At 41.0% G+C, this 131,539-nt stretch overlaps 21 protein-coding genes and 2 long non-coding RNA genes across 48 annotated transcripts in view; 13 read left to right on the plus strand and 10 right to left on the minus strand.

The window, feature by feature from the left end:
* Nucleotides 1–6,425: 6,425 nt before the first annotated feature.
* LOC116922569 (homeobox protein Hmx) lies at nt 6,426–17,085 on the plus strand. Of its 2 annotated transcripts, none has more exons than XM_045173450.1 (6): nt 6,426–6,701; nt 7,880–7,981; nt 8,042–12,196; nt 12,267–12,796; nt 15,202–15,581; nt 15,655–17,085. In XM_045173450.1, the coding sequence occupies exons 3-6, from the start codon at nt 11,703–11,705 to the stop codon at nt 16,444–16,446; spliced, it is 2,196 nt and encodes a 731-aa protein (XP_045029385.1). In that variant the 5' UTR covers nt 6,426–6,701; nt 7,880–7,981; nt 8,042–11,702; the 3' UTR covers nt 16,447–17,085. The 2 variants fall into 2 exon arrangements, with proteins under 2 accessions (XP_045029385.1, XP_045029387.1); XM_045173452.1 differs by having other exon boundaries at nt 7,883–7,981.
* Nucleotides 17,086–18,779: 1,694 nt separating this feature from the next.
* LOC116935857 lies at nt 18,780–20,986 on the plus strand. Its single transcript, XR_004401471.2, has 2 exons — nt 18,780–20,496; nt 20,574–20,986. It is a non-coding gene; the product is annotated as an uncharacterized LOC116935857 (long non-coding RNA).
* Nucleotides 20,987–24,239: 3,253 nt separating this feature from the next.
* Nucleotides 24,240–29,898, plus strand: LOC116935746 (hematopoietically-expressed homeobox protein Hhex). Of its 2 annotated transcripts, XM_032943003.2 has the most exons (4): nt 24,250–26,885; nt 27,986–28,266; nt 28,334–28,384; nt 28,843–29,898. In XM_032943003.2, exons 1-4 carry the CDS (start codon nt 26,456–26,458, stop codon nt 28,999–29,001), a joined length of 921 nt encoding a protein of 306 aa, XP_032798894.2. In that variant the 5' UTR covers nt 24,250–26,455; the 3' UTR covers nt 29,002–29,898. The 2 variants fall into 2 exon arrangements, with proteins under 2 accessions (XP_045029425.1, XP_032798894.2); XM_045173490.1 differs by lacking the exon at nt 28,334–28,384 and having other exon boundaries at nt 24,240–26,885.
* A 227-nt stretch (nt 29,899–30,125) lies between these two features.
* Nucleotides 30,126–32,431, plus strand: LOC116935700 (4-hydroxybutyrate coenzyme A transferase). The gene is made up of 7 exons (XM_032942973.2): nt 30,126–30,712; nt 30,785–30,933; nt 30,993–31,272; nt 31,341–31,556; nt 31,622–31,759; nt 31,824–31,949; nt 32,027–32,431. The coding sequence occupies exons 1-7, from the start codon at nt 30,418–30,420 to the stop codon at nt 32,209–32,211; spliced, it is 1,389 nt and encodes a 462-aa protein (XP_032798864.2). The 5' UTR covers nt 30,126–30,417; the 3' UTR covers nt 32,212–32,431.
* A 256-nt stretch (nt 32,432–32,687) lies between these two features.
* LOC116935758 (RNA transcription, translation and transport factor protein) lies at nt 32,688–35,439 on the plus strand. 2 transcript variants are annotated; one of them, XM_045173503.1, is made up of 5 exons: nt 32,688–32,891; nt 32,952–33,251; nt 33,307–34,965; nt 35,028–35,068; nt 35,229–35,439. In XM_045173503.1, the coding sequence occupies exons 1-3, from the start codon at nt 32,831–32,833 to the stop codon at nt 33,669–33,671; spliced, it is 726 nt and encodes a 241-aa protein (XP_045029438.1). In that variant the 5' UTR covers nt 32,688–32,830; the 3' UTR covers nt 33,672–34,965; nt 35,028–35,068; nt 35,229–35,439. The 2 variants fall into 2 exon arrangements, with proteins under 2 accessions (XP_045029438.1, XP_045029429.1); XM_045173494.1 differs by lacking the exon at nt 35,028–35,068.
* A 3,115-nt stretch (nt 35,440–38,554) lies between these two features.
* Nucleotides 38,555–41,044, minus strand: LOC116935683. 3 transcript variants are annotated; one of them, XM_045173458.1, is made up of 11 exons: nt 40,822–41,044; nt 40,698–40,755; nt 40,553–40,638; nt 40,315–40,488; nt 40,138–40,257; nt 39,703–40,074; nt 39,571–39,644; nt 39,422–39,490; nt 39,218–39,365; nt 39,033–39,152; nt 38,555–38,974 (listed from the first exon to the last, which is right to left on the minus strand). In XM_045173458.1, exons 4-11 carry the CDS (start codon nt 40,385–40,387, stop codon nt 38,724–38,726), a joined length of 1,227 nt encoding a protein of 408 aa, XP_045029393.1. In that variant the 5' UTR covers nt 40,388–40,488; nt 40,553–40,638; nt 40,698–40,755; nt 40,822–41,044; the 3' UTR covers nt 38,555–38,723. The 3 variants fall into 3 exon arrangements, with proteins under 3 accessions (XP_045029393.1, XP_032798856.2, XP_032798854.2); XM_032942965.2 differs by having other exon boundaries at nt 38,555–38,778; nt 38,844–38,974; nt 40,558–40,638; nt 40,698–41,044; XM_032942963.2 differs by having other exon boundaries at nt 40,558–40,638; nt 40,698–41,044.
* A 23-nt stretch (nt 41,045–41,067) lies between these two features.
* Nucleotides 41,068–44,932, minus strand: LOC116935826. Its single transcript, XM_032943061.2, has 10 exons — nt 44,646–44,932; nt 44,438–44,590; nt 44,139–44,368; nt 43,933–44,072; nt 43,652–43,735; nt 41,992–42,110; nt 41,836–41,936; nt 41,677–41,769; nt 41,480–41,621; nt 41,068–41,413 (listed from the first exon to the last, which is right to left on the minus strand). The coding sequence occupies exons 1-10, from the start codon at nt 44,769–44,771 to the stop codon at nt 41,159–41,161; spliced, it is 1,443 nt and encodes a 480-aa protein (XP_032798952.2). The 5' UTR covers nt 44,772–44,932; the 3' UTR covers nt 41,068–41,158.
* On the plus strand, nt 42,554–43,325 carry LOC116935785 (transmembrane protein 107). Its single transcript, XM_032943033.2, has 4 exons — nt 42,554–42,702; nt 42,771–42,835; nt 42,894–42,994; nt 43,066–43,325. The coding sequence occupies exons 1-4, from the start codon at nt 42,604–42,606 to the stop codon at nt 43,233–43,235; spliced, it is 435 nt and encodes a 144-aa protein (XP_032798924.2). The 5' UTR covers nt 42,554–42,603; the 3' UTR covers nt 43,236–43,325.
* A 1,457-nt stretch (nt 44,933–46,389) lies between the features above and the next one.
* Nucleotides 46,390–57,579, minus strand: LOC116935655 (eukaryotic translation initiation factor 4 gamma 1). 4 transcript variants are annotated; one of them, XM_032942936.2, is made up of 32 exons: nt 57,420–57,579; nt 56,994–57,252; nt 55,870–55,982; nt 55,670–55,790; nt 55,503–55,591; nt 55,302–55,424; nt 55,193–55,237; nt 54,925–55,002; nt 54,348–54,432; nt 53,576–54,280; nt 52,299–52,558; nt 52,137–52,239; nt 51,938–52,069; nt 51,703–51,833; nt 51,533–51,604; nt 51,274–51,471; nt 51,075–51,212; nt 50,809–51,015; nt 50,663–50,742; nt 50,417–50,603; nt 50,027–50,345; nt 49,748–49,839; nt 49,330–49,684; nt 49,027–49,134; nt 48,867–48,961; nt 48,620–48,792; nt 48,343–48,544; nt 48,024–48,125; nt 47,783–47,959; nt 47,649–47,724; nt 47,431–47,577; nt 46,390–47,354 (listed from the first exon to the last, which is right to left on the minus strand). In XM_032942936.2, the coding sequence occupies exons 2-32, from the start codon at nt 57,139–57,141 to the stop codon at nt 47,164–47,166; spliced, it is 5,052 nt and encodes a 1,683-aa protein (XP_032798827.2). In that variant the 5' UTR covers nt 57,142–57,252; nt 57,420–57,579; the 3' UTR covers nt 46,390–47,163. The 4 variants fall into 4 exon arrangements, with proteins under 4 accessions (XP_032798827.2, XP_045029370.1, XP_032798832.2 ...); XM_045173435.1 differs by lacking the exon at nt 55,193–55,237; XM_032942941.2 differs by lacking the exons at nt 56,994–57,252; nt 57,420–57,579 and adding an exon at nt 56,294–56,435.
* A 348-nt stretch (nt 57,580–57,927) lies between these two features.
* On the plus strand, nt 57,928–59,589 carry LOC116935709 (glycosyltransferase 8 domain-containing protein 1). Its single transcript, XM_032942980.2, has 6 exons — nt 57,928–58,088; nt 58,165–58,498; nt 58,556–58,719; nt 58,807–59,086; nt 59,144–59,256; nt 59,322–59,589. Exons 1-6 carry the CDS (start codon nt 58,064–58,066, stop codon nt 59,516–59,518), a joined length of 1,113 nt encoding a protein of 370 aa, XP_032798871.2. The 5' UTR covers nt 57,928–58,063; the 3' UTR covers nt 59,519–59,589.
* Nucleotides 59,590–60,023: 434 nt separating this feature from the next.
* On the minus strand, nt 60,024–62,586 carry LOC116935774 (DNA ligase 1). Of its 2 annotated transcripts, XR_006646594.1 has the most exons (5): nt 62,397–62,586; nt 61,894–61,986; nt 61,678–61,825; nt 60,372–61,617; nt 60,024–60,101 (listed from the first exon to the last, which is right to left on the minus strand). XR_006646594.1 is itself a non-coding variant. In XM_032943025.2 (4 exons), exons 1-4 carry the CDS (start codon nt 62,436–62,438, stop codon nt 61,328–61,330), a joined length of 573 nt encoding a protein of 190 aa, XP_032798916.2. In that variant the 5' UTR covers nt 62,439–62,586; the 3' UTR covers nt 60,024–61,327. The 2 variants fall into 2 exon arrangements, 1 of the variants encoding a protein (XP_032798916.2); XM_032943025.2 differs by having other exon boundaries at nt 60,024–61,617.
* A 112-nt stretch (nt 62,587–62,698) lies between these two features.
* Nucleotides 62,699–66,163, minus strand: LOC116935796. 4 transcript variants are annotated; one of them, XM_045173517.1, is made up of 9 exons: nt 66,021–66,163; nt 65,878–65,960; nt 65,616–65,710; nt 65,346–65,547; nt 65,051–65,221; nt 63,525–63,641; nt 63,398–63,444; nt 63,268–63,321; nt 62,699–63,186 (listed from the first exon to the last, which is right to left on the minus strand). In XM_045173517.1, exons 6-9 carry the CDS (start codon nt 63,600–63,602, stop codon nt 62,997–62,999), a joined length of 369 nt encoding a protein of 122 aa, XP_045029452.1. In that variant the 5' UTR covers nt 63,603–63,641; nt 65,051–65,221; nt 65,346–65,547; nt 65,616–65,710; nt 65,878–65,960; nt 66,021–66,163; the 3' UTR covers nt 62,699–62,996. The 4 variants fall into 4 exon arrangements, with proteins under 4 accessions (XP_045029452.1, XP_032798935.1, XP_045029458.1 ...); XM_032943044.2 differs by adding an exon at nt 64,859–64,906 and having other exon boundaries at nt 65,878–66,133; XM_045173523.1 differs by having other exon boundaries at nt 65,306–65,547; nt 65,878–66,133.
* A 128-nt stretch (nt 66,164–66,291) lies between these two features.
* Nucleotides 66,292–70,136, plus strand: LOC116935719 (solute carrier family 25 member 36-A). 4 transcript variants are annotated; one of them, XM_032942985.2, is made up of 7 exons: nt 66,292–66,429; nt 67,639–67,941; nt 68,147–68,325; nt 69,058–69,173; nt 69,250–69,301; nt 69,370–69,721; nt 69,783–70,136. In XM_032942985.2, exons 1-7 carry the CDS (start codon nt 66,401–66,403, stop codon nt 69,817–69,819), a joined length of 1,068 nt encoding a protein of 355 aa, XP_032798876.2. In that variant the 5' UTR covers nt 66,292–66,400; the 3' UTR covers nt 69,820–70,136. The 4 variants fall into 4 exon arrangements, with proteins under 4 accessions (XP_032798876.2, XP_032798875.2, XP_032798878.2 ...); XM_032942984.2 differs by lacking the exon at nt 66,292–66,429 and adding an exon at nt 66,788–67,022; XM_032942987.2 differs by lacking the exon at nt 66,292–66,429 and adding an exon at nt 66,788–67,022 and having other exon boundaries at nt 69,801–70,136.
* On the minus strand, nt 70,135–71,713 carry LOC116935737 (mitochondrial 2-oxoglutarate/malate carrier protein). The gene is made up of 6 exons (XM_045173480.1): nt 71,508–71,713; nt 71,201–71,437; nt 71,042–71,132; nt 70,766–70,979; nt 70,585–70,684; nt 70,135–70,523 (listed from the first exon to the last, which is right to left on the minus strand). The coding sequence occupies exons 1-6, from the start codon at nt 71,561–71,563 to the stop codon at nt 70,292–70,294; spliced, it is 930 nt and encodes a 309-aa protein (XP_045029415.1). The 5' UTR covers nt 71,564–71,713; the 3' UTR covers nt 70,135–70,291.
* A 91-nt stretch (nt 71,714–71,804) lies between these two features.
* Nucleotides 71,805–75,815, minus strand: LOC116935674 (condensin complex subunit 3). Its single transcript, XM_032942955.2, has 10 exons — nt 75,139–75,815; nt 74,901–75,061; nt 74,392–74,842; nt 74,047–74,337; nt 73,718–73,960; nt 73,376–73,621; nt 73,182–73,306; nt 72,837–73,089; nt 72,233–72,774; nt 71,805–72,161 (listed from the first exon to the last, which is right to left on the minus strand). Exons 1-10 carry the CDS (start codon nt 75,670–75,672, stop codon nt 71,942–71,944), a joined length of 3,066 nt encoding a protein of 1,021 aa, XP_032798846.1. The 5' UTR covers nt 75,673–75,815; the 3' UTR covers nt 71,805–71,941.
* Nucleotides 75,816–76,719: 904 nt separating this feature from the next.
* Nucleotides 76,720–79,233, plus strand: LOC116935583 (anaphase-promoting complex subunit 5). Of its 2 annotated transcripts, XM_045173577.1 has the most exons (4): nt 76,720–77,190; nt 77,992–78,065; nt 78,122–78,739; nt 78,809–79,233. In XM_045173577.1, the coding sequence occupies exons 1-4, from the start codon at nt 76,794–76,796 to the stop codon at nt 79,196–79,198; spliced, it is 1,479 nt and encodes a 492-aa protein (XP_045029512.1). In that variant the 5' UTR covers nt 76,720–76,793; the 3' UTR covers nt 79,199–79,233. The 2 variants fall into 2 exon arrangements, with proteins under 2 accessions (XP_045029512.1, XP_032798766.2); XM_032942875.2 differs by having other exon boundaries at nt 76,721–78,065.
* A 254-nt stretch (nt 79,234–79,487) lies between these two features.
* Nucleotides 79,488–85,962, plus strand: LOC116935513. 4 transcript variants are annotated; one of them, XM_045173538.1, is made up of 12 exons: nt 79,488–79,736; nt 79,802–80,149; nt 80,222–80,347; nt 80,419–80,538; nt 80,612–81,116; nt 81,189–81,855; nt 81,920–82,299; nt 82,378–82,707; nt 82,774–83,050; nt 83,117–83,275; nt 83,350–83,547; nt 83,622–85,962. In XM_045173538.1, exons 2-12 carry the CDS (start codon nt 79,869–79,871, stop codon nt 83,840–83,842), a joined length of 3,264 nt encoding a protein of 1,087 aa, XP_045029473.1. In that variant the 5' UTR covers nt 79,488–79,736; nt 79,802–79,868; the 3' UTR covers nt 83,843–85,962. The 4 variants fall into 4 exon arrangements, with proteins under 4 accessions (XP_045029473.1, XP_045029480.1, XP_032798701.2 ...); XM_045173545.1 differs by having other exon boundaries at nt 79,490–79,736; nt 81,186–81,855; nt 81,941–82,299; XM_032942810.2 differs by having other exon boundaries at nt 79,491–79,736; nt 81,186–81,855.
* A 359-nt stretch (nt 85,963–86,321) lies between these two features.
* On the minus strand, nt 86,322–87,261 carry LOC123472291. Its single transcript, XR_006646659.1, has 2 exons — nt 86,872–87,261; nt 86,322–86,724 (listed from the first exon to the last, which is right to left on the minus strand). It is a non-coding gene; the product is annotated as an uncharacterized LOC123472291 (long non-coding RNA).
* A 1,140-nt stretch (nt 87,262–88,401) lies between these two features.
* LOC116935533 (aminopeptidase N) lies at nt 88,402–93,617 on the plus strand. 7 transcript variants are annotated; one of them, XM_032942826.2, is made up of 20 exons: nt 88,545–89,097; nt 89,199–89,232; nt 89,383–89,921; nt 89,993–90,210; nt 90,285–90,440; nt 90,506–90,673; nt 90,733–90,876; nt 90,965–91,084; nt 91,151–91,214; nt 91,275–91,431; nt 91,493–91,574; nt 91,637–91,758; nt 91,827–91,885; nt 91,950–92,148; nt 92,213–92,487; nt 92,550–92,740; nt 92,808–92,978; nt 93,049–93,192; nt 93,259–93,337; nt 93,403–93,617. In XM_032942826.2, exons 3-20 carry the CDS (start codon nt 89,541–89,543, stop codon nt 93,577–93,579), a joined length of 2,907 nt encoding a protein of 968 aa, XP_032798717.2. In that variant the 5' UTR covers nt 88,545–89,097; nt 89,199–89,232; nt 89,383–89,540; the 3' UTR covers nt 93,580–93,617. The 7 variants fall into 7 exon arrangements, with proteins under 7 accessions (XP_045029491.1, XP_032798717.2, XP_032798730.2 ...); XM_032942839.2 differs by having other exon boundaries at nt 89,451–89,921; XM_032942848.2 differs by having other exon boundaries at nt 89,472–89,921.
* A 1,389-nt stretch (nt 93,618–95,006) lies between these two features.
* LOC116935569 (aminopeptidase N) lies at nt 95,007–100,784 on the plus strand. The gene is made up of 17 exons (XM_032942862.2): nt 95,007–95,167; nt 96,450–96,911; nt 96,973–97,193; nt 97,280–97,435; nt 97,548–97,715; nt 97,781–97,890; nt 97,952–97,985; nt 98,056–98,175; nt 98,237–98,539; nt 98,605–98,726; nt 98,786–98,844; nt 98,907–99,105; nt 99,178–99,643; nt 99,716–99,886; nt 99,944–100,087; nt 100,158–100,239; nt 100,313–100,784. The coding sequence occupies exons 2-17, from the start codon at nt 96,525–96,527 to the stop codon at nt 100,457–100,459; spliced, it is 2,889 nt and encodes a 962-aa protein (XP_032798753.2). The 5' UTR covers nt 95,007–95,167; nt 96,450–96,524; the 3' UTR covers nt 100,460–100,784.
* Nucleotides 100,785–100,805: 21 nt separating this feature from the next.
* On the minus strand, nt 100,806–105,432 carry LOC116935591 (aminopeptidase N). Its single transcript, XM_032942883.2, has 19 exons — nt 104,902–105,432; nt 104,640–104,842; nt 104,420–104,575; nt 104,170–104,334; nt 103,951–104,038; nt 103,851–103,872; nt 103,708–103,741; nt 103,496–103,615; nt 103,360–103,423; nt 103,130–103,286; nt 102,976–103,057; nt 102,722–102,902; nt 102,449–102,641; nt 102,097–102,371; nt 101,841–102,031; nt 101,608–101,766; nt 101,398–101,544; nt 101,253–101,328; nt 100,806–101,180 (listed from the first exon to the last, which is right to left on the minus strand). The coding sequence occupies exons 1-19, from the start codon at nt 105,349–105,351 to the stop codon at nt 100,920–100,922; spliced, it is 3,024 nt and encodes a 1,007-aa protein (XP_032798774.2). The 5' UTR covers nt 105,352–105,432; the 3' UTR covers nt 100,806–100,919.
* A 15,008-nt stretch (nt 105,433–120,440) lies between these two features.
* Nucleotides 120,441–122,182, plus strand: LOC116935604 (galactosylceramide sulfotransferase). Its single transcript, XM_032942885.2, has 4 exons — nt 120,441–120,762; nt 120,897–120,974; nt 121,043–121,888; nt 121,980–122,182. Exons 1-4 carry the CDS (start codon nt 120,569–120,571, stop codon nt 122,101–122,103), a joined length of 1,242 nt encoding a protein of 413 aa, XP_032798776.2. The 5' UTR covers nt 120,441–120,568; the 3' UTR covers nt 122,104–122,182.
* The window catches only part of LOC116935635, a 10,395-nt gene continuing 1,030 nt past the window's right edge, over nt 122,175–131,539 (minus strand). Inside the window, 31 exon segments of the mRNA XM_032942913.2 lie at nt 122,175–122,706; nt 122,785–122,860; nt 122,922–123,068; nt 123,137–123,295; nt 123,367–123,557; nt 123,619–123,849; nt 123,851–123,894; nt 123,948–124,152; nt 124,250–124,430; nt 124,503–124,584; nt 124,663–124,819; nt 124,886–124,949; nt 125,025–125,144; nt 125,242–125,275; nt 125,383–125,492; nt 125,629–125,796; nt 125,858–126,013; nt 126,087–126,289; nt 126,354–126,547; nt 128,214–128,589; nt 128,669–128,744; nt 128,808–128,948; nt 129,017–129,175; nt 129,257–129,909; nt 129,983–130,166; nt 130,246–130,472; nt 130,531–130,594; nt 130,664–130,780; nt 130,849–130,992; nt 131,050–131,217; nt 131,295–131,450. Coding sequence (XP_032798804.2) covers nt 122,266–122,706; nt 122,785–122,860; nt 122,922–123,068; nt 123,137–123,295; nt 123,367–123,557; nt 123,619–123,849; nt 123,851–123,894; nt 123,948–124,152; nt 124,250–124,430; nt 124,503–124,584; nt 124,663–124,819; nt 124,886–124,949; nt 125,025–125,144; nt 125,242–125,275; nt 125,383–125,492; nt 125,629–125,796; nt 125,858–126,013; nt 126,087–126,289; nt 126,354–126,547; nt 128,214–128,589; nt 128,669–128,744; nt 128,808–128,948; nt 129,017–129,175; nt 129,257–129,909; nt 129,983–130,166; nt 130,246–130,472; nt 130,531–130,594; nt 130,664–130,780; nt 130,849–130,992; nt 131,050–131,217; nt 131,295–131,450 — 5,428 coding nt within the window. The 3' untranslated portion in view covers nt 122,175–122,265.

Here is a 131,539-nt window from a genome sequence, read left to right on the forward strand (position 1 = left end):
AGAGGCACCCTTCAAAAAGACAGAATAACTAATGTAGCCCCTTTTCTTTTTGTCGTTCCATCCTATCATACGTCAACAAAGAAAGATAGGCCTAAAGTGAGGGTCTATAAGGCGTCCAATTTATCTCTTGATGGGGTTAGTTAGGGGTTAATTAGTGCCGGCCTAGCATAGATGCGGACGTATATTTAGAGTTCATCAGCCACATGTGCTGAACACATGTGGCCTATTCTCCATTGACTGTCCTCGGCTCTCATTACCCATCCACTATAGCCAACTTATTATCGCCAACTTTTAATGCCACTGCGTGCGCTTATAACCCATTTGTGTTATAACTCAAGAAAATTGATTTTTATTGGTTTTTTAGGCCATGTCGTTAAGTTTGAGTTGCAGCTAGCGACTGATACTCTTCTTAACCATTCATCGCAGTGAACATTCCTCTTAGAAGGCAATCAATCTATCAAAGGTGAAACCGATTGAATCAAGGAATGAACTATATGTTGAGAAACATTACGCTTTATAAACATAAACTGATGGAGCCATTTATTTGGGATCGCAGATGGATAGGGCCATCTAACGAGCCCACATTCAGGTTCGAATTTCGCCCAACTGCTCACTCGCGTTGGGACGAAGCCCCGCCTACCCATGGAACGTGAGTTTTTTCACGCTCGGTTGCATACACAGTTCGATATAAGCTATTCCAATCAGCCGCTAGATGACTCTATTGGTCTCTTTCTCTAAAAATTCGAAATTGTTGTATATAGCTTTGGTCGTTAACCGCGAAGTAGATGCATACAAAGCGACTTATGTGTTATATTTGTTGTATGTTAAATGCAGAGTTGATCGTAGTACGACAGGCTAACGAATATGTAAAAAAAAAGGGTAGCTGAAATAGAAGAAAAAGAAGGGTTCAGAAGAAACCTTAGACATCAAAAGCATGTGCGAAGGCACACGAAGGGAAGTCGTGATGTCGTTCGTGCGTGACACCAAAGCTCAAAGCGAAAACAAGGAAGGCAGGCAAGTAGCAATCCTATATATCTACTTGAGGGCTCACAATAAGATAGAAGAGACATGGTGGGATCTAGTATAGCACGTAAAGTCGCTTATTAACTTATGTTTTTTGTTTTGCCGTACACTACCAAACGCAACCGATAAACTTGACCTTTATTTACATACAAATGCATACACGCAAGACTAGCGTCTCGTCTATTGTCTGGCATCTAAAGACAAAAGCTCCACTTCTTGGACTTTGCAATCCTTAACATTTTCGCAGGATTTACATTTCAATTTGGGCTTGTTATATAGACGTCCTACACTATTAATGCCCCATCATAATTAGAAGCTATTATTACATCCTCACTGTATGTAAAGTATCCTGAATTGCAAGGAACTAACTAAACAAATCAATGCACAATTCACTTGATTTTTCAAATGATGTCTGAATTTCCAACGTTTACATCCGCATCATTTAAAAGCGTCAAGAGTTCTTCGTTGGACTCTAGCGGAAAAGATGCGAGCTACAACTAAAGCGCTCACATGGCACTATAGCGCAGCGTGAAACCAGTTCGACTTGGGCTCCTCAATCGATACGTAGAAGCGTACAGATTTAAAAAAAAAAGAAGAACCGGTACGTAATGACTGGCCAAAAGGAGGGCACCCTCATGGCTATAACAGGGGTTACTACTCTCAGTCTAAGTGATGATCGTAACCCGAGACTATTCCCTTTCTTGCCCTCCGTCAACGTCATCGGTCGTCAACGTTGTACCTGTCTTTAATGCTTTACCTTTTCCCTTTTTTTTTTTTCCTTTTTTTGACAATGTATATCCGTGCTATATATGCATTATCGACATTGTTTTGTCTACATGTCTTAGATTGTAGCGCCGGACACGCAGCGGAAGCCAAATGCTCAAAACAGGGGCATGAGACATCAATAGCGAAACTTATGTGAGCTCCATCTGCTGTGATCTGAACCAAGAAATAACAAAAGAAAACCTATGGCCGACGTGATGCGCCATTGATGAAAGTGACGTGCACTATAGAGAAACACGAAAGAAAAGATGGACGCTTATACTTGTATATTGGTCATTAAATCTGCAGGAGACTTGCAGGAGGATCCAGGTGATCATCATCGTTCATTGTGCTGGCGCAGCGCACTTCTAAACCACAAAACAAACGTTGCTGCGCCGATGTGCGGTTTCTGATGGAAAAACAAATCAAAAGCTTCCGTCTTGTGTTTCGTCGTTGCCATGCACAGAGGCTTACGGGTCATATGATACTATACGTTCGCCTGCTGAGCGCGTCCAGTCGACCGCATCGCCAATCGGTAATGAGCGGTCAAACTGCGCATATAGAGTCTAACGTTTTTTTTTTTAACCAACAACCGCCAATGTATTTTCGCTTGATGGCCGCAATCATTTCGCTCTATCGGATTCTTTTACGATCGAAAAAAAAAAACCCGGCGTACGCGCGTTTATGTAGTTGTAACGTGTTTACGTTGCAGGAGGACTCTTGCCTGTTTAGCTCTAGAACCGGCCCATCTTCTGCTAACGTATATATAGACGGTGATATTCTAGCAGCCGGTTGTGTATCCGATGCGCGGTCCACTGCACTCACCTTTTTATTCTTTCTTTTGATATTCTTTCATGAGTTTCACGGTTCAATGATTGTCTATCCATCAGCGCAGGATGCACTTCACGGTCGTGTCAGAATCATCGTCTATTATCAGCGCCGCTATAGATTCTTCACCTGGATCTTTTTCTTTCTTTCCTTTTAATTTCGTTTATTGTGTTTGTGTTTATGTGGTGCCCCCCTTCTTCTGTTAAACTAACGATCTAACCACTATAGTAATAACCCTCATTATATTTGTTTGGATAGATATTTATATGTACTGTACATCCATCAGATGATATGCTGTACCTTCACCGCACGTACGCACGTAGAAAAAAGAATAGAAATAAGAGAATTACATGTCTATATAGACTATGTCTATTATATTGTACCTATAGTCTTTGACGTTGTGCTGCTATATAGCTAATGATCATCAGCGGTATTCTTTTTTCGGTTGGAAGGGAAACTATGAAGCGAATGCGCGAGGAGGTTGGCTGGGTGGTTAGTACTCGGCAATGACGAGGGTGGTATAAAGAGGGGGAGAGCAACAGATTGATTACACTATAACGCATCGGAGAGGAGGAGCAGAAGCCATCAGCGTATGTATCACGGCAGAATGCGCGCGTATTCAATCTAATTAGGCTGATGTTACACAAGCGACCAGACGAGCGTCGGCGTTACAAGCCTCTGATGTGTGTGCAGCACAAAGGACTGCTGCTATCATCCGATCCGCACCTTTTCTCTCTTTCTCTCTGTAGTGCTGCCTCATCATATAGGCAGGTAAGCGAAGGGCCAGCACTAAAGAGGGGATCGAAGGATCGTGCGGTCTTTAAGCGAATAAGATAATACTTAATAATAAAATAAATGGAGAAATAAAAAAAAATAAAGCAGGAAGAAAACCACAGTGCCAGTGAAACAGCCGCGCCCCTAAATTCAAACATTTATGTTAATGCAGTAATGCGTTGTTTCACATGAAAAAAAAAAGGGACTAGTAGCAGCTATCGCATTATTCGGAAACTTTCATTTTATGACGAGCATTTGTTTGTTTTATTAATTTAACCCAATCCATCCGCTTTAGTTTAGTTTTTTCCCGTGTACCTTGAAAGCGTACACATAGTTTGCGTGTCACAATTGTTTTTCAGCTGTAACGGAGCTTACCGTAAAGGGCACATGAAAAATGAATGTAGGCAAAGTAGGAGGAAGAGTGCTGAACGAAAATTGCTATCGTCTGTTCCTTTTTATTATTATTATTAGGCTGTCCGCTGAAACGAACGTATAAGCCGATTATGACGAGACGACCGGATTGCTCTATGGAATGAATGCTGAATGAAAGAGAGAGAGAGCAGCTGATCCGCTCTTCAAACAATAAGAGACGGAATTCATCAGACCGCAAGACATCCGCGCAAAAAAAAGTTATTGAAAGCCGAGGCAGTTTTTGTTTTCTTTTGGTTTGTTTGTGTTTTGTTTTGTTTTTTTTCTTTCGTATCGTTTCAACGAGAGCTCAACCCATCGCTTTCTATTTTCCCTTTTATCTCAATATACACACACAGAAAACACCTCTAAGACTACATTTGCCATAAACCTTATGATCTGGGCGATTAGAGTACGATGATTAACAGATTAGAAACAAACTATCACTAAGCCAAGATTCTTATAATACAATGCATCGTGTTATTAAAAAAACAAAACAACAACAATCGCACTGCTTCGCATTGAAATGTACTTTCCCCCGAAAAAAAAAGCCAAAGGAACGTTTGTATACCTTGTTCCTAGAAATCTTCAGTGTAACATTGGCCTTCATTGTCCCCACACTCGGAGCGCGTGTGCATATTATAATCCACCAGCGACGATGGCAAAGGTAAATACGATATATAGCAGATCGGTTATCGATCTGATGTCGTCTTGTCCATGTTTTTTCATCGAGGTATTGAGCTGTGCATTATTATTCTCTGCAAACACACATTGTCCTTGGATGCATCTCCATTTACAGCAGCCATTCCATACTTTTCTTTGGCGTGTACGGTTTATTATAGTACACCGAGAAACAGTTGAAGTGTAACTGTTAAACCATTCACTGGGGTGCGCATCAGTCATAGCTAAATTTAATACTATACATGTACCTTTCCCCGTCCTAATAAAAATAGGAATCGATATTATAACTTTAAAACATCAATGAACGTTTTCATCGTTTAGTTTATACGCATACCGTGTTCCTCGCATTCGGCCAAATACAACAACAGCCCGATAGTATATAACAATAAATGGATCGCATATCATTTCAGCCACTAGGACAATAGGTGGATATACCAGACGAGTTTATTTTTTAATATTTAAAGAGATGAAACTACTGATACACAGATAGAACAAGGAGGGTATAGCCAATCGATGACCCCCTTTCCATATTTCTTTGGTATATAATCCTCCCCACTTCTTTTAGATCCTTTATCTGGCGATGTCTTGTATGTAGACCTCTCAATTATTCCCCCCTTATGGCTATACTTATCCGCGGTATAACCGGGGCTCTTGTTTCCCTACGTGCATATTCCCTCTTGACCTCCTCTTGCTTAGATTCTCCTTTATCTCTTTTGAGGCTATTGCAATCAATCAGTCGCGGCCCATTTCATCTGCTATTCAACGTCGTGTTCTCCAACGACGATGACGTCTACCATCCAGTGATCGACAGCTGTTGGCTCTACAAAACGCAGCCGTGCCCTCGATGGACTGTTCTCATTTACTTCGCTAGTTGCCACGATGGGTACCTGAACCGACATTGCTGCATCATACTTACGGATTCCTCAATGTTTGATTTCAGTCGATTTAGAGGAAACCAATCTACGAGATACCAAACGACTGAAGGCAACGGGCGTCGACAGCAGCAGTGGGAAGCCACAGACGCAGGTCACGTGCCAGGATACAGAACCGATCAGCCATTACGTCCCAAGTCTTACGTCATCATCGGGGCACAAAGGGAATCTTGTGTAAATGTTCACGGGAGCTAATCTATACATGGTCCCACCACCTTTACAACGTGGATGGCGCCCGTCCTCCATCAAATTCGGATGGATTAACGTAGAGAGGTTTGCAATTGAATCGGTCATTATAATATTAGAGCCAGTTATAACAAGCTAAAAGAGGCTATACATAGGGCAGTATTTACGACTGTAATCATCATCGTAGTTGGTGATTTGGGCGTTTACCACCACAGCCGCCGAGGATCGAGTGGAGAGATTGAAGAGAGACACAAGTGGGTCTCTGCACGCGTCTCGCCTCCCCCCTGGACGCTTATTTCCCCATCCAAATGGAAAAAAACAAAATTAAATGCATGATGCGCAATGTAAGCACAAGGGTTGGCGTGCGCGCGGTACTCGAAATAATATGCAACATATGTAACCAGTAGCAACCGCTTTTGTATTAACAGACTGATTTTCTTGTTCCATCCATCCATCCCACGGTCGATCTGCTAATAGCTGTTATGATTGTTTAAACACGAATAAAAAGAGGTTCACTCTACAAGTATACCAAAGTAGCCCGGACAAGTACCTTTGAGTTCAGCTTCGGTTCCCGGCTTCGGACGTCAACCGGGAGTCTCTCTATAGAGCGTTAGATTTTGGTTTAAGGTTCCACACAGGAAGCCATTAATATTCCGTCTTTCCTGCAGTGTTATGTCATTTGTACAAATTGATGTTTTAATTGCCATAAGGTGTCTATAGTGAATCTAGAAAATCAGCTTTGACTATTCATTTTCAAATTTTGATTTTCTGACCCCCTTGCGCCGCAGGATCTTTGTTTCTCACCTTTCCTCCTTCTTTTGATTACGTAAACCCTGCCTTAGGCATCATCGTATGTCAGTTCAGCAGTCGACTCATGTCATGTACCAAGTGCCCCACAATATCTGCCGAATCATTTCGAGTGTCATCATATAGAACTTTCCGTAATGTTCCAACTCGTGATTTAACAGTTATACAATTACAAGTTGCATAAGATGTGTTACAGTGTCTTAATGAGAACGAAGCAACGAGAAAACCCCGTAACATTGACTACAAACTTGTTCAACATTTCTCTGTGCATGGCTGATTCCTGCCAGTCTATTGATACACGTGAGTTGACACAAAAAAAAAACCCCATTAAATACTAATAGAAGAAAATAGCTGTAAGAAACTTTGTGTGTCTAGCCATTGATCCTGAGCAGCTCATTTGCCCATACAATAAACACTAAGTTAGTGATGGTACATGTAGTGCTGTACGTCTATCAATTACCCACAGGCACACCATCAGTTAGAATGAGATAGTTGACAACGAGTCTGTTCGTCATCAACATCAAAAGAGACATCAAGTCTCGTCTCTCTTTTGAAAAAAAGAAAGGGGCAGAGAACAAGGCATCTCTTCATGCTAGAGAATCATCAACTAGAAAGGGTGTGTACAGCAAGCAGTTTGAGATGGATATGGAGAGATAGAAAGAGTCTACTATAGCCAGCAGACCAAATAAAAACATAAATTGCAAGCAAATTCTTTGAGTATCGTCTTAAGAAACACACATCAGCGTCATGATAACCAGAGATTTTGGCAGAGAGATTACACTGTCTAGTCTATTTAGTTTTCTTCCTTGTGTAAATAGGCTTGCAAAATACACTATAGGGTTATTATATCCACATGATTACGTTGCTGCGACATGCACGCGGAATGCCACCGTATAGACCGATAGACATCGTTTTGTGTTCTATACATAAAATGAAAGGCATCGAAATGCCAAAGACTTTTGTGGTTTGCATTCTGAGACTTGGTTTGATGACAAATTGAATCCCATCAACTCTGGCGCTTTCTAAACCCACCCTAAACCTAATAGTATCTCTAAATATGCTCTACATGTGAATCCTCCTTTCTTGTTTGCCTTATTTCTAAAATGTAATGACGAAGAAGGCGGCTGCAAAAATGATGACATGCAGGAATAGGAAACGGCATCCGGGCCTATAGTGAATTTTACGGTTTATACGAGCAATGCTGCGGTGAAGTGCTCCACTGCGAACTCTTTTCATCAAGATAAAACATCCTGTACGAGTATATCCTCGTAACCCAACAACACCAAATACGTAACCCAAACAAACATGAACTCCCTTGTAATAATAAAGTTAAAAAAAAAAAAAAAGGAAGGGAAATATCCAAAGTCTCTCTTTAGTGGTAGTATACAATAGCGCAAAAAAAAGAGGGGGAGCATATATAGCAGAGCAACATCACATCCCAATCATCCGCTTTTTTTTCCCTCTCAATCTCTTTCCAGCAGCAGCAGCATCATCCACCTATTCACGCAAGAGCCATCAACAACGCCCCAACAGCCTCCAGAGACTGACTCTTCCCTAAAACTCTTCATCTCGTCTATACGGTAGAGTTCCTTGCATATTCCTTTTATTCAACTATACATAGCGTTTTCTTTTTTTTTCAGGAGTTTGGGGGAGAATGAATACAGCGGGGATTGCTATGATCAACGGAATATAGGAGACATCCTGCCTTCGTCTGGTTCTCTTGACTCTTGCAGTAAATGTCATTGACATAGCGTCGATTACAACAAGCAGAAATCGATAGCCTATCGTCCACCTTATGAATATGGGGCCATCATCAAGAAAGAAAATGAGAAACACGAATTGTTTTGAAAAGAAAAAGGCAACAAATGATTTGGCCATATATTTTCAACCAGCTTTTACTCATCAGTCTTTGATGAACAGCTGTGAGTGCACCGCGAAGAACCGCCTCAGCTTGAGGGTATAAGGTCAAAGTGCAACTTTATTGTACGATCTGACGACAAAAGAAAATAAACATGGCAATGCATCTCTATTTGACGAAGAAAAAAACGACTGAATAATTGACTAGCTGCTACTGGCAACGTACAAACTTCGTCCTACTTTCAATTCCGGTATTGAATGCTTGCGTTTCTTTCATTGCTCGCTGCTGGCAATGAGTGCGATGCCGAGAGCAATCATCGATCTGTCATCGTTTCCATTTGTCGGCCATTCAACAGCCAAAAGCAAACGGCAACACAAAAGCAAAGGAGAAGAGAGGCTTTTTTTTTCCATTAAAAAAAGGAAAGAAAGAAAAAAAGGGAAAACGAAGAGATTCGTTGTTGTTGACGACGATCGTGCAGAACGTATACTATACACACACAAGCTAATGAAACGGAGTGAAAGAAGAGAAGCGCACCATACACGAAGGGTGGAAGAAAGTGGAGAAGTCTTCATCATTGAGAATGGACATGTTGAAAAAGAGCGAAAAAGAGGGACGCTTTTAATCAGGACAGCCATCCATCCCCTCTCCCCAATCATCGTGATGATGGGCTTTTCGTTCAATGCACAGCGATGCGAACAAGGAGATCAAAAGGCAATATATGTGAACGAGAGAGTATTTACTGTGTTTATAGACGTACAGTAGACGCGAAATGTATAGGCGACACACAACAACTCGACAACAAGAGATTGAGGATGAAGTGGAAAAAAGAAAGTCAGAGCCCACACGTGATCTCCAGCACACAGTAAAAACAGGCAAAGAGAGAGAGAGAGGCAATCGGGCTGAAAAGACACTTGAGATTTTACGTCGTTCTATATATGCACGTTCAATCTCGTTCTTCCTATATCAATGGCAAGTATTTTAGACCGATTGCTCAAACTCGCCTTTATCAGCAGCGCATCGTGGATATGTACGCTGGTGCGGTACACGTATACTGTATATAGTATATCTACCTATACATACAGCAGCACTCTATTTAAGTGATTGCCTCTCTTCCCTCTCTTTTTTCTTTTGTTGTAGATCGACGTACACTGTCTGCATGGTTGGTATATTAGTCTCTCTCTCTCTCTACCCCTCCAAGGTATACACCTTTTGATTTTTTCTTTCGGTTCTAACCTGTTCCCTTTTCTTATTCTTTATTCTTGGATATATTTCTGTTGTGTGTTCTTCTTTTTTTTTCCGCATCTTCAAATGACTTTGGTTGATATCTTTATAACCTGAAAAGTGCACACGACTCTGCGCACACACACACAAAAAAAAAAAGGGCAGCAAATCTTTTTCGCATTTATTCTGAATGGATTGCTATCCATGTTATGTAAAACCGACTACACAGCCCGATGTTCTTGGAAAAACCCTCTTCTCTCTTTTTTTAGTTGTAAGAAAATCATTTTTCTTTGTTGCCTTTTGTAAAAAAAAAATCAAAAACGCGGGCTGGGAATCAATCGACCAACTTGTGTTGTGCAATGCTGCGACATGGCACCGTCAAAGACCGAACGCATTTCTATCCGCTGCCATCGTTGAAAATCTATTCAGTGAATCCATCGAATCATCTTTTTCCCGTTTCTCTCCAATGGCCGACGATGTCGTGTTCGTCTACAACGAAAGAAGAAGCGACAAAGAGAGATGCAGCAAAAGAAGTTCTTAATCAAAAAGCCATCGATCCTAATGTGAGCTGCTTCACTGTCGACTGGCTGATGTTGGTATCTATACAAGGCTATATATCGAATCGATCGTTCTCTTCTTGTTCGTTGGCAGCGGCTACCGACTGGCCACAGCTCATCCATTCCAATCAGCGCTGACGAACAGAAAAGAAAAAAAAGCAACGAAAAAAAAAAAAAATAAGGATCACATGATCACAAGATGTCTGTACATTGTGCGCCATTCCACCAAAGGTATACTGTAAGTCTAAAGGTTGTGGTATATATGAGTTTATAACATGTAGGTTTCGATAGGCCTTTGGTAAAAGGCATCGTCCAATTGATCGACGAGAACCTCTTGGTAAGTATAAGATATTGTTTCGATTGTGTCATCCTATCTCTAACTGGATATAGGCCGTCCTATTAAAATTGGACTGAATGCCCTTTATTATATTTCGGTAAGTTGCAATCGATTGATGGCTGCTCCGTCTAAGGCTAAACTCGACCCGAGAGCTAATTGGCCTGCGTTAAACGATCCGTCAAAGAGTCTTCGAGTAAAACTGCATCGTTTTGGGGTTGATTGTCGGCGTCTGTTTGCGCGCATCTGAAGAGCGACGAAGTAAATCGGAGTCTATCAAGCCATCGATATAACCGAGCGCAGAATAGACATTGTGTAACGACAATAGTGCGCAGCGGCAGTGAACGTACTCGTCACTTTGCTCGATGATCCGCGAAAGAAGAGCCGATGATTTGGAGAATCTGGAGAATTCCGTCCGCAAGATCGACATCAGTTTGTTGTTGTTTGGCATCTAGTTCAGGATTTCAGAGACGAACCAGCAGCCACTGCAAGAGGGTAGACAACAGCGCCCAAACGGAAGAAATAATCAAAAGAAAAAGGAGAGAAAGAGAGAAGGAGGGTTTGGCTTTGCTTGTTGGACCAATGCCGATTGAGATGGGGGCGACGCCAAGTGGCCCGATTGGTTGAAAGAATCTGTTCCGGTTGCGGCATCATCGTGCACGATATTGACTAGATATACTATAGCACACATATCCTTCTCGTTCTGAGCATCGTCTATATCGGTGCTGGCGCGCACACAACACACACAAGCGATCGTGAACTAAAAAGCCCCCCCCTCCCAAAAAAAACAACCGCTGTGAACGCGATCTGCGCAGTTTTGTCTAGCGGCTGCTCTTGTCCCATCTGCTAGTAAGGTGTGTGTGTGTGTGGCTATGTGCAAGGAGGCAATCAACTCACCTCCTCCCCTTTTCCGGTGGCTCGAAAAGTGCAGCTGAAATTGCTATCCAATAGAGTGGTTCTTCTTTTTGCGTCCCCACCCATCCAAGTGGGCGCTCGTATCATCGAAACTTGTCCATCCACCTCCATTGCTTATTATATAGTCGTCGATCGTCGTCGTCTCTGGCCGATCTTCTTCTTCCTTTTGTTGTTGGTACTTTGGGGTCGCTTGTTTTTGCGGGAAAACGGTCGTCACTTGACGTCTACCTGCCCAGTGAAACGGACATTGCCTTACTCCGACTCTCCATTGTGGTTCTTCAGCCATTTGTTTAAAACTCTTACGAGCAACATTGTGCGTGAAAGACAAAAGAAAGGGAGAAAGCGGTGCGTCGGCAGTCACGTCAACGAACGTGAACGTGAACGTGACACGATCAAAGGGAACTGAAACAAAAACGATGAGTCAAGTCCAAATGGATTCGCCTCCGCTGATGGAGTCAATTGTCGGCACAGCAAACAGCCGGATGGCCAGTCCAACTACGGCTTCTGCTTTACCCGCCTTATTGCATCTTCAAGTCCCGCCGGCCAGCACAACTTCCGCCACCAAAAAATCCAATTTCAGCATTTCAAATCTGTTGGCGACGGAAGAGCAGAAGAAGACCAGTGATGGCAAACACGCCCGACTGAGCGAAAGAGACGAGAATAGAGACACTAGTCCAGAAATCAATCATCAGTCAAAGGCTGTCAACGATAGGATCGTGATTCAACAGCCGTCAATCGGATCACCGTTCATCAATGCATCGGCGCTGGCCCATTTGGCTCATCTTCATCACGGATCGAACGCTCCGACGTCTTCCTCGTCTTCCAACTCGGCATCGGCGATGACCGGCTGGCCAGATTGGCTGGGAACAGCCGGACTGGCACCGGATGCTCATCAATCGCTATGGTCTCGGTAAGTCCAATTCTGTTCTCAATTGTTTACTTTGATTAAATTAAATTAGCACTCATTTTGGACCCATCAGCTTGGGGATCTTATCGCACTTGTCACTACGGCCGTCTGCTCACCATCCGTCGGCCGGATCGGCTGCTGGGACATCACCATTCCCGTACGGGGCTGCAAGTCCAGCCGAGTTTGCCAGTAATCTCCAACACTTGCAACATTTGCATAGCGTCCAGCAGCAGATCGCAGCTGCAGCGGCAGCTTCCAGCTACTGGACGTCCTTAAAGAGTTCGGCTCTTTCGGCCTCCGGCAACGGAACTTCTCGAGACGGGCCGGCCAGCATGGAACATCATCATCACCACTTGCCCTCATCGTGGCGTTACGACCAACACGGTCCGCCACTGTCCAGCAGTCCATTGTCCCTAACGGGCAAGGCATACAACCTGGCCATGAGCGGAATGGCGGCGATGGATCACGCCAACAAATCGCCAATCCATCCTTCCTCATCCACACCGTCTATTGCCGTCAACAAGCGGAAACGATCGAGTGGGAGCGACGATGTCGACGACGCTGACCGGTGCCACAATTCGTCCGCTTCCTTCAATCACGACGGTCAGTCTTAATCAATTTTCAAATTTAAAAGGCTGTATTCAATCATGGGAGGGGGTGGAGCTCTTTCTAAACGAAGAGCAACGTCACATTTGATTATATAGAAACAACTGACGGGATTATTGTAATAAGCGATTGAAGAGAGAGAAAGACGGACCAAGTTGATTATGTACGAGGAGAACTTGGGGTGCATTGGCCCGTCTCATGTCGTTGATGTTTCTATAAAAAGAAAAGAAAGGGCTCTGTCTGTGAGTCGTTTCAGGTTGATGGCATTCCTTGATCGTAACACGAGCGGAGGCGTCGTTCAAGAACACAAACAATCGATCATAAGCCGCGTTCAAATAGAAATGTTGGAGCTACTCTATGCGTCTAGAGGCAAGTCGAGCGTGTTGAGCGCTAATCGCGTCAACTATAAAGCAGCTTCTAGCAAAGCAAAAGGGGACATTTTTATATTTCAAGAAAGAAAGAACCAACTACAACTTCTTTTCTTTTCGGGGCTGGGGGGGTTTGGAAAGACGAGAACTGGAAATAAGGGACATCGTCGCATGTATTTATTTATTTTTTGGATCGTCATGGGAAAGAAAAACGATAAGTTTGAAACTCTGCGCTCGTGAGTCTCCAACACGACACTTGATTCTTCATGCAGCCTTTTGTTTCCTTTTTCTTTTTATAGTTGTCGATGGGTTCTTCATTTTGTTTCACGTCCCGCCCTTTCCGTCTGGTTTTAAATGTCAAACAATTGCTGTATAGCTCATCGGCTAAACGGTAAGAGGCATGAAACGAACGGGGACAGTGGAAGCTCTACACATGAATTACGCGCATACCATTCGTTTGACGCAAAGTGGGTGGGAGTGGCTGCCACAATAGAATCACATCAGTTTCGAATGATAAGCATTTTGAGTTGCAAACAGAGTTGGACGAAACCACACTACCGCTTCATAGAAAGACAGTTGTATAACGATACCAACTACTGTATATGTCTAACGTTTTGTACGCTTGGTTCACAATTGATTCCACGAGGCCATAGACTAGATCGCTCACATCTGAAGCTCCGATAGGTTTGCACAGAATAAAAGAACTAGTTAATGGAGGTGAGTAAGCCTTAGGATCGCCCCTCCAACACCAAAGGACTGCCATTACACCCGTATGCAAAAGCAAACACATTTTTGAAGGCATTAAACACGCACGAAATGAGGAGCAATTGACGCGGAAGTCCTTCAGGTGTCTCTACCTCCCCCCCCCCACTTTTTGTTTAATGCTCTCGATTTTTATTTTTGGGGGGGGTTTGTTTGGCTTATAAAAATAAAAAAAAAAAAACAGGAGCCATACTTTCCCAGGCCGTGCAACTACGTTTATTGCATCACTTTCCCTTTTTCTTTTTTCTTTTTTTTCAAAATGAAATCAAGCTTTCAACAGTAGCTCGAACGCAGTTTAAAAAACAAAAAAGAGGGGTGTACAGTGGAGTACGAGTAGGGCGGTACCGAACTAAATAGGAAGGTGGGCGCAGTTAAATAACCCAAAACAAATAAGTTATCCTCCGTGAAGCCAACCAAGTGCGACGGGTGCATGTGTTTGACTGCGGAATGCGCTCACACCATATTTGTTTATTTATTTATTTATTTAAAAAAAACCGTATAAAACATTCGTTATTGCCCCCCCTCTTTTTCAAGTCGGGTTTAGTTTTTGTCGCCCGCTTTTTATTTGCCTCGTGATGGATTCTTGCTCAAGGCAACTAAAACGAAGTCTGTCAAGTGGTCACGAGGGCGCCGCTACCGTTCCATAGATGCAACTAGACTTGGTTATGCAGACAGCCAAGAGATATGCTAGTACTGTTGTTGTATTACATCGACCGGAATTATAGAGATCAAATAGCTACTCAGCCCCTTCAAGTGCTGACAGCCTTTTCACCTTCAAGTTGAAAAAAAAAAAATTCAACAGAAAATCCTTTCTTCTTCATGGGCTTTCTTCAACAACGGAAAATGAATGTTTAAAATGCTGTATATAGTAGAGGTTCAAAGACGACCACGATTACGAAGCCGAATATATACGCGGCGCCACGAAGAAAGTGTGTGAGGGTCGTCTCACCTTTTTTCGCATTCTTCTTATTTTTATTATTTTTATTTTTAAGGAAAAAACAAACGACTTGTCTTTCATCCTCGCCCGTCTAAAGTTTCCACCCCTTTTTTTTTTTTAATTCCATCATCGCCCGTTTTGTTAAAATTAGCCCGACAATCAATGGCTACTATTTTACCTCCCCCTTCCAAGTTTATTTTTTAAATTTCATTTTTCAACAAAGTGGAGGAAGTTTCTCGGACACTCCTCTTACAACGTTTAAAACTCCTCCTCTTCCTCCCATGAAAAGGCCTTCATTATACCAAACGCTAAACGTTTTTCGAAATATTCCTTAGATGACAATTTCTCTGACGCTGATAGCAAAATCGACGTGGGCGGAGTGGACGATACGGATGATAACAATTCGGTGCATTACATGATGATGGAAGAGGAAGATGGATGTTGCGAGGCCACCGGATCGAACGCGGATTCTGACGCAGAACGGGACGATCATTTGCATCACCACCGCCACGGCCATCACCATCACAACAACAACAACAACAACATCAACAATAACGGCAGTAAAGGCAAAGGTTGTTCTTCGTCTTCATCGGCCACGGACGCGGGACACGGACAGCACCAGCAGCTGCACAACAGCAGCAGCGGGTCGGGCCATTCGGCCGGCAGTAACAGCAAACGCAAGAAGAAGACGCGCACAGTTTTCTCCCGCAGTCAGGTAGGATTTCGAACCGGTCGCAATTCGTGTGGAAAATGAAATGAACGAATGTATTTTATTTGTACGGTCAAAGGTGTTTCAACTGGAATCGACTTTCGATATGAAACGGTACCTGTCCAGCTCCGAACGAGCCGGCCTAGCCGCGTCGCTCAGCCTGACGGAGACTCAGGTGAAGATTTGGTTCCAAAATCGACGCAACAAATGGAAACGCCAATTGGCCGCCGAACTGGAAGCGGCCAATATGGCGGCCAACATGGCGGCGGCGGCGGCCGCGGGACATCAGCGCATCGTCCGCGTGCCGATCCTCTACCACGAGAACAGTGGGGTGGCGAGCAACACCAATTCGACAGTCAACGCGTCATCCAACATGACCTCTTCAGGCTCATCTTCGTCGTCGGCTCATCATCTGCGTCATCCGATTGGAGCCAACACGCCCACCAGCGTGACGCCCAATTCATGCGGCCACAACGGCCAGGTGAATTACAGCAACAGCAAAAGCCAATCATCGCCGCTGCTATCGCCGCAACAACAACAACAACAGCAACAGCAAAACGGCAATAACAACAGCAGCAATGGCAACATGGCGGCTCCTTCGGTTTCGTCGAGCGTCGCGTCTGCGCAGCAGCAATTGCCTTTCTCCTCTCTGTTTTACACTCACGCAGCGGCGGCGGCAGCGGCGGCCGCTGCCGCATCGCTTTACAATAACAGCAGCAGTGCGAGCAGTAGCGGCAGCAGCGTCGGCTCAATATCGTCGACCAATCAGGTTGCAGGCGTTCACCATCTTCACCACCATCAGCACAACCCGCATCACGTCACGGCAGCTGCAGGCAATTCGTCACGATCTCCGCTCAGTGGCATGGTCTGATTGGCTTGCACGCACTGACACTGACAAACAAGGAAATGTCCTACCGTGTCCTACATTTTCCCGAAAACAAGATGGGGGGAAGGCGGGGGGATGTCATTTGATATTGCGTTATTGATGAGGGCAACGTGAACGATCGTAGGCATGTCCCACCAGACGTCGTTGTCTATTTTTACTCTCAATGACGTGCCCACCTTTTTGTTTTCTTAAAAATAGTCATTCGTATGTTTTGTTCGCATCTGGTTCGATTTCTACGTGGATTTGTCGTCAATCAAGTCTTTGAACGTATCGCTTTCCTTCCACGCCCCCGTACTCGCGTCATGTTTTGTATTATGAATTATTATATAGCCGTTTTGTTTGTGTGCGTGTGTCTGTGTGCTCGGTCAGCTGTTGGATGTTTTTGATTCAACGATTTTTCCGTTTCGATTCATCCACCCTGTTGTGCTAAGTCGGTTGCAATTGTCTCGTCCCTATTTTCTTTTCCATATTTTCGACGTGTTTGTTGGCTGTTTTGCTTTTCTTTCTCCTCTTCACCATGGCTCGGCTACTTAACATGTCATTGTTAATATATCGCGTGTCTATAAACACCCTCGCATTATATTATACTGGCCATGAGAAATAATTAAACAAATGAAACTCAAATCATCGTAGACTACAAAGACTCGTCCACCTCAAAAGCAATGGCCAGCATTTTTCCCCAGCCAAAACATAAAGAGCCAATCGATGTGATGTTGCGGCACACGTTCGTGAATCTTCTGGAGTTCATTATCAAAGGACTAAACGTCATCCCGGAATTGTGTCCCACACACGTGATTGGATTACAAGTGTAATCAAACAATCAAGCGACTTAAATTCAGGCCTCATCCAACTCATTTTCCACATCGATGGTAAATGGGGCGGCACGCTCGGATGCGCTTTTCCGCGAATTATCGCCGCCATTATCCCGTTGATTGAGGGGGTGGACTGTCCCAAAGATATCTGATCTCAGAACGGACTCTAGTTATAACATACTTTGTATACGTACAGTACATACACATACGCATATCTTGCCTATCAACAAACGAGCCCATAACAAACGAGAGATAGTTTCGCCTGCATTGACAAAAGGAACTCGTAAGCAGAAAGCAGAGAATAATGAAGTTGAAAGCCATCAGGGGCTTTGCGTCGCCAATTCCAACTGCACACTAACCTCGTCTCTTTGTGTCTCCTAGTGTCTGTTTGTGTATTGGGCTGTAGACGTCTCTATAACTCGCTATTATCGAGTGAGTCCTTTTATTTATTTATTTATTTTTTTGTTTTCAAGAGAGAGAGAGAGGTAAAGAGGAGGGTAGAAAGAAGAGTGTCGCATGATAATGCGGCTGTCAAAGCCGCACCCGCTCACGTCCCCTCCTTCTGCATGTGCTCGTTGTCGCCCTCCCCCCTCTCTCTCTCCGTTCTCTTGACGTAATGGCTCTTTCAAACGCCATTCCCGCAGGAGTCATCAGACGGGCATTGCACGAGAAAAAGGCAGCCAAACAGAGAACAACAAACAAAAACAAAAAAAAAAGGGAATGCTCAAACTATAAAAGAGGCTATTGGGACTTGACTCTTACCGCCCTCAAGTACAGCGCAAAAGAGTTTTATTTAAAAAAAAAAAATTATAATAATGTAATAATTTCTATACCTGTAAATGATTTCCGTTCGAACTTTCGAATCGTGTGCTGATGAAAGGATTGGGATCAAGTGAAAAAGAAATCAGCAATCCAAAAAGAGAATAGGAAATGGATGGCCGTCATCGGATTGCGGGCCACCACAAAACAAACCCACCCCGCCGTACGGGATTTGTGGGATATCAACTTTCATTGAACAGCAGCCAACGTCTCTCTTCATCCGGTCTATCCGGAATAGGGAGTTCATTCCGCCCTTTTTTTTTTTTTTGCCGTCAACCTTCCCTTCGCAATAGAAGCACAAAGCGAGGGGCATAAACGATGTTGTCTTGTCACACAGCAGGGCGCCCCCCCCAAATGCAGTGGAAAGATGCTAGTCTATAAAAGTACACGTTGCTTTCCCTTTTGACGTAGTTATATAATGGGTTGTGTTTAATAACATATTGGTGGCATCTGTTGTGTGTTCGTAATCTCCCCCCACCCCTAAATCTTCTTTACTTTTTATTTGAAAGGCCTCAGTTGAGTCATCGTTGACTGCGACACTCGAGTCCTTATAAACCTGATGGATGTATTTGTCAATTGTATTGATGTAATGTTATTGTCGGTGATAAATCGAGGAAAAAAACAAAAATGAATATTCAACGACGTGAGATGAGCCTTAAGGGCTCATTAGGTTTTAAGAGGCAGAGTGAGCAAATAACGCCCCCTGCTATTTTCAGAATTTTTGCTTCAGTTGCAGTTGCGATATCAAAGGTCGTGCACTTGAAAGTGAATCTATTCGGTGTGTAGCAGCAGCTCAAAGGTGATGGAAAAAGCAGTTCAACATCAACACACCGTTGGTTTCTATTCAGATAAGTCAAGTCTTGTAATTCCCTTCGTTTCATATTTTATGTCTTGCCTATTCTTCGGCAAAAAAGAACTTGATTGTTGTAGTTCAGAGTTTTTCAAAGGACGAGCTAGATTACACGTAGATCGATTTCGTTTGAAATGGAATAGTGTTTGGTTCACTGTCTCGGACTATATTTAGGGGTTACGTAAAAGGGAAAAGAAAAAGGCCGATTGCAAAGTGAGACGGTGTAGTGTTCTTTTATAGTCTACATCGAACAGTGTCTAAACGAAGAATTTATCGATTGGGTGGATGTCGATCGGTGTCCAGGGAAATGAGTGAAAGGAAGCCATCAGCGTGGGCAACCCGTCCGCTAAAGTAATATAAGTAGCCAGCCCATTTCTTTTTTTTTTTCTTTTATTCCTGTGTTGTGCATCTTCCTTTTCGTTGCTTTATAGACTCTACTTGTGTCCTGGTTCTGTTTTTGTCTGTTTGTGTGGATGATATCCAGCCGTTTCCCGGATGGTTGTTAGGGAGGGGTATATGTATCTCTTGTTTAAATAAAAAAAAAAACAGTGGGCGGCTGAGAGCCATTCCTTGTCTGGGCCAGTAGGGCCAGCAGATAACCAGCGTTATAGGCTACTGACTGCTCTAGTCTATGTCGAAAATAAAAGAGACTATAAAAAACAAAACAAAAAAAGGAGGGAGTTAGATATATACTATATATATATCTATCTATACATCATCTCGAAGGAACGGGCCACCGACTCTTTGCTTCGCCTTTGGGGACCAATCCTTTTTGTCTGATCTATGGCTGTAGACTTTCTGTCTCTATGGCTGCGTTCAATATGCTCGTTTCTGCTGACGTTGCTCCCGTTTTTCTTATTTTTGATCGAGTTGTTAATCATTTGATTTGGGTCTTTATCGTCTTTCGGATATGAGAGGTATAGAGGCGATATCTCGTTTTCTAATGACAGTTTTAGTCGATGCTGTTTTTCAAGAAGTAGCCAAAGTCACGAAACGAGAATAAATGCCGGCGGCAAATGAGCGAACGCGAAGAACGTCATCAGGGGGAGGATAGAAAATATTAACGTCCTATTAAGGACGAATGGAGAAACGATAGGCATCAACAAAAGAGAATGCGACGATGACACAGTATCATATTTTCTCAATTAATTAGCGAGAGCTTAGCGGCTTTTAACGGAGACGGGTGGGTAACGAGAACGAGCATGAGCGACGACGATGATAATAATTACCTACAGACAAAATGGACGTCGCTTCGGAAACAGTATATAGAACATATAGAAAGCGATGGGCAAGGATTGTGGTGCACATCACGCAGGAGGTTGACTGCGTCCTATACCTAACGGCGGGGCTTTCATTGTTCTTGCCGTCTGTTGACAGATGGCCTTTTACACGCACGCACGGACATTAGCCCTGTCATAATAAACGAGACGAGTGGGTCGCAGGTCGCCGTTTGTGTGTGTGTGTGTGTGTTCGGTTTTTTGATGAAAGCCAGTTGCATAGAAAAGGAAGACATGAGGAATTGGGCAATCGTGCGACAGGAACAGGCCACTTTGAGTAATGAGTCATTTCTTTGGACGTTTATGGCCAGCAAAAGGCGGATTTTGAATCTCTTTTGTTTTGTTTATCTTTAGATTGCTGGAGGCTGCCTCTTTTGGTTATTGATTCATTCAACCTCGTCCTATGACGTAACTCACAGATCCTCTTTATTCGGTGCGTATGGTGTACGTCCCTGATCGACAGTCGAATGTTATTTCATTCGGCCGAGTAGAAAACAACAAGATAATCGGCTTATTCGCATATCTACAAGAATTTCCTTTTTCTTATTCCGGAATCCTAGCGGGGGAGGAGGAGGAAAACGTCAAAAAAAATCCCATTCGCTGACTAAGAATATTTTTTTGATGTTGAAATAATTAATATTTGCATTGATCATTTCGTTCCGCTTCCTGGGTCTATTCTCCGAGTGCCTTGTACTTTACACCTTTAACCCGTACGTATGTCTTATTACGATGACACGCACAGCAATAGACGATGACTTTGTATACTGCTCGTGTGCGTGCAGCCCGTTTATTACATAGATCTAGTCCTTACTTGCTATAACTGCATAATCCATGAACGAGACAAGAGTTGCAACGAAAGAGGAAGCCTATTTAGTCGTTGATCTCTAATCAAAGCTGCTGGCTAGTAGTAATCAGATTACTTGGCAGGTCTTTTGGTAGAGTCCCCCCCCCCCATCGGAGTGGAAAGGGCGGGGCTGTAGGACGGGAAAAAGAAACGATTTGTACGACTAGTTGTGGTTACGTGACTCGCCCTCTTATTAATAATTCTCCTGTTCCCCTGCTGATTCCACCTGGACCGTTGCTCGCGCTCATTCGATGTCGAACGAGATTTGAGCCAGATTAAGTCATCGGTTAGCGACATTGCTAATGCCATCAACTATATAGCAATGGATTAGTTGTATAGAGTCAGTCGAATGTTTTGTTGCGTGCAGTTGTTGCTATCACTTGAAAGCTGAGAAATGCTTGATACATGACTTTCAAATGGATGTTTACTGGCCTCAAGGTCCAATGTTGATCCATTTCTCAGCTTACTATCGTGCAACATTGATTGCTCACTTTTTATTTATTGTCTGATTTGTACATATGCGTTACGTTTTCCTATAGACTTTCGATTCTTGTTGCTGCGCTGGCGTATTTCTTAATCCGCTTTTAATACCCCCCTCTGTTCTTATTTACAAGATGCAGGTAAATGAACACATCTCAATGTACACAATCCTTCCTGATAAAGTCAATCATCGAATTGACGTTTACCAGCCGTTATTTACAAGTCGCTCTTTTTTCTTTCTTATCAGACTGGGGAAAAATTTCACTTTTTCGCATCGTCATCTCATGTCTGCCCTTGTTTCCTGCTTACTAAAGCAAACAAAACGTCGAAATCTGAGCTCTTATGTTCGCTTGCCTGTTGACTAATAGACTTTTACTTGTATCCGAGTCCCAGTTATAACTGACACACGAACGCATCGAAGGTGAAGGGCTAAAATTGTCAGCCATGAAATGAAGAATTCTCCAAATCGTCTCACTGCTCTAGTCCATGAAATCAAAATTGAAGAACATAGTCGTAGCTCTTTTTTTTTCTTATTATCATCATCTCTCTATACGCAGTAGATTTCGTTTTTCCTACGAAAAAGGGACACGGAGCCCATAACGGAGAACGAACTGAGACCAATCTCGGTCGGCTCAGTTTGACGCCACAAGGGGTGACATCTCAATCCCCTTTTCTTCGCTCTTAAAAAAACAAAACAAAACAAAACTTGCATCGCCCTCTACTCTTCCCAACGTATCATCGATCCTGTAGTTTCAAGCTGATGCAATATTCTGCCGTTAGACGCCTACTACGCGGTTGGTTGAATGAGATGAGAGATCTCTTATTCGATTGCCTTTGGTGTTAACATCACTCGGTGGGCATACCAATCGATAATGAAATCCATCCGCTGTGTAAAAGAAGTTTTTGTAAGGCAGATGAAAAAGTCCTTTTGAGTCCCTAAACGTATCACGCCACATGTCATTACCGTATAATCCATGACGTCACAATTCTGTGAGGTGCCAACGACATCATCACCGCCCGATAGAATCCCATGTGTGTATTGCTATAGCCCGGCATAAATATCCTCAGTTATAGTAGCAGGCTATAATTGAATATTTAAATCTTCTAGTGTATCATTATACCTATATTCTCTATTGGCAATCTTTTTGTATGTGTGTATTTTGATTGTGGTTAGAGTTCATTTTGGATAGTGTATAGTATGCGGTATTTATGTTTGATTTGAAATGCTTTTTAGCCTGTTGTCAACACGGTTGAATTATTTATAGATGCCTCGACTCTTTAGACTTTTCCAATGTTTTCTTCTTTGCTGGATTGAACGCATAGACTTGAGTAGATGCAGACCGAGCCCATTTATGGGGCTCTCTTTCTGGCAGGCTTTACGGTTGGACCTGAAGAAAGAGTCAACATAAGGCAGATAGATGCAAAAAGAAGAAAACAGATTGAACTGAGAGAGGAAAAATATAAATAAAAAGGCTAAAGCGGCTTACAACTTTGCATACATACACATGTGTGCTGTCAATGGGAGAGAATAAGGGGGAAAAAAAAGCCTTTTCAATTTCATTTCATCCTCTTTTTTTCTTTACGTTACACATAGACGGTTCACGCTCTACTTTGCTCTATCAATAATCCTCACTTTTTTCTGTGTCCTCATGTTTTTTTTTGACATTTCCCTACATTTTTCTTAGTGGACTACTCTTCTAAAGACACCCTACACATCTACTCCAAGATGTAAATGTACATGCGCGAGTTTCGTGTGATTTACCGAATCTGACCGATGCACTTTGGTCTTTATTCCCGGGCCCATGATGTTGTTGCACGTAGCAATCTCTCTGGTCTACATATTTTAGTACAATTGATGGTACTCGACAGCATTGCACCTTTCAAGTTCCATCACAGTTTTGAATAATTCTCGGCCCGAGTGCCTGGAAACCTTGAAAGCGAACGCAGCATCATGGATGAGCAAGCTAAAAATGAATATTCGTATTGAAAAGTTGACATGCTGAGAAACTTGGCCGGAACGGTTCGGTTTTAGCCGGTAAGGGTTGGCTTAGATTGTTTGCTGCATCTATGTGTTCTTGGGTCCACTCTTACATTTACATGTAATCTTCCATGTTTAAAAAAAAAAAAAAAATCATGAAAGGGGGGGCGGAGACAGTGGCAAAACCAAAGTTCTTGCGTAAAAAATGTGAAAAGATAACCTTTATCTCCAAAGTTTTCTGTACATACTAGTCATATACTGCATATCAAGGATCAACCTGTGATTAAGAAAGAAAAAAAAAACCTTTTAATACTTCTGAGAGACGTATGACAAACAGTCAGCACTCTACAGAATTCGTTGTGGATTTAAAGCTTATTGATTTAGCTATTATCCTTTCTAGCCTTCGGATATAGACATCAAACCAAGGGCACTAAAACAAATGTTACATGTAAATAGCCTTTAGTAAACTGCAATCAGGGTTTTACCACGTTTTACGTCATCTTGTCTAACGAGCTCATCGAACCACACGCAAGTTAGACTACTGTGTGTATGTGTATGTACTTGTACAAAGACGTAACACGTTTTACGGCCAATCCACGTCACTTCAATGGGGCATGTTTAGAAGCGGATCAGACAGCGTGTAATTGGGCCGGTCATTTTAGCCATCGTTTTGTTTTACTGCGAGATGAGGTGAATACAAGAGGAAAAACGAAGTGGGGATGAAACGGTCGACCTTTTGTCCTCAAGTCCGCGCAGCTGGCGCAGTTAATCGCACTTAATCGCTCCCTCATGTTGTTCTTACTTACGTATCCTACATGCATAGAATGAGAGATTGCAGTGCAATGAGCGCGTCCTGCTTTCGTGGCCTATTGTAGACTATACATGTAATGGACAAGTTTCCATTGTTTTTGTTTCTTTTCCAACCCTATTATCCGACTACACTCACCAGCCCCAATCACGCAAGGCTTGTTGAGAACTAGGGCATATGGGGCAATCATTGGCCGCTTCATTGGACGAGCACAATAGACGCGCAATAGTCAGGCTGTATACGTTTAGATGATACCCTCATCGTCTTGCAATTGCTGGATCCGCCCATGCCTTCCACATCTCCTCCTCCTTCAGCCGCCGCCGCCGCCGCCGCCGCAAGTTATTCAATCCAGGCCGACCATCTTGGCTGTTCTTGTTGTATAAGGTGCCGCCTTTCTTCGATACATTCTTTTTCGATTCTCACATCATCGTCGACCTTTTGTGAGTGCCGTTTTCTTTTCTTTTTTAAAGGTTCTTCGAAAGGAAGTTACCGAGCCTGAGGAGCAAGCAATAAGAACACTTGATGCGGATAGCGAGCAAATGTCACTCTGACTTAAAATACGCTTCAATAAGCTGTGATGCGCACTCGATCGGGTTTTTCCGATATTGGAGATCTTTTATTGAAAAAAACAAAAAACTTGAAAAAAAAAAAGAGCGATGAAAAGTCTTGGTTGATTTGCCGCCCGTTTCTCAAGTTTTTATTCTATTTTGAAAACTAAAACGCATCCGCATGTTATTCTTTTTTAGAGTGGCGTTGGGTCACTGCGCATATAACGCAGTTGACTTGGCTGCTGATTGCGCTACACACGGGCTGATGAGCATTTCAATTGTATACAGCCAATAGCCTCCAACTCCCCCAAACATTTTTTTTAACGTTTTGTGTACTCGGACCGCTCTCAGACACTTGATCGCTTGTCAATCAAAAAGAGAAAGAAAAAGCCAATCATTCCGTCTAATTTTGTTCGGCCATTTTTTTTCCCCCAGTCCGTTTTCTGTTTCCAAGTCATAAGCCTTTTTATCTGCATTTTTATTTTATTCATCGCCTCTGATAGTCCGTGTGTACAAACGGAGGGGACTTCGCTATTGGATCTCGATAGTAAACGTTGTGTACCATGGAATTACAAATTGCTTCAAAGAGATTATAGTTTTATCTATTGCGCTGTTGTTTGCTCAAGGCTCAATCAATCGTTTATTCTTTTTTCGGTTATTCCCATATCTGAATGACGTGTTAACACCCCTCTCGTGATGCCAACTATTTTGTAATAATGCTTTGCATCAAATAGCCAAACGCACTACGAAGCTATTTGTTTATCGCTGGACCGGTCATCGATGATTCGATCATGACTTGCAATAACTCGACTTACCAAGTATATTGGCTCGTCAACTCTGATGTGTACTTAATATGTTTTCGTTGACGTTTAGGACAGGACGCTTAACATATACAGCCACTGTCCTGTTTCTCTGATTATTTCTCTGTGTGTGTGTGTGTTTGTGGACAGATACCGATGGGCTTTTCCGTCCCACTATGCTTGACCTTTTTTGTTTTTTTCTTTTTGGCTGTCTGCATTATCACCATCAAAAATGCCTGCTTTTTATATGTGGCTGCTAGCTCACATTGAAACAAATGTAATGCGTATACGGTTTTGTTTCTTTGGTTGATGATTTTTGGATATATATAGTACATGGGCGGCTAACGACGTATGGGTCGGCTGAACGCGTCGTAATCGAACGAGCTATATACTCCACCGAGGAGGGGGAGGCGGCTGACAAGTTGAGATGGCGGGAAAAGGCCACTTCAAACAGGATATATGCGGCCGATTGATAACGATAATATCCTGTTCTAGCCTGCTCATATATACAAGGACTTTTAACACGTTGGATACATCACAACATATACGCATTTTTGTTTCAGTACGAAAAGAAAGGGACGATACACAACGAGCTGCTCTGCATAACTGTTATTGTGTCCTCATCGCGTATAGGGTCGCTCGTGAAACGCGTGCCGTGATCAGTATTTGACGAAAATTGACCGAAGTTGGGTCTTGTCCGACACTTGAACATTTGATTGTTTGCTGCATCCATTTTTATTCAAATCTTTTTTTTTTAAATTTTGTTCTCCGGTTAATAATGGCCAGCAAATCGTTTACCATTGATCACATTCTTCACGGTTCTTCTACCACCGATTCAGATGCCTCCGTCGGCGAAACTGTTTACCCCCTTGCCCATCCGCAACATTTCGTTCCTTATTGGACGGGTGATTCTTATTGCCCGTCGTCGAGTTGGCCCATTCAGAATCCAATGGCTGCGGCCATTTGGCTCCCTCAACAAGGACAACAACATCACGCTATGCCCGTCGATCTTTCAATAGGAACTCAACGTCTGCCTCACCTGCAAACGAGTCCGGAAGCTGCAACACCAAACCTGACGCCTCAATCGTCCATGTTATTCAACAGCAGCAGCAGCAATTGGATGGTTCCGTCGGCGGCCATGACCGGATGTTGGACAAGCGCAGGCAGCCCCGAGCTCATGTCTTATTCCCACCACCACAACCACCACGGTATTTATTTATTTATTTTTTATTTATGGGGGGGGGGGTCTTTCTTTCTCACGAATTCTCGCGAAGCCTGTTGCTTTCTCTACACTCTTTCGTCTTGGGAGTTTGTGTTGTTCTTTATTAATAAAAACTTAGTCAAGTATAAGTAAGTGAAGAAGGTCTTTCTCCCCTCTTCCCATAAAACTGGCGGAAGAGAAAAAAAAACTAATCGATGATGAGAAAAACTTGACTATGTTTTTATTATATACATAGAGTTGATCAGTGATGGGCTCTTTAAACTTCATTGTCCGTGGTTGTTGCAGATGATTGACGGCTGGCTATAGGAAATTTCATTCGAGCAATGCAACGGAGATGGAGCGCATCATTTCGACTGGAACTAAAACATATCGACTAGACGGTCGATCTAGATGAACTGATGCGTCGTTGCTATTGTTATTGAGTCGCCGTGGGGGCCGTAAATATCGAAGGGGGATTGGTCTCGATTCATTTATCAATGATTCTATTACCACCGCGGGCGGCATCGTTTCTGTTGGGGAAACGAAAGAGAGGCAAGCAGGAGGGATTGGCTATGATAGCTATTGAAAAAAAAGAAAGAAAAAGAAGAAAACGAAACAGAAAAGAAAAATGAAACGATAATAGCCTGTAAAAATAATCACTAGGGATATACATATGTATGTGGTATGTACGGGTTTAATTCAATTTACTATCAACTCCCATCTAGCCGTCAATCATAATGCCATCCGTGTGCTGTGTCTCGGCTAAAAAGCTCTGGATTGTTGTTTGTTTTACGGGGTTTTACCGGTAATTGGATTGCCAGCCAGAGGCTTATTGTTCTTCATCCGGTAATGTACGCCCCAGCTAAATCCATTCAATAAATCCGAACAATATTCGTTATACGAAGCCAATATGTATAATATTTACAAGCTAATACCCGCTAAGTCAACGTATGTTTTTCCTATTCAAGTCTTTCAATCGATCCAGATTCCCGTTGTATATACTTATCTATTCATTCATTCCCCCCCACCCCTTCGTTTTATTTGGCTTGAAAATTCTTTTGCGGTTTCCTCATTTTTAAATTTTCTGGTGGCTGAAATCCAATGCAGGTTTATCAACGCCAATGACTTCCACATCAATCCCTTCGCCATTCTTCTTGACTCATCAGCATCCGCATCACCACGAAGCGGCCATCCGGTTGGCTGCTGTGGCTGCTCGACGTCATCGCCACATGCCCATTCTGCATCAGCAGGCGACCAGAAAGGGCGGCCAAATCCGTTTTACTCACCGACAAAGTCATTGCTTGGAGGAGACCTTCAGTTCGACCCGCTACTTAACGCCCGGTCAACGTAGAGCGCTGGCAAATAAACTTTCGCTCAGCGAACGTCAGGTAAGCTCTACTTCCAACTCCAGTTGCATCACATTGCTAAACGAAACATTTTGAAAACAAAATTAAGGTGAAAACCTGGTTTCAGAATCGACGGGCCAAGTGGCGAAGAACTCGCAAGGTAATGTGTCCGTTATTTTCAATCAAATCATTTGGTAGCCGATGAAACATTTGAGCCCAACACGAGTTATTTTTATGAGTTACCTAATACGTTTCCTGCTACTCATTTCCGACAAAATAAGGAGGGTATACTACAGGGGGGAAAAAAACGGCAAAACCTAATAGCGCAACTTCACAGGATATGACAAGTCAACCGTTAATAAGTTCACGTCTTATTACGTGTAACGTCTTATTACGTGTTACGTAATATGATCTGTTGTGAGCCAGCTAGTCTTCGTTGATCAAAAAAGTTACCAGTTTTTCACCTTTTTTTTTCCCTTTTGAGTAGGTTAATAGCCAATTATAGCGTATACGCTTCATCTTTATGCGCCTTTGTTTGTGGTTATTCTTGTTATTCAATTCCAGAAAATAACTCAATTTCAGCATGATAATGACAACTTCTTCGCTTTCATTGTACAGGGAGAGAAGCTTTTGATGAACGTGTTACCGAAAATCGATAACCAGACGACAATCGACGTCTTTGACGACGAAGAGGAGGAAGACGAGGACGACTTGGAGTTTAGTAGCGAAGACGAGAAGAAGAAGCCAACTGCGATAAACAACAAGCACAAACAATAGTCAATTGGATTTTCAGGTTCAACTGATGACATCCAACAGAGAAGTGTGTGCTGACTCTGAAGGTGAACGCAACCACTTCACGCTAAACGGACCCCCTGACTTCGGGGACAGAGAAACGATTAGAAGGCGCTTTTTCTTTCTTAAATGCGGCATGGTAAATCTCCACGTCGTTTCACTCCAGCAATGTCGCCTTTCTATATAGAAACAGTGTCGTATGCGGAGCTCTTCGGAGGACCAGAATAAGTTAGGCTACCGTATATCGGCCTGCTCAAAACACGAGAATGGCTTCAGTTGTATCGTACAAGACGACGGTGGGAGAGAAAGCCACCACCAGTCAAACTGATAGAAGACCTAGTTATGTCATGTGTAACGGGTAAAACCTGTTTTTTTTGTTTTGTTTTGTTTTGTTTTTTTTTTCTACATGCGAGTTGTCATAAAAGCTCAAACAGCTTTTACACTCGAAAATAAACACGAGATATTGCCCTCCCCGCTACTCACGCCCACCCAACTTATCACTCTCAAAAAGGCTTCCATATTTACCCTATTATAAACCCTGTACGGACGTATTGAAATAGTGATCAATGCCAATTTGGAAAACATCATCTGTGATAATCAAAGTCGTCGATACATGTTTCAAACAACATATTGTGCAATATCTTACTGCATTTTTTTTACTTGTGAATTTATATCACATTCGTAGCAGTCATAAAAAATGAATTACTGTAGGCCTATTCAATTCAGAAAGAACATGTAATTCTTTTTGCTAGTGTATTTAAATTTTTTATCATTTCGTGCAGAAAATATTGCAAAGAAACGCAACTTACGGCCAAAGGGGGATTCGGTTTGAATTGTTTAACTGAAAAAATGTTAATAAAGTTACCATTTGTTTTACATTGAGCTATGCATTTTAAGATTGAATATGAGTAATATAAATTTACTGGGTAGTCGATTCATTGCTTGAAAAAGTTGTTTTTTGTGCGAACTCGTGAGTAATAAATTTATAAAAAAGCAGCCTAAAGAAATTGAATAATTCGGAAAACCGCTGCAAGAAAGTGGCATCTAGCGTTAATGGCAAAAAGCCACGACGTAAACAAACGTTTATGTCTCGAAATATATCAGCTGGCTTCCGAATAACCTTTCACAGCTACGTCGGCTACGTGACTACATAAATGACAAAGGTTCGCTTCCGAGAACACTGATTTTTTCCAGTTTTACTAGTCGGAACTTATTGTTTTGCTTTTATCTCGTTCCTTCTTTTAGTAATTCGTAGAATCTCATAGATCCTAGATCCTTAACTAGTCAAACATTTCTTTGTTAAAGCGTCCATAGTGAATCGTTTTAATAATAACACTAGATCCTTAACTAGTCAAACATTTCTTTGTTTAAGCGTCCATAGTGAATCGCTTAATCGCAACAATGCATCGTAACGGTGTTTTTAGAAAATTTAAAAACGAAATTGTAAGGAAGTATTATAGTTATGCAGCTGAACCGTTTCATCCATTGCCACGAGCACCAATCACTTCTTCTGCAGAAGATGCTGTAAAGGTTGTCAAGTCTGGTGACAACATTTTTGTCCATAGTGCAGCAGCTACACCATCAAAGCTCCTAGCTGCACTAGCTAACCATGGAAAGCAAAATAGACTGGAGAGAGTCACTGTCTGCCATATCCATATTGAAGGAGCAATGGAGTACTTGAAACCAGAGTATAGTGGTAAATTCAACAATTCAATATTCTTATACTTGTGTTTGCTTGAATGATATCAATTCTTGCTATTTTTGCCAGGCATATTCCGTGATAATTCCTTCTTCATTGGTGCCAATGCTAGAGAGGCAGTCAACACTGGTAGGGCTGATTTTGTACCCATCTTTCTCTCCGAGATACCACTGTTGTTTCACCGAAAGATCATTCAACTAGATGTTGCCCTAATCAATGTGGGACAATTAATATTACAACAATATTGTAAGAAACTTATTTAAAGTGTTATTTCTAGGTTTCTCCACCTGATCAGCATGGTTTCTGCAGCTTTGGTCCCAGTGTGGACGTGACGCGGTCTGCCGTAAAAAATGCCAAGTACATTATAGGCCAAATTAATCCAAAAATTCCGAGAACCTTCGGTGATGGCACAATTCACGTTTCTCATTTGGACTGCATAGTCAATGTAGACGAAGAGCTTCCACAGAGACCTCCAGCAAAAATCAATCCAATCGAGAACGCCATTGGTCGACTGATTGCCGACAATCTGGTTGATAATGGGGCCACGCTACAAATGGGTATTTTCATTCTTTTTTTTCTTTACAAAAGTGAATTCTTTTCTTGATTTCGCAGTTAAATTATACAGGTATTGGAAACATCCCTGATGCTGTACTTTCGTCGCTAAAGAGCCATACAGACCTAGGAATACACTCGGAAATGTTTAGCGATGGCGTAGTAGACTTGGTTGAAGCTGGCTGCATTACCAATAGCCAAAAAAAGATACTTCCTGGCAAGATCGTGGGTAGTTTCTGTTTGGGGTCTCGAAGGCTTTACGATTTTCTTGACAACAACCCATTCATAGGTACTCAATTCGCATACCCATGTAGAATTCTTTATTTACAAAGAGCTTTCAATATTAACATGCAGTTATGGGTGACGTCCAGTGGGTTAATTCGTCTTCATTGATCGCGCAAAATCCCAAGGTTACAGCCATTAATTCGTGCATCGAGATTGATTTAACCGGCCAAGTTGTAAGCGACTCCATTGGAACTAGAATGTTTTCTGGTAAAACGTTTATAAAAGAGGCATTCTACTACAAAATTTTAAGCAGTAGTTATGGATTTACTAGGTGTCGGTGGACAGGTTGATTTTCTACGCGGAGCAGCTATTTGTCCAGATGGTGGTAAGCCAATTTTGGCATTACCGTCTAGTACCAAAAAGGGCGAGTCCAAAATTGTTCCATTTTTGAAACAAGGTATTACAATTCACCAAATTCTAGCATTTAATAACACTTTCTAATCTCAATGTTCAATCCACGCTACTACGGAAAAGGAGCTGGAATTGTTACCACTCGTGCGCACGTCCATTATGTTGTAACCGAATACGGTTACACAAATTTGTTCGGTAAAAATTTGCGCCAACGCGCATTCGAACTCATTCGCATCGCCCATCCGGATCACCGAGAAGAACTGGAGAAAGCTGCTTTTGAGCGCCTAAACTGCATGCCATCACCTTAAACCCAACCGATTATCCCTCGTGTTCAGTATTTGACAACGTTTGTTGTGATTTTTCCTCTCCGTATTTCGTCAACAGTATTATGTAGTAACCTTAGAAACAAACTTCTATTTTGTTTTTATTTAATTTCGTTACCTCGTTAGTTGTTTATTCCTCTTCTTTTATTGGTGTTGATCTCATAAATTAATAGACAGTTTGCTGTGAAGAAAACGGGAAAAGAAATTTGACCTTTACTGTTTCAGTGTTTTAAACTTACTAATTTTCAAATTTCCATTCCTAGTAACTAGTCGTAGTTTTTTAATTCGTAGATCGTTTAACCAGAGTTATAGAGTCTCCTCTATAACTCTGATTTATACGTTGATCGTAATTCGTAAATTCTTAATTGATTAAGCAGTAAGTTTTTTATTCTAATTTGGCAATGGAAACAAGCAGACGAATTTTCTAGCGTAACGATTTTGATTTACCGTTTTTGTACGGTTTTAGTGGTTTAGTACGGTTGACATATCATATCAACATATTTCTTATTTCTTCTAACTTAAAGAAGCTGAATAAAATACTAACTAAGTGAACTTCTTTTCAATTCAACATTCTAGGCTTCATAATTTTTCAGATTTGTTCAAAATGTTCAAGCGGAAATTGCAAGCTCTTGGCTTCCCAAATCCGGAGACCTTAAACACAGCCGGTATTTGTTCTTTAAATTTGTTTAGTATCTTTTCCACAGTAAACAGGTCATAATTTCTAGATGAAAATCAATTTCGAAGCACAATTGTGTGGCTGGAAGACCAAAAAATCCGCCGTTATAAAATTGAAGAGAGAGAACTACTTAGAAACACAACTGCTATACAGTGGAACCAAGCTTTTGAACAATATATGAGTGATCTTGATTGCCCGTTCCCGAAAGGAACAAGGCCTGAAATTTTAGATTGGCTTCTTGGGCTAGCAGTACAGCTTGAGTACAACGAAAAACCAGAAAGTTACACTGCTAATCCAAAGACCCAGGAACCAATCCATCAGAAACTGAACCCACTTGACAACTTAGATTGTAAGAACTTGTACAATTTACATTTATCATTCTTATTAATGTTCTTTATATGTAGTTGAGAGTGAAGATTTCAAGGCTGGGGTTAATGATTTGGCTAACATACTTCAAGTGCCAAAGCATCCTGATCATCTTATGACATTAGAAGGAATTTGTAATTTGATCCAAGAAAAGTTCTGTAAAGATGCCTTAAAAACCTCTTCAGTAGCACAGGATCTAGGAAATCCTGTTCAGTTTGATAACATCAGCTTTGGCTTGGACTTAAAGTCTTCTAATGTTAGCAATGCTGCTAATCTCCTTCGTTATCTGTTCATCCATGACCTAAGAGAGCTCCAAACCAGAATTAATGAGTGTCTTGTATGTGTACAAGCCTTAACAGCTAATCCTAAAACAGACACTAAGCTTGGTAAAGTTGGATATTGAGTGTATTTGCAGTTGCCCAATATGAAACATTTATAAATCTCTTCTACCATTAATTATGGTCTTATTTTGATTCCTAATGTTGGCTCTTGTGTGTGATGTTAAATGGGTATATATTCAAAAGTCTTGCTGAACCTACTGATGCAAATCCTACAGGAGGAGAAAACCTTGCAATGCCAGCTACTGAAAACTGAAAAAAAAACAAAAAAAACATACCAATGCTGATCATTTGCATAAAAACTCTGCTCCACTTATGTTTTGATTTATTGGAATGGTGTGCAATGTATGCAGCTGCTCCAATCAAACCTGTGACTCACATACTGTAAAAAATGAAAATGCATTTCATTATAGTGTAATTTGTACCTGAACCGCTGATAAGCCTACAACCTAAACAATCCCTATCCATTGTAAGCACTGAAGTATGTGATGTGTGACTTCGTGAAATGAAACAAAACAAAGAAGATATTTAAAAAGGTAAAATCTATTGCCTCCCAGAATTCTGGGGTCCTCTAGCGTCCAAGAATGCTATTGCCCTCCAGAATCCAGGGGCTCTAGTGTCTGCTGTTAATTTTCTTATTGGTTTTTTTTTTTTTTTACATTTTCTTTCATCCAACTTCCTGATGTCTTGAAGTAGTAATCAACGGCTCTCGGTGTTCGCGAAGTTCCCGATAGCCTTGGACTTGGACTTGGAGGAAAAACAAATCTCTTGGTATTACAAAATTGAACACTGTTTTCGCTTAAGTTATTGGTTTTCTCGTCAAACCTACGGAACGCCAAATTACCCCTAAATTTTTAGTACTCCACGAAGCAACATAAATTTGTTTCTGGAAATAATAACAACAAACAGCGTCATCTAGCATAAACAGTTGCTAGCGATTTTAATTTTCCTTCGTAGTTTTTTATCGATTTCATGTTTCCAATAGACAAGCAGACGAATTTGTGACAGTAGACTTATCGAGAATCGAGAGTGGAGACGTGTTAAGCGGGGAGCTAATAAATATTCAGTGCGTTCCGTTTTAAACGAAACGCACTGAATTCTTCTGAACGCGCTTTAATTCTTTTGACTACGCCTTGACCAGAACTGTATATTTTCAATACATCTAGGGGAGAAATAACTAAGTCCGTCGAATTTTTATGGGCATGTCAGCTGTCTAGTCAGCTGTTCCATTTCGCGTGGCTTCGGACCCGGACTGAGGATGGATGCTTAAACGAACGTCTCTGTTCTTGAAATTTCACTACCAATTCCGTGTGTTTTGAGCTGTGTCTTGAGAATTCAATCAATGCATAGTTGTTCAAGGTATTATGGCAAAAATTCAGGTCAAAGAAACCTTGTGCCACGTATATTTTAAATTTTTAAAGGAGGAGCATGGCTTGGCTTTGCTAGCATGTTTTTCATCTCCGTTAGTCTAATGCACCTATTTTCTATCAAAAGTGTTACGTAAAAAAAGTAGTTCTATATAATCTATTTCCCTCTTTAAATATCTTGGATTCTTGGATGTGTCATCAGGTGATATAAGAATTTATTGTTAATAGTTTACGCTTTTGTAATCATGCTTTCAGGTCTTCATCACCTGATGTACTGTTGTGGCCGCAGAATCATTCAGTGACTTGGTTCAATCCAGGACTTGGTTTCTTCGAAAATGGTTTACAGTTTTAATTTGCAGAAATCCTGGAGGTACCTGATGTGTTGCATTGGTGTTAGTCACTCAGTGACATAATGGAATGCCACCAATGTTATGTTGTCAGTGTAAATAAAACAAATCCAGTATCATTTTAGTGTTTGTTGAATTATTACCTCACTCAATGGAGACAAAGGAGTCAAATAAGGTAATGGTTAATTCCTTTTGTAATTCCACCATGTGGAGTTATTTTGTGTAAGTAATTTTTTCCCTTTTTTGCCAACTGATTGCATTCAACAGTGAAATGGAACAAAGAAAAAAAAATTATCACTGATATTTCACCGACTGTGAAATTTATTGAAATAAGTACTCTGGAGATGGCTGGACTTGAAGTGAAATAGGTTGGGAAAACAAATAATCTAAGTTAATCTTTTATTTGGATAAAGTTGACTAAGGTAAAATTAAATAAACATAAAAAACTAATTAAAATTGAAATTGTTTTTATTGTCCCACCTCCTCCCAGCAATTCCACCACTATTTTACATAACATAATAAATATACATTCAAATATATACAAAAACATACATACACATAACTAAATTAACCCGTTGGCTGCCAGGCCACGCAACCCGTAGGTTGCTTAAACTACCGTAACTACGCATCGCGTCATAAGGATCGCGAACAAGGTGGGACTTGTCCGAAGACAAGTCCGGGCTGACACGGTGACGGAATCCGTTACAGGGAATGCACACCCTCAGGAATCCGCCACCGCATCGACAAAGAGAAATCCCTACTGGTGCATTGCCTAAGGCGCCTTGCGGCGAAGGCCATTGCGGCCGGTCCCTACAAGCTACAAAAAAAATGGGACGCAAACGGGGTGGCAGCCAACGGGTTAACTTAAACATTACAATGCAAAATAAAACAATACCAGGGCGACGATCAACGGTGAACTCCCTACATGAAGGGCAAAGGCAAAGCCGGCGACGATGTGATGGCGTAGACAAAGATGGCCAAGACGGCGATGAAACAAACGCGAAGACGGCCAAGACGACGACGAGACGGAGATGAAGGCCAAGACGGAGATGAAGGCCAAGACGGCCAAGACGACGACGAGACGGAGATGAAGGCCAAGACGGCCAAGACGACGACGACGAGACGGAGATTAAGACCAAGACGGCCAAGACGACGACGAGACGGAGATGATGGCCAAGACGTAAATGAAGACAGTGATGAGGCGGAGACGAAGACGAAGACAGCGACGATGGGAAGGCGTAGAAAACAACGACAGGAACACGAAGAAAATGTAATTCTAAATAGATTAAATCAAGCAAAAAAATAAGTAAGCGATTTTGGGCGGAAAAGAAAATGGCATTTGTCTGATAAAAAGATGAAAAAGAATCTTAACTTACACGTGTGGTCCACTGGGGGCGAAACTACCGAAATTGTCGAAACGGCAGTGTTGTACCGAAGGAAGTTGAATATTTGCAGTCCGATCGCAGAATTTTATGTTACAACACAACAATGTTGCATAACATGGAAACTTAAAATACCAAAAAATTGAGATGGTGTTAAAGCCTATCTATGTTAGCTGACTAAGTAATGACCAGTGAGAAGAACAGCAGGATTAACAATGACAATTGGCTAATCAGAGAAGCTTGGAAATTTGGATACCTGGGATGCTGAGGGCTGATGGTTAGCAACACAAAGTAGATGAAGACTCTGTGGTTGATTGCCGAGAGAACACATCACTAAGCTTAAATAAAGGCTTGAGATCCATTAACAGTACTTGAACTGGATGTTGATCTTCATATAAGGAATAGTGGCCTTCTTAAAGTGCCAGAATTCCTTTTGGTACATTGAAAGCAGGAATGCAGGCTGCTGGTTCAGCGGCTGACAAGGCAAAACACCACCACATACAAAAAGTAATCTATTTCAAGGGTTTCTTTTTCAATACATATCCAACAATAGCAATACTGAATAGATAAAAACATACCGTAAATTGTTTGACGAAAAATCATTTGAAACACAAAACAGGTTAACATAACAAACACCATTTAACTTGTCACTCGTAATTTCCGTCATACACAACGCCATCTAGAGTTTCGACCTAGAACTAAAAATTATATTTTACTTTGAATGTCAATACTTGCTTTTAAGTGCTTGAACTTTGCTAATCTCTGATGGCTGAATTCCAATTTTAGGCATAACATCCTAGAATATCAACTACTAATTGCAGCACTAAACATTTTTGGTAAAACTGTCGTCAGCTCGTAGGATCAGCCTGTAGTGTTGAAAACAAGAAAAACCCGGAATATTAGCTACCACACCCTAACGCATGCGAGAAAAGTATTTGAAATTGTTGGAACAATACAGCTCATTTTACTTTTTGCAGATTGTCACAAAAAAATTTCTGAAGTAACCGGAAGTAGCCAGTATCTCCGGAAATAGCGATTCCATAACAAAACGAGTAGGATTTTCGTAATCCTTATTAAATTTGGGGTTGGAATGACTTGTTTTTTGCCAAAAGCCGGATTTGACCAAAATCGTGATTTTTCATGAACTTGTTCAGGGAAATTTACGATTTTCGACGATTTTAGGATATTTTTTACTGACCCATGGATTCGATCCTAAATTTCACGAGGATCAATAATATGTGATTATTTTTTCTTACAGACCAATAGATAAGAAGCTATACGGTATTTAAGAACCGGAAGTAACACCGGAAATAAGAGTTCCGGAAATATAAAAAAATGAACTATGTTCTGCTCAACGTGTTTGAGAAGATTTGCATAGTTGGAAATGTAAACATTGTAAATAACCGTTACCTGGCTTCTAAACGATTCTGAAAGTAACGTGTTATTTACCACACGCTATGACACTTGCACTTGCACTCCATTTAAGGCAAACACCACCGATCTCAACACGTTGATTGATCTGATCAAAATTTCTCATGCTTTAAATGATTTAAATTTACTTTGTATTAAATGCAAAATGCAGCCAAAATGTGACACTACTTTTCAATTTCAAAACAATGGGTTTTACTGGCATCTAGCGGAGCGCTGTGGGACTGCGCAAGTGTTGCCAAATAGTTAGTAGTAATCTATCTTCTATTGAATTGGTAGGTGTGTCAGTGTGTGTGCCTTGTGCGTGAATTAAAAAATTTCAGAAAAAGATAAGTTTTACAAGCTTTATTAGCAAATAGACAAGAAATTCAATAAAATTAAAAGGAAGCACTGTTGAAAAAAAAAAAAATGCAGAACGTCTTCATTTAATCAGATTATTCAAACGTTTTATTGTTGGATTGATTAATAATGCGATAAGCCAAAACCACTAATCTCTTACTCCCGCTCATTTGAGTTTTCATTATGGCTAAGGAGGCAACAGCAATACAATACAGCAACACAATTACATCGCTTTTACCCTCATTTGCTTAGATTCAAAGCTGTTCTTTCTTCAGTCCTGATTTTCTTAAAGGAAAACGAAAACATTGTCTATTTTTAAAAAAGGAAAGGAAAATTTTAGTCATGAAATAAATTTTGATTGGACATGACCTCACTCCTAATATAAGCAGCAGCAGTAGTGGGACAGACAGTTGCAAATCGGGTTTATGCAGAGTGGCGCCTCCCCACAGCGGGCCCAGGATCAATCCAGAGAACGTTGCAAGCCGACGGAATCCTTGGGCAATGCCTTAAAAATATTAAATTTTTATAGTGTAAAGTCGGGTTAAAAACTTAAACAAAGAAACCTTGGACGCGAAGAGACACGCATTTGGATAATAAGGATGTAGTACCAACGGCAGCAACAGGAAATCCAACATACAAAAACATAATTCCAATCAGCAGGAGAGGCATCTTGTCCGTATCCCCTGCAAGACGTCAAGTAAAGGACAATTTGGCTTGATTATGGATAAAACGCACCGAGACAATATACCTGGCTGAATGCGCGGGAGCCAAATGAGACACCAGGTGAAGCCGAGTATGTGCATTAACCAGCCAAATAGCACGAGATATGTATCGGTGGTCCATTTTGTCGTTACAGACACTAATAAATAGATTGCGATGGAAAAACCTCCCCCAACCTATAGAAAAAAAAATCAAGAAGGTGATTTTTTCAAGATAGCTACTAACCAATTACCATATAAACTAAGCTGGTTTCGAAGCTGGTGTAGTCGAAAAGCCTTGAAAACAGGGGAGGAATTACAGTCTGCCCAAACCAAAAGAACTCATTAAGCATCCTGCAGCTGTTAAACGGAAAGAGAGAGAAAAAAAAAACCAACAATTTACCTCTATAGAAACTTGACCAAAGAACAATATTGCTGTCATACCGAATAGCACGACGGTATCGTCATGGAGAAACTCTGAAATAAATAAATAAATAATATTAACTGAATATCTTTTTGAATAAAAAGGTTTTACCATCTATATAGGTTGAATATGTGGCAGGATGAGGGGTGGTCACTCTATTGAAATTTTCTTCAATGAAATACCACCTACGGGCTGCAATGCTTGGCTGGTCATCCACTGGGGCCAGAATCGTTTCGCGGCTAGTACTCAGTTCTATCGAATGCCCATCCATAGATCCCCTTACATCCAAACCATTGTGCTCTTTCCTCAGCATTTCGTAATTGTACTCGACATCAAGGTTCTGATACAATGCAAGAACAAACATGAGGAAGCAAATCCACAGAACGGCCATAAAGAGTCCGGGTGCGTTAAATGGCCGCACCACAAGTGCACCACCGAACAAGGTGAAGTTAAAATACTCAAGAATGATTTGAAAACCTGGACCTATGAAACTCAAATAAACAAATGAAATCGGCTGTAACTCAAATCTGAAAATCACTAGTGTACCAATGAGGAGTCCAACTTGTCTGAGGCCGCTGCAAACAGATAAAACTGATGTCCTCTCCCTAGAAGAAGTTGTCCGACACACCTCTGCTAATAATGCTGCTCCTGCTCCACTCCCCAATCCTAGAAAATAGAACTTACAGTCTAGACGCTTGTACTTAAATAGATGTCTTGTTTTACCGCAAAGGACGCGTCCCATGATTACATAAACCACCGATCCACCAATAAGATACATTGTGTTTCCAAGAATCATTGCTAAGACGGCAGTGACAACGATATTCTTTGTTTTCGACGGAAACGAGTCTGCAAGTCGTCCTCCAATCAATCCGGCAATGGCAGCAGAAGCACTGAAACCTTTAAAATACCATCAAATATCTGAACAAAATATAAATGTGCAAATAGCGATGCGAATTTCAACCTGACCTGAAACGGTGACACCCAGCAAATACTCTTGATTGGCTCCTAAAAATATCAAGTACCGCCAGGCTGTTGGTAAAATTATGGCTACAAAAGAAAACACTTTGTTAAGATAACTCACACAATTACAGTACAATGAATAATACCATTTTCTAATCCAGTCAAAAACAAGTAACTTGCCACGGTAGCAAAAGTTAGCACACGCTTTGTCCGAAATTGCATTGTTTTTATCTTTTTAAGAACTTGACCTATGAATTGGAAAAACTGCACCTGGATTTTAGATGGCCGATTGCCCCTGTCTGAGCTGTGACTGGGAAAATTGTGCTTTTTTTTTCTCCTACTGCTCTGCTTCTAGGCAAAAAACTCTCTCCAGAGAAAACCCCATTTCACTTGAGGGGGTTAGATCTGATAAGATCTAACCCTCAAATGACCTTGTGTTTTTCAGCACCCATATTGCTTTGCAATTATCTAGTAGATAACGATTTCCTATGATATCCATAGGTTGAAAAAGAAAGGTGGAATACTCTAAATTCTATTGACAATTTATCGAATCGTGAGAACGTACAAAAGGAAAAAAAACAATCCTCTCACAGCTGGTGCCACTTATTTAAGACTGCTGGCCCAACTGAAGTACACGCAGCGCTTTCTGCAAATTATCTATAGCAGTGGGCACATCTTCGTAAGTCAAAGCGCTGGAGGCATATTTGCAATGTTTTTGCGCTTGAACTATTTGTTCTGGTGTGACTAGTACACTGCTGGTTTCTTGCACGTATGTGGGAACGGAAGAAGGTGGAGTGTCTGGTTTAGGTGGGACGCTTATGGACGGTCGAACGCTATCGTGTACATGAGAATGGCTTGATTCCTAAAAAATTAGTTAGGCTTTTATGAACATTTTTTCTTTTTTGTTTGATAATAGTCATTTCATTACCGGCTTGAAGTCCGAAGAAAAACCATATTCTAGATTTTCTGAATCATTGATAAGCTGTTCATCTGGTTTAGGGGCTGGCTCTGATGGTATTTCACCAGAATTCAAACAATTATGTAAATGGGCAGCACGCCATTTTGCATATCTATCAGCAAGATGTTAAATGGCAATACACACAAACAATATTAGTTGAAAATCACTTTTTTTGTTGGGCCACATCTTCGTTCAGTTCACCAAAAACAGAGGACACATCAAGCAGCATTCCAGCAGAGTAGAATGCTTTGACCACATTCCTAAGACATTACAAAGCAGCTGTGCTATTGTGACTTTGTAAATAAATATCATATAATACTCGTAACTTGTTATAATGCTTTTGACGGTCTTCAGTATCTGCCCAATTAAAAAGCTTTACTGCCACATTTTCCAGGTGAGCTTGGGCAACAATTTCATTCGAGACAGTCTGGAAGAGGAAAATTTTAATTTTGATAGCTGTATGTAATGCACAATTAATTTACCTCATTTGATTTCATGTTTTGTTTAGTTTTTTCTAACCAATCCATCAAAGCAAGTAAAAATGACAGGTCTTCTTTTTCTTTTTTAATAGAAAGTCCTGTTTGTAGGGCATGCAATCGGCCTGGAGTAAATAATAGTTGAAAAATCAATCAGTCAACCTAGAACAAGAGTTCAACCATTGACAGTAAATCATTACACCAATAGCTAATGGAAGGATCTCTTGTTTCATAATCCATTGCAATCTTAAGGTAATGTTGAATGCTTTTAAGATTCGATGGCAAGGGTGGTAAAGTCGGAGGTGCCATGACGGGTAGACCGCACGATTTGTGTTTGGACATAAACGTAGTTGTTAATCACATACATATGCGGGATGTCAACATTAATCAACTGCGTTGCCATAAAACATTTGATTGGAATAAAAAAATTTAAACTTGATCAACTCAACTCATCTTGTGAAATAATTTAAATTTCGGGAACCAAAATCCTGATTAACGTTGGATTATTCTAGAATATATTTTACGTGATACAAAAAAATCAGTTTTTGTAGCCATGGTTACAGCTTACAGGTGCGGGAAAACAAATGCATTCATATTTCATTCATAGTTCATTAGTGCATGATGGTTTTAAAGGGTGTTTTTGCAGTTCTTGTTCCTACAAGATTTCTTACCTTGTGTGCTCATTTTTTTATTCTTGTATGTCTTCTTTGGGATAAAGTAAGCATTCAGCTACTAGTCCAATTTTATCTACGGAAGTTATCTTTTTGATCAACTATTTTACACAGGAAGAGAACTTGCGTTTGTGTTTGCTCAAGTACAACTCGGAATACGCCAATTACTTCAACAATGAGTAAAATGTAAACGTTACAATTTCTTTTCTAAGACATATATCAGTTTGTTCTATGTAGATACGTTATCAGCTTGGCGTTAAGTTTAGGCTCGGTGACAGTCGAATTTTCCGGGTTCTTGTCCGGCATCTCTATGTTCTCCGAACTCCATTGTTTGCTATGTATGTTGCTATATTTTTAAAAGTTTGAAAGACATTTGGTAATTCCGTTTGCTTATTATACCTTTATTTAGCGAGTGCGTGTCATACTGTTGCTGCTTTCACCTGGTCAATATCTTACGTTGAGCAATGGGATTGCTCTATCCCCTACGGCTGGTACATTTTGTGTGTGTGTGTGGGAATTCCTCTGTTGTCAGAACTGATCTTGTTCATGGGTTTCATACGACGTGTTAGTTCGCATTGATTCTCATTGTAAAATTAAGCAAAACAATTCAGAGCTCTGTATGAGAGTTATCTTTACAGTACATGAAATAATAATCTCCAAGTCCATTCAGCTCAAAATCTAAAAATTTGTTATTGCTGACATCGCCTCTACTACGATTAGGTTCGACAATGGGCTACTAAATTTTTGCTGCCCTTCTTAGCAATCCAGAGTTTTTTCGATCCTTTAAGGGAATTTTAAAATAAACCAATTTTGAACAGATGAGATTTGATTTCGTATAGTTGTAGAAATGTATGTAAAGGTGGGAACGTACAGCGATAACAAAGAAAAAAGAGAAGAACTCCTAGACTGTTGCGATGTTCTTCAATCTTGTCACATGAACATGTCGTGCGATCCAGGAGGAGGGAGGTGATTGAAATCAGGGTCCCCAAATCCGCCTCCTCTTGGTCTAGGTTCCCTCACGGGAGGAGTAGTACCAATTGGTCCAAACGGATCAAAGCGTGCGCCAGGTGGCACAGCTCCTAATGTTAGGAACAGTACATTTTTAAAGCTCGATTAATTTTACTCGAGTTTCTAGAACAAGATGCGAATTGCTGTCCACATTCTCATCCTAAGTTTTGCGAAAAGCTACCTACTTTTCTTTATTTTTACAAAGACGAACTTGATTGTTATAGGTATTATATATCTTGCAAGTAAGCGCATTTCCCTAACAAAGTACCTTGAGGAAGATTTCCTGGTATGCCAGGCTGAGGTCGCCATCCACCCGTATGACGTGGATCCATCAGCATCCCACCACCAATACCCCTTCTTAATGGATCAAGATCCCCACCTCCAACGGCAAACGGATCCGGAAAAGAGCTAATTGGCGTTTACTCGGATGTTTGACAAATAAATAAAGAATTTAACTATTAAAGAGAGACTTGCCTCCTTGAAGGCACTTCAGCTGGAGGCCTTTGTGATTTCTCAATGATTGCTGGTGATGCACCCAATTTTGCTTGTTCCACTTTCTCCATGAATGGAATCACCAACTCTTTGTGAATGAGATTATACAATTTAACTTTATCCTTGAATGCTTCTCTGCAAGACTGGAAATCATTTCCAATTACAGTATCTGTTTCCAGCACTAGATTTGATACTTTCTCATCCTTTATTCGCTAAAGAATAATTTTGATAGTGGTAACCATTAGACATCATCACACAATAAGAAAAAATTCATATTTTACCACAAATGTAAGAGCAAGTTCTCCATCAACAATCACTGCTTTCATTACATGCAACTGACCATCTTTTACATATTGTAGTTCATAAACATTCTCTTTGTTCCATGTTTCAGGAAGTATCTCTTTTCCTTCAACATCTCCAACATTCACTTGGCCCTGTAACAAAGACAAATTATCACAACTTAAGAAAGATTACTCTTTTTCCATGTACCTCTTTAGAATGCAAAACAAAAAAGCCATTGCGTAAAAGCATCCAGTGAAGGAAAGTTACGATACAGTCTTCTTTCTTCAAAGGTTCAGAATTATGGAATGTTGATTCGAGCCACGAAAAATCCATTTTAAAATCTAACTCTTCTTGTGAGACCGTTAGGTTAATTTAAAGGCTAAGAAAAGCAGGTTATGAAACGTCGTTTAGGCTTCGCACAGCATACGGCATAAGGCCTGAAGATCGCAAACCCGAAACAAAAACAACGTTTACTGTCGACTGGTTCAACGACGTAGCAAGACATTCACCGTTGCCAAATCTCGACAGCCCTTTTACACCATGTTTGAAGTATTTCCAGCAGAGTAATAGAATACAGAAAATAATATAATATAGAATAATTTCCAGAGTAGGAACCGGCCAGAGCATGGTCTAAGAACCCCGCTAGTGCAATGCTAATTCACATACGTTTAGCGAATGCTTTAGCTAATGAAGTGGCGATTAGCGAGTGCATTCGCTAAAATGCACCGGATTAGCGATTGCCTTCGCTAATCCAAAAGTTTCTTAAATAGTCTCGATTAGCTAATCAAAAACATCTTTAACAGATGTCGACTAGCTAACTTAGCTAACCTCGAAATCCCCCGGGTAGCCTATTTGCCAAAATGGGTAGGTTACGCGAATTTGGTGGGCAAACCGGGTATAACCACATCCATCTTGGAAAATGGCAGCTTGCAAAGCGCCAAGTTAAATTAAAAGGGAGATTAGCACAAAAAAAGTTTTTGTGGCGGAAATTCAAAGCGCGTGACTTGGTTTCAGGGAAATACCCGGGTAATCGGGTAGGATATCGAGGCTAACTGGGTTTTGAAACCGGATAATGGAAACGGTTTTCAAAATTGTGTTACCCACATGAAAACCGGGTAGGTAGTGGGCACAAAGTCTCAAGAACCGTTACCCACCGGATCCAATTTTTTTGCTGAGAAGACCTACCCATTCGCCCAAATACCTACCCATTGGACACGGGGCCGAGCCCTAGTCATGGGTTCCATGACTCTGGGATCAACCCCGATTACCCGAGAACCAGCTTACTACCGGAAGGTACTGGCGCTAAGCTTAAAAAGGAACATTTGCATGTGTTGCGCCAGTATCTTCCGGTAGTTAGGTGGGTCTCAGATAATCGGGGCCGATCCCTATTCCAGAGTCATAGACCCCTGGCTCCTCCACTATAGAAATAGTACAGAAAAGGAGTACCCTTTTGCGGAGAAAACTATGCCACCACTAACACCACCACCACCCAGAATTAAAATGGGCAAATAGACAGGAAAACAGCTATACCAGCTCCTATTCTTTGATATAACATAACATGTCTACAAAATAAACTGTCCCACGTCATTGCCAACAGATTGCCAACCGGCCTTCATCTCTTCTTCAACGGACAAAATTTAGGCCCTCTCATTACTATACCAATCTACCAACCCAACATTTAATTGTCGTTCTGGAGTTCATTGAAAAACCACCTGCAGCTGAAGGTATCGCATGAGAACGTATTTTGAAATCTGTATTACAAAAATGTATCTAGTAAAACGAGTTGGCTTGGAACTATAATTTTTGTTTAACCAAAAGTACCATATTCTTTAAGAAGCACAGACAAAAATCACTTTTCATTTGCATAGGGATTTCTTCACCTATACTAACATGAGACTATTTTTGTCAAGATTTGCCTTTAAGTATGGTTAACGTTAACAAATTGGCTATCAACCTTCTACTGCAGTGTATGAATAAATCCCTTCTAAGTATCAGTCTTACAACAAATGTTACAAACGTTGCAAACAAAACCGCCACGTTCACAGAACTTGTAAACCGACTGTCTTTCACGTGGAAGGGAAGGAGGAGCGAGTAGAACTCAATGTTCTTACAGTTACTTGCTCATTTCAATTGGCGATAGCGCATTTATGAAATTTTTGGGTTGTTTCTTATCCATCATATGTAAATCGATCATGCAATCAACACCGCCCCTGGCCCAGCACAATATTTTCTTTTTCTTACACACATACAAAAACAAAAAAATTCAAACAGAAAAATGATTAAAAATTCTTCACCTGTTTTCCATCTGCCAATCAAATGAAATGAAATGAACGGGAAAAAAAAAAAAAAAAAGAAAAAACAAAAACAGAACTAACAAATTATTCACACGATACCTTTCGCCTTCCTCTGACCGATACTTATTTATCGACACGCGCCCTTCCTTTTTTGGATTAAAAGTAATCCATCCACACAATCAGTTGAAAGGGGTGTATGAAAATAAAGGGGCAAATTCAAACTACATCATCATTAATAAATTTAGCCAGGTGTGCTCTTGGAGCACAATTATCGCTCACAAAAATCTGCTCATTTTCATGTAATTATGGAAAACTAAGGACGATAAGTTCCTTCAGTCTCCTTCGTTTACATGCATGCACACACTGGCCTCCCCCTTCACTCACACGATACACTCACACAAATGCTCCCCAATATGCTTTTCTTCATAAGGTCAGGCATCCGCCTCTTGATCGCTTTCCGGATCAGCTTCCTTCAGCCACGTCAGGAAAGAAGTGATCATCTTCAGAGCCACAGCTTTTCCTTCACGTTCCAAAGGATCATCGACTGACACCCACGATTCAAATCCCTCTTCAGAAACCACATTACTGTCATAGAGGGTCTCGAAAATGCCTTGAATCAAACCTGTAAAAAAAAAAAATTGTTTAACGTAAAACTAAGTTTTTTTTTCTTCGTTTTACTTATCATAAGTTATGACAACCTTTGGGATGTTGGCGCTGTGTGACTAAAGTCTGAACTGCAAAAAGCAGTTGAAGCTCACGATCAGCAATATTATCAACGTACCGCCTTAACACTTCCGTCCAGTGTTTCAAGACAGTGTTGATCAGTTTACTGTCTGTACCACGTCCTAGAAATAAAAAAATTATAAGATTAGATAAATAAGATGCTCATGTTAAATAAAAAGAAAACTGATCATGCCTTCAATAGAACTCTCGGTTACTGCGGTGACCAAGGCACGAATGAAAGCGGAATTAACTTCACCAACATTTTGTTTCTGTTACAGAATGAACAAATGTATGATAACTTGCGCATTAAAAATAATAAGGAATTACCTGGATCCAACTACAAACGTCATCTGTAGTTAATTGGCTTGCGTCTCTCAAGTACTTTTCCAGGCTATGCTGAAACTCGATGTAAACTTGACTGGAGGGAGGTGCATTACTGCTGGATTTTCCAACGCTGCCACTACTCCTTGGTATAGAATCGATTTGAGAAAGGAACTCCAGTTCCTATTAAATGTTACAAACAAGAATGTTTAAATGAAAATCTAGCAAAAATAAATGCTAAAATTACCTTATGTTGAGCGAGGAATGCATTCGGATCAACACCAGATGGTAAAATACTGGTGAGGGGTGCATTTGACATAATCCATATTCTTTCTGTTCCGGCAACACCCTAACAAAGAAAACATCCACTTTATTTTAAGAACACTTAACAATTTTGATGCAATGTGAGCCAAAGTTTAAGATGAAGTAGGGAAGAAATCCCAATTCATTCAGATAGGCAGTATACTGTGGCACCCTTATCTGCCACTGGCAATGATTTTAAAACATCAAAGGCGGAAACGAAGGGTGCAACTACATGATTTCTGTATCGATTGACAAGGACTCACCAGCGCTTTGACTAATTCCTTCAGAACTGCAGCTACAAAATTAGCGACCAAAGATGAATTCAGGGTCGATGACAACTGCGGAAGAAAGTTCAAATTCATCACGCCTTCTTCAAACAATGGCTCGACTAATTCAGCCACATATTCCCATAATTTGGGAATATCCACGATGAAATCTTCAGCCGATTGAAGGAGCTCAGTAAATCTGGAACAAGTTACATATTAGTTACGCAACAAGAACATAATTTACTACTAAATTTCAATGCGAAAATCTACTTACCCATCAACTATATCATGGGAGGTGAAAAGTTTTCTCTTAACCATTTCCTTCAATAAAGTGCCTGTCGCCCTACGTTCCTTTTTGTTATGTTCTAAGACATGCAGCAAGCACTGGTTGATGAATTTGGCTACCGTAGATGGATGTAACCACTCCCTCATGTCGAGAACAGCATCCTGAACAAAGAAGAAAAAACAGCATTTTGATTTTTAGAAAAGAGACTTTTAAAATAAAAAAAAATTGCCTTTACCTCTATCTTTTCATTTGTAAAATATTCACCCAAAAGCGAATGAGATTTCCGCTCAATCTCATCATCCGTAACGGTTGATTTCCCTATTAGTACATCTGCCGCGTTCAGACCAAAGTTAAGAACACATCCAATATTTGCATTTTAGTTTTACCGTCATTACCTTTGGATACTTCACGTGATTGCATCGGCGGTTGAGGCGTTTCTCGTATGGGTCGAGTAACAGAATTCTCACGAGAAGATTGCTGACTACGCGAACGACCAGCAAAGCCTACATAACAAAAACAAAAAATTATGAAAATTCGCAATTCAATATTAAACTCGATGCACCAGAAACTCGTTAGCGCTTCAGGCCTGTTGAGCTTGATAAACCCCCACAGTGGAATTCGGTATCGATTTTGTCATCATATACGCTTTATAACCCACAAGAAAATTTTTTAAAAAGAAAATATGACCGAGAACGCACCGGTGTTCTGTGAGCGAAGGGAATCTAGTCCACGATCGCCATCCTTGGGCGGGAAAAAAGCACTTTTCGTGGCTCCAGGCATCGTCCGGTACTCCTGATTACCACCGCGGCCGCTATGGGGTGGGCCGCCAAGACTAGAGCGTCCCGAGAATGGAGCCTTGCCGCTTTCGTGTTGAGTTCCAGAATCATCTTCTAGGATCTGGTAGCGATTGGATCGAGTATCTTGAGTTGCACCGCTGCCAACACCGCCAACCATCGATTGAGACATTCCACCAGACGCACCTCTTCCCCAGGAGCCCATTCCCCTACCTCCAGGGCCCAAACTGATGACAGTTTGATCAGCATCTCCAGATGCCTACAATTTAGCAATATTTAAAGTAAAATATCAAAGAGAAAAAAACGAATAAAAAAGAAATACCTTAGGTATCCGAAGTTGTTTCATATCCAACTTGACATTGCCGCCTCGGCTGCCACTATTCTGGACAGTATTCCAACCATCATCATTGGTACCTGGGAGTAAAAAATAAACAAGAAGTTTGTATTAATTAATGAATATGGTGCCAGTGTGAGTTCAACAGCAAAGCAAGCGCATCAGCCCTGTTGAGCTTGTACTACCATCATCCATAAATACGGATACAAATATTCATCATTCACGCTTGAATGAAGAAAAACACTACATCAAAGACTATGAACTCACGTGACTGTTTCCTATTACGATCATCGCCACCACGCCGGTCACCCATTCTTCCATCCCGAGAAAGGCCACCCATGGAACCCATAGGTCCCTGGAATTGTGGGTTGTTCAATTCCCTCTCCTGTTCCTCGCGCTCCTTGTGGACTTCCCTGTGGATTTGGTCTATTGTCTTGGGATTGTTATCTTCACGACGCGGTTTCCACCCAGTTTTGCGCAAATCAACTACGTCTTGGATCATAAATCGTATACGATTTGATATCTTGCGCTTATTAACAATGGAATCCAAAGTACTAAAATACGAATTCATGGACTCGCGATTTGCCTGAAAGATACAGTAAGACGATTATTTCAATGCAGCCCATAAAAAAAGTAAACAATGAACGAGAAACGAACCGAGATAGACGTTGATCTTCCTGCGGGTGGTTGCATTGGAGTCTCCAATTCCTTGCCGATCGTTGACAACAACCTGCAGAGACACTCTAGCGACTCTTCATCTTCGGGTTGACTCAATAACCGAAGAATACACTGATGCATAATTTTCACCGAAAGAATTCGTAATTTAAATAATTCTCCAATAAACCTGAAAACCACATTTACTAGTTAAATTTCGAAAATGTATTGAAAAAATCTAAGGCTTACCTAATGTTCCCTAAAGATTTTCTTCGATTTGAATTGACAAGTTCTTCTAATTCCGATTCCAAGTCTTTCTTTTTTGCGTCCTAGACAAGCAAGGAAGAGGAAATTAGTATCAATAATCTAAGAATAAAGTATCGTGGCCGTATTACCGATTCAGCAGTTTCAATTTCTTTCTTTTTGTTTTCCACGTCAAGGAGTGCAGCGTTGTCTTTTTCAAATTCTTTTTGACAACGTGTCAGCAATAGCTTGCGGAAATTTGTTGTTTCAGATGGGTTAGAAGCGGAAGCAACCTCTTTTGTTGACAGAGCTTGACACATTTTAGCATACATGGACGAGAAAATTGGTTCATCAACAGCCTAGAAGAGTGAAATTGTTTGCAACGTGAAGTCGAATCAATAATTTATCAAAATCCTACCTTCTCGAAAAACAACTTGATGACTCCGGCTAACCGGTCTTCGCTATCAATATCTAAGGCTTGGATTCTCGCTAATAATGCGTCAAACTTAGAAGGAGTTAACTTGTTCAAAATACCACGGACGGTTTTAAGCATTGCCTAATCGTAGACCAATATTGTGAGCAGATTATTGAAAACAAAACGTTTCAATTAAGTATACCTCAGTGCTGGCTTTGTCAGGATTCTCTTTCTCTTCCTTGGCTTTCGAAGCATGTTTCGGTTTCCAGACATTGGGGTCTTCGGGGCGTTCTTGTCTAATCAAGGAGTGCATAAGTTTAATTTCTCTCCTTGGAGGTGGTTGTTGCTGACCCATGCCCTGATCACGACTTCCTTGCTGACTATTCCTTTTAGGAAGTCCCTATCAACGTTTGCGTAGAAGATCAGAACTTGAGCTTTCAGAAAGAAATAGATTATCGAACCTTCGCTGGCATCATTTTAACGAAAGGCGGGGTGAAGTCTCCAACAGAAACTCCGCGCTTCATTGTTGAAGCCTATTCAGAAGATATGCACGAGTTAGTAATCACTTTACAAATAAAAATTTTCAGAGTAACCGCTTGATTATTTCACGAACTGCATTATTTTCGTTTACCTTATCGCGTACAACTTCCAGGCTTGGCAATCCTTCCGGTTTTTTCTGGGATGCGGGGTTATTCTGCAGTTCCAAAAGGAACAGGCGATCATACGTCTTCTTCCCTTCCGGATTTACTGGACTCCATTGATCTTCAAAAATTAAATAAACATTTATATTTTTTTTTCTTAGAAGACATGTTATCTATGCTTTTGTGTTGGGTAACTTTACACCAGATGCATTTATTTACACCTACCGTCCTTGTACGTATATTTCAATGACGTCGATTTACCAGGAGCCCGGTTTTCCCCGTCCTCCGTTGCAGTAATTTGAGGCGTTGGCACCACCGGCTCTATTTCACTGGGTGGAGGGCTAGTTCCTTGCTTGTCTGTATCACATATCCTCGAATTATTACAAAATTTAATTTAATTATGTTCATCTCATGCAAGAAGTACCCCCATTAGTGATCACAGATTCTATTTCGACTTCAACTGTGGAGCTCTCCAAGGGCTTTTCGACAACCGATTCTGGAACAACCGGCAAGGGTCTCGGCATTTCCTGTAATAAATGTGAATAACGTATTGCTTGCAAAACACTTAGATCGCAACCCAAATTACTTTAATTTCGACGTCCACCTTGGAAGATGAATCGACCACTGATACTGGATTGACAGCAGCAGCAACTGGGATGTTTGGGGTGGTAGCAGGCACAACATCCTTCTCTTCAACTGTAGACGGAATCTCGACAGCAGCAGCTACAGGTTGGGCGAGTTTAACTTCTTCAACGCTCTGTGGGGGCGGAGGGGTGGGGGGTGTGGGGGTAGAACTCGATTTCGAGGTCTTGCGCCCCTTTTTACCACCCTTCGGGTTACCTCGTCCTAAAATTTCGCCAAGAAACATTTAAATTTCTATAGGCAGGCAATTCTAATAAGTATTCAATTTAACAGCTCTTTTTTAGAGGACCAAACGATTCCTGTTCTGGAATGTTCAAAAGGTCCATACACGCAACGCCTTTTTACACCGCTGGGGTACTATTTATAGATGATATGCTCTATTGCCTCCCAAGTTAAACTTAACATCATAGCGAATAATGAATCCAAAAGCAACATCTATGGATTTTCACAGTGTTGAGATTGACAAACTATATCCTGATTAGGCAATGTCGAAGGTCACCCCAAACTCCGAAACTAAAGTCCTAAAACGGAAGTCTAGCTGCGTTGGCGATTCTACAGTGAAATGAACGAAGTATGGGGAGGAAGAGCGGGACTAGAAGGTCGATGACCTGTATTCGAGACACATATTTTGCTATCGCGATTAGTGGGCGTGTGAAATACAGCCGCCATACATATTCAATGTAATTCTTGAACTAACCTTGAAGAAGGAGCATCGCCATTGTGCGACACTACCTTATTTTCACTTCTGGGTTTTTCCCAATGAAATCACTGGAGCAGGACGTCTGTTGGGCTTAGGGACATAACAGGGTGGGCGATTAAAGAGAAACTAAATCCCATTCAAGAAAAAATTCTTTCAAGAGTACCGAAAAAACACGAGACCACCAGACCTGCGAAAGTCGGACAGACGAATGAACCAAGAGATGCGTAACATTACACAAATAGAACGTCTATAGAGGGCACAAGCATCGCTCTCTGCGAAGTCCGACGTGACGTTTCCGTCTGCTATTTTCTCCTTTCCCCAATTGCTTTCCATCAAACCTTTTACATTCCTCGTTGCCCTGTTCTACTTTTTAAATACAATTGCGTTTTCTCACCACCGTCCACTAAGAATTTCGGTCGGGTTAGTGACCAAACGTTGCTATTCGGCAAATTTCAGACCCAACCTTTATCTGACTTTACATAAAATTTTAAAATGAAAGTTATGTACGAGAAATGCTTTACCTTCGACTTGCTCGGGACTAGGAGCAGTCAAGACGGGAGTGGGTGACGCCGTACTGGAAGGCGGCTCGCTAACAGAGGGTACTTCACCGTTCTCTGGGGCAACAGGGACGGGTATGACCTCCTTTTCTATGACCGGTGCCGGCTGTACCGGTGCTATCGGAGCAGTGACTGTTGCTGGCACAGTTGGTGTTGCTGACGTCGATGCTGATGACGATGCAGCTACAGTTGGAACTGTCTTTTTTTCCACATTTATTTCTTCAACTACTGCAACGATTGCATTTTCTGATGGAGCAGCAGAAATGTCCACGATCGGAGATGTAGGTGCTTCCTCCACATCTAGAACGGCTGGAGTAACCAACGCTGATGGCGCTTCAACCTCATCCACAGCTACTAGAGGCAGCGAAACAGCATCGATTGCCGTAATTTCAGGGGGCGTCACAGTAGTCGGAGTAACCACGGCTGACGGAGGCACTTCCTCACCGGTGAGAACATCCCTATTGGTATTGGGGTCGACAATGCGCAAGGCACTTGACCTTGCCCTCCGAGAGGCTCCAGAGCTTTCACGCGGTTGTGCCGCCAGTGGTGAAGCTATCGGGACTTGCTGTGGCTGTTGGGGTTGCTGGGGCTGTTGGGGCTGCTGCTGCTGCTGTTGGGGCTGCTGCTGCTGTTGGGGTTGAGGCTGCTGCTGTGGTGGGTAATAAACAGCTGGACAAAAGTAAAATAATAAAAATAATAGGAAAGGCGCACTACAACATATCGTACGAGACTTTACCTGGCGAGCTCTGCATAGGAAAACCCGGGTAAGGAGGTGAAGTCCTGTAGCCATACGTTTGTTGGGCTGCTCGTGGTTGCTGGAACTGCTCAAACAAAAGGCAAAAAAAAAAAAAAAGGAAAAATTAAGGTTACACCAGATGTTGAATGAATTCTTTGCCAACGCCAAACTTACAGCCTGCCATACCAGACTCGGCATACGAACAGGTTGCTGAGCAGAATGATACATCCTACGACTATAAACCCTTTTGCAACTTTAGACCGATAAAGGCCCTATTGCTTTGTACTTTTCACTTGCATCTATCACAGTACAGACTTGAAAGTTAGAACACCAACTGAAGCTGTAACCGACTGACAGAATCCAAGAAAGCAAGAGAAAGAACAGGGTGGTATTACATTAAGACCTAGTTTGGCAACTTTTACTTCCAACTATCACTTTTGGGTCTTCGAGGTCGATCCCCCAAAGCTACCAACAGCAAGACTTTCTAGAAACGGCATCTAGTGACCCAATGACGAACAAACAACCAAAAGTTTTTTCTGCATTCCATCAACCAGACCAAAAAGGTTAAGAAACTCACCGTCACATTTCCGGGAGGCAGGTTCCCTGACTGTTGATAATACGCTGGAGGATTCGCCGGGTACGATAAATAGGGCGACTGTATAATTAAACAGACAAAGGTTGGTGTTCAGTTAAGGTATAATACTCAAATACACACAAAGTTACTGAAATATAAAAATGTACAAGTTTGTGAGAACAGAATGTCTTCAAATATTGGTCAGATGGCATAAAGTATTCTATTATTTTCACCAAGTTAAAAGCCAATATTAGTGAAACGAGTAACTCACTTGATTGTTGAATTGATGATCTCCAATGACGAAAAGTACAGGTTGCTGTTATACGAAAAGCAGGCATTAACCAACCACCCATTATTGAACATAAGAATCAAATACTTACATTTAACGCAGGGTAAGGTATGGCCTGAGCACCATTGGGTGGATGGTTGGGATTAATGGCACCACCTGCCATTGGGGGTCGAGGCATGTGTTGATTTCCCGGACGTATCGGGCGATTGAAAAACTGCAACAAAAATTACGTTACATTCCACATACACAAACACAAAAAATCTATACCTAACTTATTATATATTTAACAAACCTGGCTATTTCCCTGAGTTGGTCTACCCTGCATGGGCCCAGTATGTCCAGCATTTGCCATGGCTAATTGCTGGTTTACTCCCAACGAAGCTGCAAAAAAAAAAAACACAACCAAACAGAAAATGAATTCAGAATACTCTATCAGGATTGTCTTGTATAATAACATGCCAGGAGGAAGAGAGTGATGGGCAGACTGGTGGTGTTGAGGTGTCTGCTTTGACAGGTCGAGTGGACTGTGGCCTACGAAACTGCCTGGTGGAGGTCCTTGGGGCATTCCTCCGACAGACGTCTACAAACGACCAAAACACGATTTTTCAGTGCAATACTTAATGAAAATGCCTATAGATATGAGAGTATAAACAACTTACATTAGAGGCAGCAATAGGTGGGGTTGGACCTGTTAGCCCAGAAACCAGCGGCGGACGAGGAGGGACTGGTCCAGCACTGGCACCAGCTACATACGGTCCTCCGTAAGCGTACTCTGTGAAAATAAAATAACAGATTAGCTAAATTTTATAACAAGTGAAGGATATTGTGAATTCCAATCCCTAACCCGTAGAAAAAAAATCTCATTTGTGTATGTGTTGTCTCACAAACTTTCTCAGTCAACGACTAGATAAACTTAAGAGAACAAATACATTTTTGCTAGTTATACAACAGTTGCAAACATTTCATAGTCAAGAATTTCCTAGACAGGTTGACACAAGAGGCACTTTCTGCACCTTTAGTCACTATAATGACGAATACGTCACTATGATTTACTTTCGTGTAACAAAATCCTTGAAACCCTACCAACGAAGTTATCGACCCGGAATGAGCTGCAATTTCACTATCGTAGTGACACTTCACTTATGACGTTAAATGCTGCAATTTCGACCTATTATTTTTCGCGAATATTTCCATATTCTAACGAAGTTAATAAAACTGAATATTTGGAGCCCAAAGCAGCCAATACTCGTCAACGTTTCAACAAGACGTGGACATGAATAGTGTCTAGCTCAATAAACGCCATCTGACGAGGGGAGATTCGGTACATCTATTGGCGAAAATGTCGATGCCCTTAACAGTAATTAATACTTAAGTGTTATTACCTTCATCATACAAAATAAATAAGCTAATAGAACTAACACACTAGATGAATGAATAGAAAAATCATAACGATCAAGAAGTACCGATACCGGAAAGAGTTGTTCGGCCATCTTGACACGTGGGGACGTGTCCCAAATGATCCAAATCTCTTCAAGCCGGTCACGTGCACACTCACCAACTATTTGCTGTGATTTATTTCTCAAGACTTTTTTTTTTAATTACTGGCTTTCCAAATGATAAATATTTTACTTCGTTGGCAATTACCGATGCGTTCCATTTAAGAAATATTACTCAATAGCCTTGGATACGAGTACAAGGTTACTGATCAAAGTCGCCATTTCATGTCGTAACACTTAACTAAGTCGCACAACTGTAAGAAATAATGTAACAGACTAATACTTACTTGAGGAAGCATCATCAAAAAGATAGGTAGCGTTTGCTCGTGATTGCTGCTGGTTGGGATAACTAGGTGGTCCTGGTTGTGGCTGAGGTTGCTGCTGTTGCTGCTGCTGCTGGCTGTGAATGTTTTTGCTCTTCTGTGACACGTTCATTGCCTCTGCCAATCCGATGGTGGAGGACAATTTTTCAGCAGCGGCAGTTCGTCGGAGGCGTCGTCGACGAGCAATTGGACAGACTGCCCGACATTTAAACTTTAAATCAACCTGTTTTCAGGAAGAAATGAGGAAAATGTAGGAGACTGAAGGAGGGGAGTTTTTCTACTCGTCAACACAAAACTGGGCACGCAACATGGGGCTCGAAACTGTATCTTTTAAGATCTAATTCGATGTTTGCTAATGGACGTTAACAATAACGTGATGAATATACGTACAATCAACTGTGAGTTTGACGAGAAAAAAGGCCTCGATGCCTCAGATGTCACGGGATATAAAACAGCAAAAGAGAAAAAGAGTTTTCGGTCGCCGCTTTCTCGGAAGGAACGGTAGTGGCTAGTAGTTCAGTATTAAGACACATGGCGGCGTCCAATTGTGAGCTAGACTTATTCATAGATGGCGTATAATTTGAATTTTTACTTCCATTGCATAAAATGAAATTAAACTTATTTCTTATGACGTTTTAAACCTTGATTGCATTTATTATTAGTAAATGAATTTTTAATTTAATTTTAAAAGAATGAACTAATACAGTGTCCTCTAACGGTGGTTTTTGGTGGGATAAGGTGTCATATTTTTATAAGAAATTAATTATGCTAAATTTTTACCAGTTTATTGTAATTACTTTATGAATAAGGTTTATTCCAAAATTCCTGGCATAAAAAAGTTTCGAACTTTAATAGAAAACAACAAGATTTTGATCTGACACCATCTTACGGCCAATGTTGTAGTCCACTTTCGCGGTAGCCAACCAGAAAAACAAACTTGATCTGGTCAATGAGTTGGAAGTTACAAGTGAACAACAACTTTTGCTTGTTCACCCATTTCATAGTTTTCATGGTTTACTTCATGCTGCAGTGACATGTACCATAGGTGCCCAAAATTTGGTATTTTAAATTGTGTTTTGTAATCATTCACCAGTGGAGAAATTATTAAGTAACACTCTGTCTTATTATTTATTAGCTGTAACTGGAGTTTCATTGGTATGGGCTGGCTTCATGGTTTATCTGCTAACCCATGTTCAGAGCTTTGCAGGGTATGGAGGAAGGTTCCAGGTGGGGGCTAAATATGCCCAAGAGTATCTTTCAAATATTAGTCATTCAGCTTTTAAAGAAGAAGCAAAAACCATATCAACCACTAGTCAAACTGCCAAAAGTAAACTAATTAATGTAGTCATACAAGCCAGGGAGGATAATCTAGGTGGCCTCATAAGTGCTGTCAATAGTGTTATTGTGAACACAAAATCCACAGTTCATTTCCATTTCATTGTGCCTGATGACACTATATTCCACTTACAGTAAGTAATCACATTTCTAAAAGTAGGACTGCATCATAAGTGTCTTTTCAAATGCAGGGAATGGATGAAAGTCCCTGAACTTTCAAATGTTCAATACTCACATGCAAAACTTCCAGCACACCTAGAAAAATACTACAATGCTGCAAAATTTGCATTCCTTGATATCTTTCCATCACTACATGATCGTGCCATCTACCTTGATCCAGATGTCATTGTCCAGGGTAGATTAATTTGAAAGTTATTCTTAGTTGTGTTTGCTAGTATGCTGATATGTTTTGCCTAATATTTGCATTTTTATCTTTGGATAGGGGATTTGGCCGACCTACTTAAAACTCCGATACCCATTAAAGATCTGGGCGCCTTTTCTGATGATTGCCAAGCTGGCTCTGTATCGAAAAGAGTGGCTTCACGTGTCGAAGCGCTATACGCCTCCCGCTTGAATCTGAAACAGCATGAAATAGCTAAACTCAATCTCAATCCGCTAACGTGTACATTCAATACAGGCGTGTTTGTTATTTCCGACGCTGACACTTGGAGAAATGAAAAAGTAGCCGAAAAAATCCTTGATTTGATTCAGTCTCATGAACGGTACAGCACATTGTTATAAATGATTGCCAGTGACATTTCTTTAACTTTATTATTCAGATCTTCCATCATAGAACCACAGGGCGGTTCGGATGTAGTCGAAGCCGCTATCTTGGCCATTTTTTACCGGCGTACATCGCCGATTGATCCCTTGTGGCATGTCGGACATTTAGGTACTTAACGGTCTCCGTCGCTTACCATTCTTTATAGTAATAATTTCATTCGTCTGTGCAAATAGGGCTCTCCCGCGGCTCAAGATACTCACCTTTTTTCTTAAATAACGCAAAACTGTTGCACTTTAATGGTCATTTTAAGCCATGGAAATCAGTTCGTAGTTTTGGAAGTACTTTTGAACAGAAAGTTTGGGATAAATATTTTATTCCTGACCCGCTTGGTCGCTTCGTGCCCATTCGCAAGAAATATTCTGAAATTTGATTTCTTTGTTTTTGAGAAAAATGCTTGCTTATTGTGTCTATTCAAAGTCTAATAGAGCCATTTAGAGAGCATCACATGTCTCAATTTCTAACACTGATGGTCGAATTTATTATCGATCTCATGGTCAGTCACAACCGTTTTCGAAATGTGATCCTGAAACATATGAGACGATGTTGGAGGCTCGATCCTTCCTTAGAAATTCTTCTGTTCCATTTCCTTTTGTAACGTCATCGAATCACGCCATGCACTTAACGTCATTCAATTAGTGGAAACCATGGCGAACTAGAACGCGGCATTTTTTCCCGAAAGCTTCAGCTCAGGACACATTTGCTCTCCTTATTCGATAGGGGAGAGCAGTCTATTCTGGAAGTACGTTTTCCAGCGTGATAGTTTTAGGCAAAACCAGAAATACGATCGTGGTGGTGCACGAATGGAATGATTCTGAGCTCATTATATGTGGAATCGATTAAGAAAGACAGCGAGAGATAAAACAGATAATATTAAATAATATAAAACGTATTGTGTATTGTGTTGCATTTTCAAAAACTTTCAAGCCGGGACATCAATCCAAGTGCCTGGGGTCCTGGGCAAATGAGGAAGGAAACAGAAAAAGAAAAAAGATCATTAGATATTCAGTAGCCATCCGGTGGGGAATCAGATGGATATTCCTTCCGTCTCGGAACTCGTGGCTCAGACTGTTGAAGCTTGACATTTTGTTTTCGTAACAACGCATCAGCGAGCGAACTCGATCTACTCTCAACTTTATTATTTCTCATCATTTTCCAGAGAACACAAAGCGGATGGTACAATAACTTATGGATGATTCCATGAACAATAACTAAGTTTAACTCACCAGTAGGTAATAAAGGACAGACGTAAAACAACTTCCGCAGCAAGACTAAGATGTATTAAGACTGCCTCTTGGACGGCAGCTCGGATTTGTATAAGAGCGTGTTTTATTTTTAGACTTCCAGACCTCCTTAAAGCCAAAAACTACCACACACGAAGGCATCCAGTGCAATGAAAAACTGCTTATTTTTGTATTTGTGTTTTGCAAAAAACAAACAAATGTTCGCCCGCATAATAAAAAAAAACAAAAAAGTAAAAAGAAAACGCAAGTCACACGAATAAAATCAAATGCGATTGATTCAAAAAGAAAATGTGGAAAAAAAAAAACGGTTACGGCCTACTACGACAAACAGTATTCGCATTCATTGGGGAGTAGTAGACATGTAGCGACGGTGCAGGATGAACAGTATTGTAAGGAAAGAAATACAAATCCGTTGGTCCAGGGATGAAATTGTGAGCTGATGATAACAAATTGGCGTTAAATGAAGGGGAGCTCTAGGTAAAACAACGCAAGATGCATTGCAATGGCAACTTTTGCACTCTCAGAATTACATTCATCCCAATATTCTCCAAAAGAATAAGAAAACGCTCCTAAACTTACCCCTAAGCCGGAAAAATGTGGCACAATTGGGAAAGTAAAATGAAAAAAAAAAATAAAAAAATAATAATAATAAAAAATAATCAAGAAGAAGAGACTAAAACAAACAAAACCCCAAACGAAAAAAAATATATAATAAACTAAAAAGAGAAACACAAATTACTACTCCAAATCTGCTTCCGTATTTGCTTCAAACATTCAAACGATTACCGTACTTATTATTATTTCTTTTTTTCTTTTCGTATTTTTTTGTTGCTTAGAACGCAATATACTTTTGTTTAAAAAAAGGGGTTAGGGTGATCAGGATTATAGGAGAGGTTTTGGCAGTTACATTTAACGTTTTTGTTTGTTTGTTTGTTTTTTTATTCTGAGGCTTTACTCTCTTCTTTCGGTTCTGAGCTGTCTTCTTTCTCTTTGATCGGCTCACTAGTGGTAGCGGCATCGTTGTTTTCTTTCTTGTTGTTTTCCTCTGTTTCTTGCTTCTCTGTTTCTTGTTTTTCTTTTTCTTCGTTGGCTGCTTCCTCAATTGGCTTTGTGTCATCTTTGGCTTCTTCTGTGCTTACCTCTGTTCTTTCCTCATCCTTCATTTCAGATTCTTCATTTTCTGTTGAGCTGTCATTGACACTTTTCTTTGGGGGCCTCCCTCTGCGACCTAAAAGCATAGGAGTTTTAATTTCTTGCCAATTAGAACTATTTTGGCTCAGGCACTCACCAGTACCAGCTGAAGGAGATTTAGGTGTCTTTTTTGGAGTTTTCTTCTCTTTCTTGGCTGGGGGTGGGGACGCTGCAGGGACTACTTTTGCTCCCGACCTTGTTCTCCGTCTACCTTGATCTTCTCCATCTTCCTTGTATCCCATTTCCTGTAGATGTACAATGAAATTTTAGCATCAATTGTAATATATGTACCCAAACTATATCAACAACATACTTTGAGCAGTGCTTCACCTTCTTGGGTGGTCCGTTCCAGAGCAGACAGTTTCTTCACTAAACCCTTTTTTCCTTTGGCCTCAGCAGCATCATGCTACAAAAAACAATAAGAATATCTTCCTTAGTAATGCGTGAAATGTCACGTTCGGGGTGAAGGTAGGCAACTAAATTCAAACAAGAATTTCCCGCCAAAATGCGATTCATCCGATACTATATCCAAACACGTAAATTTTATATTTCACAAAACAAGAAAAAAGAAAGAGCCAGCAAATAACTTTTGGATGATATAACATTCAAAAGTCCTTTGCAAAACTTATTAACAGATTAGGACAACTAGGCTCTCAATCGGATGTGCCAAAACGGCAGAATCCCTCGGCCGAATGCCGAATCCTAGTCGCCAATGGCCTTCCTTTTCCTACCCTGACCTCAAAGTACTGGCAAACCCAGTTCAATGTATTGGCTTTTTATCAAAGCCTTTGCGAACTTGATCATCCCTTCGCATACCTGATTGTTTTCGGTCACAACCTCAGCCACTTCACTTGACATTTTAAATAGTATCTCGGAATTATTTCGAACAATTACTCAGTTGGAAAAAGGGAAAACCAAAGCCAAACCGGCGAACACAGAGTAGTAAACAACACAACGCCAGAGGACGCTTCGGTACCCAAGCGGTTTTTAACTTTGTAAAAATTGCCGTCAAAGATGGCGTTAGTCACGTGACTTTAAATGCATGCGCTAGCGCCAGATTGTTGATTTATCTTTTTCAAATAAAAACGAATTTTCTGAAATCCAAATTTTGCCACGAATGAATGGAGTAATTGGAGTATATTGTTTAGTTGGTCAATGTAAAATTCAGAAAACGACTTAGTTTTCTTGCGTCATATAAAGTCATATTTTAATGGCATAACAAATTAAATAAATAATGAAGGTGAATTGAAAATAATTCCAAAGTCGATATATAGTGAAAAATGTGTCGCGCAGGGAAATCAAGAGACAAATGAGTGTTAGGAGAGAAATAAAAACCTATTTTGTTCGCTTTTTTAAAACCTGCGGGTGTTTTGCGCGTCAGTTTTTTTTTTTTTTTCAATTTCCTTTGTTGAATGTTCACAATTTCATGTCGATCAAATTGGGCGCTGTATCAATTGAACTTCTTCCGGTTGCGGCACCGACGGCAGAAGCGCCGCTGATGGTCAACGGAGAAGTCCGAGACCGGACGCAGCGATAGACGTAAGCCGAGATGCTGACATCGTCGCCCGCACGCAAACAACGCTCTAGAGGTCGGTTGCATTGGCAGCTATTAAGTGAAATGGATTCAACAAATCTTTTAAATCAAATATCACACACGTAGCATTATTTCAATTAAACTTATACGTACATGTTTCGAACAAAGTAGTCCATTTGGCGTGTGTTTGAATTGTAAACTCCCCAGCTGCTCGTTGATCAAATTACAAAACGTTCAAGTGTATAATAATATCGTGCAATAGAATTGGAAAACAATAACGTACCCGCAAGGAGTGTGCAGACCGCAGAATGTTACTTGACCGCTCTGTCTCTAAACGTTTTCATAGACAAAGAAGAAGAAAACTTAGAAATACAATTTCTTTATTAGGAAATATTGAGAACCGTTACAACCTTGGTGATGCTCATGGGTCGTGCCGAGTGGACAATAAGCAGCAAACTGAAGAGGGCCAATCGAAAAGCAGCACTCATGTTGTTGATATAGTTTTTGTTTGATTTCGTCCAAAAGTACTAGTACAAACGATATAAAGCTCTTGTGTACAACAATCTTGACAATCTAGGTTTAATAATCTTTTTTTTTTAAAGAAAAGTTGGATGATGTACTCGACAGAAGCAAAGAGTTCGACTGAATGGAATCGCTCAGAGTCGAACGGCCTCTTTTATACTGCGACCCGTCCCCTTTTCCCGCCCCACCCACGCAGGTAATAGCTTCTGTCTCTCTTTTCTCTAATACCTTTACACAGAAATACAATGCTCAATAATTACAGTCGTATGTGGAAGCCGAAACGCATATATGAACTTCAGCTGCAACAATTCTACGGACTTGTAACATTCTCCTATATTACCGTCATCGTTATAAGCCTGTCTCTTTTTTCTTGACCAAGAAGAAGGTTTGAAAATGCTTGGTTTGGATTGGACGCCTCAGTTGGAAAAGAGATAAAGAATGGCTCTTCCTCTGCCGTTTCCGGTGGTCATTACAAGTCAGTGAAAAAGAGGGAAAAAAGAAAAAGAAAGAAAAAACAATTTGACTAGATCAAAGCCCTTTTGGCCTTGCCATACAAACATAATGGCCTAATAAATTAGGAAAAAGAAGAAATGAAAAAAGAGAGTGAATTTGGATTGTAATCTCATCTCTGAAATTGATGATTTGCTGCTTCGGTTATTAAACTATAGGTACGTCGCTGGTAAAGTTTTTAAACTGCTAAAAAAGAGGATTAAAGACATTATTGGGGAGGGGGGGGGATTGTGCCATGGCTGACGCAATCCATCACGGATACCCGTCAGCCTATCTAAACCTACTTGAAAACTAGAAACTCAAGAACAAGATGCAACAAAAATAGGTCGTCATCGTCGTCTCTGATAGCATTCGATATCAAAATATTAAAATACAAAAATAAATAAATATGGTTGACTGACTCGGCAAAAGATCGAACCATGTCAGACCATTTTGAAAGCAAAATCCTGAATGGATAATCTCCACCAACAGAACACTTTTTACACTGCCAAGTGCTGAAAAATAGAGATATTTCACACTACCAGAATGACGTTTGAGCATCTTCCGTTCTCTCTTTTTTTTTCCCTTATCAGCAGAAAATCCTTTCAAGATTTTGTGTCATTAGCTTTTCCATTGAACTAAACACAGATTGAAATGGAATTCTCGAAAGGATCATGACTTATTCCCAACACGAAAATATTACTCGCGTAAAAAGAAATTTTGAGAAAGTTACCGTTAATCGATGCTCACACCGGAATCAATTGAATTATTTCCCTTGGACCTATGTGTTAGAGAGCCCCAACATATATGTGAAGCAGAAACAGAAGAATCACGAACGTCGTCATGGATTACGATAAACATAATGCGCAGCAGTCGAGTCCTAGGCTTATTATAGTATTTCGAGTAGAAAGACTCTATGACTTACGATAATGTCGCAATGCCCGCCCAACACCCGTGTTGTTATTAAGAGAATCAGATCACTCGGTGTTTTCGTCTGTTGGAAATGTCATCTCTTGCGTTATCTGTAATCCAATTACGGGTCAAGATCGGGCGCGATTTGATAGGTCAAAACCCGACTGAGACGTAGTTTCAAGACCTTGCATAAGCAATTCACACAACTGGGTTACTCAACGTTTAAAATGTTATACAGCCTCTTAAAAATAAGTCAGACATCCGTTACCATAGATATGTTTAGCAATCTATAAGAAGACGGAACGAACCTCTTGATGGATTGGATGGACCAGCTTGTTGTTGTTACTTTTCCCGACAACTTGTGGGTTTCGTTTTCAATTAAGTAATGAAGAAGCTGAGCTTTTGGCTACGACGCCACTAAAAAATTATTCTAAGGCTTCTTCGAACGTCAATGCACTTGTTTCTTGGGAATCACTATAAGCGCATTGATTCATTCACTCTTTTCCGCTCCTAAAAGAAAACTCGTTGCCATCAATTTTGCCATCAGGGTGTTCAACAGATACAGCATATACAGTTACCCCTTGGGCGTGCCACTAGCCAATTCTTTGAATCCCGCGAGCCACCTTACGCCATCTGTTAATCCGTAATGTGACTTGGTGACATACGAGTTGAACTGTCAAAGATAAATAAAAAATAAAATAAAAATAAATAAAAATGAGACGTAGGTGTCACCTTGACCGGTTTGCAAAGAAACAAATCCCTTTTTGCAAAATTTGCAGCTTAGAAAATCACGCAAACGAATGATTTACATTATACAATACCCTTATGCAGAGTACTCACTCTATTTGACATAATGGCAGCAGGGTTGTTCATGAATGTTTCACACATCCTGGTTTTGCATCCTGTGGGCTGGGTTTCACTTCCTGTGATAGACCGGATCTTTATTTAGCTTTGCTGTCACATTAACAATTTCAAAACATTACTTTTGCCCCCTTTTTTAAATTTTAGATTTGTAATGAAAAATTCAGTAGGCATGATTCACCGGAAAGGGGTTAAAACCCAACTGCACTACTACTAACAAGCTATTCTCGGTAATCATTATTCGGTCACAACTCAAACCACGAGATGATCAGATTAAGATTCAGAATGCACTCTACACACGCAGTATGATTGTAATTAAGCTGCGGCCGCAGCTTACTACGTGCTTTAGCCACGTGAGAGCAATCAATGTTTATTTTGACTGCGTAGTTCTTTGTTTTCCCCACAACATGGCGGTCTCGAAATTTCCGCTAAATCGACCACGAAGAAGTCGTTATTTATAGGCCATTTCTCAACATCCAGAAATTGGGGCTACTTCCAGTGAATGCACCAAAGTACCGAAATTCCACAGAAGTAAGTCCATTTTCCAAAAAATCTAAAATCAACGTTGAAAACGAAAATCTTTACATTCTGTTGGCAATGCATGAGACTAGGCGGGAAAGGTAACATGCAAAACATACATCGACTTTTTTATAGCGCCAATCGGTCGTGCAATGTGACTTTTCCTACTTCCAACTTCCAAACCCAAGAAACGTTCCTAGGATGCTTGTTTGATCGATCTCACCAAAGCCGATAAACAAACAGGCGTGGAGGTGTGTGTGTCTGGAAACTGCGTCGTTTCATATTGGAGGGGTGTTTCGCCACCACGCGGCGTTAGATGGCGTTGAATCGCATAGCAATAGCAATCGTGTTCCATTGGCTCTAGAACCCCATTGTCGTTCCCAACCCCCTAGTGCAGCAGGGCTCACCACGAACTCGTGTTCAATTTTGTTTTATTCTTCCGTCATCTTTAGAGCAAACTACACATATGTTTACAATTTGGCCAATCCCGTTGGTCTTGGTAAACATTTAACTATACAAAAATATTATTTTCATCTAAATTGATGTGCAATTGCATTACGTGTTATGTCGAATGCAGATACTTTCATCCATCTCCTCGCTGGCGGGTAAGATTTGTTACTTTCGGTTCACTTCTTACGTACCTAGTCGGCTGAAAACATCTTGGCCCTTGTGAACCGAAATGGCACCGACATCCTTTTCCTTGTTTTAGGCGTAGTAAAAGTAGTGCTACGGCAGAGGAGGGTGGCTTAAATTTAGAATGTCTCGTAAGTAAAATGATTCGTTTGCTGCCTCTGGCAAAAATGTAGGGGAGATGTTAGATGATCACAGTTAAATAATTAAACCATTTCACTATCTCTTTTCTTTTAAACTAGTTTAATCTTTTTGCTTCTAAAATGTAATTGTATTTTCATTCCTAGATGATTATCATCCTTATTTTTGGTTCCTAGTTTTGAGCCATCGAGTTGTATTGAACAAAAATCTTTGAATCACAAGTAAATTCTTTGTATCCCATCATTTGTGCTTAAAAATTGATAATCAGTAAAATTAGCCAGTTTTTGGTTGTGTAACACACTTTCTTTTTCTTTTCTTTTTTTTATTTATTTTATTTTATTTTATTTTATTTTAGTTAAGACGTTTTTGGCCAGATAGTGCACGCATTGACCCATTCCTAAGCCACGTACGACTCGCCTTTTAATAAAATTTTGTCTTTTCTTATTGCAGGGTTGGCGGAACAGTGGGAGCCATCGTGACTTGCCCACTTGAAGTCATCAAAACTCGCTTGCAATCATCTTCCTGTGAAGTCCAATGCAGTGCAGTGCGTACCCTACGAACGGCCACCGCATCAAACGCAGGATGCAACGCAAGTCACATGTATTTTACTCCAGAAATGAACTGGAACGTCTATTACCACCATCATCAATGTACGTCGATCAATTCGCGATTGGCAGTTTTCCCTGAATCCGTCCTACAATGGCCGGCTTCGACTTCTTCTGCTCAACCCAAAGGGGCCCTCTCCTGTTTTCGGTAAAAATTCTATGAAACAAATAACAACGGCATATACAATTCCCTTAATACCTCAATTGACTTGTTTATCAGCTCCTAATAAAACAGATAAAAGTAGAACTATGGAACGAGATATGCGATTAATTGTTGTTTCGATAAAGAAACGCTTTTTTGTTTGTTTTGTTTATATTTTTTTAACTATCTAATTCTTTTCTTTCTCACGTAGGCATTTGGTCGAGCAAGAAGGATGTCGGGCCCTGTTCAAAGGGTTAGGACCTAACCTGGTTGGAGTGGCCCCAACTCGGGCTTTGTATTTCTGTACCTATTCAACGGCCAAAAGAAAATTCAACAAGATATTGACGCCCGATTCTCATCTGGTTCATATGTGTTCGGCCGGTTCTGCAGGTACGAAATCTATATCATACTACGCGGCAGCAGAGAATTTCTCTTTTCGTGTCGGGGCTGGTTCTTTAGCGACACCTTTCGGGCAAAGGCTGATGTCCTTGTGTTAGTTTTACTCTTGCGCGTTAGGGACACTTTTAAAGTGACAACCCCCATTGCACTTTGGTGGACAAATTCATATTTGGCAGGACACCAGTTTTACTGTAAATCACTTTCCCAAATGAAAAGACAAAGTAGCTTTGGAATAAACTATCCATTGAACATAGTTGACTGCTTGGATGAGAGCATAAATATCGTATGCAGGTCACGAACAAAGGGTTAAGAAATTTGACTCATTCAATTCAGGAATATATTTATATATATTTTTTTTTTTCAGTGTTATACGTGATTCACACTTACAATTATCTCCCAGTCTGTTGCGTTTGCTCTCTACCCCACCTACTTTTAGAAAATGTCTGGGATATTTTTAAAAACTCCAAACGGTCCACGTGCACATGGCGTGTTCATGTGGACTCGCAAGGGCTTGGGCTTGCTCCAAGGTTTTGCTGAGCTTGGTTTTGAATACATTATCGCCAGGGCATTATTACGTAGTCCACCTATATAGCCACCCAACATTCGCGGACATGGCGCATTTTCCCGTTTCGGCCTTGGGACGGTTAAGGAACTGTGTCTACGTCATTCGCAAATTGAAAAAATCCATAAATTATTAATCCCATTTTTATTTTTCCGGTACAGGTTTTGTGTCTTGCACTTTAACCAACCCAATTTGGTTTGTAAAAACACGTCTGCAACTCAATCGCAATCAAAACGTCACAGCTTGGCAGTGCATTTCAAACATCTATCGCAGCCAGGTAATTTCCTAGAAGTCTGTGTTACGTAACACATCCATCTAATCTAAATCTTATTTTAAAATGTATATCTCTGTAGGGTATGGTCGGTTTCTACCGAGGCATCACAGCTTCATATTTTGGCATCTCAGGTAAATAAAAATTCTTGGTATGGAAGTGAGATAGGAGAATTAATGTTTTATTTTATGAATGATTACAGAAACCATTATTAAGTTTGTACTTTACGAGTACCTCAAAGTGACTCTGCAGCAGTGGCGGGAAACACAAGCAGACAGTTCGATGAGCAACTATGTTGCGCTCGATTACATGATAGCTGGAGCCATCAGTAAAACGATGGCGTGTAGTCTTTCGTATCCTCATGAAGTTGTTAGGACCAGATTGCGTGAAGAACATTCACGCTATAGAGGATTTTTTCAGACGTTGCACACAGTCTTCCGAGAGGAAGGCTACAGAGGACTCTATCGTGGACTCTCCACTCAGTTGGTACGACAGATTCCAAATACGGCTATCATGATGACCACATACGAGGCTGTAGTTTACCTGCTCAAGAGGTAAAAAAAAAAAAAATATATTAAATGATAGTTCAAAAACTATTTATTCTAATTCTTCCAGTTTGATTGACGATAAAAGGTATGCCGAAACAGAATAATAACAAATATTCCGGCCGGTGCTTCAAGTCTCCATACATGTAATCTCCCTTTCCCCCCAGTTATTTTTCATCCTTTTATGTCTCGCGCAAAATACGGAATGTGATAGTTATTCTGACTGTTTAGAGGTGCCTTTTTTCCCAGCTCCTTTGAGAAAAACTTAGAAAAAAATGTATAGAGCTTGTACAGTATGACTAGTCACTCGTTATCCACTAGTTATTTTGCGCCATATCGATCATGCTACACTGTTGAAATGTACAAAATGTGCTTCCATTACAAACTTTGGAAGAATTCTTAATAAATATGTTAATAAACCGTTTGATGGAATTATGTCCTTATTTTATTGATACAACGGCCAGTCACCTAAAATATGTTCAGTCATCAATTAATGAGTCGACAAAACAAATTGTGGATCAAATATCAGGCTTCATTTTTATGATTCTTCTACTTAAACATCTATAACCAACCACACGATTAGATCCCACCGCCTTTGGCGTCCTTCAAACCGAGAATATGTCGCTTGTAAAACGTGTTCATCTGTTCGAGGAAAATAAAGGTGAGTACAGTGTGCGGCCCGATGCGAGCGTAGTATGGCGTGAATCCTTTCCACAGGGCTAAGATACCCTCGGTGCGCACCACACGACCTAAGACATCAACTGCGCCCTTGTATTCTGGCTTGCCATCAATAAATCTCATGTTTTGAAGTCTAAATAAATGGCAAAATTATTAATTATCCAGTATTTCCGATAATAGCACCTGTCACCAACCTAGTTTTAGCAATGTCAACCGGCATGGAAGCGGCAGTTGTAACAAGACCACTTATCATGGAGGCCCAAAAGTGAAGAACGACGTTTTCGCTAAAATATCCTGAGGAAAACGGCATTTTTAAAAAATAGTTTTAATTATCACTGTTTTTGAAATTCAGACATAGGAGATGTCTCCGCTTACCGGTTGACATTAGAGATTGCTTGGCTTGGGAATAAGAGGCAAGTTGGGCAGCATTAACCACCATGGCTCTCGCCATTGTCGGTATCGCTCCTCTCCAAAGTGTGAACAATCCTTCTTCTCTCAGCATTCTAACCAAGGCATCACCTACATGCTTGTAATTCCTTCTATCTGCCTCTGGCAATCTTCCATCTGCTGTCATACGAATAAGGGCCACCTAAAAAGTACTTCATCAATTGCAAGATGTTGTTACCATGGGCATTTGTCTACTAAAATTACTTCTGCTGGGGTTCCCACAAATGCACCAACTACTCCAGCTGCCATTCCAAGAACAGCTTTGGTTGCAAAACCAGGTGGCTTACCATCAGGACTGTAAATAAAAATAAGACAACTTCAATAAAGTATATAACCCCAAATATAACACATAGAACTTTCAACCTGCTCATTGAGTCAAAAAGCCATGTATAAATTCCAAGCCTAGTGGTGGTGTATGTTGCCTGCCTGAGAAGGCCAGCAGATAAACCCGAATACATACCAGAAATCCCTTCTTTCAGCATAATGGATCTGATGGCATGCAAAGTGTTTCTGTGTTCTTTGGCTTTGCCACCTTCACCACTCAACTGCATTCTGTTTTTTATAAGGTCCATGGGTTGGACAAAAAGGGTTGCAGCCATGCTAAAAACATAGAAGTCTTGTAACAAGCTTATTTTATAATAATACTAATAAAAGAAAATGTATGATTTACCCTGACAAACCTCCAATTGCAAACCTGACTGGCTTTGGCATCTGAGCTTCACCCATTTTTTCTTTTTTTCTGGCAGTGAAAAGCAGTTAATTTTTTTTTACAATAAAGCGGAATCAAGAATTGTGAACAGATCTAACACGTAACCCACTCTAGTCCCATAACAGATACCGGACGACAGGAAAAGAGTCAAACCGAGTTCATCAAGGGCACCGAATTGCAAGATGACTTAGACATCTACCGGCACAACACAGCATGATATCTACGTTGTCAAACAACAATGTCTTTTGAGCTTTTAAATAAATGTAAGGAAAGTGTATTATTTGTATCTCTGATTACACAGAAGTAGAAAGTTGCATAAGCGAAAAGGGGTGTAATATGTGAGTGAGGAGAACAGAAAACAAAAAATAAAATAAAGCAAAGGGAGGCAACCTCTTCTATCGGCGCTTTCTCGTTGATTTCGCTTTCGAACGAGGCGGTGTCGGAGGTATAACATCCTCATCTTCATCCACACTAGAAACGACCGTCGACCTCATGGACCGTGTCCTACGACGAGGAGGGGATTCACCCAGAGTAAGGTTCTCGACAACCGTGTTACGTGGATTCACCTGTCGTCGCGTTCTTGATGGACCAATTTTTTCGCTACTAGTAGTCGAACTTGATAAAAAATTAAATGCTTGTTAGAATGCATCAACATTGTTACATTGGAACGCTTGGTCAAATGTTACCTTGAATCCATTTGTTCAACAACGACTTCAGGCGATTTTTTACACGTTTTCTCTTTTTGAGTGCTTGTCTTTTCGGGACTGAAGAAAACGTCAGAACATTGAGATATTTCTGCATCACTACCTCCAGTAGTATCCATCAAAAGAGTCGTTCCTTGTTTACTTCCCAACATTCGGGTCCTGGGTTTACTGGGCCGTGACGAAGACGTGACAACAGGCTCGATTTCCATTTCAGAACCATTCGCGGTGGAATCAGCCAAGCCTTCGGTAGGAGGTGCCAGATGTTTTTTTACGATCGATTCAAACTGTTCGACCAGCCTGATAGAACTTTTCTCTTTCATTTTTCGTAGCATCTTCTGGACAAGCGTGTGCAAATCTCGGGTATTTGAAGGATTGGAAAAGGACATGTTCAATTGCAACAAAGCCTTCAGGTAAACTTTACTTTCATTCGAATCCGGAAATCGCAAAGATTCTGTACAAAGTTTTATAGCAAGCTGATCGTGGATAGTGTGATCAACTTCGGGTTTTGATACCAACAAGTTTTCCTGCAAAAAATTAATAATGTTATTCATTTTTGGCGGAAAAAAATAAAATAAGAACAGCTTACTTGTGTCAAATCAACAAAGAATTTGACCACCATTGTGATATCCATTTCGGCCAATGGTGAAGTATACGGAGCTTTCTGAATGGTCTTGATAGTCGGTAGAAAAGCAGCTTCCAATTGCTGTTGATTTGCTATATCCAAAGAGGCAAAAAAGGGGAAGAAAACGTGAAGGACTTGACGGAGACGAACATTTTCTTCCGTCAAAGGATGAAATAGGAAAATAACCAACCGAGAAAGAATCATGCTCGATTCAATCCTGCGAATGGCATAAAAAGTGGTTAACAAATCGAAGATAAAATAAAAGAATAGCGAAGAATTTGACAAAAAGTCTAATGAAATGTAGTCAACCTGGAAGCGATCAACAGTTTTGCAAATCCCTCAACGGCAATAGTCTGAACGTCGACATCTTCATTATCCAACAGGTCGGTTAAAACTGAAGCTAAAGATGTGCCGCTTTCTTGGTCTTCAAAACTCTGAAATCAGTAACGTTTCTTGTCAAACATCTAAAAATAAACCAGTTAAACCATAAATGTATGACTTACAGCAAGGCCAAAAAGTTGCACGAGATCGAAGAGCACCTTGGCCGTTGTGATTTGAAGGAGTTGATGGTCCATTTGAACTGCTTGTACAAAAAGGAGCAAACGTTGCTTAGCTAGTTCCAAGTCGCACGTACACAGACAACCCAAAGCTTCGAAAGCCGCATTACGGACAGCTGGATCGATTCGTTCGACACAAGGTAAGATCAGCGACGTCAAAAGCTGGTCTAACTCTTTCGTTAATTTTAGCATCTGCCAAGAAAGAAATGAAAACTTGAGATGAAAGATACGTCGATATTTGGTGAACAAATAAAACAAATTATGAATGATCATAATTTTAAAAATTACCGGCGAATTTTTCAACAACTCACAAACAATGCTCAAGCATTTTAAAAGCGTTAGCGGATCGTCTCTCTCTTCACGAAAAATTTCAACATCATGAGTAGTGGGTCGACTGCATAGCTCGTTTAGTTTGGTCTCCAGAACGACAATAATCTGTTTGATCTCTTGAGCGCCAACAAAGTTTTGTTTCTCAACCGCGTGCTCAAGTTCCTCTTTTAACTCATTGAGCTGAACTCTACATTGCGCAATCTGCGGAGAAAACGGAAAACAACAACAAAACAAAACATTTAAAAACAGGATGGCACATTGTTGGGTTTCCTTAACTATCAATTCACCTCTAGCTTGTTTTTGCGCTGCTCGGCCTCGGGGATTAGAACTTCTGCTTGGGTTAACGGTTCGCGCAGTTCCGAAATCACCTCAAGTAATTTGGTAATACGAACGTCTAAATTGGGCTCAATAAGACTAATGCATTTCACCATCGTACGAGTCAACGATGGACTAGTCTTTTCATTTTGTAAAAGTTCGCAGAAGTCGCGTCGTAAGTTTAGGCGACCCGCTTCATCGGCAAGGTCAAAGTACTGTGCCATCTCCAATAATTTTCCAACAGTAAACTCCATACTTAATACCTGTTAAAATAATTGATTTACACAGACATTATTTGAAACATGTTGCTAAGTTACCTCCATTTCATCTGTTTCGGAAAGCTTTGCTATCACAAAATCTTTCACATATTTCCCAAAAGCTGTCATTTCGGGCATTATCGTCTCCAGTGCGTCTGCCGCATGAACTCCCTCGCTATGAAGGAAACCTACTGCCGTACACCAATATAGAGCCACTTCTGGTTTCAGAGTGTCGATGGTGACCAGATTTTCACCGTCCATTGACAAATGAGCAGTTACTTCCTTGTAATTAAGCGTCTTCAACCAGACTTGCAATACTTGGACTGCGATGTCGCTGCAGCCTTCTACATCTATGCCCCGGAGGAAATTGAAGATAGAGCCTTCCATGGTGTTGATCCACGCAGGAATAAGTTTACTCTGTACCATTGTCGTTACAGCAGTTGATTTGTCGTTAAGACCAAGATTCAAGATTGTAACGCGATTAGCGATCGATAATGTCCGGACATGGACTCTAAATTAAAGTGAATGGTGAAATGAGGCTGAAATAAAAATGTAACTTTTGCACACACCTTTCGCTAATGAAAATATAGGCCTGCCTCCGGACAAGGTCCTTGACGTCACGCAACCTTACCAACACGAATTCAAGTGTGAAATAGTTACAGCCTAGAGCCTTAAGTACAGCCCGTCGTACCTCGGGATGAGGATCCCTTTCCAGATGAAAAACCAAAGCCTACGTAAAACGGGAGTAAATAAAAAAAAATTTTTGACAAGAAAAATGTCAGACTGTTGTATGAGTTGATTTCTAACCTTAATTACTGGGCATTCCTTGTTTGTAGGATCTTGAAGACGTTGCAGAGCAACGACTGCTTGAACTCGAACTGCGGCAATCCTGTCTTGAATTCTTTCTAGCATAGCATCATAAATCTTGTCAAACAAATCTGCACTGATGCAGGCAGATTCGTTAAATTCTTCTAGCATCCGATTAATAAACTGACAAACTCTGAATCGTACTGCCTGGCTTCTGACATTGTGATTCGACAAAATAAAATTGAATAGCTTTTCATAAAAAGGGTGGCACTCAGCATCATCCTCATCAGGTTCTTTTTCCAGTTCAAAAGATGTGGCAAATTTGGCAGAGAAATCTAAACACAAGTTGACGGCAGTTTGTCTCTCACCATGAATTAACAGACACTTGAGACAATCAACAAAATCTTGGAAAAATGTATCCAAATCATCAATCTGGTCATAAACTTTCCTTAGATGTTTCAATAATTTTGGGTGATCAGCAACTGAATGCTGACTTTTGTTAAAGATTTCTGCAATGAGTCTATTTCCAACCATTTTACTCTGAAAGCATTGGGCATTCAATACCGTTTAGTTCGGAACTGATGTCAGGAAGCGGGTCTTTCCAGTACAGGTACGAGTTGAAGATAGTATCAAGCTGTTCCTTATCCGTAGTGGCTTCTATGTTTGCTATTTCAGTTCGAGGTTGCTTGCTGGGAGGAGGAGGCGTACTACACTCCGATTTTCGTTTTGATGACAGATTTTCTTTCAATTCCAATGAGTGAGACGAAAGCATTGGGAAAATTACGTAGACGCAAAGAAACAGTTTTCGTATTTATCTAAAATCACACGGGACACAATCGAAAACACGACGTCAACGGCCGCTTAAATTTGTTTAAAGCTTTAAAGCAAACCTCTGCGGAAGTATGCTTGACAAAGTTGCCAACTTTCCTAATTGTATAAAGTTCGCTTCCATAGAAGTAGTTCGCGAGTCATAGAACCCGGGTTCTATGGACTCTGCCGAGCGAGTAGGGCTCTAGGGCTCGGGTAGAGTCATAGAGCCATAGAGTCATAGAGAGTATTGCCAATTAAAAATAGCCACGAAAAAGGAATTATTTTCTAGAAATGAGACTAGGGCTCGGCCCCGATCACATTCTAATCGGGGACACCGCTAAGCTTCTCCGATTAAAATGAATCGGGGAAGTTCGGTGCGGAACGGTGCTATAATCGGTGCTGCACCGATAGCACCGCTTCAGCCATAGGAGGGTTAGTCTTACCAGTGACAGTGACCTTGAGTTCTGATAGGCCAACGAGAATCACGTGACTAGGGTCACATTTTGTTCTTGTTGGCCGCAGGGCAACTGCCAATTTAGATCACTATTCATTGATAATCGGGGAAGGCACCGATCACCGATATCACCGCACCAATTAAGATTATCCCCGGTGCGGGGCCGAGCGCTACAGAGAGAGAATTCATTTTGAAATTTCAAAATCGATAATTCAAAATTTTCTATGTAAGTGAACATTTTAGTCAGATTTTTACTTTGCTTTCTTAAACATTATCAATGCATGAGAAATGATCAAATGAGCAATGAGATCATTAGAAGTGCAGCGCAACGCCGCAAAGCGCAACTAGTCTGCTTGTTATTTTGATATGCAAAATTTCAAAAGTTTTTGCCATGGCGGCGCGCGACAGTCTTCCACTGACTTCATTCAAATTGGGGTACGATGACCGAGTCAGTCCTTTCAAAATTGCTGTTCTCGTTTTTATTCGTGAGTATTGCACGGCGCGTTTAGCCCAGCTAGGCATGTCTCCACATTCCCACTACAACTCCATCCCTCCATTTTCATCCCAGCAGTGCAAAGATTTCTGCCTGCTTTCACTTGAGCTCATCCAGTGCTATGATGTTACATGGGAAGATTTTGAAATTATCCTCGAACCAGGACACTACAATCTTAGTACCAAAATAATTTCAGAATTCACTCGAAGTTTGCACCAAATTGTAAAAGATGGAGCTTCAGGACTACTTGATCTCGGAGAAAGTCTAGAAAAACTTCTTATGGAACCAGCCAAAGGTAAACCTATGATACGAAGAGACAGTGTATTGGGAATTTTTATTAGGAAAATGGTTCTTCAGTTAGACAGAATGACATTTGAAGGAACTGTTGAATTGAGTAGTAATCTTGCCACATATCTCGACAAGTCCAACAAAAGTGAAGACCCTCTAGAATTGGTCCAAGTGTCTAGGAAACAAGCGGAGTTACTTGTGTCACAACAGTTAACCATGCTGCAAAGGAATGAAAGCTTGGCTCACAGCCCTGTAAATTTACAGAAAATCATTGATAGGATTTTACATGAGAACAAGGACTTTGCAGAGGCAAACTTTCTTGCTCACCTAAATGAAATGAGATGCCAGGATTTTAGCCAGGCTGAAAAGAGACTCCATCAATCATATGACCAAGGAACAATTTCCATTGAAGGTCTTATCCATTCAAAACTAGAAGACAATTTAATGAATAACAAAACATTTCGCCACGCTTCACTAAACATGGCCTTCTTGCATGCTTCTTTTGGACACCACGAGTTGGCCGTTACGGCTTTGTGCGAGACGGTAGCCTTGTCCGGTGAGGCAGCTGACCATACCTGCCTTCAAGAGTCATTGGCGTGGTTCTGCCACCTAGAAGAAAATCCTGAAATGCGCCTAAAGATGATGGAGCGCCTCGTAACCAAGTCTAGTGAATCCAACTTACATTATCTGGCTTCACTTGGCTTAGCAATGTGGACACAAGATTGCGCTCTGGCAGGAGTAGAACCTAAAAGAATTTTTGAATACCTGCATACCAACGACGTGGCTAATTGTCAGCATTCGCTTACAGATATGACGATTACTTGTTTGGCTTTAAGAGCAGCAATTTGGAGTTTCTACGGCTACCCTCGAAACGCCTTACAGGTAAAGGAATCCTCAGCATTATTGACTTCTTTACATCATTCATAGTTTTTCTTAAGGTATCTCAGTTATTACTTACGCTGCACACCGGGGACCCAACAAAAGGCAATATCTATTACAACAACGAGCACATGCACATGGCCGTTTGTAACATTGCCCTACATCTTTCGCGACAAGGGCGTTATACTGATGCGGAATCGATAACCAAGTTCGCAGCTGGCCAGTACGCTAATTTTCAACAACATTCACAAATATGGAAGATGACAGATTTACACGTGGCCTTCTATCGAACACTTTGGCTTGGCCAGTGGGATAAAGCTGAACTAATTATTTCCCAGCTTGCCGTGTTTAATCGTTCTGAGAGCCTAGCAAAAATGGCGCATTTAATGTTGTGCAAGGGGGATACATGTCAAGGAAAATCGGTGTTGAACACTTTAGAAGAGAGGCTGTCGAACGTTAAAGAACCCAGTAATCATCGAATGCCAAATCCAGGATGGAGAATGGGTCAGAAACTAAGGCTTCAAGTTCAGTCTATGATGCTTCGCTCTGTGCTTCTTTCATCTCGACAGAATTTTGTCGAAGCATTGTTGCAAATCAGCCAAGCCTTGGATATTTGTAAGAAACACCATATGAACCTTCAGCTGGCATTGGTCGGGATGCAATCAGCAGAAATTCAGGTGCTTTTCATTTAAATACTCAACATTTATTTTAAAAAGTTTCAAATTGTTCATGATTTCTTCTTTCAGTTGATGATGAACTTCACTGCAAATGCGTTAGACCTAGTTCGCAAACATATCAACATTATCTACACGCATGGATCATTGTTTGAGCAGGGAATGGCTATATTTTTATTGGCTAGGTGCTTGCTTGCTGAAACCGGGACGAAGACGTGCGACTCTATGGAATTCAAAAGCAAGAAAGCTGAGATCTTTCCTCTTCTTACTCGAGCGAAAAGAATATTTAATCAAATTGAAGCTTTTCATCACGTCAAGGACGTTATATTTTTGGAGGCCTTGCTCTATAATCATTTAGGTTACGAAAAAGAAAGAAACACCCGTGCCATGGTTTTCAAACAGCTCGACGAATTGTACCCACTCAGAACATCCAACAGCATTCAGATTTTCATTGGTCTCTAATCTCTTGTTATCGTAATACAATCCTGTTACTCTAATATGTGCCCAGCCCTCTTGCACTGTACATACAGTATATCTGTGTAGGGTATAGAGCAGTCTCCGCATGGAGTATCAAATGACACAACAACTGACACAGCCCACAAACGATAGGATCATAAGAACAGTTTCAAAATTCGTTCTAGTAAAAATCATCGCCGCAGAATCAGTTGATTTGTCTCGAAAAGCTCCAGTGAAGTCGTCAGATCTTAAGGAAAACGAAAGTTGACTTTCTGCATTTGTTGTTTGCGGAAAGGCAACGTTGGTGTCGAGCCGAGAATACAGTCCAGCCTACAGGGGGAGACGGGTAGCGACAGAAATTTGGCTCGAAGATAGCTGTCATGGCGTCCGTGCAGTAGTTGGGGGAAGGAATATTTTCCGTTCCTATTGGAAATCCGGATTAAAATTTCCCTAACAATTCTTCTGAAACGCGTTCCTTTATTTTCCTTTTTTCGGTTTGGTTGTAAGTGCTGTGAATGGATTACTCATTTGCTCATATGTTAGGGTAAGTCAACAGTCAACATTGGGCCCTTTGTTTGTTATTAATGGGTTTTCTGTTATGGATCAAAGGAAACTTTAACGTAAACCGTGTTGGCTCGCTGTGTCATGGGAAAGTTCTATATCGAGTCATTAAACAATGGCCCGGACGTCAGAAAATGGTGAGCAGGAGAGTGACTCTGCTGGCGGAGTACAGGAAAAATGGCCTATAAGGGATGGTATCAAACAGGAAATCCTAATTGATCTGGACCAGTCTTCCTCTTCGATTGGAGAAAAAGATTGGTCCTTTATTCCTGCTGTACCTGCCTCAGACATCAGTAGCAACAATGAAGTTGTTCAGCAAACTGTTCTCTTTGGGTCCAACATCTCTGATCCTGTCAACAAAGAAAAAATTGAAAAGCTTTTGGATAGCTCTACAAGGTATAAATTCTTTTGAATTTCAATAATTAGTTCATGTCATTGTAGTAATCTAACCTTTCTCTTGTTTTGCAGTATGGCATCAAAGAAAATTGTTTCTAACCTGCTCCTTGAAGTCGACAAATTATCCGACACTGAACGCTTGCTTCTCTACTACAAGTTACCCCTGGGCAGGTCTACTGATATAGATCCTTTGAGAATGTAAAAGGAGAATCTTTCTAAATTTTTAATATTTAATATTACTCACTTATGTATTTTCCATATCAATTTAGGCCGTTAAATCCTCTTGGAAGTCGACCGGAAATCATGCAGACGGTTGTTTGGATTCAAACTCATTTGGAGGAAGATGTTGAGGTGTCGCTTCCCAAACAAGAGGTCTATGAAGAATACGGGTAATTTGTTTTTGTTTTTGCCGCCACGGTGTTGTCATAACTTAACTATGTTGTATTTTGCTATTTTTAATAGGGCCTATTGTACGGAAAATGTCATCAAACCGTTATCCACTGCCGACTTTGGAAAAGTTATGAAGCAAGTGTTCCCTAATGTGAGGCCGAGGCGGCTTGGGACGCGAGGCCATTCCCGCTATTGCTACTCTGGTTTGCGGAAGAAGGGTGAATTAAGTCCACCCATTCTGGCCGATCTATTCTGCGAAAGTGAAACGGACCATCAGAAAAATGCTCAATTGCAGAACAATCAAAATCCGGCCGCGGACACGCCCGATTTGTTGAAAGAACGAGCTTGTATCTTAGTCCGCGAATGGGCGGAAAAGCTGTTGGGTATCAACTTTAGTGGAATGGGGGAACTAGCCAACTTTTTAGTAGACAAATTGTTTGTGGACCAACGGAGTAAAGCTGCGACGCAATGGAACAAACTGCGTTCTTCACACGGACAGAGCGATGACGAAAATGAAGTTAAAGCAGAAAATGGGTGTGAGCAAGAACAGATGAGAGAATTGAAAAGAAAACTGCAGGTATGCCCATTCGTTATTTCTATTTCATCCAAGCCCCGTCACAATCTGAATTATTTATTTATTGAATAGCAGGAACAGCAACATTTAGCCACGAGGAGGCAATCCGTGCAGAGTCGTCATAGTAAAAAGACAAGAGTCTCTAGTTCAACTGCCTCGCCGTTGCCTCAGGCGCCGCCAGCGGTTCCGCTTCCCGAGGAGACAGAGCCCAGAGCGTCAAATAAAAAAAGCTGCACTCGCAGCAAAAGAAAGCAGAGAGGAGAGGAGAATAAAAGAAACGTGTCTGTAGATTCTACGGAAGTAGAGGGCACGGCTTCTACGCCTACGTCATCTGCTTCTACTGCGCCAAACCAACCTGCAGGCAAAGTGGCCATCCCACGTCTTACCAGCAACCGCAGCCCTCGCCCTACATCTGCTATTCTACTCCTACCCAGCCACTCCCAATCTCCCAGTCCCACCATTAGCAAGCCAAAGTTTGTTGCAATTCAACCAAAGCCACTTTCTGCCAGTGACAACGGACTGGCCGCGCCATCTCTGCCGCAACTGAAGGAGGAGGAAACGAGTCGCCAAGCGGGTCCTGAGCCGCAGGAAGGCTCTTGGGTTGAGGCACTCACACACAGTTATGATGATGAGTTAGCACGTTGTTGGTCTCAGCCTGGAGAGGCGATTACCGATAGTCTCAGCCCTAAGGTGCAGAACACGGAGCTTTCACAGTTGCGTGTTCTTCTGGAGCAAAATGAGGGTACGTGTATTGGCATTCGGCCAGTCCCCCAATCAGTTAAATTGACATTTGTAATTACTGTTAGACTGGCTTTTATGTGCAGCAGCTAAGAAGAAGCTAGCCACATCAGCATTGTTGGAGCGTCGCAATGTTCGGTTCGAGACGCCTTCGACCCTTTCCGACCAGAACGGATTGGGCAACGGTAACAGTGGAGCAGTTCCTCCCAGCCCCAACACTCGTCGAATGGCTTTTAATTTCACGCCGATCTCTCCCCGACTGACACCTGATGTTCCACCTTCACCCGGATCTTCCAGCCAGCCTGTGCAGCTTCGTCAACTCTTGTCAAACCACGGTGGTGGTGGTGGTGGTGGTGTCGGTAGCCCATTTGTTTCTCCAGGTCAAACACCCGTTCCGTCAAGTTTGCCGCCATCCCAGCCCCATTCGAGACACAATTCCGGACACATTGTAACTTATACACATTTCATGAACCGAATCTCATTTGAATTGGGCTTCATGTTTAACAAACTAAATTTGTTGATTTAGGCCATGACCATGGACACCCCGACTTCTTTCGTTACAGAGGCCAGTAGCGTCAGCAACGATTCGGCCTTTGTTTCGCCGCTCAATACGCCGTTATCGGTCAACCGATCGCGCCACAATTCAGCCTCTAATCTGCTGGTCAATCGAGTTCGTCACTCATCCGGGGCCTCAATTACAGTCCGTCACACGCCATATGCAACGCCTTCTCTGATGAATCACGGTCAAGATGGACTGTTCAATGCCTCTGCGCGTTCACGTCACAGTTCCGGTGGATCACCGTCATTGCCTCGCTCCGCACCTCTGTCGCCTCTGGTTCAATCCTTCCCGCAACAGGTAAAACACACGAACACGTATATTCCTTAGCACAGTATGACATCTATCTCTGTTTTCCCACTCTAGACGGAGCCAAGTGGTAGCGAGCGCATCCGCCAAGATTTGCGTCGACGCCACGTTTCGGCCGGCGTAGTTCTAGGTTTGAGTCCTCACCAAATGTCCGCCTCTGGCCGAGTCCAGACCACGCTCAACAATGCTGTGCCACACCTATGGGGTAGCGACCCACTTGCCCAAGAAATCGAGGGTCTTCTAGATTCCGCTCCGAGCATTGTCAATGACTCGGTCATGAATCGCTCCCAGTCGGTTCCGCTTCACCGAATGCTCCAGCAATTCCAGTCTCAAGGTATCACCAGATATGAAACTGATCGCAACGCAACTGTAAGTCATGTCTCGTACGGTCGTATGGTAGTTGGACAAGGCTATGCGACCGCGTCGCAACCCAGTACGCCTTTCGGCTGCGGCAGCAGGAATTTCACGTACAACGCTTCCGCCACCAGCAGCCCGTACAGCTATACGGCCACGCCTGTGCCTGCCGAATGGAACGATTTCAATTCGAATGCCAACAATGGTGAACTAAACAAACGAGAATGTAATTTCAATGTTATGTAGTCGTAACTGGTCTTTTGTTTCCTTGTGCCAAAGGTGATTCAGGAACGGAGGGCTTCGTTCAGCTTGATGCTGCCCAACAGGAACTGGAAAGCTTCGACGAAATCATTAGCGTGGTTTACGCCAATAATCATCAAGAATTGGCTCCATGCCTTGATGGATTGGGCGCGGAAGCCTTACAAGAAGCTTCTTCCGCCAACTTTTCCCAAATGAATTTTCAAGGATCCAATTCTGGTACGTGTCGCATCTTACCCTTTCTTGTATTTGTAGGCGGTAATGGTTATCGCAATTATTTTATTTCAATGCAGCCGTCACCAATATGGATTCAGATCCTTCGTTGAGTTGTTCGGACAATGGCGATGGCTACCCTCTGTCGGATTTGAGCGATTCCGTCACGCTACCGGGATTGTTGGGTCCAGAAGATTTGGCTGTAACTCTTGCAGCTTTAAAAGAAGCTCCCGAATTGAATCGACTGGTCCAGGATGTGGCCGACGGGCAGCAGTCTGTTGCTGTACCACAGGGCATGTGAATCAACAGCAATGCACCTAACTGAAGATCCCCCTAGTCCAGTCAGCCGCTCTCTCTCCTGCTCAACTCTTGTGTTGGTTTACTTTTTTCTTTCTCATTTTTTTTAAGGGGGTTTATCCATCGCATCCCACCGCATTGAAAATGATGGGAGTATTGAAAAAAACAAAAAGAGTTGGAGAGAGAGAGAGAGGGAAGGGCGTTGTTACACAATTTAAAAAAGAAAAAACACAGTACAAAGTTAAAGCGAATAGCGTTTCGATGAGTGCATTGAAGCATATTGTAAATACTATTTCGAATCAATTTAGGCTCGTATAATTTTCTTTTACCCTCCGTTTTTTCCCCCTTCCGACTTTCGCCTTTTACCTCACAGAATAGAACGTCTCGAAGACGCCAAGACGCACAGTCTGCTTTTCGTTTTTCTTGGTTTGCGCGCGATATGGCGACGATTCTCTTTCTGTGGCCAACTCAACTTCCTCGAACTTGTTTTTCTGGGGGGTAGAAGGCAAACAACCTAGAAAAGGCCCGTCGATCTTTTTTCCTTTTTTTTTTCCTCCCTTGTTTTTTTTTCTTTTTTCCGTTTTATATGTTGTGCGCGATCATTTCCCTTGAAGCTGGGATTGATTGGTTATGAAACGGAAATTTCTCAGTTTCCCCATTTCTTTCCAATTCAATGGGTTACCGATTTGTTTCAATTTTTGACGTGGCGCATGGAAGATTTTGTTGAAAAGAAAGGATTCTAGAAAAGAGTGAGACAAGTTGAGAAGACTAACGTGAGCGTTTTTGTTTGTTTTGATTTATTCTTTACACTTTGCTCGTTTGTGTATACCAGTGTGCCTTTTTGTTGGGCAGGGGTGGCAGATATTTGGCATAGTAGTAAAGCAACAGAGGATTATTTGGTCAGTTTGAAACCCCCAAAAAAAAGACGAAATTGAAAAACGGTAAATATTTTATAGTGTGATGGGTAAACATCTGGATTTGTTTTGATACGAGGAGGATCGTATTTTTTCTTTGCTTTTGTTTAGAAGGTGCAGTTCATATTTTATTTTGCGGTTTCTCCTTTTCAACCATGAGCCAAGGAAGGATCGAAATTGCGTTTTTCCCCTTCCAATGAGCGTAGCGATCAGTCTCTAAATCGGAAAATGGCTAAAGAAACGCCAGACGAAAGGTGTGTCACGATCTCTCCCAGCAAGGAAAACAAAAAATTACAATCCTTTTGCCCATTTTAGTTATTTTTTTCCGTGAAGCAAGTAAAACAAAAGAGAGAAAAAATGATCGCAACTTTTACTGCAAAAGGAGCATCAACATTTTATTATGATTTTTTTTATGTTAGAAGAGAAAAATTTAAAACGTGCGATAGGAGATTGTTTATCAATGTAGGCTTTGTACGACGTGTTTCTTCTCGCTGAAAATATGCCGTCGTTTGGAGACAAAAGAGACTAAAAACTAAATCATTTTGGCCAGAATCGGGGAGAAAGGACCATTTTTCAGTTTCACTGTTCAATGCGCATTTTTTGGTTTTGTTTTCTTTGTTAGGTAAAATGGTGCATTGCGATTTGTTATGAACAGATTTTTCCATTTCATTCTAAATGGGAAAATGATGTGTGCAAAACTGTTATCGTGTCATAGGAAATGTACGCGCGCTTCACATCGAACCAATTCTTTTTTTTTTATTCTATCCTAACTCTCTCGCTGTCGAGCAATCATTTACGCCATTTTCTTGTTCAAATTAGACGACACACAAAACCCTTTTGTTATCGAAATTTATAATCTGCTGGTTTTGCCTCGATGGCGTGCGTCGCATCCCCTTCGCGCTTGCCGTTCCAATTTCTCCCAATATCTCTTCTTTTCTGATCCATCCTTCGTTCCCACTAACATTTTGTATCTGACGATTTTGGCGTAGTGTCGACGGCCTACGTTTTGCAGCTTATGATATGTAGTTACGTATATTCTACATGATTTCATTGGAACCACCAACCCCCCGAACGATTTTTTTTCCTCCCCTATCGTGATTCTATTATTGTTGCAAGACAGAAAAAAAAAAAAAACGACACAGTATGCACGCGATAAACACAAGAAAATGTTGCGTGAATTGTCGGCTTTGAATATAAAGTTTATCCTGAACTCTGCGTTATTCTATTCATTTTTATGTTTTGATAAATTTGCAGATATTGTTTTGCCTTTGATCTTTTAATCAGCATGCAAATGGTGCTTTCGTAATGGTTCCTGGTACGGGGAAAATTGGAACAAAAACGTGTTACTTTTAAGCCAAATTCTACGCATAACAGGTGATTAATTATGTCGAGGTCATAAAACAATGGAGGTCTTGTAACTTTGCCAACTATTTGCAATTTTGCAAAGGTAAGAAGCGTAGAAGCCAATATATCTTTGTGCTGGACAACACTTGATTAAAAGTTTTAAAATTAGTCTTTTCCTGGAATTTCCAAACAGTGAATAGCCGAGTTGCACAAAAGTGATTCAACATCGTTGTACGTGTGGTTTATTGTCAATCAAACAACTCAGGCCTTTCGCTATAGCATATAGCCCGATAAGTGAATAACAGATTGTTTATAAGTATTATCAAATTCTGAAGGAAAATGTTTGGCAGAAAAAAATGTGATCATTTGTCCAGCCTTAAAATACAAGTCAAGATCCGCTTCCGGCTTAAAGATTTTGTAATGGTTTGTCATGTAGCCATCAGGCTGACTCATGTAGAGGTTGCATAAGATAATTTCTTTGTTATCCCCAATATCCACCAGAAGGCTGGTCACAGCAGAAAATTCGCTACTTTTATAGGTCCTGATCTGATATCAATAACGGCCTTTGATATATGCAAAGGACGTTCAACAATGAAGCTATGTTTTATGCCCGGTTGAATAACCATGCCTGTGAACCGAAATTAAACGTGGTCCAAATTATAAATCCATTTGACTTTATAACATCGAATTAAGCTCCTTGTTAATCAGAATATACAAATCACAAATGGAAGACTAACAAATAATGATGAATTCATAGACATTGAAAATTACGTACCCCAAAACGATCGATCGGATGGACAAGCCTGCATTTTGCGCTGAATAATACGTTACTCTTGTACCACTCTTACTGTCAAAATGTTTCCAAGAATCCCCAATTCGCAGGAGTTGGATAGCGTGAGGCTAATTCACGGGAAGCCAGCACGGGAAGCAATAATTCATGTGAGATGTGACGGACATAAACAAGGTAGGAGTAGTATGCAGTTCGATATCGTCCTAGCAAAGTTTCTCTAAATCATTGTAAGTGTATAAACAGTTAAAAACACAAGTTTCCGCTTAATGGTTTAGCCTTTTGCTCAGTTTTCAACAAATCACGTAGGAATTACAGAAAACTATACAGGACATTCAATTTATTGAGATTCCTTTCATTAAAATAGCTCCGCCCATTCACTACAACTGATAACCAGACAAGTGAATAGTCAGTTCTTTATAAAGATTATTTGTTACTTCATCGGGATGAATTTTGGCAGAGTAGAGTGCTATGGTCTGTCCAGCCCCAAAGTATAAGTCAAGGTCAGCTTCCGGCTTCAAGACTTTCTTATTATCTTGTATATGGAGATTGCACAAGATGATTCCTTGCTGGTCTCCATGATCCACTAAAAGACTGGTCATCGCACTGTGAATGTAAACTCCGCACGATTCATGAGGTCGTGAAGTATAATCAATGACGGCCTTGGAGATATGAAAGGAACGTTCAACAGTGAACGTGTGTTTGGTGCCTGGCTTGATAACCATATCTGTTTTTTGTTTTTTTCAGAATAAAACAAGGAATCCCATCAAAACCTCAACGAAATTGATAGGCAGTAAACATCACTTACTCCAGAACGACTTATCATTTGATTTATGCGACATTTCGAACGTAGGTCTCGTCCAAGGATTATAGCGACAATGTCAAGTGCGGAAATGAACAATTTAGACGCGTGCAATATGATGGAAAACCTTTGCCGCACAGTTGAAGGGAACGCTGTCGACTGACTTGATGTTCCAAAGGCAAGAGGGAATGCAAGGTCACAACAGTGGAAACGACACAAACAAGGTCATCAGCGTTGATTGCTCGTCACCCATTTCCTAGGTATTTGAGCAAAGCCAAGGGGGAAGAGACAAACAAGTGAAGGTCCTCGACATTGGGGGGGAACATTGGACATCTCTGTTAAAGGTAACACCTTCAAAGATATTCAGTAGAATTGCAGTTTCAATGCGAAACGAACTGGTCTTGTCTTTTTTTGAAATTGACACAACTAATATCTCATCTTGCGTACGTGACAATGCTGCTACCGGCCAGATTTACAATGTAGTATCAAATGGCCAGCATCTGACGGTCAAAAACCGCATCCAGATCGTGACAACGATGCCCCCAAAGTTGGGGGTTCCAGTGGACTTGTTGAATACATTCTAGCATTCCAGTGCCACGCAAAATGAAGATTAACAATCAAGTAAGTCAATGACAGCTACGGCATTAATCATTCAGAATGTGAGGGACACGTATACCACGCCTTGTTGGGCTGGCAGTTTGACGTGAAAATGCCAAAATAGCGCAAAAGAGTAAGCGTGAGTGAAGGACGTGCATCCAAACGTGAATCTTAATTGACTTCCATATACACTTGCTTTTCCAGCGATTGATCAACGGAGCGGAAACTCAAAGTCAATTACTGGATGGCGTCCAATTATACATGCTTGGAGAAGGCGTAGAACAAGCTGCGTTAGTACACGAAGAGCATGTCGTTTAACAAGCACGTCTCTTTTAATTAGAATATCAACGAAAACGAAATTCGCTTCCGTTGGAACTTAAAGTCAGCTGCTAGACAGTTGTCGTCAGCTTGTTTCAGTTTTTTGAAATGGCAATGTGATTCATCAACAACAGAAAAGCCTCCCTTTCCTGTTGTTTCAGCCCAGGGCCGATACCTTTGTGCATATACGAACGTTTTATCGAGCAGGGCGGGCCATCTTCGTATGGAGATTGAAATGGATGGAGCACGAAAGAGAAGGAAAGAAAGAGGGAAAAAGGAAAATATCTCTTTTCTTTTCCCCAACATGCTACAACCTGTAAGTCAAGTTTTAGTTGCCTAAAGGCATTGGCAAGAAGACACGGAACCGCGACAGTTCGGTCCGGTCCGAGTTCTTGCCAGTTGGATTGGTTTCCAAGCCACACAACACAGCGTAGTTTGTACCAAAACATCAGCGAGTCCAACTGCTTGTCTAGTGATTTAATAGCGCCCATCATAGTGTAACTGTCACTTTAATTATATTCTCCTGGATTACTTCGCTCATTTGTTGTTTGGTTTTTTTTTTTACATTGTGGAATTCGCTTGCACACCTATTCCTCAGTTTGGCCTTCAAAACACCGGAAATTGAACGTCAGGTAAGGCAAATGAATTTTGTTTAGGTTGGAAGTAAGATTTGCATTGCTTTGCCATTGTGAGAAAGTATCGCAAAACGTATGCAAAGAAACTTGTGCGTGACAAATATGAAACAACGCTTGTTTTCTGGGGTTATTTTTTTTCTGTTACAGAGTTCCTTTGTTCCAAGAAGCAAATCTTATTAAAAAAGAAAAACGTAGAACTGGTTCCGAACTTTCAGCAGGTTAAGTTTCACTTTCAGTCGTGTTTGCAGACACAGCAACTGGACAACGTTTGGTTGCGTTAAAGCGGCAGAAAAAAACAAGGGGCAATGTCTGCTGTTCTTCGCTTGACTGTTACCAAATGTCGCGCTTCGGGAATCGTCGTCTTTCTTATCGCTTGCCTTATGGCCGTTGGTCTTTCGGTCTACTTTCTCGCTGGCCGTCCGTACCCAACGGCAAACAGCTGTTCGGTTTCACCAAAGAGGCCATCACTTCCTTCTTTCGGGGCTGCGCCTAAAATCGCCCAGAGTGTCATTAGACTACCTCGCACTGTTCTACCTCACCACTATGACGTCCGTCTCCTGCCCATTTTAGAAAAGGGCAATTTCACTGTCTTGGGTCGAGTAGCCATCGATCTGCAGTGCGTGGAAGAGACGGACCGCATCGTTCTCCACAGTTCAGACATCAAGGTTGATCTCAAATCTGTACAGGTATCTCATTGTTCTGTTTCAAAAATCAGATTTGGCCATGTCGACTCTACAAGCGGCTGTTGAATCGACAGGTCATTGAGCAAGGTGAGATGGCAAAAAACATGCTGTCCGTAGAAAGTATCGATTATGAAACGGTAACAGAGTTTCTCATCATCCGTTTAAATGCGAAGCACAAAGTCAAGCTGGCCAAAAGAACAAATTACACGCTGTCGATGGATTTCGTAGGTAATCTAACCGATACTTCAGCCGGATTTTTCCGCTCTGTTTACGTCGAAGACGGAGTTGAAAGGTAACCATTTTTGCAAGATCTATACGATACGCTAAACTATCACTTTGTTTATTTTAATCTTCTCTTTTAAAAAGGTACATGGCCGTGTCCCAAATGGAGCCAACGGACGCTAGACGAGTTTTCCCCTGTTTCGACGAGCCAAACATGAAGGCCATTTTCACTGTCAGCATTGGCCGTCATCGGGACATGACGGCCCTTTCCAATATGCCTTTAATCGATACCACTGCAATGTAATCCAGTTTGTGTCAGACATTCTCTGTCCAATTTCTTTATCGTCTTTTCTCGTTTTCCCTAGTGATGGAATGCAGGATTTCTATTGGGATCATTTTGCTCCGACTCTGTTGATGTCAACGTATCTAGTGGCGTTCGTGGTGGCAAATTTCACGAAAATTGAGGCTGATGTGGGCAATGCTAATTGGAAATTCAACATCCATGTCCGCACGTCGGCCGTCAGCCAAGCTCAGTAGGAGCCACTGTGTTTGATTTTAGAAATCAAATTTTTCTAACATGGTTATCGTTTAGATATGCCAAAGTCATAGGGCCTAAAGCTCAGGCATTTTACGAAGATTATTTTCAAATGCCATTTCCTCTGCCTAAACAAGATATGATTGCCATACCCAGTGCCTTCGTCGGAGCCATGGAGAATTGGGGTCTTTTAACTTACGGGTATTTTTTTTATTTTTACCTGTTTGACCGCAATAATATTTGAATACGTAATTATGTGGGCGAAATTTCGGGGGTTTTATCACGGCAGTGAGAGTGTCCTACTCTACGACGCAGATGTGTCTTCATTGGACGATCGTCAAACAGTGGTCGAGTTGGTCACTCACGAGTTGGCTCATCAATGGTTTGGCAATCTGGTGACGATGGACTGGTAATTCCCGTTCGCGTTCACGCCTTTCGTTCCATCTGTTCACCTGTTTCTTCTTTGTTGATGAAGGTGGAGCGACTTGTGGTTAAAAGAAGGTTTCACCAGTTACATCGAATGCCTTGCAGCGGAACACGTATGCCGACCCGTTCGTAGACATCCATGAACCAATCAAGTTAATGATTTTGAAATTCAGGTTGATCCTAGTCTGGAGAGATTAGAACAATTCGTGACAAGTGCCCTACACACAGTCATGCGATTGGACGCACTCGAATCCAGTCATCCTATCAGCGTACTAGTCAATCATCCCGACGAAATCGGGGAATTATTTGATGACATTTCTTACAAGAAAGGTAAACGACATAACAGTTTCAAATTCACGTTAACCCTACGGCTAAATGTCGATATGTAAAGGAGCCGCCATTACTCGTATGCTGGCCAATTTTATCGGTGCCAAGTCGTTCAGGAACGGACTCACCCATTACTTGCGGATCCAGTAAACGAATGTCAAATTAGGCAAAAGTATTTCCTAACTTTATTCTTCTCGTTTGTGTCAAGTCAATACGGAAATGCGGTGCAAGATGATCTCTGGAACGCGTTGGACAGACAAGCCGATCTGGACCAGGTTTTCCTGCCCACCAACGTCAAAACCATAATGGACACTTGGACTCTTAAAATGGGTATCGATTGCTCCACCTGAAATGGCTGCAGGACACCTTAATACAATTTAAACATCTTTGACGTGCAGGTTTCCCAGTCGTAACAGTTCGACGCGACTATAGCAGTCAGAACGTCACAATAACGCAGGTGAATTTTCCCACATTCCTTGCCGCATTTATACCTCAAATGATTCATTCGTTACGTACAATAGAAACGATTTTTGGTTCGTAAATCGAATTCTACCACCACCGATCCAACCGTCTATCTTTGGTGGACTCCGTTAACGTACACGACAGACTTCCGGACGATTGGATCCACCTGGTTGGCAGAAAACCAATCGTCAAAGAATCTCACATTAGAATTTGAAATAAGAGATGACGAATGGGTCATCTTTAATGTCAATGAAACAGGTACGTTGTCTTACGTACGACAACATCTTCTACTTGGAAATGACGATGTCAATCTGATTGACAGGGTATTACCGCGTCAATTACGACGCCCGCAATTGGCACTTGATTGCCAAACAACTGATGACAAATCACACGGCCATTTCGGTCATTAACCGAGCACAAATCATGAATGATGCCCTCAACTTGGCAAGGGCAGGCTTGCTGGTTTACGAGGTACCCCTCAATTTAACAAAGTACTTGGAACGGGAAGAAGAGTTTTTGCCGTGGGAAGCGACGCTGACGGCGCTCTCCTACCTGGATTCGATGATGAAGCGAACACCTGGCTACGGCCTCCTCAAAGTGAATAGCAAATGAATCAAATATTGACGCACCCGTCAATAACTAAAATTTATCTTTTCAAGAATTATGTCTTGAAGATTCTGTCACCCCTTTATGACTCTTTGGGATTCGTAAACAGAAGCAGCGATTCCCACTTGACGGGAAAATTACGCCGCAAAGTTGTGGAATCCTCTTGCTCCATGGGCCACAAGGATTGCATCACGAAAGCCATTGATTCCTATCATCGATGGATGTCTGATCCTCAAAATACTACGTAATTTACGCTTTGCCCTTTCTGCATCACCACACTAATGACGATCCCGGTCTTAAATTCTGGACAGGATCGTTCCTGCCATGCTGAAAAGAGTCGTCGCTTGCACGGCCATACGTCACGGTGGTGAGGTGGAATGGGATTTTGCGTTCCAACGTTTCCGGGACAGTAATGTGGCAAGTGAAAAGGCTACTCTTCTTTCGTCTCTGAGTTGCACTCAGGAATCGTGGATTATAGCCAGGTTGAATTGTTTTGATTATTCTTGATGATTCGGGTTCATTTTGGTATACGTTCATTTGTTTATTGTGCAGAATGCTGGAAATGTGCTTGAATCCCACTACTGGATTTCGGACGCAAGACGCACTCGACGTCATCAAAACATTGGCCGGCAATCCCATCGGCCGATTCTTGACTTTCAATTTCACGCGTGAAAAATGGCTGGAAATGACGAAAATGTAAGTGAACATTTCACCCCGTGACGCTCTCCGCTTTTTAATCATAAAGCGTTCTCGCATCGATAGTTTCAGTTCGATCCACAATTTGGCGCACGTCTTTGAATCCGTGACGAAGGCGTTCAACACCGACATGGAATTAAAAGAGGCAAGTGGCGTATAAAACGTGTACACAAATGAAATAACGCGTAACTGTTTGTCGTGCATTGTTAGCTGTCAGACTTTGTTGGAAGGAACAAGGAACTTTTGGTGAGCGCCATGACGCGTTCTACTCAGCAATCGATCGACAGAGTTCGAAGCAACTTGAGCTGGATGAAACAAAACTATCGGCATGTAGTCAATTGGCTCCAAAAAGCCAACACTGATGTCACCTTTCAACCTAGTACCTGATCAGTTGTTGCAACTGGAAATACACACACAATTCGTAATCGCCTCGGCGCACCTGCTATTTACTCAACTGGAACGCTGTTTTATGGTTATCACCCAACGCTTCCGGCATTGAAGCAACACGCGCTCGAATTGCGTTTTTTTTTAAGAACTGTCATGTCAGGCATCTTTTCATTTGTGCTGATCTCAACAGTTGAAAACGATCACGTTTGACCTTGCTCCACATTTTCCCGTTTTGAGAGCAAATCCAAATTGGGATAACGTTGAATCGGTTAACAATCTGGCCAAATGCCAGATTTCAGTCAACCTTTAGCGTTCGCGGCCTTTGCGGCGTGTATATTCACATGGTCTAGCAGTTGTTGTGTTGACAGAGGCGTGGCCGCCCGCAGCTGTTGCACATTGTACTGCTCACACCCTCGTGATTCGACCCGAAATTCACGCAGATTCTCGTGTCGTCCCTTAATAAATCAGTTTCTTAATCAATCAACTTTTTAATTACAAAAATTAAAAAATAGCGATTCATTAAAATAGAGGTGAAAGGAGGAAAAGGAATATAATGTGTATTAAATGAGTGAAATTGGGTTAAAAGAGTTAGAAAGTAGAAAAAGAGATAAGGAAGAGAACGAAATGGAAAATCAGCAGAGTAACGGTAAGAAAGAAATAGCAAAATCACTCATGCGATAGCCCTAGGTGGTGTACGGACAAAAGTGCGGGCTATGTAACCCTTTCCTCTAAAATAAATGAAGTGAATTTTGCTGAGAGACAGGTAGTTGCAGGTCGTTCTGGTTCTCTCCCCACCTGCAACTGCGCATAATCCTTTTTTGTATTTCAAGCTTTGGGCGCCTTAAAGCTATTGGACACCTTTTGAAATTTGGACAATGGCAAAGATCTAAAAAAAAAAAAATCCGCAAGTAAAAAAAAAAAAACAGCAAAACAATGGTTGGAAAGTTGACCCGGTACCCTGGTTCCAGCGCAAAGTGTGCCAAGCATTGCCATCGACCATACGAGATATTTGCTTTGGCGATGGACACACAGCCAACGAAAATTACCTATGGCGATGGGCCAAGGTCCACCTGTCAAATCTTGAATTAGCATCAACCGGAGTTGGGACAGGTTTCACCTGATCCCAGCAGATGAAGGAAAACGAGTCGGTAGTGCTAGTCAGTAGTGTTCATATCCAATAGAGACCTGTTTTGCTGTGGCCCACTCTCGACATTTCATTCGAGTTACGGAGAGAAAGCTTTGGGGGTGAAATGTAAAGCCATTGTTTTTGGGGTTTTTTTTACATAACAAGGGGCCCCAAAACGTACGTTTTCAGTGCGTTTCAAAAGGTACGTGGCTGCAGTGTACAACTATGTCAGCGTCTGTGGTAGACTATAGACGTAGTACACGTAAACACCCCCCTCTCGGCTGCCTCGCCTTTCAGTAGTCGGTCGTCAACGGTCGCTGCTAGTGGACGCGCTGTTCCACTGTGTTTTCTCTTTCACGTTTCATTTTCGTCGTCACTTTCTTCCCAATTGTTTCCGCTACGTCTTTTAGAGTTTGTTTTCTTTCCCTTTTCTGACTCATCAACTAGCGTCACGAGCTACAGGTACATGTTTTTTGTTGACTTTGTCAAAAGCTTGTGTCGTTTCTATTTGGAGTTGTATGGGTCACACGTAGTTATAAAAATGTTATGTACTTATTGCCAGTTGTGTTTGTCCTTCTCACGTGGCAATTTTGAGGGAATTTTCCAAGTGATGAGAAAGGGGCCTCTTTTCGACGCGTCATTTTTGGCAATAAAGAAGAGCACTTATTGCACTTAGCATCCGATGATTTACGTCTCGGCAGCCGGTTCAATGTGAAATGAAAAGAAAGAAATGCGTGTGAATGATGTGTTGCAATGTTTTCAGTTTAGCGATTGGAACCTATTTTGAGAAAAGGGTGTTTGTGATGAATGGGTTTGTTTATTTGTATGATCTCCTGCACTCGCTGCGTATCCTTGTCTTTCAACTTCTTTTATCATCAAGAAAAAAAACAAAAACAAACAATTCCCCCCCCCCCCCTGCTTATTGAAGCTGACGCCATCACGTCAAAGTTGTCTAGCCACACTATTGGTCTGTACGTAAACTAGAGAATACGCACAACGTCCAATTTCTGTAGTGGAAAGAGGTAAACACTGTCGATACGCCTGGCGACAAGCACACGAGTGGCCGCATCATGTAGGCAAAGAACATTGCGTAGTGGATATCGGTTCGAAATACAAGTGGTCCAAGCCTAAAATATTCTGACATGGAAACTGGGATTTAAAGGAATGCACTTTGGGTCCGACAGTGCTACTTTATCTTGGTACCACATGCACTGCGCAGATGCGACAGAGTTTCCTACAGTTCTCTCTGCAAGAGCCACCCATGTCGCAGCCGTAATCCGATCTGTCACTGCTAGCAGCCAGAAATTCAATTAAGCAGTCAAACATGCACACATTTCATTGTCAATGACAATTTTAGCAGGAATCTGTTTCATGTTGGCCGGTTTTCCATCGCGAACAATACCAACTATACACGCAGCAGATTGGAAATTCCAACTGAATTTGGAAGTCGCCCAGTTGCGCATTTCATCATCCAAAAAGAACAAAATTCCATTACACAATGGGTTTGTACGTGAGTTTTGAAAATGTTGTTTCCTATTCACCGAGTGCAACGTGCTTGTATATATATCTCAGAGCATATTTTGAAATGTTTGGAACAATGGAGAAATGCACACGGATTAAATTACGTAACGAGGGAGGGGAGAGGAGACCTCCGTGATAGAGAAATTGTTATTCTATCCGTGGCTGTGCTACTGTCCAACACGTTTTTATTTTATTTTAATTCTTGTGTTTTTTTAAAACATAGTTATAGACGAAGAAGCTGAACGAGTGAATCATTCAATCACAGGCGCGAAATCAAGAGAAAGAAAGAAAAACAACGATGAAAACGACGGATGGCGGTTATGTGGTGTCCAAGTGTAGGGCATTTCTCTTGTTCATCGCTTTTGTTGGTTCGCTCATCGCCGTTGGTTTGCTGGTCTACTTTCTGGCCGACCGACCCGCGGCCAGCAGCGTTACTAATGGAGCATCAACTGCCTCGCCTTCTACCTCTGGTTCCAGCAAAGCCGAAGTGATCAGCAGCAATAAGAATGTCCGTCTGCCTCGGGCTGTTTTACCTATCCGTTACGATGTGCGCCTCTTCCCCGTCCTGGAGAAAGGCAATTTTTCCATTTTGGGTCACGTGTCCATCGATGTCCACTGTAAAATGGAAACGGACCGCATCGTTTTGCACAGTGCCGACATCGTCGTCGATCCCAAATCCGTCGTGGTATACAAGAAAAGTAGCAACCACCCATTTGACCTAATGTTTAGACAGCAATGATTTGCAGGTCATGGAACACGGCAAAACGATGAAAACGTTGATGGTGGCTAGCGACGGCATCCACTACGACACCGAAATGGAGTTTCTCGTCATTCGTCTCTGTCCCAAGCACAAGGACAAACTGTCCAAAGGAACCAACTATACGTTGTCGATGAGTTTCGTCGGTCATCTGACGGATCAGCTGCGGGGCTTGTACCGTTCTACTTACAAAGAGGACGACATAGAAAAGTATCATTTCCCTAGTCATTTCCATGCAATCAATTCTTCCATTTCCTTTCTGAGAGAAAGCGTTTATGGATTCATCTGGTTGACAGGTACATGGCCGTGTCTCAAATGGAGCCGACGGATGCCCGACGAGCTTTCCCCTGTTTCGATGAGCCCAACATGAAGGCAATTTTCTCCGTCACTCTCGGCCGCCATCGCCACATGACGGCCCTTTCCAACATGCCGTTGATCAACACGACTCAAATGCAAGTCATTCTGCCGCGTCTGTTCCCATTTCTGTTTGCAAATGCCTTTGCCAATTGCATTAGAGACACCAATTTTCATATGGTTTGCTATTTTCCCTATTGGCTTCAATAGGGAAGGCACGGAGGAATTTTATTGGGACCATTTCGCTCCTTCGGTTCCCATGTCCACTTACCTGGTGGCTTTCATCGTCGCCAATTTCACGCAAGTCGCAGCCGACGTGGGCAACGCTAATTGGAAGTTCAACATTTATGCACGTCCTTCGGCTCGCAATCAAGCTCAGTCAGTTTATTTTTATTCATTTGATATCGCAATTCCAAAATGACCTCCTTTGCCAATCATCCAAGGTATGCCAGTGAGATTGGACCTAAAATTCAAGCGTTTTTTGAAGACTATTTCCAAATTCCGTTTCCTTTGCCCAAGCAAGACATGATTGCCATTCCCGACTTTGCTGCAGGTCTTTTTCATTCGTGTCCCCCTTTTTATTCTCGATAACAACTCGCGTTCGTTTTTTTTAGGCGCTATGGAAAATTGGGGTTTGATTACCTACAGGTAGGCATCAGAGACATCAAAAAACGATTACCATTCGAAATTGCTCATTGCTCTTGCTTCTATAACGCAGAGAAACTGCATTGCTCTACGATGAAAAGAAATCGTCGGTCAGCAACAAGGAACGAGTGTGCGAGGTGATTGCCCACGAATTAGCACATCAATGGTTCGGCAACCTCGTTACCATGGACTGGTAAATCAGAAAAATGTGCTAATTGTTACACAATTTTGATAAATTCTATGGATTTCAAAAGGTGGACCGATTTGTGGTTGAACGAAGGTTTCGCCAGTTACGCTGAATACCTGGGATCCGAGCACGTAGAACCCGGTCTCAAATGGCTGCAACAGTTTGTGACGAGGGATCTCCAGGATGTGATGAGCTTGGACGCACTCGAATCTAGCCATCCAATTAGCGTCGTCGTTCACCATCCCAATGAAATTAACGAAATTTTTGACCGAATCTCTTACGGTAAAGGTGCAACGATTATCCGCATGTTGGCCGCTTTCCTCGGCGAGAAAACCTTCAGACAAGGACTCAGCAATTACCTGAAATCACGGTAAATCGAAATCATTTTTGAAACAATGACGGAGGAACGCGTTTAAGACTTTCCCCTTCGTCTAGTCAATACGGCAACGCCGTTCAAGATGATCTCTGGGACGCTCTAACGAAACAAGCGAAAGTCAACAAGGTCGCCATACCCACCGGAGTCAAACAAATCATGGACACATGGACCTTGAAAATGGGTCAGTTAACTTGAATTTCGCGCTAAAAGCCAGTTGATAACCTGTGCGTTTTCTTACAGGTTTCCCGGTCGTCACAGTCACCCGGGAATATGATAACAACACCGTACTCATCAGCCAGGTAAATCGATAAAAATTCTGTTTACATAACCATTGCGTAATCAAACATCGCTCTACGTATAGGAACGCTTCTTGATGCAACGATCGAACGCTAGCAGTCAGGACAAGACCGTTTACCTTTGGTGGGTACCTCTTACATACACGGCCGACTTCCAGACCATCGGATCCACCTGGTTATCTGACGGTCAGACTAGCAAGAAGCATGAACTAAGCATCCCTATCGATAAAAGCCAATGGCTCATCTTCAATGTTGACCAAATGGGTAAGACTGTGACTTTTCGTACCGTTTAAATGGGTTCCCCTTGTTACATAATGGTCGCTTTTTAAACTTTAGGATACTATCGAATCAATTACGATGCACAAAACTGGCAATTGATTGGCCAACAGCTGATGACGAATCACTCTGCCATTTCCGTAATTAATCGAGCTCAAATTATGGACGATGCCTTCAATCTGGCCGAAGCCGGCCAATTGGACTATATGACCACTTTAAACCTGACTCGCTACCTGGAACATGAAAGCGATTACGTTCCTTGGGATTCCGCCCTCTCTGGTATGGGTTCCATCTCGTCTATGATGTCTCGCACTTCGGGTTACGGCCTGTTGAAAAAACATTTCCGAACAATCATCACGCCGTTGTACAACAAGTTGGGATTCGATCAAAAGATGGGCGAGGACATTCTCATGACCAAACTGCGTGCCAACGCTGTCTCCTGGGCTTGTTCCATGGGTAACAAGGACTGCATCAGTCGGGTCGTCAGCTCCTACGCCCAATGGATGGCTGATCCCGAGAACGTTGAGTAAACAAGACCAAAACAAGCGTCAGACAAAATGCCTTTCAATCCTAAAAATTCTCTTGTGGACGTTTACAGTATCATTTCGCCTAATGTTAAAGGACCTGTCACGTGCGCGGCCATCCGCGAAGGAGATGAAGCCGAATGGGAATTTGCCCTGAATCGTTACATGTCCAGCAATGTGGCCAGCGAACAAGCTGTTCTCCTTGCTTCCATGTCGTGCTCGGAGAAACCTTGGATTTTGGCCAAGTAAAACTAAAAGATATAAGAAAAAAAATATCAATTGATACGATATTTACCCGTTAGGATGTTGGAGATGAGTCTCAACTCTACATCTGGAATTCGTAAACAAGATGCCGCTCGAGTCATTAGCCAAGTGGCTTACAATTCACTTGGCCGCTACATGGCTTTCAATTTCATCCGGGACAAATGGGACGAATTACGTAAAGTGTAAGTGGTGGATGAAGACTGGGTTTTTGTTTTTGTTTACCCGATTGAGACGTTATTCTTTAAAATGCAGATTCCCTACGACTTTCAGCTCAATGTCTGGAATCATTAAAGCGGTTGCAGCATCGTTCAACACCGACCTGGAATTGAAGGAGGTAATAAATCGATCGTTAAAATGAGCGACAGAAAATAAGAACCAGCGTTCTAACTTGATGTTTGATGGAGCAGTTGATGCAGTTCAGAGACGAACGGAGTGCAAGTCTCGGTGGGGCGGAACGTGCCATGCAGCAGTCGATCGACCGGGCCAAGAACAATCTCAACTGGATGAGGCAAAACTATCATAAAGTGGTGGATTGGCTCCAGCGCGTCTACTAAATTGGCAAACGCCAAATCCTGATACCTTTTCTACAATCTAATTTTGCTTGGCCTTTCTTTTTTCCCCACATTTACTTACAGTATATCTAGACAATCAAATCATTGTCGATTTTTCAGAAGAAATTTCTTCTGGAAAACGGCCTAGGAAATCAGGAATTCCCTTTTGTGTTTTGATGCTGTTTCGTCTAGCAGTTACCAACGAGTTCTATTATTAATGATCGATGATTGATTGATAAATCAGTAAGAAGGGAAGTTTTCATCGAAGGCGCGGGTGCCAATATTATGTGTACAAGTCGATGGATGACAGTAAACAGTTTTCGTTGTATTTTTTCATCGAATCGATTACTAACTTGCAAATCTTTTATTTTCTACCTTTATTACATTTGTCGTGGTCGGATACACTTCTAATAGCGTAACTAGCATAGCACATCAAGGATGAAATCAATCACGGGAAATGTATTCAGTGCATGATAAACATCCCCAAGAAAGTAAAGACCAGAATAAGAAGGGCATTCATTTGATAAACGCTCTGGCTGCCGTCAGGAAGAGGAGGTGATGGAGTGGTGGTTGTAGTAGTAGGAACTGACACGCTCAACCAGTTGCCAATCTCTTCCTGATGTAATTCCATCCACTTGATGTTCTCTACGACAACGTCAATGCCTTGTTGTACAGTGTTGGAATTTCCAAGAATGTTCAAGTGATCAGTACGCAACTGCAACAACTGCATCATCAAAGAAAGGAAACTATCAGGTCGCAATTCGTGAGAAAAATATGATATGTAAATGCCACGAACCCTATCCAATTGCGCCTGCGTGTTTTGCCGGTTGCAAACGTAACGGAAGAAATTAATGAAATAATTGGTTCCCAACCTTGATTAGAATAAGGATAGAAAATTGAACTTCACCTGTTCTATAATTTTGAAACTCGAGTAAACCTACCAGGATTGTTCAATGTCAGTCCAGCGATTAACGAGGAAATCGGTCGCTACTGGGTTACCCACCGGATTGGAGGCTACGTTGTTAAACAGAGTGTTGACGTCACTGAGTCGAATGCCTGACTGGCTATCGATCATCCTTTCTAGCAAACTGTCCCAAAATAGCCATTACAAATTAGGCCAAAAAATTTAGATTTTCTTTCAAAATACGAACGTGTTCAGACGAGATGTGTCTCTGCTCCTAGCTACGGCCACAAGGTAAGACGTGTCAAATTTGCTCGTGTACTGATTATAAGCAAAGTCCCATTCAGCCTGGCCACCATTTTCCACGCCTGTCCTTAGAATGGTACTCTTCTGATTCGGTGACAAGATCCTTTCATTAAACACATGCCAATTGATTGATTTAACATCTGTTTGAACGAAATCGGCAGACAAATGATATGTTACGTCGTGTCGTCTGGGCTGGCCATTTGTTGTGCGTATTTCGCTTTGGAATTGTCGACGCAATCGGCTATCATCAATCTGCAAGCCCAGCTCATGGCGTCGCTCCTGCCGAAAACAGTCAAATGCGCATCCAGTGTTGACTCTTGGAAGCCGTGGTGGTTGTAATACGGAGTCACCAAATCGGTCAAGTGAACCTGCCACATGGATCCATGAAGGACATTCCAATTGGAAAAAGGTTTTTGAAAATGATTTCTATTACGGTCCAGTGTGAGAATTGCGGTTGATTGTAGAGCATCGAATCGATGTAGTTGAGCTCGGAGAGGACTGCGTTCCACGGGACATATTCTTTCTCGTATTTCAGATAAAGAGATATGTCCAGAGCAGATTTGTACGGAACCAGATGGACCGATGCTAGAACAAAAGTGTCGTCCAGTATTTGGGCGCGATTGTTATCCAAAATTCGGGTGTGGTCGACCATAAGCTGTTCGGCAATCAGGCGATAGTTTTCCGTGTCGTAAGCTACACGGTATACATCTGTGTATATGCGAATGCGAATATGGAATTAAAGATTTGGAGCTTATCGCACTATATACTCGTAAAAATGCACTCACTTTGTTGGTCATAATTAAAGATGACCCATTTATCTGTGGCGCCCAAGTTACTGAGGGTTTTAGTTGCTTGATCTTTGGACAGCCATTGAGTTTGGCGAACCAAACTGCCACCGTTGGTATAAGTCAAAGGTACCCACCAGCGGTAGACGTGCGTATCAGTCGAACTGGGATCCTTGCGCAACAAGAATCGCTCCTGCAGGGCCGATAGAAAAATCATCAAATGTGTGTCTACTACATGAAATTAGCGATGATATCATGGGATTCAAATCGCACCTGTGATACCACGGCTCCACCGGTGTTATAATCCCTAGTTACGTTGATGAGTGGGAAACCCATTTGCAACGTCCACGTATCCATAATTTCCTTGACGGTGGCAGGAAGGCCAACTGCCTCTTCGTCACTTTGTTGTTGCAATGCCAGCCAAAGGTCGTCCTCTACGGCATTTTTGTAAGCTCTGTCGACATTGTTTGAAAATATAATGAAACGCAATCATATTGCTATATGCTCATGACACGGAGCTTTAGTACCTGGCGTTAAGGTAGCGAGTCAGACCACGGGTGAATGTTTCCGAGCCAATGAAATCGGCAGCCATTCGGATGATGCACGATCCTTAAATCATTACGGTAAAGAAGATGGCCTTTAAATAGATGTGAAAATTGTTAGCTTGAGGTGGCCAGATACCTTTGTCGTAGGAAATGGCGTCAAACATATTGTTGATCTCGTCGTTTGTGGTCACTGGCAGATTGATGGGTCGTGATGTTTCCAGAGCATCGACACCGAAAACGTAGTGCAATTCGATGACGACAAATTGATCGCTAAACCGGAAATCGGGTTCCACCTATGCGAATTATTGCAAAGATTTATTTTCATTCAATTTGAACTGAATGATGAGGAGCGCATTTCAATCCTACCGCATCCATGCTTGGAAATTCAAGATAAGTAGCGAATCCTTCATTAAGCCAAATCGTGCTCCACCTTCCAAAAGAAAAATGTATATTTTATATGATATAGCTATGATTATGTATGTATATAGTATACAAGACTTACCAATCAGTAGTGACGAGGTTGCCGAACCACTGATGGGCCAACTCGTGCGCGTTGATATCGGCCACGCTCTGCCTGCGACCTCTGCTCTCGCGGGGTACATCGATCAACAAAGCGCTCTCCCTGTTCCGATTTGATTCAACAATATGGTAGTTCAACTTTAATCTGCAACTGATGAAACGGTAGAAAGAAATACAAGTTAGCAAAGAACTCACCGGTAGGTAACCAATCCCCAGTTTTCCATAGCTCCTGCCATCAGATTAATGAAACAAACAAAAACAGGATAAGCATGTGCTGATAACACTTGTTTGCAGTAATTTTTTACGTAAGCCACTAAAATAATGAAATGAAAAGTGACCTGCAGAAAAATCAGGAATCGCCTGAAAGTATAAGCAAAAACGACGGATTAACAAATCGGAAATCAAGTGACGGTGAGTTATTATAATAATGGTACATACCGCTAAATCTTGTTTGGGCAGTGGGTAGTCAATATTGAAATAGCGCTCGAAAAATTCTTGCAATTCCGGAGCGACGCTCAGGCTGTACCTATAAACGTCCGTTTTACGGATTTAAAAAAACAAACAATCCATAATTTAATAAATAATTTAGCGCATTCAACTACCGGTTATGTAAATATTTTTATCAGTGTTTTATTGATGGAATTAGGTGATACGTACTCAGCGAGGTGAGTAGATTGCGGTTTTACCCAGAGACGGAATGGTACCCTGTGAGTCGTTGTGGTTGGAACGGCCTCGAATTCCGACACCAGAAATGCAACCAAGTAGGACGACATGGTCACCGACGTCGCGTAATAATCCCAAACGTATCCTGGCATTCCATCGCTGCATACAATAGAACGTAAACACATTTTTAGACCCCCTCCCGAAAAAGAAAAAAAATTCAAACGAAATTGCTGGAATAACAGACATGTCGTTGGTGGACAGGATGTTCATGTTGCTGGCTGTTTTCATCGTAGTTTTGCGGCCGAGGGTGATGGAAAAATTTGCTTTCATATTGGGCTCGTCGAAACAAGGGAAAGCTCGACGGGCATCTGGAGCTTCCATCTGAGTCACGGCCAACCACCTGCGTGACAAAGTGATAAATTATAATGTGACGTAAACTGATATTCGTTTCGCTATTGACGTACTTCTTGACACCGTCCTCCATGTAAGAAGAGCGATAAAAACCGCGCAATTCGTCGTTCAAAATTGACGTGAAATCCATTGAGATCTTGTAGCGACGGCCAGCAATTAATTGCCCTGCCGTTTTGATGGTGACGATCTCACGTGTATCTTGCTCGTCGACGAAACCGACTATCGCCAGAGGACTGTTGGTGGTGAGGTCGAGCACCTGAAATTGTAGGACATATTTGAATAGAACCGAACGAGTTGCGAAAGGGTCTGTTTTACCGTAACAGACACCAACTTGAAAGTGATTTCAGCGGCGTTCATCGAGATGCTATTCGTGTCCCGGATACAGTCGACGAAGATGTCGATGTGACCGTCCGTTGTGAAATTGCCTTCCTCGATGAACGGCAACAAGCGGATAGAATAGGTACTTGGCAAGACGTCACCGGGCAGACGCAAATCTTCGTTCACTTTATTGGACATCATCTTTTGCATCAATCGACTCTTTGATTTTGCAGAATGGAGGTGAGCTTTACGCGATGGAGTATACCACCACCGGCCACCATCTTTTGGCTCTGGCACGATGGCTGGTTCCATCAGAGAAAGTCCATCTTCCGATAATTCTAACGTTGATGGATAGTCGTCGGCGGATGCTTGCCATTTCGGAAGGGAAGAAGTTTCGACCTGCAATAAACAGGCCAAAGCCAACATGAGCATTAACGCTAGTCGCATTTCGATCAACTGCAGGTAAGGACACAAATATTCAACGGACAATCGACAACTGTTTGCCAGTTGATCTAACGCAGTTGAATGTCTTTATTCACTTCAAGCCCATTTGCTGTTGTCACAGCTCTGTCATAATTTATCACATCAAAACTAAATGATAAGAGATGCTGTTGATCCACGACAAACACAAGTTCGTTCACGACGAGGATATCGGGTGTTTAAGCCTTGTTTTACCTACCTAAAACCTACCTGTCAGATATACGTATACATTTGTGTGTTAGAAAATCGTTTGTTGACTGCCTAAAAATGAAATTCTTGTATGTTTGGGGATCCATAGTCCAAAGAAGCTCAGCCATTTTCAACCTAGAACGAGATCATGTGCTTGAGTCTCCCTTATTTTTCAAATTATTCGACGTAACGCTCAGAGCTTACCAAGATAAGAATTAAACTTTATAAGCCGTACCTTATGCCTCTTAACGATTTTCAAAATCGGATGTCACTCTTTGCAAGCCATCTCAACTGTTGCGAGAACATGTTTCGTATAGATAACGAAAACGGCGTTGTTCCCGATCCATTTTGATGTGCACAGCTTATCTTTAGTGAAGCTCATGCTTGATTTTGTAACAGAATCTATGATTCACTGTCCAACACAAGGGTTAGTTATTATATTTAATTTGACCGATCAATCATCGGTAAGAATCGACTTCCAAGAAAGAGATTTCGGTGCACGCATTTCAACACAGAATTGTGTAGATGCTAATTTGAAATCATGCGAGGACAAATACAATTGTTTACACACAAAAAATTTAAATAGCGTCTGGAGAACGTTCGGAAAGATGCGAAGAATTTTTAATACCATCTTCTTTTTGTATTTTCATATGAATTAGCATATAGCGCGTTACACCGGGATAGCTTGAAGCGATTTATGACTAGGGACCGTGGTTTAACTGCAGATCTTGACTTGAAAAATTGCCATAGGTGAAGCCTTGATTAGGCATAACCGGTTTCATCTAGGATACGTGAATTCAAGGTTTCGAAATTTCCTTGACTTTAACGGACTGCAGCGTGAATAAAAGACCACATAGTACAAATAATTTGAACGTATACTGTACGAACTTTAATCTGTTTTTAATAATCAACGTTTAATCTATATTGACGCATGCATCTAGACGTCTTAAAGTGGCCTAGAAAGATTCACGTGAATAGGATCAACATAGTTTTACTTTAACATTTATCCGTGAAATAAAATCCGTTTATTAATCCGTGAAACTAACCACACTGAAATTAAGAAAAATCTTTACCTAGTTGATATTTGTACCTCAAACTAAAGGATAACTCAAACTAACCAAGGTCTGTTGCGAAATAAAGAATCTCTATCATCACAATTAGATGCATTTTCTACTGTTAGGTTACTCAATTTTTCCTTCCTCCCTGCCTTGCGGGTCATTCAAGTATTTCATACGCTTGTTCTTTATTGCGAAGTATAAGACAGTCTTCAAACCATTGCCAATCGTTTCGGGTGCAAGGGAAGAAAGAGGGTGACTATATTTGGTCATCTGATCGATTGGGACGCATCCTTTTCACAAGGCTCAATTATTCTATATTAGATATTTCAACAATGCCTGCTGAGCTCTACAAGATGCTGAATAAGTTTGGTGACCACCTGACCGGAAGGTTTTTAATTTGCTACCTGGCCCTGTTTAGCGTCGCATCGTTCCTTTTCGTTTTCACTTATCATTCGTACCGCAACAGCGTATTAGAAGATTTACTGATAAAAAGTCTTATTGACGGTGCCCGTTCTATACCAACCAAGGGTATGTACAAACCTATCATACATTTTTGTTTCATCTTTATTATTTCTGGTGATATTTCGCAATACTAGTTTCATTTTTGGTGCGTGAATGACGTGAAATTATGGCAGCACTGTCTAACTTAACGTTTCTCCCTCTCCCTCCTCAATAGCGTTGATCATCTCTAGCAGACTGTTCAGCAAAACTCATTGATTCAATCCACTTGTTCCAAAACATATTCTTTAAAGACATTTTTAAGTATACTTGTAGAGACGACTACTTTCTCTGATGCAAATGGCGGCGATCAGAAAAGAGGTGTCGTATTTGCTAAGGTACTGATTGGTGCATTCACAAGGATCCATGCTTTAGCTTCAGACTTTAACTTAAAAATTACCATAGATGAAGACTGGCATAACCAGTTTCATCCAGGATAAGTGAACTCAAGGTTTTGAAACTTTCTTTTCTTTAACGGACTGTACCTTGAGCCCATCCACATAAGATTTAAACGTAGTCTATAACACGACAACTGGGCTGAGCGTAGTTGAGCTATACATTTATACAACCACATTTAATCCACTGACGCATGCATAGACGTAAACTTAACATGGTTGGCCTTGAAATATTCACGTCACCTGTATCATCATACTACTTTCACATTTTATGTTGGCCAGTTGGCCTACGACCTGTTTGTCAGTTGTTTTACCACGCTATAGTACATCACTCAACGGCTCCCGGTGTTCGTAAGGTTCCCGATAGACTTGGAGGAAAAAAAATTCCCACAGTATTATCAAAATTAAACAATGATTTTGATTAAGTTATTGGTTTTCTTGTTAAACCAGCCGTTTTAAACATAAACGAAAACAAAGTGCTGTAAGCGCACCAGCAACTTTGTTTTTTACGTTTAATTCAAAAACTACAAGGCCAATTGAAAAATAAACTTGATTTCCGTGATTATCATTCAATTCTTCCCACTTTTGTCAAAATCTTCAAAAAACGAAATCTCTAGAAATTCGACAAAAATCACACGACACAATTAAAATTGAGCGCTGATTTCGATTCAGTGATTAATTTTCTCTTTAAATCAGCTGTTTTTAAAATAAACGAAAAAAGTGCTGTTAGCCCACATAGCAACGGGTTATCTTTATGACATCCAAAGGATGTCCGGTTGTCTCGAGGGGGGATGTCCTAAGGATGTCTTTAAAATAATGTTTAAGACTCCTTCGTTTCGTCCAAATGTCCGGGACTAGTACTATCTTTAAGACGTCTATCAAGACAGTTTGAGGACAACTTTAAGTTGTCTTTTGGATGTATGAAAGACAACTTTAGATCGTCTTTTTGATTACTTAAAGATATTTTTTGAACATCTTAAAGATTTCCTAAAGACATCTCAATGATATCTTTCTGATTTCTTAAAGATATCCTGAAGCCATCTTTCTGACTTCCTGAAGACATCTTTAGGTCATCTTTTTAAATCACCAAAGATATTTTTTGGACATCTTAAAGATTTCCTAAAGACATCTCAATGATATCTTTCTGATTTCTTAAAGATATCCTGAAGCCATCTTTCTGACTTCCTGAAGACATCTTTAGGTCATCTTTTTAAATCACCAAAGATATATTTTGGACATCTTAAAGATTTCCTAAAGACATCTGAATGATATTTTTCTGATTTCTTAAAGATATCCTGAAGCCATCTTTCTGACTTCCTGAAGACATCTTTAGGTCATCTTTCTAAATCACCAAAGATATTTTTGGGACATCTTAAAGATTTCCTAAAGACATCTCAATGATATTTTTCTGATTTCTTAAAGATATCCTGAGCCATCTTTCCGACTTCCTGAAGACATCTTTAGTCATCTTTCTAAATCACCAAAGATATTTTTGGACAACTTAAAGATTTCCTAAAGACATCTGAATGATTCTTTTGATTTCTTAAAGATATCCTGAAGCCAACTTTCTGACTTCCTGAAGACATCTTTAGGTCTCTTTTAAATCACCAAAGATATTTTTGGACATCTTAAAGATTTCTAAAGACATCTGAATGATATTTTTCTGATTTCTTAAAGATATCCTGAAGCCATCTTTCTGACTTCCTGAAGACATCTTTAGGTCATCTTTCTAAATCACCAAAGATATTTTTGGACATCTTAAAGATTTCCTAAAGACATCTCAATGATATCTTTCTGATTTCTTAAAGATATCCCGAAGCCATCTTTCTGACTTCCTGAAGACATCTTTAGGTCATCTTTCTAAATCACAAAGATATTTTTGGACATCTTAAAGATTTCCTAAAGACATCTCAATGATATTTTTCTGATTTCTTAAAGATATCCTGAAGCCATCTTTCCGACTTCCTGAAGACATCTTTAAGTCATCTTTCTAAATCACCAAAGATATTTTTTGGACAACTTAAAGATTTCCTAAAGACATCTGAATGATATCTTTTTGATTTCTTAAAGATATCCTGAAGCCAACTTTCTGACTTCCTGAAGACATCTTTAGGTCATCTTTTTAAATCACCAAAGATATATTTTGGACATCTTAAAGATTTCCTAAAGACATCTGAATGATATTTTTCTGATTTCTTAAAGATATCCTGAAGCCATCTTTCTGACTTCCTGAAGACATCTTTAGGTCATCTTTCTAAATCACCAAAGATATTTTTTGGACATCTTAAAGATTTCCTAAAGACAACTCAATGATATCTTTCTGATTTCTTAAAGATATCCCGAAGCCATCTTTCTGACTTCCTGAAGACATCTTTAGGTCATCTTTCTAAATCACCAAAGATATTTTTTGGACATCTTAAAGATTTCCTAAAGACATCTCAATGATATCTTTCTGACTTCTTAAAGATATCCCGATTTCATCTTTCTGACTTCCTGAAGTCATCTTTAGGTCACCTTTCTGATTAACTAACGATATTTTTTGGACATCTTAAAGTTTTCCTAAAGACATCTCAATGATATCTTTCTGACTTCTTAAAGATATCCCGATTCCATCTTTTTGACTTCCTGAAGACATCTTTAGGTCATCTTTGTGATTCACCAAAGATATTTTTGGGACATCTTAAAGACTTCATAAAGACATCTCAACGATATCTTTCTGACTTCTTAAAGATATCCCGATGCCATCTTTCTGACTTCCTGAAGACATCTTTAGGTCATCTTTCTGATTCACCAAAGATATTTTTGGGACATCTTAAAGACTTCCTCAAGACATTTTAATGATATCTTAATGACTTCTTAAAGCCATCTGTTTATCATCACAAAAAAATTTGGAAATTCTTGCGGAATTGTTGTCTTATTTCTTATTTGGTCCATTTGTCAGTTCTTAATTCCTCTGCACATATTTATTATATTACAACATGTTTAAGAACGCTTGACATATATTTTAATGCTATATTAAGACGCTTTGACATATAACTTTATAGTGTATTAAGACGAGATATTTTACTTACGTAGATTGTTGGATTCGAACTGCTGACCTCTGACTTCTTGGCTTAGTATCCTAACCATTATGCCACTTTAGTACATAAAAAATCAAATCAAAGTACTTATTGAACTGACCTATGGATTTGTTACTTAGGTAGTATCATTGTCAAGTCCCGACTATAAGTCTTGCTCATGGATATATTTAAGAATTTCTTTTTTAGTCTTCGACAGCTTTATCCAAAGGTAGTCCTGGACGGACATCTTAAAGACATCTCTATATAGTCCTAAATTGCTTTGGCTTTAAGTGTCCCCTACAGGACATCTTAAATTCATCTCTATATAGTCCTAAATTCCTTTGTCCATAACTATCTCTTAGAGGACATCTTAAAGACTTCTTTATATAGTCCTTAATTTCTTTGTCCATAACTGTCCCCTACCAGACATCTTAGTGACATCTCTATATAGTCCTCAATTGCTTCGTCAATAATTATCTCTTATAGGACATCTTAAAGACATCTTTATATTGTCCTTAATTTCTTTGTCCATAAGTATTCCTTACAGTACATCTTAAGGACATCTTTATATTGTCCTTAATTGCTTTCTCCATAAGTGTCCCTTATAGGACATCTTAAAGACATCTCTATATAGTCCTTAATTTCATTGTCCATAACTGTCCCCTACCGGATATCTTAATGACATCTCTATATAGTCCTCAATCGCTTCGTCCATAATTATCTCTTATAGGACATCTTAAAGACATCTTTATATTGTCCTTAATTTCTTTGTCCATAAGTATTCCTTACAGGACATCTTAAGGACATCTTTTTATTGTCCTTAATTGCTTTCTCCATAAGTGTCCCTTATAGGACATCTTAAAGACATCTCTATATAGTCCTTAATTTCATTGTCCATAACTGTCCCCTACCGGATATCTTAATGACATCTCTATATAGTCCTCAATCGCTTCGTCCATAATTATCTCTTATAGGACATCTTAAAGACATCTTTATATTGTCCTTAATTTCTTTGTCCATAAGTATTCCTTACAGGACATCTTAAGGACATCTTTATATTGTCCTTAATTGCTTTCTCCATAAGTGTCCTTATAGGACTCTTAAAGATATCTCTATTTAGTCCTTAATTTAATTGTCCATAACTGTCCCCTACCGGATTCTTAATGACATCTCTATATAGTCCTCAATCGCTTCGTCCATAATTATCTCTTATAGGACATCTTAAAGACATCTTTATATTGTCCTTAATTTCTTTGTCCATAAGTATTCCTTACAGGACATCTTAAGGACATCTTTATATTGTCCTTAATTGCTTTCTCCATAAGTGTCCCTTATAGGACATCTTAAAGATATCTCTATTTAGTCCTTAATTTAATTGTCCATAACTGTCCCCTACCGGATATCTTAATGACATCTCTATATAGTCCTCAATCGCTTCGTCCATAATTATCTCTTATAGGACATCTTAAAGACATCTTTATTTTGTCCTTAATTTCTTTGTCCATAAGTATCCCTTTCAGGACATCTGAAAGACATCTTCATATAGTCATAAATTGCTTTGTCCATAAGTATCCCTTATAGGACATCTTAAAGACATCTCTATACAGTCCTAAATTGCTTTGTCCATAACTATCCCTTAGAGGACATCTTAAAGACATCTTCAAATAGTCATAAATTGCTTTGTCCATAAGTATCCCTTATAGGACATCTTAAAGACATCTCTATACAGTCCTAAATTGCTTTGTCCATAACTACCACTTAGAGGACATCTTAAAGACATCTCTATATAGTCCTAAATTGCTTTGTCCATAAGTATCCCTTACAGGGCATCTTAAAGACATCTTCATAAAGTCATAAATTGCTTTGTCCATCAGTGTCCCTTATAGGACATCTTAAAGACATCTCTATATAGTCCTAAATTGCTTTGTACATAATTATCCCTTATAGGACATCTTAAAGGCATCTCTATACAGTCCTTAATTGCTTTGTTCATAACTATCCCTTAGAGGACATCTTTAAGACATCTCTAAGTAGTCCTTAATTGCTTTAAAAAGATCCTTCAACGTCAAATGAAGTTAAAGTATATATAACTATATATATATATAGTATAGTATTGTATAGTTAAGTATATAGTTAAGTAAGTATTTTATCTTTTAACTAGTTACTTTATTCAACTGATATATTTATTAGCATTGTCATGTTTAAGGTCCATTTAATTTTTGAGACTCCCTCTAGCGGATAGTTACATAGAAAATTTTTTAAAAAGTGGCGTCGTCGCACATCAGATCGAGTCTAGCGCTAGACTACCCCTGAACAAGGAAGAACAATCTCCATCGACCAGTAGGTAATTCCGATGTGGCCAATCTCGTCCATCAACAAGAGTTACACGGCTTCGGTTTTATACTGGGAAGAGTACGCGGACTATATACAAGAAGGGGATGGGAGGTCTTGACTTTTAGATCGAGACCCACCTTCCGTATATAGTGACCAACGTGCATTGTTCCTGAATTCATACTCACTTTCCCCGAGAATCGAACTCGGGCCCTCTCGCATGGTAAGCGTACTCGTTAACCCACCATCTGTGAGGGTACAATTAATCTTGTACAAGGAATAGAGTTGAATGTTTTTGTAAGTAAGTTTCTGTAAAACGACGAAATCAAAGTGCTAAAAAAAAGTGCCGAAACGGGTTGCAACACATGTTGGGTATTAATATTGTAAACACAAATAAAAAGGATTTTATTTCTATAATTTTCATCTATAAATGGTTTATTTATGTATATGTCGCTCGGGGTTGTCCCGTTTAGGTTCTAAACTATAGTTTTTTATTTTATTTTTATTTAGGGTAAGTTAAGTTAATTAAGTAAGTGAGGTTAGTTTATTAAGTATACTTTTGTCGGATAAAATAGACTTTTACCTTATTTCACTGTATAATTTGTAAGTCTAACTAGTTAATTGAAACAATCTAAAATTGTAGATATGGTAGACTACTCGACTGGCGTGCGGGAGACCCGTGTTCAAACCTGATGTTTGAATAATGTTTTTAGCGTTTTTTTTTGTAAAGGAAACAGTTGCCCCAGTGGATGCCAAAATGAGAGCTTTGGTGACCATAAAAATCTGTGTATTCCCACACGGCACAAAGATATATTTTTTATTGTGAAAACTATATAAAGTCCTAAAAATGATATAAAATGATATCTTTAGGATGTAAACGACATGGCAAAAAAAATGGCAATGATAACTACGCCATAAATAAGATGTCAATACGACATCAATGGTACGAAAAGTTTTTAGCATGACAACTTACAAAAACATTTAACTCTATTCTTTGTAAAATACTAATTGTACCCTCACAGATGGTAGGTTAACGAGTACGGTTACCATGCTAGAGGGCCCGAGTTCAAATCTCGCGGAAAGTGAGTATGAAATCAGAAACAATGTACGTCTGATGTGCAACAACGCTACTTTTTTTTAATATAAAAATTTTAAATTTTAAAAGATATTCTCTAAGGGATAGTTATGGACAAAGCAATTTAGGACTATATAGATGTGTCTTTAAGATGTCCTATAAGGAATACTAATGGACAAAGCAATTTAGGACTATATAGAGATGTCTTTCTGATGCCCTATAACGGACACTTATGGACAAAGCAATTTAGGACTATATGAAGATGCATTTAAGATGTCCTATAAGGAATAATTATGTACAAAGCAATTTAGGACTACATAGAGATGTCTTTAAGATGTCCTGTAGGGGACACTTATGGACAAAGAAAGTAAGGACTATAGAACGATGTCTTTAAGATGTCCTATAAGGGATACTTATGGACAAATCAATTTAGGACTATATAGAGATGTCTTTAAGATGTCCTGTAGGGGGCACTTATATCAGGAAGTCAAAAAGATGGTATCGGGATATCTTTAAGAAGTCAGAAAGATAGCATTCAGATGTCTGTAGGAAATCTTGAAGATGTCAAAAAAATTTCTTTGGTGATTCAGAAAGGTGACCTAAAGATGTCTTCAGGAAGTCAGAAAGATGGCATCGGGATATCTTTAAGAAGTCAGAAAGATATCATTGAGTTGTCTTTAGGAAATCTTTAAGATGTCCAAAAAATATCTTTAAGTAATCAAAAGGACGATCTAAAGTTGTCTTTCATACATCCAAAAGACAACTTAAAGTTGTCCTCAAACTGTCTTGATAGACGTCTTAAAGATAGTACTAGTCCCGGACATTTGGACGAAACGAAGGAGTCTTAAACATTATTTTAAAGACATCCTTAGGACATCCCCCCTCAAGACAACCGGACATCCTTTGGATGTCATAAAGATACCCGTTGCTATGTGGGTCTTTAAAAAAGTTGTTTTCCAGGTGATATGTTTCTTATACAATATCAACTGCTTCATATAAGTTGTCTTTACTAGTAGAACATTTGGTCAAAATTATCCAGCTAGGACAATACCGTTTTTTACTATAAAAAGATGTCTTTAAGATGTCCTGCTGGGGATGCTTTTAGACAAGGTCATTTCTGAATATAATAAGATGTCTCTAAGATGTCCTTTGGGGGATACTTTTGCCTAAATCTATTCCTTGTACAAGATTAACTGTACCCTCACAGATGGTGGGTTAACGAGTACGCTTACCATGGTAGAGGGCCCGAGTTCGATTCTCGGGGAAAGTGAGTATGAAGTCAGGAACAATGCACGTTGGTCACTATATACGGAAGGTGGGTCTCGATGTAAAAGTCAAGACCTCCCACCCCCTTCTTGTATATAGTCCGCGTACTCTTCCCAGTATAAAACCGAAGCCGTGTAACTCTTGTTGGTGGACAAGAGTTGGCCACATCGGAATTACCTACTGGTCGATGGAGATTGTTCTTCCTTGTTCAGGGGCAGTCTGGCGCTAGACTCGATCTGATGTGCGACGACGCCACTTTTTTAAAAATTTTCTATGTAACTATCCACTAGAGGGAGCCTCAAAACTTAAATGGACCTTAACCATGACAATGCTGATAAATATATCAGTTGAATAAAGTAACTAATTAAAAGATAAAATACTTACTTAACTATATACTTAACTATACAATACTATAATATATATATATATAGTTATATATACTTTAACTTCATTTGACGTTGAAGGATCTTTTTAAAGCAATTAAGGACTATACTTAGAGATGTCTTTAAGATGTCCTGTCGCGGATACTTATGGACAAAGCAATTTAGGACTACATAGAGATGTCTTTAAGATGTCCTCTAAGGGACACTTATGGAGAAAGCAATTAAGGATTATATAAAGATGTCTTAAAGATGTCCTCTAAGGGATAGTTATGGACACAGCAATTAAGGACTATATAGAGATGCCTTTAAGATGTCCTCTAAGGGATAGTTATGGACAAGGCAATTTAGGACTATATAGAGATGTCTTTAAGATCTCCTGTAGGGAGCACTTATATCAGGAATTCAAAAAGATGGCATCGTTATATCTTCAAGAAGTCAAAAAGATAGCATTCAGATGTCTTTAGGAAATCTTTAAGATGTCCAAAAAATATCTTTGGTGATTCAGAAAGATTACCTAAAGATGTCTTCAGGAAGTCAGAAATATGGCATCGGGATATCTTTAAGAAGTCAGAAAGATATCATTGAGATGTCTTTATGAAATCTTTAAGTTGTCCAAAAAATATCTTTGGTGATTTAGAAAGATGACCTAAAGATGTCTTCAGGAAGTCAGAAAGATGGCTTCAGGATATCTTTAAGAAATCAGAAAAATATCATTCAGCTGTCTTTAGGATATCTTTAAGATGTCCAAAAAATATCTTTGGTGATTTAGAAAGATGACCTAAAGATGTCTTCAGGAAGTCAGAAAGATGGCTTCAGGATATCTTTAAGAAATCAGAAAGATATCATTCAGATGTCTTTAGGAAATCTTTAAGATGTCCAAAAAATATCTTTGGTGATTTAAAAAGATGACCTAAAGATGTCTTCAGGAAGTCAGAAAGATGGCTTCAGGATATCTTTAAGAAATCAGAAAGATATCATTGAGATATCTTTAGGAAATCTTTAAGTTGTCCAAAAAATATCTTTGGTGATTTAGAAAGATGACCTAAAGATGTCTTCAGGAAGTCAGAAAGATGGCTTCAGGATATCTTTAACAAATCAGAAAAATATTATTCAGATGTCTTTAGGAAATCTTTAAGATGTCCAAAAATATATCTGGTGATTTAGAAAGATGACCTAAAGATGTCTTCAGGAAGTCAGAAAAATGGCTTCAGGATATCTTTAAGAAATCAGAAAGATATCATTGAGATGTCTTTAGGAAATCTTTAAGATGTTCAAAAAATATCTTTAAGTAATCAAAAAGACGATCTAAAGTTGTCTTTCATACATCCAAAAGACAACTTAAAGTTGTCCTCAAACTGTCTTGATAGACGTCTTAAAGATAGTACTAGTCCCGGACATTTGGACGAAACGAAGGAGTCTTAAACATTATTTTAAAGATATCCTTAGGACATCCCCCTCGAGACAACCGGACATCCTTGGGATGTCATAAAGATAACCCATTGCTATGTGGGTCTGTAGAAAAGTTGTTTTCCAGGTGATATGTTTCTTATATAATATCAACTGGTTCATATAAGTTGTCTTTACTAGTAGAACATTTGGTCAATATTATCCAGTTAGGGCAATACCGTTTTGGACTATAAAAAGATGTTTTTAAGATGTCCTGCCGGGGATGCTTTTAGACAAGGCCATTTTGGAATATAAAAAGTTGTCTTTAAGATGTCCTTTGGGGGATACTTTTGGGTAAAGCCATTTCAGAATATACGTCTTACGGACGTCTTATTTCAATCTTGGTGTTATGTCCCGAGTTAGTCTTTGAGCGGACATCCTAAAGACATCTTTTTTTAAGTCTTCAAGTTCATTGGTGAAGTTGTCCTGAATTTGCCTTGTTTAGACGTCTCAAAGACATCTTTTTCTGATCCAGTTTTGCCCTTGTTCATTTGTCCTGAAATAGCCTGATCTTGGACGTCTTACGAACGTGTTATTTAAGTCTTTCTATTGTGTCCCGACCCGAGTTAGTCTTTGAGCGGACATCCTAACGACATCTTTTTTGGTCTTCGAACCGCCTTGTCCTAGAGTAGGCATAGCTGGACATCTTAAAAACAATCATTTTTAGTCTTCGATAGCATTGTCCCAAGGTATTCCTGAGCGGACATCTTAGAGACCTCCTGTTTTAGTCTTCGATGGCATTGTCCCAAGGTAGTCCTGAGCGGATATCTTAAAGAAATCTTTTTTAGTCTGAAATGGCCTTATCTAAAAGTATCCCTGACAGGACATCTCAAAGACATCTTTCCATAGTCCGAAACTGCCTTGTCCAAAAGAATCCTCGACAGGACATCTTTAAGACATCTGTTAGTAGTCCGAAAAGGCCTTGTCCGAAAGTATTCTTGACAGGACTTCTTAAAGACATCTTTCTTTTGGTCAGGCAGGCTCATGTTGTAAAGTATCCCCGGCAGGACATCTTAAAGACATCCTTTTCTAGTCTTCCTTTATCTTGTCCCAATTAGGGGCCTGACGGGACATCTTAAAGACATCTTTTTTTTTGTCAGTCATGTCCCTGTCCCAAAGTATCCCCGACAAGACATCCAAAAGACATCTTTTTTTGGTCTGGAATGCCCTTGTCCTAAAGTATCCCCGGCAGGACATCTTAAAGACATCTTTTCTAGTCTTTTTGTCTTGTCCCAATAGTAGGCCTGACGGGACATCTTAAAGACATCTTTTTTTGTCAGTCATGTCCCTGTCCCAAAGTATCCCCGACAAGACATCCAAAGACATCTTTTTTTGGTCTGGAATGCCCTTGTCCTAAAGTATCCCCGGCAGGACATCTTAAAGACATCATTTTCTAGTCTTTTTTGTCTTATCCCAATAGTAGGCCTGACGGGACATCTTAAAGACATCTTTTTTTGTCAGTCATGTCCCTGTCCCAAAGTATCCCCGACAAGACATCCAAAAGACATCTTTTTTGTTCTGGCATGCCCTTGTCCTAAAGTATTCCCGGCAGGACATCTTAAAGACATCCTTTTCTAGTCTTTTTTTGCCTTATCCCAATAGTAGGCCTGACGGGACATCTTAAAGACATCTTTTTTTTTGTCAGTCATGTCCCTGTCCCAAAGTATCCCCGACAAGACATCCAAAGACATCTTTTTTTGTTCTGGCATGCCCTTGTCCTAAAGTATTCCCGGCAGGACATCTTAAAGACATCCTTTTCTAGTCTTTTTTGTCTTGTCCCAATAGTAGGCCTGACGGGACATCTTAAAGACATCTTTTTTTGTCAGTCATGTCCCTGTCCCAAAGTATCCCCGACAAGACATCCAAAGACATCTTTTTTGGTCTGGAATGCCCTTGTCCTAAAGTATCCCCGGCAGGACATCTTAAAGACATCCTTTTCTAGTCTTTTTGTCTTGTCCCAATAGTAGGTCTGACGGGACATCTTAAAGATATTTTTTTTGTCAGTCATGTCCCTGTCCCAAGTATCCCCGACAAGACATCCAAAGACATCTTTTTGTTCTGGCATGCCCTTGTCCTAAAGTATTCCCGGCAGGACATCTTAAAGACATCCTTTTCTAGTCTTTTTGTCTTGTCCCAATAGTAGGCCTGACGGGACATCTTAAAGACATCTTTTTTTGTCAGTCATGTCCCTGTCCCAAAGTATCCCCGACAAGACATCCAAAGACATCTTTTTGGTCTGGCATGCCCTTGTCCTAAAGTATCCCCGGCAGGACATCTTAAAGACATCCTTTTCTAGTCTTTTTTGTCTTGTCCCAATAGTAGGCCTGACGGGACATCTTAAAGACATCTTTTTTGTCAGTCATGTCCCTGTCCCAAAGTATCCCCGACAAGACATCCAAAGACATCTTTTTTGGTCTGGCATGCCCTTGTCCTAAAGAATCCCCGGCAGGACGTCTTTAAGCCATCCATTTTTAGTCTTCTTTTGTCTTGTCCCAAAAGTAGGCCTGACGGGACATCTTAAAGCCATCTTTTTTTTGTCAGGCATGTCCTTGTACCAAAATATCCCTAACAAGACATCCTAAGGACATCTTTTTTTAGTCCGGGATGTCTTTTGGACTACCGGATATCCTTGGGATGTCTTAAAGATTACCCGTTGCTATGTGGGAGAGCACCAACTTTAATTTTTGTTTTTTACGTTTAATTCAAAAACTATAAAACCAATTGGGAAATAAACTTGATTTCCGTGATTTTCATTCAATTCTGAATCGAAATCATGTATTTTAAGCAAAATTGAAAATTTGGTAAAAAATGAAAAAGTGGGAAGGGTATAGCCTTCCCACTTTTGTCAAAATCTTCAAAAAACGAAATCTCTAGAAATTCGACAAAAATCCCACTGTTGTTAGCGCACCAACTTTGTTTTTTTACGTGATACATGATTTATACCCTTTAACCAGCACAGAAATCAAATCAAAAGTCATTCGTACAAAAAATCGGGCTTCCAGTGACAATAACACAAAATGAATTTTTCAAAAATCTTTGATTAGTTGATACTATTGTAGTATAAAAACTTCGTTCAGGTTTTCAAAAAATTGGGTTAGTTACGGAAGAAGCCTCGGCAGCTTGTCAAACAGGTTAGCGGTCGTCTTTTCCTAAACGGGGTAGGTGACTCAAACTTGGCCGAGGCCTGTTTCGAAACGAAGAATCTCTAGCATCAAAACTAGACGTTGCCTTCTTCTGTCGTCTGTAAAAGTAATTGGGTCGCATGTTCAACTTTTTGGTTACTCGCCCGTTCCTCCCTCTCTACCCTGCGGGTCGTCCAAGTATTTTTTATTTTCCATATTCCGCTTGTCCTTTGTTCAGAATTAAGGCAGTCTTCAAATCCTAGCCAATCGGTTCGGATGCAAGCGCAGAAGTAGATAGAGCGACCATTTGATCATATATTCGATTGCGACGTCGACGCTTTTAGATTGAAAACGTTTCAGAAATGCCTACTAAGCGCACCAAGATGCTGAACAAGTTTGGTGGCCAACTGACCGGACGGTTTTTAGTTCGCTACCTGGTTGTGTTTAGCGTCGCTTCGTTCTTTTTCGTTTTCACTTACCATTCGTACCGTAACAGCGTATTAGAAGATTTACTGGTAAAAAGTCTTGTTGACGGTGTTCGTTCTACGAATCAAGAGTATGTACAAACCCAAATTTTTCTTCTCTATTATTTCTAGTGATATTTTCGCAATGCTAATCTCTCATTTTTGGTGCGCGAATGACGTGAATCCCAGTTTACGGAAATTCAACTTAAAATCATTTCTTTGATAGATGCCGTCCAACTGACAAGATCGCCTTTATGAAAACCCACAAATGCGCCAGTTCTACCGTCGAAAACATTTTATTTAGGTGTTGCGACTTAATAACTGACTGTCTTTTAACCGATATTGAAATTTAAATCCATGTTATACTTTTAGGCACGCCTTGAGAGACAAACTAAATCTAGCCCTTCCTTCTGGAGGTAACTATTTATCCCGAGTCAAGCTGTTCCATCGCAATTCCGTTTTACATACAAAATGGGGCCATCTGCCAGTTAACGTATTCACGCTGCACAACCGCTGGAATTATCCAGAGACAATAGCGCTGATGGGAAAATCAACGTTCACTTTCACCATCATCAGGGATCCCGTTGACCAATTCGAGTCTCTTTACGTTTACATGGGACTGAACAAATTTTACGGGAAAGATTTCATCGATTTCGTCCGTGCGTTGAAAAACAACAAATACAACGTGACTGACGTGAATCGACGCGCGGTGGGCGGCTTGTTTGGGCGCAATCAAATCGCATTCGATTTGGGCATGTCTCCAGCTGAATTTGACAACAAACCCCTGATTATCAAAGAATGGATCGAGCAACTAGACAAACAATTCGAGCTGGTCCTCATTGCTGAAAAGATGGAACAATCGCTGATCCTTTTAGCTGATTTCCTCTGCTGGCCTTTAGAATATGTTACGCACTTGGAGTTGAACGCTCGCAAACCGGAAATGAATGTGCGGCTGACACAAGACGAGCGCGATAGCCTCGCAAAGTGGCTGAATGTAGACACAATGCTATACCGTCATTTCAGTCAGCGTTTAGACGATCACGTCACTAATTTCAACGAGCGCAACAAGCCTGATTGGATTGAAGAGCAGATGCGAATATTGCGTCGGCTAAACAGTCAAGTGGTGGAACGTTGCGTCATCGAACGGGTCGGAAACGAAAAACTGAAAGGAAAATTCTTGGAGACGAGCAACAGTATAATGGGATACCTCATTCACCAGTAAGATAAGACCTTTTTTTTCCCATTACACAAAATTAGATTTGCTTCATAAGTGAGAAAGTTATCACCGTAAATTCCGTTTTGTAAACAGAAACGTGCCAGAGTGCGAATTCTACGCCATGAGCGAACCGGCTTATCTCAACATCTTTCGAGAAAGGATGGCACAACTTGCTGCCGTTACACCAAGAAATCATACCTTCACAAAATTCTGGTGACTATTTTTATTGGCCCGATGACATCTTGAATTAAAAAAACTAAATGTGTTCTGCTAAAATACATGTCAACGTAAACTGGTCCAAGTTTTATTTCAGAATAGCGACACTTCTCATTTTAATGCGTTATTCGGCCAGAAAATAATGCTTAGAACTAAACCTTACCTAGTGTACCAAGAATTTCCATAGTAAAACAACTGCAAAAATAGAAGTGAAATCCATTTTTGTAAATCTGAAGCCGGCCGAAGGTGTAGTAGGAACCGGTGTAGTTGAAACCGTCGAAGCTGCAGTGCTTGAGCTGGTTGTCGTAGATGTCCGTGTAGTGGTCGAAGGTGTTGTAGTCGAAGTTGTAGTAGTCGAAGGTGTTGTAGTCGAAGTTGTAGTAGTCGAAGGTGTTGTAGTCGACGTTGTAGTAGTCGAAGTTGTTGTAGTCGAAGTTGTAGTAGTTGCAGGAGGTTCTGTTACTGACGGATCCACTAACCAAGTTCCAATCTCCTCCTGATGCAGCTCCATCCACTTGATGTTTTCTACGACAATGTCGATACCTTGTTGCACAGTGTTGGAATTTCCGAGGATGTCGAAGTGATCATTACGTAACTTCAGCAACTAGAGATTCAAGCGGGAGATGTTAAGACAATTCATTAGCCAAGTAAATACTCGTCACGTCAGGATTGAAATGCTTACTCTGTCCAGCTGTGTCTGCGTGTTCTGGCGGTCGCAAACGTAGCGGAAGAAGTTGACAAAGTAATTACTTCCCAACCTAATAATGAGAATGAATCGGGTTGAAAAACATTACATACTACAATTCTCGGTTGTCTTACCAAGACTGTTCAATGTCATTCCATCGGTTGACTAGGAAATCAGTGGCAATAAGATTACCCAGCGGGTTTGAGGCAACGTTTTTAAATAGAGTGTTGACATCACTGAGACGGATACCAGACTCGCTGTCCAGCATCATCTCTAGTAAACTAAGCAGAACAATTCATTGATTTAATCTAATAAGTGTTTTTTTAAATGCATTTTTAAGTAGATATACTTGTAGAGACGACTACTTTCTTTGCTGCAAGTGGCGGCGATCAGAAAAGAGGTGTCGTATTTGCTAAGGTACTGACTAAATGCAAAATCCCATTCAGCCTGGCCACCGTTTTCCACGCCTGTCCTAAGAATGGTACTCTTTTGGTTGGGCGACAAGATCCTAGTTGAATTCGTTATCATCATTAAAATTTATTTCAAACGTAGCTCTAGCTCAAGACACAAATGCAATACCGGCTGTTGTCTGGGTCGTTCATCTGTTCTGCGTATTTAGCTTTTGAGTTATCGACGCAATCAGCAATCTTAAGTCTGCACGCCCAACTCATGGCATCAGTACGGGCGTAAATGGTGAGCTGTGCATCCGTATCCGATTCTTGGAATCCAACATGATTGTAATATGGAGTCACTATATTTGTCATGTGAATCTAAACGAAAGAATTCCTTTTAATCCTCACTTAGAAAGATTTGAAAAAGATGGAAACGTACCGTCCAATCTGGGAACTGTGCTTGGTTATGCAGCATAGAGTCGATATAGTTGAATTCGGCGAGGACAGCGTTCCAGGGTACGTACTCCTTTTCTTGAGCAAGATACAACGACAAATCCAGGGCATTTTTGTATGGAACAATGTCCACTGACGCCAGAATGAAAGTGTCGTCCAAAAGCTGGGCTCGATTGTTTGGAACAATTCGCTGGTGATCGGCCATAAGCTGGGCGGTAGAGAAGGTCGTAATTGGTACCATCATAGGCAACGCGGTAATAGTCTATGCAAGTAGAACTCAGTTAAAAAGAAAAAGTTAAAAGCACAGACACTGACTTTGTTGGTCGACGTTGAAAATGACCCATTGATCGGCATCTGCTCCCAGATCGTTCAACGACGTGCTGACGTCGTCTTTCGAGAGCCATTCAGACACCTTTTGGGAAGGCTCAAGTCCAGCATTGATGTAAGTGAGGGGCACCCACCACTGGTAAACTGTTGGGTCAATCTCCGTCGTATTCATTTTTCTCAGCAAAAATCTTTCCTGCAAAGCGGACAACATAATGAAATAAAATCGCCGATAGTTTTCTTCGAGTTCACCTTGTATCTTGCGAATTCAAGTCTGTTTTCAAGTCTTTTACCTGAGTTACTTGCGCCCCTCCAGTTGCGTAGTCTCGCGTCACCTTGATGACGGGATAGCCCATTTTGTAAGTCCAAGTGTCCATGATCTCTTTGACTTTAGCGGGTAAAACGATGTTTTCCTCGTCAGCCTGTTCCTGCATGGCTTGCCAAAGATCGTCTTGCTGGGCATTACCATAAGCGCTATCAGGGAATCAATTAAATTGCACCAAAGACTATTGCAGTCATTATTCATAACATACTAAAGCATCGTACTTGTCGTTTAGGTAGCGTGTAAGTCCTCTTTTAAATGCATCAATGCCCAACATATCGGCGCACATCCGAACGATGCAGGACCCTAAGATGGACGATGCGAAATGTTAGCGTGTTAAATGAAAAGTCAGTCGCATACACATTCTTCCCAACGTTTGCCTACCTTTTTCATAAGAAATGGCATCAAAAAGCGACGAGATCTCCGCAGGTGTGTTTACTTCGATGTTGATGGGTCGGGACGTCTCCAGCGCATCGATCCCAAAAACGTATTGTAAATTTTCGATAACAAATTGATCGTTCATTTTGAAATCGGGTTCAACCTGCCGTCACAAAATGCACATTCCATTCGAGTTTGTATCACATCGTCAAGAACCATTATTCTATACCGAATCCGTGCCGATGAACTCCATGTAACTGGCGAATCCTTCATTCAACCAGATTGCGTTCCACCTATATTCCGAACGCGAAAGCGATCATACAAATGTCTGTTTACACGTTTGTACTTGTTTATGAATTTAAAATTACCAGTCCATGGTGACAAGGTCGCCAAACCACTGGTGAGCCAGCTCATGGGCGCTCACGATAGCAACTCGTTGTTTTTGACGAGCACTGGCCGTCTCGGTGTCAATCAGTAAATCAGACTCTCTTTAGGATTGAGATAATAAAAGTGAAACAACGTGCATTGATTATCTAATGCATTGGTATACGAACTGCCGTAGTTTCTTATGATTGTGAAACTCACCTGTATGTGATCAGTCCCCAATTCTCCATGGCACCTATTATTGGAAAAATGAAACATTGAGATGGAATATAGACAGCACACACTTTGCTTGCTATTTGAATTTAAACATGTTATAAATAACAACAGAACATTTTAATTTACCAGCTGCGAAGTCGGGAATGGCTGCCATATCTTGTTTGGCTAGTGGGTAGTCGATGTTAAAATAACTCTCAAAGTATTCTAGAATTCTCGGTCCAATATCGATGGCGTACCTATTAAAATCCACCAATAACAAAATTTGTCGCTACGGCTAGGCTGCATTGAGGTTGTTAGAATTATTGCCTATGTGCTCGTAAGTTTATAATACAAGAAGCTATAGCATAATGTTATAGGAAATAGCTCACGTACGTTGTAAGGTTTTCAGCATTTGCTCGAGCCCAGATACGGAACTGGACATTGCTTACTCCTGGCTTTGCCGAAATGTTGATAAAATCAGATACTAAAAAGGCCACCAAATAGGACGACATCTTAACCGACGGTGCAAAGGAATCCCAAATGTATCCAGGCATTCCGGCGCTGTAAAGATTTAAAGAATCAATTTCCTTTTGTTCAACAATGATTAAGAGACGTGACTTACACAGGCCCACTCTTAATCTGCTCCATGTTACTAACGGCAGTCATATTATCTTTTCGGCCTAGTGCAACTGTGAAATTTGCCTTCATACTCGGCTCATCAAAACAGGGAAAGGCACGTCGTGCATCAGTCGACTCGAACTGGGTTACAGCTAACCACCTTGTATCGCACAATAAAAATTGTGTTAAAAGTATTAATCTTCAATGCAATGGCAAAATAGAATGTGATTTACTTCCTAACGCCTTCTTCTATGTAAGAGGAGCGGTAAAACCCACGCAGATCGTCGTTGAGAGTCGACTTGAAGCTCATGGAGATCTTGTATCGTTTACCCGCGCCGAGCATTGAGGCCGTTTGAATAGTTATGATTTCGCGAGTTGATTGCTCGTCAAAGTAATCGACCACCGCCAATGGGCTGTTTGTTTGCATGTCCAAGATCTAGTTAATCATTTAAAAACTAAGTGAATTCCTGGCAATCAGGGAAAACAAAACATTCGCTTACCGATATAGTGCCTCTACGAATGACAAGTTCAGCGCTATTAATTGAAATGTTTCTGGTGGATCTGATACATTCGACGACGATCACGACGGAGCCCTCGGTTGTGTAGTTTCCGGATTCGATGAGCTCAACAAATGGCAACATTCGAACGTCGTACGAGATGGGAATGATGTCACCGGGCAATCGCATGTCTTCGCCTTGCTTGTTGGTATTCTTTGGATTATGTTGCTGTTCCAGTTGTTTCAGCGCTTTGTTGAAACGATGCCTGTATATGTGGGCCTTCCTCGATGGAGTGTACCACCATTTGCTTCCATCTTGGGGTTCAGCAACGATTCGGGGCTCCATCAGCTCCGTTTCATCGTCGATATTGTAAGTTGGTCTTAGAATTGAAGCGTCTTCTCCGAGCTGGGCAAAACCGTTTGCGGCCACTGCGTGCAAGGCCAACGCCAGAAAAAGAAGATGTTGAATGCCACCCATGTCTCTGCCTATTTCAGCAAACACAAATAGGCAACACATTTATTTCAGATTTGCTTATGATTGCATAACATACGATGTTGTGCTTTGATTGTGTAGGATGCATGAAATACAGCGGCAAATACATACAAATTCATAACTCACCTTAAATAGGGACTGGTAAGAGATGCTTGAGGACGACCAATCGTCCTATCGACCTTATAACAACTGAAAGGTAAAAATGGCAGCATCGGAATAACCTACATCACATGTCACATGAAGACCTTGGACATCAGTTTATAGGCTTTAGACTTTATCAGGATTACAAGACGAATGCACAGTACAGCATTATTGTATTATCGCTTACGTAAAGATAGAGGTGCAGAGCAACAATGCTGCTGCATCATCTCTGTTTTATATCTACAGATGGTTGTATAGTGCGCTGATCATTCACAAGCCTCATAGTTGTACATCATTTCTTGTACAGTCTGATCATTACATTAATAAAACTATGTATAATAGTCGAGCAAAGAACACCGTGGGAAAGCTTTCCTTTTTTACGCTTCACATTTCTTGCTAATGTCAACAGTTGTTAAGTAAATTTCTGTCATGTTTTCTGTAAAGGAAAAACCACGGGTAAATTTCTTTCTTTGCATATGATTATTATGTCCCGGAACCATATCCACAGCGACATCAAATCAACTACGTCTACCTTTGATCTCTACGTCATTACGTTCAGTCTTCACGTCGATATAATAAGAATATGACACAAATTATGATAATCTTTACCAAGCTGACGGACGCTGTCCAACTGTCAAGATAACTTTTTCCAAATGATCTAAAGTGACTGACAGCAGAAAAATGATCCCGGATGTTGCTATGTGCATATTCTGGGTCAAAGATTTTATTCGGATCTCTCCCCTATCAATTTGCTCCTAACCTATATAGGTAACACTGGGGGCTTTCCATTATACTTTGCACTGCAGTGGTCCTTGAAAATAAGAAAGAGCTGCTTTACCAATCATTTAAAAATAATTGTTTTCTTTCCTACGGCCTTCATCTACCGCTCAAAATCTGGTGTAAGAAACCGATTTATCAGAACAGTGACAACATTTTAATACGCAACACAGTATTCTTAAATCTTACCTTGTTTTGTTTAATGTGTTTGGTAAAATGGTGCACAATGTTTGAAATACCTTTGTTGTTTTGCCAACAAGACAACTTCTGAGCGAGTAAGAAGCGCACAGTATATAGCAGTAAGGGCTTCTTGAATTCAATAATTCTATTCAGTATACATTGTCGTAATGGTCATAATCTACATCACAAAACAGCGTGATCATTGACGAAACACCCATTGTCCCAAAACAGCAGACAAGAAAGCAAGGGACAGGTATGGTTGAATAATGACACCGGAAGAGGGAGTGGTAGGTGCAGGAGTGGCGGAAGTAGTTGTAGTAGTTGAAGTAGTTGAGGAAGTTAAAGTAGAAGTATGTTCAGTAGAAGTTGTCGTTAGAGCTTCTGTAGTTGCCTCAGTTGTAGGTAAAGCTGTTGTCGTTAGAGCTTCTGTAGTTGCCTCAGTTGTAGGTAAAGCTGTTGTCGTTAGTGCTTCTGTAGTTGCCTCAGTTGTAGGTAAAGCTGTTGCCGTTGAAGGATCTTTTAGCCATTCCCCAATTTCCAATTGATTAGCAGACATCCATTCAATGTTAGTTTGGATGACACCAAGACCTTGTTCAACCGTCGTCGAATTACCAAGGATGTCGAAATGGTCGTCACGCAGCTTCACCATCTATTAGCAATCCATTTAAAAACAGGAAAGAATAAAAATTATCCTTTGACAAAGCTAATTTTGAAGTTAAATGAATTGCCTGTTCATATTGTGTCTGCTTATTAAGACGATCACACAGCGATCGGAAGAATGTAACAAAATGACTCGTTCCAAGCCTGCCATTTGTGAAGAACAAGTTAGTTGTAATTGCCATTCAACAAGTAAAATATAAAACTTACGCATCTTCGATATCATTCCAGCGCTGGACTAGGAAATCAAGAGCCATGGCGTTACCTAACGGATTGGCAGCCAAGTTGGTAAACACCTTATCAACGTCTTCGGAACGAATGGAATTAGGATCGAGCATCTTGCCCAGCAAACTGTCAAGTTCCAACAAAAAGACTAGGATGAGACTAGATATGTCCGAGAATTAGAAGATAAATCTTACTCGTAGACGATGCTGCTCTCTCTCGTGTAAGTCATGGCAATGAGGAAACTGTCCGAATCTGAGGCTTTGTATTGCTCGTATGCAAAATCCCACTCGGCTCGGCGGCCGTTTTCAACGCCCGCACGCAAGATGAAATCTCTCTGGTTCGGTGACAGTCTCCTATATCGCAATTGCATTAGTCAGTCATGAGAATTCGATTCCTAAATGTTAAAGAAGTTTAAGATTTTGGGACAGACGCACATATCTGGTTGTTCCATTAAAGCGGCGTATTGGCTCTTCACATTTTGGACGCAATCGTCAATTTTCAATTTGCCCGCCCAATTCAAAGCGTCAGTTCGAGACAAGATGGTTAAATGGGCATCTGATTCCGATTCTTGGAATCCAACATGGTTGTAGTACGGTGTCACCAGCGACGTCATGTAAATCTTCCAGTCCACATATTGCGGCTCGTTGTGCAGCATAACGTCGAGGTAATCGAGTTCGTCGAGGACAGAACGCCATGGAACGTATTCCCGTTCATATTTCAAATAGAGAGTCAGATCCATTGCAATGTTGTACGAGATCTTGTTGATTTTGGCGAGCACGAAAGCGTCGTCGAGCAGCTGGGCCCGGTTAGGAATCGAAATGTGACCGTGAGAGGCAATCAGCTGGTCGGCAATCATGTTGTAATTGGCCTCGTCGTAAGCAACTCGATAGAATCCTGCTTGATTGACGTTGAAGATGACCCACTGGTCACTTGTAGCTGCAAGGCTAACAAGTGTCCTGGTGGCTGTTGACATCCAGGCAGTTGTAGGGTGGAGGCTAAAATCATGGCTGTAGGTCAACGGCACCCACCAAACAGTGTCCTCTTGGACAGAGTTTCCTTCGCCGCTTGTAGGTAGCACGAAACGACTCTGTGTCAGCAATAACAAACAAAATGAGATCCACGCAATTGTTTAGAGAAATATCTATTAAGTCGAGTCAAACCTGCGTGACTAGAGCTCCATCGCCTTCGATATAAGTCCGCTTAACAGTGATGAGCGGATAGTTGGTTGTCTGCGTCCAAGGGGCCATGATTTTCGCCAAAGAGTCCGGAAGGATCACCCCGTCTATGGCAGCCTGTTCTTCAAGAGTGTTCCACAGGTCTTCCTCCACTGCGTTGCTGTACGCGCTGTATATGTTCACGGCACAATAAGAATTTTCATTTTAGATTTCAATTTTTTAATAGCTTGTGGCCTTTAACGTCATACTTTCTGGTGAGATAGCGGTTGAGGCCGCGTCGGAAAGTATCCATTCCGAGGAAGTTGGCACACATGCGGATCACGCTTGCACCTTTGTCGTATTCGATGGTATCGAAAACTTGACTTTTCTCTTCAGGATAGCTCATTGGGTGAGTTGAATCGAGAGAATCGGACACGAGCACGCGCTGCAACGTGTTCACGACGAATTGCTCGTGCAGTTTGTAGCTGGGCTCAACCTGAAATAATTATAGGTTATGCTATCGTTTCAACGCACACTCATTCAGTCCTGTATACCGAGTCTGCTCCAAAGTATTGCAGATAACGAGCAAACCCTTCGTTCAGCCAGATATTATTCCACCTTTCAAATCCAAGAAAAGGGTAAAAAATGAGGTCCATTACGATCGTCTGCACAAGAATAAAAAATTACCATTCCATAGTAACGAGATCACCAAACCACATGTGAGCCAGTTCGTGAGCAATAACTTCAACTACGCGTTGTTTACTGGAAGCGGTCGTATTCTCGTTCACAATTAAATAGCTCTCCCTACATTTGAAACAGAAACAATTGCTATAGCCATGGAATTTAAAAAGTCAATGGCATTTCACACGAACCTAAAGTTGATGTGTCCCCAGTTCTCCATGGCACCCGGTCCGAAATCCGGAATGGCTGCCAAATCTTCCTTGGCCAAAGGATAAGCGACTCCGAAAAAGGTTTCAAAGTATTCCAGAATCCTTGGTCCGACGTTGGCGGCGTACCTGTACAAGCAGAAACAATCAATGCGAAGGAACAATATAGTTGTTTCAAAGCATTACGTAGCATCTTTCTGTAGTTCGGGTCTAGTCAGAACGCGAAATTCAACGTTGCTCAACGCAGGATCGGATGGAGTGCTAACAAATTCAGAGACCATCATGGCTACCAAGTAAGTCGACATGACTGGCGTTGTGTCGAAGAAATCCCAGACGTAGCCGGGCATGCCTTCACTGTTGATATAATTTATAGGGCAAGATGAGAAAAGTAGATTCGAAATGCACGGCTGATACAGAAAACAATGGCTTACATTGGATTGGTTCCTATTTTAGGCATGTTACTAGAAGACTTCCAGGATTCTTTGCGGCCCAAGATGATGGAGAAACGAGCTTTCATTTCGGGCTCATCAAAACAGGGGAAGGCAACACGGGCGTCGGCGGGTTCCATGTCGGAAGTAGCTAAATACCTGTACATCAAAAGAATGTATTAAATTTATAAAATCAAACGTGAGAATGCGAAAACACTATTTTTTTTTTTACTGTGCTGTTTGTCGTG

Source organism: Daphnia magna, linkage group LG1 (genome assembly GCF_020631705.1).
Source record: "Daphnia magna isolate NIES linkage group LG1, ASM2063170v1.1, whole genome shotgun sequence".
NCBI classification, from domain to species: domain Eukaryota; kingdom Metazoa; phylum Arthropoda; class Branchiopoda; order Diplostraca; family Daphniidae; genus Daphnia; species Daphnia magna.

Excerpts from the sequence above, each read along its gene's own strand:
- LOC116922569 (XM_045173450.1), top strand. The coding sequence starts at position 11,703 with ATGAGTCAAGTCCAAATGGATTCGCCTCCGCTGATGGAGTCAATTGTC. Across the intron at positions 12,197-12,266 it reads CATCAATCGCTATGGTCTCG|CTTGGGGATCTTATCGCACT; the intron begins GTAAGTCCAATT and ends TGGACCCATCAG. Across the intron at positions 15,582-15,654 it reads CAGTTTTCTCCCGCAGTCAG|GTGTTTCAACTGGAATCGAC; the intron begins GTAGGATTTCGA and ends GTACGGTCAAAG.
- LOC116935746 (XM_032943003.2), top strand. The coding sequence starts at position 26,456 with ATGGCCAGCAAATCGTTTACCATTGATCACATTCTTCACGGTTCTTCT. Across the intron at positions 28,267-28,333 it reads TTTCGCTCAGCGAACGTCAG|GTGAAAACCTGGTTTCAGAA; the intron begins GTAAGCTCTACT and ends AACAAAATTAAG. Across the intron at positions 28,385-28,842 it reads AGTGGCGAAGAACTCGCAAG|GGAGAGAAGCTTTTGATGAA; the intron begins GTAATGTGTCCG and ends TTCATTGTACAG.
- LOC116935700 (XM_032942973.2), top strand. The coding sequence starts at position 30,418 with ATGCATCGTAACGGTGTTTTTAGAAAATTTAAAAACGAAATTGTAAGG. Across the intron at positions 31,557-31,621 it reads TGACAACAACCCATTCATAG|TTATGGGTGACGTCCAGTGG; the intron begins GTACTCAATTCG and ends ATTAACATGCAG. Across the intron at positions 31,950-32,026 it reads TGTTCCATTTTTGAAACAAG|GAGCTGGAATTGTTACCACT; the intron begins GTATTACAATTC and ends ACTACGGAAAAG.
- LOC116935758 (XM_045173503.1), top strand. The coding sequence starts at position 32,831 with ATGTTCAAGCGGAAATTGCAAGCTCTTGGCTTCCCAAATCCGGAGACC. Across the intron at positions 32,892-32,951 it reads GGAGACCTTAAACACAGCCG|ATGAAAATCAATTTCGAAGC; the intron begins GTATTTGTTCTT and ends CATAATTTCTAG. Across the intron at positions 33,252-33,306 it reads CCCACTTGACAACTTAGATT|TTGAGAGTGAAGATTTCAAG; the intron begins GTAAGAACTTGT and ends CTTTATATGTAG.
- LOC116935683 (XM_032942963.2), bottom strand. The coding sequence starts at position 40,773 with ATGCAATTTCGGACAAAGCGTGTGCTAACTTTTGCTACCGTGGCAAGT. Across the intron at positions 40,639-40,697 it reads TTTGACTGGATTAGAAAATG|CCATAATTTTACCAACAGCC; the intron begins GTATTATTCATT and ends TTTCTTTTGTAG. Across the intron at positions 40,258-40,314 it reads CATGGGACGCGTCCTTTGCG|GATTGGGGAGTGGAGCAGGA; the intron begins GTAAAACAAGAC and ends TCTATTTTCTAG.
- LOC116935785 (XM_032943033.2), top strand. The coding sequence starts at position 42,604 with ATGATGGTTTTAAAGGGTGTTTTTGCAGTTCTTGTTCCTACAAGATTT. Across the intron at positions 42,836-42,893 it reads GCCAATTACTTCAACAATGA|ATACGTTATCAGCTTGGCGT; the intron begins GTAAAATGTAAA and ends TGTTCTATGTAG. Across the intron at positions 42,995-43,065 it reads CGAACTCCATTGTTTGCTAT|CGAGTGCGTGTCATACTGTT; the intron begins GTATGTTGCTAT and ends ACCTTTATTTAG.
- LOC116935826 (XM_032943061.2), bottom strand. The coding sequence starts at position 44,771 with ATGGATTTTTCGTGGCTCGAATCAACATTCCATAATTCTGAACCTTTG. Across the intron at positions 43,736-43,932 it reads ACCAGGAAATCTTCCTCAAG|GAGCTGTGCCACCTGGCGCA; the intron begins GTACTTTGTTAG and ends TCCTAACATTAG. Across the intron at positions 41,622-41,676 it reads GATGTGGCCCAACAAAAAAA|ATATGCAAAATGGCGTGCTG; the intron begins GTGATTTTCAAC and ends TCTTGCTGATAG.
- LOC116935655 (XM_032942936.2), bottom strand. The coding sequence starts at position 57,141 with ATGAACGTGTCACAGAAGAGCAAAAACATTCACAGCCAGCAGCAGCAG. Across the intron at positions 51,016-51,074 it reads TCAAGTTGTTTTTCGAGAAG|GCTGTTGATGAACCAATTTT; the intron begins GTAGGATTTTGA and ends TCACTCTTCTAG. Across the intron at positions 49,685-49,747 it reads AACAACTTCGGATACCTAAG|GCATCTGGAGATGCTGATCA; the intron begins GTATTTCTTTTT and ends GCTAAATTGTAG.
- LOC116935709 (XM_032942980.2), top strand. The coding sequence starts at position 58,064 with ATGTACCATAGGTGCCCAAAATTTG. Across the intron at positions 58,089-58,164 it reads CCATAGGTGCCCAAAATTTG|CTGTAACTGGAGTTTCATTG; the intron begins GTATTTTAAATT and ends ATTATTTATTAG. Across the intron at positions 59,087-59,143 it reads TTGATTCAGTCTCATGAACG|ATCTTCCATCATAGAACCAC; the intron begins GTACAGCACATT and ends TTTATTATTCAG.
- LOC116935774 (XM_032943025.2), bottom strand. The coding sequence starts at position 62,438 with ATGTCAAGTGAAGTGGCTGAGGTTGTGACCGAAAACAATCAG. Across the intron at positions 61,826-61,893 it reads AAGGTGAAGCACTGCTCAAA|GAAATGGGATACAAGGAAGA; the intron begins GTATGTTGTTGA and ends GTACATCTACAG. Across the intron at positions 61,618-61,677 it reads ATCTCCTTCAGCTGGTACTG|GTCGCAGAGGGAGGCCCCCA; the intron begins GTGAGTGCCTGA and ends CTATGCTTTTAG.
- LOC116935796 (XM_045173517.1), bottom strand. The coding sequence starts at position 63,602 with ATGAGTGCTGCTTTTCGATTGGCCCTCTTCAGTTTGCTGCTTATTGTC. Across the intron at positions 63,322-63,397 it reads GGTCTGCACACTCCTTGCGG|CTGGGGAGTTTACAATTCAA; the intron begins GTACGTTATTGT and ends ATCAACGAGCAG. Across the intron at positions 63,187-63,267 it reads GACTACTTTGTTCGAAACAT|CTGCCAATGCAACCGACCTC; the intron begins GTACGTATAAGT and ends TTCACTTAATAG.
- LOC116935719 (XM_032942984.2), top strand. The coding sequence starts at position 66,982 with ATGTCGAATGCAGATACTTTCATCCATCTCCTCGCTGGCGG. Across the intron at positions 68,326-69,057 it reads GTGTTCGGCCGGTTCTGCAG|GTTTTGTGTCTTGCACTTTA; the intron begins GTACGAAATCTA and ends TTTCCGGTACAG. Across the intron at positions 69,174-69,249 it reads CAAACATCTATCGCAGCCAG|GGTATGGTCGGTTTCTACCG; the intron begins GTAATTTCCTAG and ends ATATCTCTGTAG.
- LOC116935737 (XM_045173480.1), bottom strand. The coding sequence starts at position 71,563 with ATGGGTGAAGCTCAGATGCCAAAGCCAGTCAGGTTTGCAATTGGAGGT. Across the intron at positions 70,685-70,765 it reads GCAATCTCTAATGTCAACCG|GATATTTTAGCGAAAACGTC; the intron begins GTAAGCGGAGAC and ends CGTTTTCCTCAG. Across the intron at positions 70,524-70,584 it reads GTTGACATTGCTAAAACTAG|ACTTCAAAACATGAGATTTA; the intron begins GTTGGTGACAGG and ends CCATTTATTTAG.
- LOC116935674 (XM_032942955.2), bottom strand. The coding sequence starts at position 75,672 with ATGGTTGGAAATAGACTCATTGCAGAAATCTTTAACAAAAGTCAGCAT. Across the intron at positions 74,843-74,900 it reads TATATTTTCATTAGCGAAAG|AGTCCATGTCCGGACATTAT; the intron begins GTGTGTGCAAAA and ends ACTTTAATTTAG. Across the intron at positions 72,775-72,836 it reads TCTTTGTTGATTTGACACAA|GAAAACTTGTTGGTATCAAA; the intron begins GTAAGCTGTTCT and ends AATTTTTTGCAG.
- LOC116935583 (XM_032942875.2), top strand. The coding sequence starts at position 76,794 with ATGGCGGCGCGCGACAGTCTTCCACTGACTTCATTCAAATTGGGGTAC. Across the intron at positions 78,066-78,121 it reads ACCCTCGAAACGCCTTACAG|GTATCTCAGTTATTACTTAC; the intron begins GTAAAGGAATCC and ends GTTTTTCTTAAG. Across the intron at positions 78,740-78,808 it reads TGCAATCAGCAGAAATTCAG|TTGATGATGAACTTCACTGC; the intron begins GTGCTTTTCATT and ends TTCTTCTTTCAG.
- LOC116935513 (XM_032942810.2), top strand. The coding sequence starts at position 79,869 with ATGGCCCGGACGTCAGAAAATGGTGAGCAGGAGAGTGACTCTGCTGGC. Across the intron at positions 80,150-80,221 it reads CTTTTGGATAGCTCTACAAG|TATGGCATCAAAGAAAATTG; the intron begins GTATAAATTCTT and ends CTTGTTTTGCAG. Across the intron at positions 82,708-82,773 it reads TTCAATCCTTCCCGCAACAG|ACGGAGCCAAGTGGTAGCGA; the intron begins GTAAAACACACG and ends TTCCCACTCTAG.
- LOC116935533 (XM_045173556.1), top strand. The coding sequence starts at position 89,541 with ATGTCTGCTGTTCTTCGCTTGACTGTTACCAAATGTCGCGCTTCGGGA. Across the intron at positions 91,759-91,826 it reads CACTTGGACTCTTAAAATGG|GTTTCCCAGTCGTAACAGTT; the intron begins GTATCGATTGCT and ends TTTGACGTGCAG. Across the intron at positions 92,149-92,212 it reads CTTTAATGTCAATGAAACAG|GGTATTACCGCGTCAATTAC; the intron begins GTACGTTGTCTT and ends TCTGATTGACAG.
- LOC116935569 (XM_032942862.2), top strand. The coding sequence starts at position 96,525 with ATGAAAACGACGGATGGCGGTTATGTGGTGTCCAAGTGTAGGGCATTT. Across the intron at positions 97,891-97,951 it reads CATTCCCGACTTTGCTGCAG|GCGCTATGGAAAATTGGGGT; the intron begins GTCTTTTTCATT and ends CGTTTTTTTTAG. Across the intron at positions 98,176-98,236 it reads AACCTCGTTACCATGGACTG|GTGGACCGATTTGTGGTTGA; the intron begins GTAAATCAGAAA and ends GGATTTCAAAAG.
- LOC116935591 (XM_032942883.2), bottom strand. The coding sequence starts at position 105,351 with ATGCGACTAGCGTTAATGCTCATGTTGGCTTTGGCCTGTTTATTGCAG. Across the intron at positions 103,742-103,850 it reads GATTCCTGATTTTTCTGCAG|GAGCTATGGAAAACTGGGGA; the intron begins GTCACTTTTCAT and ends ATCTGATGGCAG. Across the intron at positions 102,372-102,448 it reads CTTTAATTATGACCAACAAA|ATGTATACCGTGTAGCTTAC; the intron begins GTGAGTGCATTT and ends GCATATACACAG.
- LOC116935604 (XM_032942885.2), top strand. The coding sequence starts at position 120,569 with ATGCCTACTAAGCGCACCAAGATGCTGAACAAGTTTGGTGGCCAACTG. Across the intron at positions 120,763-120,896 it reads GTTCGTTCTACGAATCAAGA|ATGCCGTCCAACTGACAAGA; the intron begins GTATGTACAAAC and ends TTTCTTTGATAG. Across the intron at positions 121,889-121,979 it reads ATGGGATACCTCATTCACCA|AAACGTGCCAGAGTGCGAAT; the intron begins GTAAGATAAGAC and ends TTTTGTAAACAG.